At 30.2% G+C, this 112,367-nt stretch overlaps 15 protein-coding genes across 28 annotated transcripts; 9 read left to right on the forward strand and 6 right to left on the reverse strand.

Moving 5' to 3' along the window:
* Positions 1-2,869: 2,869 nt before the first annotated feature.
* On the reverse strand, positions 2,870-12,294 carry LOC117231819 (RNA-binding protein 25). 2 transcript variants are annotated; one of them, XM_033490649.1, is made up of 12 exons: positions 12,096-12,294; positions 11,430-11,572; positions 10,265-10,589; positions 9,989-10,183; positions 9,793-9,908; positions 5,693-5,904; positions 4,983-5,601; positions 4,428-4,845; positions 4,133-4,354; positions 3,485-3,660; positions 3,272-3,418; positions 2,870-3,192 (listed from the first exon to the last, which is right to left on the reverse strand). In XM_033490649.1, exons 2-12 carry the CDS (start codon positions 11,535-11,537, stop codon positions 3,100-3,102), a joined length of 2,631 nt encoding a protein of 876 aa, XP_033346540.1. In that variant the 5' UTR covers positions 11,538-11,572; positions 12,096-12,294; the 3' UTR covers positions 2,870-3,099. The 2 variants fall into 2 exon arrangements, with proteins under 2 accessions (XP_033346540.1, XP_033346538.1); XM_033490647.1 differs by having other exon boundaries at positions 10,265-10,619.
* A 938-nt stretch (positions 12,295-13,232) lies between these two features.
* Positions 13,233-17,066, forward strand: LOC117231826 (serine/threonine-protein kinase VRK1-like). Its single transcript, XM_033490658.1, has 10 exons — positions 13,233-13,452; positions 14,505-14,675; positions 14,835-14,960; positions 15,032-15,228; positions 15,306-15,549; positions 15,630-15,830; positions 15,999-16,222; positions 16,294-16,544; positions 16,604-16,737; positions 16,824-17,066. The coding sequence occupies exons 2-10, from the start codon at positions 14,510-14,512 to the stop codon at positions 16,889-16,891; spliced, it is 1,611 nt and encodes a 536-aa protein (XP_033346549.1). The 5' UTR covers positions 13,233-13,452; positions 14,505-14,509; the 3' UTR covers positions 16,892-17,066.
* A 2,058-nt stretch (positions 17,067-19,124) lies between these two features.
* On the forward strand, positions 19,125-22,221 carry LOC117231821 (ephrin type-A receptor 3-like). The gene is made up of 4 exons (XM_033490652.1): positions 19,125-19,680; positions 19,783-19,937; positions 20,009-21,747; positions 21,836-22,221. The coding sequence occupies exons 1-4, from the start codon at positions 19,514-19,516 to the stop codon at positions 21,902-21,904; spliced, it is 2,130 nt and encodes a 709-aa protein (XP_033346543.1). The 5' UTR covers positions 19,125-19,513; the 3' UTR covers positions 21,905-22,221.
* Positions 22,222-23,028: 807 nt separating this feature from the next.
* On the forward strand, positions 23,029-40,975 carry LOC117231817 (28S ribosomal protein S9, mitochondrial-like). 4 transcript variants are annotated; one of them, XM_033490645.1, is made up of 11 exons: positions 23,039-23,372; positions 23,496-23,622; positions 23,706-23,809; positions 24,039-24,212; positions 24,294-24,379; positions 24,475-24,550; positions 24,623-24,748; positions 24,824-24,866; positions 25,006-25,121; positions 39,482-39,644; positions 40,715-40,975. In XM_033490645.1, the coding sequence occupies exons 1-11, from the start codon at positions 23,271-23,273 to the stop codon at positions 40,804-40,806; spliced, it is 1,209 nt and encodes a 402-aa protein (XP_033346536.1). In that variant the 5' UTR covers positions 23,039-23,270; the 3' UTR covers positions 40,807-40,975. The 4 variants fall into 4 exon arrangements, with proteins under 4 accessions (XP_033346537.1, XP_033346536.1, XP_033346535.1 ...); XM_033490646.1 differs by lacking the exons at positions 39,482-39,644; positions 40,715-40,975 and adding an exon at positions 28,281-28,446 and having other exon boundaries at positions 23,029-23,372; XM_033490644.1 differs by lacking the exons at positions 23,039-23,372; positions 23,496-23,622; positions 23,706-23,809; ... (5 more) ...; positions 39,482-39,644; positions 40,715-40,975 and adding an exon at positions 28,281-32,631.
* On the forward strand, positions 35,160-38,969 carry LOC117231816 (transient receptor potential channel pyrexia-like). Its single transcript, XM_033490642.1, has one exon. It carries the CDS (start codon positions 35,681-35,683, stop codon positions 38,663-38,665), a length of 2,985 nt encoding a protein of 994 aa, XP_033346533.1. The 5' UTR covers positions 35,160-35,680; the 3' UTR covers positions 38,666-38,969.
* A 96-nt stretch (positions 40,976-41,071) lies between the features above and the next one.
* Positions 41,072-43,853, reverse strand: LOC117231824 (probable arginine--tRNA ligase, mitochondrial). 2 transcript variants are annotated; one of them, XM_033490657.1, is made up of 6 exons: positions 43,698-43,853; positions 43,364-43,400; positions 41,886-43,041; positions 41,674-41,801; positions 41,355-41,578; positions 41,072-41,255 (listed from the first exon to the last, which is right to left on the reverse strand). In XM_033490657.1, the coding sequence occupies exons 2-6, from the start codon at positions 43,397-43,399 to the stop codon at positions 41,105-41,107; spliced, it is 1,695 nt and encodes a 564-aa protein (XP_033346548.1). In that variant the 5' UTR covers position 43,400; positions 43,698-43,853; the 3' UTR covers positions 41,072-41,104. The 2 variants fall into 2 exon arrangements, with proteins under 2 accessions (XP_033346548.1, XP_033346547.1); XM_033490656.1 differs by having other exon boundaries at positions 43,364-43,852.
* Positions 43,854-43,965: 112 nt separating this feature from the next.
* On the forward strand, positions 43,966-45,313 carry LOC117231832 (DNA-binding protein RFXANK-like). The gene is made up of 5 exons (XM_033490673.1): positions 43,966-44,336; positions 44,425-44,557; positions 44,629-44,849; positions 44,925-45,072; positions 45,153-45,313. The coding sequence occupies exons 1-5, from the start codon at positions 44,061-44,063 to the stop codon at positions 45,218-45,220; spliced, it is 846 nt and encodes a 281-aa protein (XP_033346564.1). The 5' UTR covers positions 43,966-44,060; the 3' UTR covers positions 45,221-45,313.
* Positions 45,314-45,907: 594 nt separating this feature from the next.
* On the reverse strand, positions 45,908-49,045 carry LOC117231827 (coatomer subunit delta). The gene is made up of 8 exons (XM_033490659.1): positions 48,890-49,045; positions 48,669-48,708; positions 47,971-48,194; positions 47,462-47,850; positions 47,213-47,383; positions 46,821-47,134; positions 46,403-46,719; positions 45,908-46,300 (listed from the first exon to the last, which is right to left on the reverse strand). Exons 1-8 carry the CDS (start codon positions 48,890-48,892, stop codon positions 46,211-46,213), a joined length of 1,548 nt encoding a protein of 515 aa, XP_033346550.1. The 5' UTR covers positions 48,893-49,045; the 3' UTR covers positions 45,908-46,210.
* Positions 49,046-49,507: 462 nt separating this feature from the next.
* LOC117231822 (sprT-like domain-containing protein Spartan) lies at positions 49,508-52,344 on the forward strand. Its single transcript, XM_033490653.1, has 5 exons — positions 49,508-50,101; positions 50,199-50,359; positions 50,442-50,550; positions 50,637-50,756; positions 50,842-52,344. Exons 1-5 carry the CDS (start codon positions 50,000-50,002, stop codon positions 52,312-52,314), a joined length of 1,965 nt encoding a protein of 654 aa, XP_033346544.1. The 5' UTR covers positions 49,508-49,999; the 3' UTR covers positions 52,315-52,344.
* Positions 52,345-52,889: 545 nt separating this feature from the next.
* Positions 52,890-59,397, reverse strand: LOC117231815 (vitellogenin-4-like). 2 transcript variants are annotated; one of them, XM_033490640.1, is made up of 22 exons: positions 59,148-59,391; positions 58,624-58,859; positions 58,233-58,478; positions 58,010-58,168; positions 57,785-57,927; positions 57,551-57,698; positions 57,297-57,481; positions 56,890-57,209; positions 56,630-56,805; positions 56,343-56,560; positions 56,041-56,257; positions 55,759-55,960; positions 55,453-55,669; positions 55,225-55,382; positions 55,013-55,155; positions 54,805-54,938; positions 54,583-54,709; positions 54,326-54,508; positions 53,927-54,256; positions 53,584-53,839; positions 53,191-53,470; positions 52,890-53,081 (listed from the first exon to the last, which is right to left on the reverse strand). In XM_033490640.1, exons 1-22 carry the CDS (start codon positions 59,158-59,160, stop codon positions 52,910-52,912), a joined length of 4,263 nt encoding a protein of 1,420 aa, XP_033346531.1. In that variant the 5' UTR covers positions 59,161-59,391; the 3' UTR covers positions 52,890-52,909. The 2 variants fall into 2 exon arrangements, with proteins under 2 accessions (XP_033346531.1, XP_033346532.1); XM_033490641.1 differs by lacking the exon at positions 52,890-53,081 and having other exon boundaries at positions 53,191-53,503; positions 59,148-59,397.
* A 462-nt stretch (positions 59,398-59,859) lies between these two features.
* LOC117231820 (PAX3- and PAX7-binding protein 1) lies at positions 59,860-65,936 on the reverse strand. 2 transcript variants are annotated; one of them, XM_033490651.1, is made up of 17 exons: positions 65,858-65,936; positions 65,472-65,675; positions 65,008-65,186; positions 64,311-64,470; positions 64,090-64,189; positions 63,817-63,974; positions 63,660-63,742; positions 63,391-63,590; positions 63,085-63,274; positions 62,012-62,135; positions 61,715-61,903; positions 61,372-61,571; positions 61,124-61,274; positions 60,850-61,045; positions 60,567-60,765; positions 60,341-60,459; positions 60,061-60,112 (listed from the first exon to the last, which is right to left on the reverse strand). In XM_033490651.1, the coding sequence occupies exons 2-17, from the start codon at positions 65,656-65,658 to the stop codon at positions 60,061-60,063; spliced, it is 2,487 nt and encodes an 828-aa protein (XP_033346542.1). In that variant the 5' UTR covers positions 65,659-65,675; positions 65,858-65,936. The 2 variants fall into 2 exon arrangements, with proteins under 2 accessions (XP_033346541.1, XP_033346542.1); XM_033490650.1 differs by lacking the exon at positions 65,858-65,936 and having other exon boundaries at positions 59,860-60,112; positions 65,472-65,658.
* Positions 65,937-66,123: 187 nt separating this feature from the next.
* On the forward strand, positions 66,124-68,139 carry LOC117231831 (GPN-loop GTPase 2). 2 transcript variants are annotated; one of them, XM_033490671.1, is made up of 8 exons: positions 66,124-66,278; positions 66,360-66,438; positions 66,564-66,671; positions 66,748-67,046; positions 67,125-67,330; positions 67,404-67,518; positions 67,597-67,792; positions 67,880-68,137. In XM_033490671.1, exons 4-8 carry the CDS (start codon positions 66,920-66,922, stop codon positions 68,115-68,117), a joined length of 882 nt encoding a protein of 293 aa, XP_033346562.1. In that variant the 5' UTR covers positions 66,124-66,278; positions 66,360-66,438; positions 66,564-66,671; positions 66,748-66,919; the 3' UTR covers positions 68,118-68,137. The 2 variants fall into 2 exon arrangements, with proteins under 2 accessions (XP_033346562.1, XP_033346563.1); XM_033490672.1 differs by having other exon boundaries at positions 66,125-66,278; positions 66,748-67,040; positions 67,880-68,139.
* A 9-nt stretch (positions 68,140-68,148) lies between these two features.
* Positions 68,149-71,375, reverse strand: LOC117231829 (trafficking protein particle complex subunit 13). 2 transcript variants are annotated; one of them, XM_033490668.1, is made up of 10 exons: positions 71,067-71,373; positions 70,751-70,919; positions 70,467-70,551; positions 70,237-70,364; positions 70,045-70,168; positions 69,873-69,969; positions 69,574-69,800; positions 69,411-69,511; positions 69,162-69,309; positions 68,149-68,351 (listed from the first exon to the last, which is right to left on the reverse strand). In XM_033490668.1, exons 1-10 carry the CDS (start codon positions 71,107-71,109, stop codon positions 68,259-68,261), a joined length of 1,215 nt encoding a protein of 404 aa, XP_033346559.1. In that variant the 5' UTR covers positions 71,110-71,373; the 3' UTR covers positions 68,149-68,258. The 2 variants fall into 2 exon arrangements, with proteins under 2 accessions (XP_033346559.1, XP_033346558.1); XM_033490667.1 differs by lacking the exon at positions 68,149-68,351 and having other exon boundaries at positions 68,723-69,309; positions 71,067-71,375.
* A 146-nt stretch (positions 71,376-71,521) lies between these two features.
* On the forward strand, positions 71,522-75,330 carry LOC117231849 (tectonic-3-like). Its single transcript, XM_033490695.1, has 8 exons — positions 71,522-72,094; positions 72,171-72,431; positions 72,508-72,683; positions 72,762-73,124; positions 73,215-73,448; positions 73,526-73,685; positions 73,771-73,967; positions 74,049-75,330. Exons 1-8 carry the CDS (start codon positions 72,007-72,009, stop codon positions 75,132-75,134), a joined length of 2,565 nt encoding a protein of 854 aa, XP_033346586.1. The 5' UTR covers positions 71,522-72,006; the 3' UTR covers positions 75,135-75,330.
* Positions 75,331-76,640: 1,310 nt separating this feature from the next.
* Positions 76,641-110,676, forward strand: LOC117231814 (rho guanine nucleotide exchange factor 11). 5 transcript variants are annotated; one of them, XR_004493026.1, is made up of 27 exons: positions 76,641-77,065; positions 81,269-81,504; positions 82,576-82,625; positions 82,848-82,905; positions 87,351-87,589; positions 87,700-87,921; positions 88,549-88,797; positions 89,466-89,747; positions 89,821-89,910; positions 90,007-90,120; positions 90,208-90,306; positions 90,386-90,478; positions 90,551-90,744; positions 90,835-91,124; positions 91,239-91,415; positions 91,582-91,635; positions 98,065-98,200; positions 98,615-98,696; positions 98,922-98,974; positions 106,651-106,922; positions 107,298-108,593; positions 108,717-108,827; positions 108,936-109,112; positions 109,249-109,469; positions 109,756-109,938; positions 110,164-110,210; positions 110,307-110,372. XR_004493026.1 is itself a non-coding variant. In XM_033490636.1 (27 exons), exons 2-27 carry the CDS (start codon positions 81,333-81,335, stop codon positions 110,403-110,405), a joined length of 5,028 nt encoding a protein of 1,675 aa, XP_033346527.1. In that variant the 5' UTR covers positions 76,641-77,065; positions 81,269-81,332; the 3' UTR covers positions 110,406-110,676. The 5 variants fall into 5 exon arrangements, 4 of the variants coding, with proteins under 4 accessions (XP_033346527.1, XP_033346528.1, XP_033346530.1 ...); XM_033490636.1 differs by having other exon boundaries at positions 109,756-109,906; positions 110,307-110,676; XM_033490637.1 differs by having other exon boundaries at positions 76,642-77,065; positions 106,663-106,922; positions 109,756-109,906; positions 110,307-110,676.
* Positions 110,677-112,367: the final 1,691 nt, after the last annotated feature.

Below are 112,367 nucleotides of genomic sequence, written 5' to 3' on the forward strand. Positions count from 1 at the left end.
CGTGTTAACGCGCTGACGATTAATTTCGACAGACATAATTTCCTGTCTTCCTGAATGGAATCTCTTAAGGGAATTTCTCTTCCTCGTTTGTATCTTCCTGAAACGTTAGGTTAACGTGGCGTGTACGAGGCCGCTTGATTCCTGTTTTGATGGTTGAGCCAGACAACTTCTTTCATATCGCGATGAACTGTTTCAAATAATATTTACACCCTTTTCAGCTGGTTAATTCACAAATTATTTTCGTTCATTATTTAAGTCCCATCTTGTTACTCGACGTCGTTATTGCGTTATATATATTAGTGTTAAGAGTAAGAATTAATTTCTTCTGCAGAGTTTCTATACTATATAATGGGAATTTTCATCGTGCCGTAAAATTAAGCGACAGATCTGTAAACATTTAACTAGAAGCTCTTCCAAAATCACCAACAAAATTCATTAAACCGGAGCGTCTTCAAATCTAATGTGGATGTGGTACCAACACAATAGTCTAGCGTATAATGCAATTGTTGCAGGTAATGTGCTTTGTACAGTATACCATAGTCATTGAATTGGCCGTGGTAAACCGAGAGCTTGCTCTGCTCGTTTTCCTATCCCCCTCCTCTCCACGCTGTTTACCCAGATATTACAACACACTAGAAAATATGAAGCGACGAATTATTAATACAAATCCTCCTCAAGATCTAGAACGTATATATAATATATAAAATGCTTAAATTTTATGCTCCAACGTAACTAAAATATTAAATCTAATATTTATTAAAGTGAAATACTTCAATTACAATAGAAATGAAACGGTATTTGTAAAACAGTATTATTTTGAATCCGATGAAATTCAAAATGTTCGAATAAGTTGTGATTGTTCAATAAATAATCAAGAAAATTGGCAAAACTGCTAAAAATTAATGATATTAAACTTGATAGTATAAAAATATCAAATAATAACGAAGAAACGACATTTAAATAAAACTCTTAAAAAATTCAATCATGGTAACGTATTTATATGATTTATCCAGCAGATATAATGTGATTGTCAATTGTCTGCCTTTCAAATCATCAATCCACACTATTCTTATCGTATCCAGAATGCATTTCGTGCACAAAAGCATTGTCCCTCGACGACGGGAAAAAATTGGTCACAGCCAGTCGTGCATCAGTAAGACTGCGTCGAGGCCGCTTTAAAAGGAAACACGCGTGTATTTCACCGAGGCTCGTGTGTATAAATACATAAGAAAAAGGCAGGAAAAAGAGGTGGTGACGAGAAGACTGACTGGTACATAATCGCGTCGCGACAAAGAATCCATAAAAGGTTGGGCTGCTGCGTTTTTCGTATAGTACCGAAGAGAAGAGAAAAGAGGAAAAGAGAAGAGAGGAGAGCGAGAGAGCGACTCTAAGCTGAGCCGTACTCGGGTTCCCGTGAACACAATAATGCTCCGCTATTAACCGAGAGCTTGTATTAAGCCCTCGAAAAAAGCTTTCATGCACTTAACGACAAATAATATGAGAAGTGGTACTACGCAGCCGGGACACCCGTCTCGCCGACTTTCTACTACAGATTTCACGCACTCGCCTTCGGTACCTACAAAATAGAATTCGTAATTGTTTCTACCAGTTTTCTTTTTTGATGAAACCCACCGTTTTCTTTTCTTGCTTTTAATTCGATCTGGCAATCTTCCTTGATTTTTAAAATCACTTGTTATACATTTCTTATTTTTGACAACCGCAAACATGAAATCTTCTAATTGGAATTACAGATTTTATTCAAATTTAATGCATTTAACAGAAAATATCTTAAACAATGTAAATTTTGTAGGCTGATCCATTAAATCTAATACGTGTAACTTGGGAGCTTTGCACAGATAGAGCTGAATAGAAGAGCTATAAAACGTAAAAATAATGCGTTCTAAGTGAAGTTAGAAACTTTATCTATACTTTTAGGCGCCCGAAATCTTCAGCAATTAGTAGTGTTGTTCCAAATTATATAATGTTATTCTATTCTATATAATGTTATTAAAAGCTGTTGTTCTAGCAAATATAAAATTAAAATTTACGCAAATCGATGTCTTAGAATTTATTAACAATTATTCACATTAAGAAACTGAAATATGATGAATTAACATTAACATAATACAATAGGATATAATAAATTGGGATTAAAAAATTATTGGATCTTAGCTTTTTAATTAGATTAAGAAAATTAATAAAACTACAACATAATGTAAAAGAGATAAAAAGCACAGATACGTTTATTATTTAATTAATACAATAATAGTTTAATATATTTGAACCTTATCGTAGTAATTTTCCAGTTTTCTTAAATATTTCTTACTGCTACTTACCTCCTTCAAAAAAATGTGTTTCATACATACCACCTCGTATTAATAATTTCAATACAAATTTATAACTTTCCTTCATTTATATTACAGTAAAAACAATTGTTTTAAATATCATAATCCTTGTTCAGTAGAAGCTATCACTATTCATTTTTTAGTAACTAGTTTAACGTCAAACTATTCTGACACAAACCAAAGAAGTATTAACAGAAAACAGAAAACTTACGTGTGTATAGCGCACGCGCGCGTGTAGTATATAATGATAATGATGATGATGATGATGATAATAATAATAATAGTAATAATAATAATATATAATAATATATATTATATATGTACACATATGATAACATCAGTTGTTTTTACTGTATCTATGTACAAATTTTGAAAAAATTATTTGTAAATGATGAAATTATATAATCATTAAAATTAAATCCATCAAGCTTCTTGAAAAATGTAAAAAATCTATCATTTATAAACATGTTGAAACTCTCTTTAAAACTACGAATAAACAAATTTGGAAAGACACAACCCAAATATTATAAATCGTAATTACAATTTGTATTTAACATTTCAAGTGCTACACATTTAGTTTACCTATCAATCGAGCAACATTGTGTTTTTCGTTTAGCGAAAGATCCTACAAATTATATATAAGTAATCATGTATTAAGGTACATAACCTAAATAGTACATTTTTTAACCAAAGGAATTTGATGTGTAGTATAAATTTTTAAGTCGATTAGTACTTTTTTGAATTGGTATTTCATTTATTTAACTAAGCCCATTTTTTTAGCTTCCACTTCGTAAATTAATAACCTCCACATTTTGACAACAAAAACTTCTGCTTCTTCGTCCAATACCTACAACGTATGATATTATAAAATCAATAACAAAAATATTATATAAATAATAAATAATAATAAAATAAAAATTATTTACCATCTGTACATCATCAAGTATGCCCTGAGGCGAGCTGCCGGCCATTACTTTGCTACAAATAAAATCTACCAATGTAGGTTCAGGCTCTCCAATGTATTCAATAATCTTTTTATTAATCCACGGCCTTATCCTCTTTTCCATTAATGTCTATAAAAATAACAAAAATTGATGAAAAATTAATTCATAAATATTCATTCATAATATATATCTTACATTATCTATTACTGCCCAATCAAGTTGATAGCCAAACAAAGCATTTTTATCTGTAGGTATTTTGTCAATGAGGGATTTTATGTGCTTTCTTTTCTCTTCTTGACTTTTTGTACTTTCTTCTTTTCCAGCTTTAGGAGCTTCTTCGTTAGATTTTTTCTTTTTCTCCTCACCATAATCTAGAATAGAATTCATATAAAAATCGTATATTATTGTAATATCGTGGACGAGAGGCCTAAGAGATATCGGGCGAACCATAAACAATGTCGCGAGAAAGCCTAAGTGTCGACAGGCCAATGTATCGTCGATCCTTCAATCGAATAGTTACGCGGAAAAGGCCTGCGTGACCCTAGCTACGAGCGATCAGTGTTAATTGAGAAGTCATAGAATGTGAATCGAGAAGTCAGAGAGTGCGAATTGCGTTGTCGAGAGAATGTGGTCCACGTGAGAGAGAGTGTTGGAACCGTGGTGACGAGAGTTGCAAATTAACTATTTAGTTGTCTTAATTATAGCACGTTATTGTATTTAGTTCACGTTAAACAACCATCGTTTCCTGTTTAACCAACACCTGTTTAATTCATTTTAAATAAACTAATTGTAGTAAGATCCTACATTATCTAAACGAAAAATATATTTATACTTTTTAATTACCTAAAGGAACTAGTTTACGCTTCTTTGCGTTATTAGCACCATCGTCATCATCGTCATTATTAAATACGTCTTTAACATCGATCCGACCTTTCTTTTTATTCTGATTCGTTTGTTGCGTACTAACATTAATAGCCGTGCTTGGACTAGCAGGAGTTTTATTACCGATACCATGATCACCTCCACGATTGCCTCCGCTTCCCATAGCGAATGGCACAAAGTTACCTGTAATAAAAGTAAAATGTGGCACACAAATAGAGCATTTGTATAAGTTAAATAAATCACATCGTTTACTCACTACTACCAGTTTTTTCTGGTTCGCTAACGAGAGACATACGCGAATCTTCATCTAATGTGGGTGGAATGGACTGAACTGGTGTTGTTACTGTTTGATTAGAAGGTGACGATCTTGTACCCTTTACACTTTCTCTATCTGTTTCTATAACTTCTTCAGTTTCTTCGCCATCACGATGATGATTCTGATGATGACGATGATGTCTTCGATGATGGTGGTGATGCCGCGGTGGTGTTCTAGATGGTGCCTCTGACTGAGAAACATCATCAAATTGCACACATTCGTCACTATCACTTTCAATTGGTTCAGTTTCTATGGGCGGCATAACTTCTTTTTCCTTTTTCACCATTTTTTCATCCTCTTCGTCTATTATCGTGATAACCGGTTTAGGCTTATACTGTTCCTCCCGTTCAGCTTTTAACTGAAATAAGCAATATCTTCATGTAGAAGGAATAGTCTACATACAACGAAAGATAAATGCATATTACATATCTTAATAAAAATCAATATTATAATTAGTCATAAACCAAAATATCACATTATTTAGGAACATTTTACCCTTTCAAACTCAGCCGCTGGATCTGGATGAGAAGCGTCAGCATAAAGTTTATCGCGAAGGCGTTGAAGCTCTTGACGCTCGGCACAACGATCCCGCGAATCAGCTTCTGCTTCCAGTGCTCTCTCTTCTAGACGACGTGAAAGTTCTTTACCTTTATAATATTTAGCGTCGTCTCTTTCATCATCATAGTCTTCGAGAAATTCTTTCAAGCGTTTTGCTTCCCTTTCTCTCGCTTCCCGTTTTGCTCTGCGTTTCTCCGCTTCTTTCTCGTATTCCTTTTGTTTTCGACGTTCCCGTGTCTCCCATGCCCTCAAACGCTCTTGATAAGCTGCTTCTTTTTCTCTCGCTCTTCTTTCGTTTTTTTTCCTCTCCTTCGCCTCTTCCTCTTCCTCCCTTTCACGCATAATTTCTCTTTCAGTTTTCCGTGCTTCTTCTCTTTCACGTTCTCTTTCTCGTTCCCTGTCCCTTTCCCTTTCTCTATCTCTTTCACGTTCTCTTTCCCGCTCTCTTTCGCGGTCACGGTCTCTTTCTCGTTCTCTTTCTCTATCTCTTTCTCGATCTCTATCTCTATCACGATCTCTGTCGCTTCTCTGACGATCCCTCTCTCGTTCCTTAGATCTTAAGAAAAATAGAAAATACTTACAATAAATTTTATATTGTAAATTAATGAATTTTTAAACACTTTCCGGAAATTGTTAAATGTTAATACCTAGATTTAGACCGCCTTTTGTCTCTTCTACTACTTCCGGTACTACTACTGCGACCTTTATGAGACGTGGGACTACCAGGATCGCCGTCTTGATCGTCTTTAGTGTTACTGCCATCACGCCTGTCTCGTCGCTCTTTTTCACGTTTCTCCCGTTCTTCTTTCTCAACAGCTTCTTTCTTCCGTTTAACTTGAGCCTTCTCCTCCTCCTGCTTCTATAAAAAACAAAAATAAAAAAATAGGTGAGACCAAATACTCAAAGCAAACTTATCAGGCTGTGATAATAAAACGCAAAAACTAGCAATCGTATATCCTCCTCAGTTATAAAAATTAAAGGGTAGAGAAAGGTTACTGTAAGTGTAAAGTTAGTTAATGAATATAAAAGTGGTAAAATATCACTACACTATAACAGTGCAGTATTATCATTTCTTTTCTTGAATTCAAAATATAGATGCCCTGATACATACAAAATATTTGCACAAACAATCGATATTATTTAAAAAGTAATATTATACGAATCTTTATATCAACAAAATGATTACTTGAAATAAATACTTCAAAAAGAAGTCTTAATTCGTTATGAAAATTCTTTTAAAAAAATATTTTTAACATTTTGTATATTTTTTAAACATTTACATTTTGTATACAAATTTTACTTTAATTTTAGTATCTCTAACATTACAAAGATTGCAATGTTGAACGATTACTAGTTGTACAAAAATTAATCACATATCAAGTATCATAATTCTGTTCATCTCAATATAGTATACTCACTCCTCTGGAGTATGCTCGCTCAGCAGCATCTTACACGAAATCTTGTTTACATATCAATTACCTAAGTGCAGGTATAAATTTTGGAAACAAGCATAAGAAATTTCTTAAGCTCTACTTAAATTAAGAATACCTTAATGCTAACAGACGCATTGTAGAGGCCACCCAATGTACTTACAACATTGCAAATGTGCCTGTAAATCAATAGTGTCTAAAGCTATATAAGTCTAAGAGTTGAAAGGGGTGATATTTAGATTTCTTGTCAATATTCAATAATTATTAGAAAGTATTATACCAATCAGAAGCGGAGTCATCACGAAGAAGGGATTCCACCAAAACACCTTTCATTTTTGCCAAGAAACTGTCACACGTCTGTCAACTGTGTTTTCTTCTGGCTATGCAGTTGATGCAGCAAACTGTTGGATATCAAATGCACAATAGTTTGCCCACCCTTATCGTCCCGTATTATCAACGTAACGTCTTAGAAATAAATTAATATGGTTCATCCTTACTTGATATAATAATAACAATAATGGGTTACTGCTTGGAGAGTCCTAAATCATAGACTCTAATGAATATTACTTTCTAGTGACAAAAAATTATGAAACCTAACGCTGCTTATTCCTTCCTGCTTATGACATTGTTAATAAACCCTATATAAAGCTATCAGTGGACTATGCTATATAAGAAAAAACATATTCAAAATTATGAACTGCTTTCTCTTAGTTTTCAAAATTAAATATCCATACAATAACCCATAGTATTTTAATCTAATAAGGATAGAGTAACTGAGTGCATAAAAGTAGATGCACATATGAGGAAAAAAACAGACTGTTGAAACATGAAATATCAGTGGTCATAGGTATTCAGATGGGCAGTTCACTAACAAAACTACAAGAACCGAATGGTTGTGTTGGCTCATGGTTGTGGAGTTTACTCACGGTGTGAAGTTGACTTGGTCAGTCAGTGTGGTGGTACCGGAGAATGGAGGACGCACCTAGGTACTACATGTCTGATCGAGACGCTGACAGAAGCTGTTTACACAAAATAAAGACAACAACTGAACAGTCGCCATTGTGAAGACAAAATCATTTCATTGTGTGTAGGATTCAGAAAGTCTCGATCCTATTAATAATCTATCTAAGAATATATTATAAAATATGTCAGCGTCAAATTTCTTTGTTCAATGTATAACATTTTTTACCGATCCTAAACAATGTGTAAAAACAAATGGAATGGCACTTTGCTGATCTTCTATATATCCGTACTAAACTGCTAGACATTAATACAAATATAAAAATAAATTGTAATTATCTTTCATGAAAAACAAATAATACAACAATCTTAATTAATTTTATAGTCTCACTCAATGAAAAATTGAATAATCAAATTTTCTAGGAATATAGTAATCTATAATTATTAATTTAGTATTATTTTTTAAACTTATTCATGTCAATCTCATATAAAGTAATTCTTTTGCTAATTGACTCAAAGAATATATAATCCTCATAGTGATTGACAGCACTGCCATTGAATCAATTAATGAGAGAATCATCTGTGTTATAGAGAACCTTTTTATTACAATTTCAGCTATATAATTATAATGTTGCATTTACTTTAAAATATTACTAAAGCCTTCCAACTCTTTATCCTTTATTATTTTGCATTCTATAATACCATTACACAAGTTCTTCATTTTTTAAAACTATAAGAATTGATTTTGTAATGTAATTTCTTTAAAACTAAACATCATATTATATAAAAATACATTGCATTTTTATAACAATATTGGTGCCAGCAGTTTAGCACAATAACTATAGAAACAGGTAAAGAAATTTGATTATATGGAATAACTTGTATTTAAAATACAATAGCATTAATGCTATTAATATAATGCAGAATTGTATGCGATGAATTAAGAAAATGGAGTTTCAATAGAAACAGATTTATTGGCTACATGATGTCAGCATGTTGTAGAGTTACGAGATTCTCCCGTCTTAATATTGCACATTTCTTGTTTTTTCATGTTTTGTTGGTTGGATATACTCTGACTTACCGACGAGGCTGCAGCTGCCTGCGAAAATACGAGGGATGTGCTGTGATTGACTCCCTTCAGAGCCAATGAGTGAGTGAAAGAGTGGTCCCCACACACAGCATTCCTAGGCGTGTGCGTTTGCTGTGTGCGACGCACGCTGCCTGTTATTATAATTATAGCAACGAGTCACGGCTCCAATTTTTTAGAGCTAACATAGCACACACGCACTTTATCACAATATACTTAAAAGCTAAAGTTTACAACTATACACTTGTAATCCTCTTTTGCCTGCCCAAATGCATTTAATTTTCTATATAAATATGTTGCGAGTTCGATCAATAGTTGTCTAACATGAAACATAGATATAATCAAATGCATAAAACGTGTATAAACGTTTATAATACATATTTACAATGCATTTCATTATAGTATTTAAAGCATAAAAACATCTAAATATTTGTCACATACAAATTGTAACTTAGTAACAATACAATCATTTAAAAATGAATTAAACACAATTCATGAATTCACTAGTCATTGATATAATCAAAAAGTATTATAAACTTGTTAAACTTAGTACAAACTCTTCACAACTATAATTTAAAAACACATTTTTTTTATTAAATATATAGTTTTTAAAAAAAGTTAGTATATTTCATGTTTTCCTATTTGTAAAGTGATTCATTTTATTTCTTTATTTGAAAAACGAAAAAGAATATTCATATCATGTTTTTTAAAGATAATAGAATAAATACTACAAAGTATTACAAACATATTCTTAATCATTTGCACAAAACAGAAACAGATAAATATTATCTTCATAACACTTACATATTAAATGCAGAAAAAAATAAAAGCTCTATAGTAATATAATATATTGCAGTTAAAATTTTACTTTCAAAGATATGATTCTTTCTAGCAAAAAATTTAAGAAATTAAATATGCTGTCTATCATATACACAGAAGAATGTATAACAAACACTATTGTCCATTAAAATAATTTATATTAGTTAATATAGTTTTTCGCATAAAATAATTCTTTTTAGAGAAGATTACAATATATTATAGAATAATGTTTATAATGCTTCGTAAAAAATTCACATAATCGACACTAACAATTTTACAATAATTGTTAGCATTCTTATACCTAAACTTTTGCAAAGTTTTTACCCAATCCTATTAGACCACAATTCATAATACCTTCTAATATCTTGGTATATCATATCCGACCAAAAAGAAGGGCAGAAAAGTAGGAATGACATAACAAGATTTCTAAAATAATTATGAAAATAATTACCTTCATAACCTCCCTGAATTTTCCAATTTCTCGTGTAATCAAGTCTCTTTTACTTTCTTCTATTTCTGCATCATCCAGGTTCAAAGACTTAGCAACCATTTTTATTTGATGTTCTTCTATAACATATAATTAAAGAATATTTGTTAGTTCTCCAATTTAATTCAATACATTACTATGAATAGAATTAGTACACTACCAGGAGCAGCTTGAGCCATTTCTAAATCAGCGGCATGTTCAGCTATAATTTGATTAATACGTGCTAGTGCATCTGCATCCACTACTCTCATACCCTCATCCATGTAATCTTCACCTTCTTCTCCTTCTGCCCCTTCAATTGATGTTTCATCTTGTAGAGGCGATTGGCCTCCTCTTAATTTTTTCCTTCTTTCTGCTATTATACACAAAGAAGTAACAAATCAAAATAAATGATTAATATGTATATATGTAAATACTGCAAGTATTTTAAATTTACCTTTGAACTGATCCAAAACGACTTTAGCTTTTGCATCAACTTTGACAACAAGCTTCTTTGTACCTATTTCCATGTCATGAAGTAATCTAACTGCTCTAAGACCTGCATCAGGACCTGCATATTCGCAAAATCCAAATGCTTGAACTCTCTTCCATGAAAGCACATGACCACATGCACCCAAAATATGTCGAATCATCACATCAGGTGCTCTTTCCATAATGTTACCAATGAATACGGTAACTGGCGGACCAGATTCTCTTTCACGACGACGATTATTGTCATGACGATTTTGGTTACGTGCATACCGAACAGCTGGAGCTGAGGTCTGCATCGCAGATACGGGTGTTGGAATCATCTATGTTTTATAAATGGTAGTATTCTTAATAATGCACATCTCTACTCATGCAGTCCAGAATCTCCCCTCCCCCTAATAGTATGTTAACCTTTTTCCTTGTATTATATTTTATTATAAAGGTAAGACATGCATATATCAAATAAAAAGAACTTAAGATGAAAATTTGTGCCAGAAAACATAACTTTTAGAAGACGTCTCATACAATAATCCTATAGCATAAATAGTTAAGTAATATGCATTCCATTCATAGTGTAATTTAAATACAGGATGTTAATACATTATACAAAACAACTGCATTAACATATAGAAAAATGTTTAATTATGATATAATCAGTGATGTTTAAATTAATAAAATCAAACATTACATGCTTTTGATTTTTCTTTTACAGTAACTAAAGATGCGTATTATTTTTCTTTTAACATTTCTGGCACTTGAATATATTACTTTTTATCTTTTATTTAAAAAACAAATAGATTATATAAAGTAATTACATTATTACGAATTAAATAATACATCAATTTTTAATTAATATTTTAATTATTTAATATATAATCGCTATCATTTGAAATGAATAAGAAAAATGACACATTAAAATATTAGGAGATTAATCTAACAAAGAAATTATATTAAGTTACATTACTTTGTATTAGAGTTTTAGTTAATAAAATAATTAGTTTCTTTATTGAAACCATTGAAAATTTTATTGACAGCAAGTGCAAACGATTGGTAACAGGAGATCATAAATTTACCAACAGCATACAAAACAAACATGCCCAAATTTTAGAATATTTAATTTTATATTTACTTACATGTGCCATAGGCATTACACCACCAATTATTGGTGGAGGTGCACCAACCATGTAAGGCATTGGTGGCATGCCTGGTATTCCCATTGGGGGCTGACCAGGGTAAGACATTTCTTATTTTAAATAATACTATGGCAGTGTTCTCACTAAAATATGTAATACAGTTATTTAGTGGAAGTAATATATAAAAGATATAGTTTTATTTCAACATAGAACTTTTATTAATACTGATATATATATATATATATATTATTATAATCCATACTTACAATTATTAGATTTAAAAAAAAAATTTAATGATTGCAAATAAATGAAATCTAATGTCTGTAAGTTGTATTATGTAGTTACAAAAACATATTTTAATCATATTGTACTTGAAATATTTAAAAAATTGACATTAAATAACCTTTGATACATAACAATCTTCTTAAGCACACTTTCTTGAGATATAATAAAATACAAGTATGAATTTAATACTCTAGTAATCAATATTACAAAACAAATATTCGAACTATGCATAGACATATAAACATTACTCAACATGTAAGTTTGCTGTGTGAAAACATGTTTTTCATAGTAATAGTTATAGATATCAGAGAAGACTCTAATGGATGCTTTGGTATTCTAACCATTAAAATGATCTCAACAAAGAACCAATACTGTACTTACATAATATATTTGAAAATAGAAATAAAGCATCAACCATCATTTAACAAATATTTACGTCATTTTAATAGGACTCTAAAGCTAAAGGAATATTACAATAAACACACGAACTGAAACTTCCACTTTCACAAGCCGTCAGCTAGTAATTACTTCTTTTCGTCCATTACGGCTTCATGCGCTGATTGCTTCTAGAAGGCTATGGTTGATGTTACATTTCTCATGGGTTCGAAGACTCATCGTAAAAGAACCAAGCTACATATGCAGCAACTTACGACTTCCACTCTGTAATTTATTGAATTTTTGATAGAACATATTAAAACAAAACAAATTAATATTAAATATTTTAAATTGTATACAATTATATCATTTCCTCAGTAGAGCAGCATTTAGTTTTAATTTTAATTTCAATTTTCATTTTCATTATCATATTTTGTTGTACGAGAGACACCATTAAAATGGTATGAAACAAATCTATGTTTAAATAAATTAATGCCAGAAAAACCGGTTTACTTACACATTAAATTGTATTATAATTATATAATTTTTACATATAATTCTTTACAATATTGTTTTACAGATCTACAAAATATTTAGAATTGTGTTGTAATCCTTTTTTTTCATCGTACTTTTCATTATTTACTTAATAACCTTTATACTGAAAATGTAAAAAATAATTACGAAAACATTGAACAGCATTACTAGATATTTAAATAAACATTTTTATACAAAATCAATTAAGGAAATTAATTAAAATACATTTGACATTTTTCATTTATATAGATAAAATTTATATAAATTTGTAATATTCAATGGTCATCTAAGCTTGTAGATGTTACCAGATGCTACCAATGATAATATTATTACGTTAGAAAAAAATACATTAAAAAATATATGTATGTAAGAAAATTCATTAATTCTCTTTTCTCTAGGCATTACATTTTTAAAAGTGAACTATCTATAACATAGTAAATCAATTATTAAAACGGATGCTATTAATAAAAATGAAATATTATGTAACAATCATAACTCATCATGTTAGATTAAAATATTGGAAATATAATAGACAATATAGTGGACAGTAAAATAATATAGCGGGTTTTTTATTGTCAATATTAGCGTTATTTAAATGCTTAGTCAAGAAGATATAAATTTAAGGACGCCCTCTTCAGTTGATCGGTTTCCGTTAAACTCCTTAGTTCATGAAATGGCAGTGTGGTGTATTCTTACTCTAGGTGAAATCTTTCTGGAGGATAGTCAGAGTTTCAAAACACAAAAAAGAAATACTTTAAATTATTAAAGATTCCGATGTGCTAAACAATTAAAGAGATTTTGTGCGATGTCCTTTAATCCGTCTTCTAAGGTATACAAGCTAAAATGAAAGAGTATTTCATGCTTTTTATTAGTTAATTATTTTAGTTGACAGTTGAACATGGAATCCTTAAAATTATATTTTTTTGTTTAATTTACACAAATAGGAAGTAATATTTTGAAAACCAAGGTAGCGAGTTATATATGAACTCTTGGGAAAGTACTAGAAAAAGCGAAGACAATTTTTATGATAATATTTACGTAATTTGTATTTATTAGAAACCTTATTAGGTAGTATTTAAATAATGCATTTTCTACTGCATCAGTGACGACTGTTGTACAAAAATATAGAAAACACATTTCTACTTTTTTCATCACTACTATTGTACTGTAGTATTGAATTATAAAATTAATTATTATATAGTAATGCATATCTATCTATCAAATTATTATTTTATTTAATTAAAGGGATAAATAAGATAAATTTAATTACATTTATAATACAAAATGGAATTGTTTACAGTATAGGTTATACATATTCAAATATTAATTTGAATAAAATGTATTTTTATTTTAGCGTAAAAGTTTAAAGATTTTCATGTTGTAATTTCATAACATATATTAAAATCTTCTATTCAGTTTAAATATATATATAAAAATAATAATTTTATATGTTTCAGTGCATAAATATATAACTTTTCTTTTGTATAATTAACAATGTGTATACATAATCAAAAAATAATCAAAAGGATTATGTATTTATATATAAACTCATTGCATTCAACCAGATTATACTTATTTTTTATTCCTTATTTATATTGAACATTTCTACTATTGTATTCATAACAAATATAAAATTTAAATATAGGTTAAAATATAATTTATTTTATATAATGTTTTAATTCATATAAAAAGCAATTATTTGCAGTTATATGATCATTTTATAATTTTATATATAGAAGAATTTTCTTGTGAAATTATATAGAATTTATAATAAACTATAATATTGTCCAATCTTTTATTCTTAATAAATAGTTAATATTTCCATCATAGTATAGTGTACAAGTTAATAGAATGTTGAATTTTATATAAATAACTATATAGCGATAATGGCACCAAGACGAGGTGAAGAGATACCTGTTAAAAGAGTAGCAGCATTAGGTTGCAAATTACCTGATCAATTGCCAGCTGGGGAAATATTAACAGATATTACTCAAAACAAATGGAAACTAGGACATGCAATAGGATACGGTGGATTTGGTGATATATACTTAGGTAGTATTCATTACTTAAATACCGTTTGATTGAAATAAAATTAGTGCCAACCACGATCAAACAAACAGAAACATATTTTTAATAAATTATTTAAATGTTGTATTCACTATTTCATTATCTGTTGCTATTAATATTAAATTTAAAAATTTTACATTACAGCATCAAATGACATTAATGCTCCAATTGGACAAGATGCAAAGTATGTGATAAAAATTGAACCACATAATAACGGTCCACTATTTGTTGAAATGAATTTTTATATAAGAGCAGCTCGTAAACATATGAGTAAGTAACTTAGTTGTATATAACATATATAATCTATGTTTCATATATATCTCCATTATTATGAATTTTAGTTGATACCTGGTGCAAGTCACAAGGAAAAAGACGAATAGGTGTTCCAACATATGAGGGATCTGGTTCTCACATATATCGAGGGCAAAAGTATAGATTTTTAGTAATTCCAAGATATGGCATTGATATTGGAAAATTGTTTATATCAAATGGGAGAAAATTACCAATTAAACTTGTTAACAGGCTAGCTGTTCAAATGGTACTTTACTATAAAAATAGAAAATTTAGAAATTAGTTAATAATTTTGTAATTTCATTATTTTTCACATTTTTATAGTTAGATGCACTTGAGTATATTCACAGTCAAGGATATGCTCATGCAGATGTTAAAGGATCCAATATTTTGTTGTCCTTAAGTGCAGAAGATATAACAACAAAAAAATTTCAAGCTTATTTGGTTGATTATGGATTAGCTTATCGTTTTCGTACAAGCGCAGGTGTACATAAGCCATTTGTTCATGATGAAAGAAGAGCTCATGAAGGAACATTAGAATTCACATCAAGAGATGCACATCATGGAAGTGAGTTTTATAAATTTGTTATATTTCATTTTTTACAACATAATTACACTTCAGTTTATTACAAATTGATATTACTGTAGCACACTCAAGAAGAGGAGATTTAGAAACATTAGGGTACAATATACTACAATGGTTGTGTGGCAAATTACCTTGGGAAAAGGAAGATAATAGTGTAACATCAGCAATGGATCCAGAAGAAGTCCATGCACAAAAAGAAATTTTACTTTCAAATTTATCATTATTTATGCATAAATGTTTTCCTTATAAAAAAGAACCACCTGGTAAGTTATTGTACTTTGTATATCAATATTTCAAATATTTTTAAATATGAAAAATAATGTAAACCCATTCTACTTTAATTAGACAAATTGCTACTTTAAAAATATTCATGACTGATATATTTAATAGATTTTTAAAATTAAATATTAATATTTAATATTTTTTACCAGCTGCCATTATGGAGTATATGAAATATATTACTGAATTGGGATTTGAAACTAAACCTAACTATTCCTATCTACGTAGTTTATTTCAGTCTGGTTCTAGGCAAAAAAATGATGTTCCTACATGTTTGCACCCTTTAAGAGAATCTAATGAAAATATTTCTTATCCCATGTCTTTCAAACGACCGTACTTACGAGAAAGGAAACCTTGTAGACCTGTAAATGGCGAGGTATACTTTTACATTCTTTATTAGTATTAAATCTTATTTCATAATAAAATAATATGCATTATTATTTTTAGATACGCATAACTCGAAATACACAACCTAAATATCCAGTTGAACGAAAAGAATTTTGTTGGGAAGCAGTGCTAGCGCTTCATCCTGATAAGCTCGCAAAAATTAGTCTACAAACTCCACCTTCACCACTTACACCACCTCCTTCTCCGCCTCCTCCATCCTTGCCTACATATGCCATGTTAAGCGTAATTCAGAGAATGAAAGAGAAACAATCAGGCGCATTTCGACATAAATCTTTACCAAAAACATTAGAGTGAGTATATTTAAATTATATACAATAACAGTGTAAAATAATTCTTTTTTTTTAAACAGAGATCCTAAAACAAAGTGGATGACACCAGCTATGGAACAAATAGTTCAATTAAAAAAGAAAAATTCCTTGACAACGCTTTCTTTAGCGAAGGTTTCACCACGTGTGACACGCTCCCGAGGGGCTCAATTAAAACGTAAGATATTTCTCAAATTTTTCTTATTTATGTAACTGTACTTTTATATATCTACGTTTTTTAATTCATTATATATGATCTATTAGGACTTGGAAATAAAAAATCTTACAAACAAATACAAAGCAGCAAAAGAAAAAAAGGTCCCTCAACATGAGTATGACAAACTTTGCTAAATATTATACGTTTTCATTCCTTGAACAATGGAATCACAAACGAGTTATCTAAATAATGAATGAATTAAGTATTATTTCCTATTAATTCATTTAGATTTTGTAAGAATATACTCTTGATTAAACTCCTGTTTAAAGGACAAAATTTCATTTATTAGGAATGTCTCAGGTGTATTTAGAGCACCAACTTTTGTAAGACTGCTTATATATCATGATTTATTGTTTAACAAACTATATATTAATATAAGATTTTTTTTTTAGTAACTATATCTCGAACAAATGATTATAAATAATTCAGTGGACACTTAAAAAAAATTACATTGCTTCCTTTAAGAACATAATTTCAATACAATTCAAAGAAGACTTGCTAACAGGCACAATAATGAGAAATCGTTACGTTTGCATATAAAAAGTATGCAATTTAATGTCATAATAAACAAGTGATCTGAATGTTGCATCGAAAACACATTTCATCAACTTTTAAGAATTATTTGTTTATTTTATAAAATGAGTCAATAGCACGATATGCTGAATAGATAATGTCAATATTTCATTAAGTTGCTTTATTAAAATAAGGTATAGCTTTAGTGTTTAAATTATATTTAATCTTTTTTTTTTTATTGCTATAATTATTTTGTAAGTTATAAATGACTGTGAGTAAACTATTTTATTATATTCGGACATTGCTAAAGTAATCTAATACTTTGATTTTGTGAGCCAGTCCTAAATGAATTAGTCCTAATTCTCATAAAAATATAGAGGTTAATTTATTAGCAAAAATTACGTAAAAGATTTCTTCGAAGTATCACGATATATATTCAAGCATAGAATCCCTAAATATTGTCTATAATATAAACGAAGCTGTAGTATACTTTGAAATAATACAATTAAAAGTAGTGAAATGTAGGTAAAAATAATACAACTGTAAACTGTTATTAATTCTCAGTATTAAGCCATTAAATGCTTACATATGATTAAAATATAACAGTTTATATTTGTTATTATAGTTATACAATATATCAACAGGAATGCGTGTGTAGTATAAATAATATAACTAATATTTTTATTTGGTTCTAGATTTTATATATGTACAACATGTAACTAGAAAATACACAGTTATGCTTCTAATATGTTGCAATATCTCATGTAATATTATTTTGTCATTTTTTAGTAGAACTTAATCAAACTTGTATTGATTCAGATCTAATATTTACATAACATTGTTACATGAAATACAATTGATACTTGTATATATTTATATCATAAGAGCCATGTATAGATGGAACTGTCGATTTATTTACAGTAAATTTGTGATAACTAATTTGTATTTTTTTAAGTTACATGTACCTGTGCCAGAAAAGCAGTGTTGTTAAAGACTTAAAAGTGTATTGTAATTAAATAAATACATGTGCATTTGTAATCTTTTTTATAATGCTAGTATTTCATCATATTCTGATTTATTATATGTCACTAATGTAAGATACCTGACATGAGCTTTTTTTATTTTCATGAATATTATTCTAATTTAGTTATAGAATATGTGATTAAACATTTGTTATATTAAGCAAACATTACATATATATTTATTAACAGCACTGCACAAGATTCTTAAAGTATTGTCAACAAGATTATTATAAAAAGAATATAATAAAATTTACTTGCTAATTTGTATTGCATTCTAATCAGGACGATTACTAATAGTATGAATGAATAATAAATAAATAGCAAAAATAATGCATATATACCAGGTATAGAATTTAATTATATGTGTATGTTATCATACATTTTATATATTATTGTATATTATATTTGAAAAAATATAAAATGTAGTATATAAAATATATTGTTTAAATAAATTTATTTAATTATCTTTTATTTATAGTTACATACTTATTAGTTAATGATTAATATTATTATTGGTAAGATAAGATATTAAAATTATTTTTTGATGTGATATGATTACATTAAATGGAAGGAAATTTATTGTACTTTGTCACTATATAAAATTTATGACTATTTTAATGAAATTATACTCAACTTTTTACTTTAAAAGATCAAAGTATAAAATTATTATAAGTATCAAAATGAAATAAAGAAAAGGTGTCCAAAGATTTTGTAAAGAATAAATATTAAATACAAAAATGACACGATATTTAAAACTAATATCTAATATGTATGCTATTACAATATCATTTTAAATTTTAAATATTACTAGCGCCACAAGCGAATGAACATTAATCATAATCATAGTAATGGGTATAGGTAGTAAATAAGTATACGTACTTAGATGCTACCACACCCGTGAAATATTTTGTGACTTTTAATATCTTACTCAGTATAAAGATTCTTAAAAGTTGTCACTAATAATAAAAATGATAAAAAACCAAAGACTATATTGTTTTATCTTAATAATTACGAAGAATAAGGATCAGTGCACAGTTAACCTTATTTCTTCGTTTTAAATATAATGTCACCATTCGTTTAGTGATTCAGATTTAAACTATTCTGAAAGAACGTCACACTAATATCTGCAATGTACTTACAATTAGTAGTATAAATAAAAATTGAATTATAGGAATTGTATTTATAAAACATTACAATATATAATGATAATATTATTTCTACTTTTCTATTTCTGTGATCATATACTTAGCCAAAAATATGAGGGTTGTTTTCGAAGTTCCGCGTTGGATCCCGATTTACCAACCTTAATATTAAATCATGCTAATACACCTACAGAATGTATCAAAGAATGTCGTTCACGTTATTATATGTAAGTTATTGTTGTAATATTACTATAACGTTTGTTACAAATGTTATAATATTTAATATTTTTAAAGTAAAATTTAATATTAATTCACATTAAAATTAATAGGTTTGCAGGATTAATGAATGGTCAACAATGCTTTTGTGGTAGTAGGTACGGTAGGAGAGGTATATCTACTTCTTGTACTTTTCTTTGTATTGCTGATCAGAACAATTATTGTGGTAGTCAAGATGCAATGAGTATTTATTCGACTGGACAAACAGGTATATTTTTTAAAAATACTATGTACTTTCATTCTATTTTGATATTTATAAACTTAAAAACATATATCCAGGTCCTAGTCCACCAAGGAGTGCACAAATAATTCACAATGGATTTAATAATTTACAAATTACATGGGAACCGCCTAATATCAGAAATGGAAATATTACATCTTATACTTTAAAGGCAGTGGTTGTTGAAACATTTGCTTCAAATTTAGTACCAGCCGTAGAAAGTCAGATTCAAGGAGGAGCTTCAAATAGTACCATTTTACAAGGCTTACAACCAGGCACAAAGTATAATGTATCAATCACTGCTGCAAACACCCAAACAGATAGTGAACCTACATATATTTTAGGATGGACTTTAATAGGACCACCTAATAAGCCAATAATGCCAAAAGTAATAGAACAAACAAGTACCACAATAACTGTTTTATTATCAGAGGGAAGTAGTGAATATGGTCCTGTTAGTACCTACCAAGTATTTGTTTGTCAACCTGGTACAATACCTCCATCAGGTCCTAATGTAACTTATTACAATTATGAAACATCAATACAGCAAAGTCTAGGATATTATATTACTGGAGAATTTGAATCTTCAGAATTTTACAAATATACAAAATTTATAGTAGGAGATGGAAAAATGATTGGCGCATATTATAATGCACCATTAAATACTCAAGTAATGCCACAAATAGGCTTAACAGTAGTTTCTAAATTTCAAAGACAAGTGCAGTATGCTTATTCAGATCTAATTAATAAGCTGACAATTTATAATGAAAGTGGAAATAACAGTCTAAATTTGACAATTTTTATACTATGTATTGCAATTGCTGTTTTGGGAACGTTACTTATAGTTTCAATAATACTTTATTTAACATTGCAAGAACGCCATGAAAAGTTTCGGATAAGGAAACTTCCAGAGCAACAAGAACTTACATTGCAAGGTCCATTGTACGAAGTTGACAATTTAGCATATATTCCAGAGGATGTACCTGAAAGGGTAAATCATTATCAAGAACTGAAAAAGAAGGTATGGATTATACCACAAAACTTACTGACGATTAATGACACTACAATACGTAGAGGGCGATTTGGGACAGTACATACAGGTGTTATTCAAAAAAATGACAAATCTTGTAGTGTAGCTGTTCATAGTATAGCTGACAAATTATTGAAAGTATCTGACAAAAGACATATGTTACGAGAACTAGATGTTTGTATTAAAGCATCTCCTATGAAATATCTTGCAGATCTTATAGGAACATGTGAAACTCATGATACATTACACGTTGTACTTGAATTACCACCTCAGACATTAAAAAATTGTCTATTAGCTGCCAGATCTGGGAACACATTTCCTGTTGAACATATTCTACCTATAGGATCTATGATAGCATCTGCTTTACAACATCTTGAAAATTATAAAATTATACATGAATATCTTTGTGCACGTAGTGTAGGTCTCTCAAATGAATGGATACCTAAACTAATGGGACATGGAATATCCAAGTATGCTTTAGAAGATATAAAATATACTCGATGGATGTCTGTTGAGTGCCTTGGTAATAGAAAAAAACACCAACCAGCAGTAGTCTGGGCTTTTGGTGTACTTTTGTGGGAAATGCTTAGTATGGGTGGTACACCATATTCTAATTTTTCGCTTGATAGTGAAGTGGAAGAAGCAATTGAGCAAGGAGTTAGATTACCACAACTACCAGATACTCCTGATCCACTTCACGAAGTTATGTTATCTTGCTGGAATATGGAAAGTCAGGAAAGACCAACATTTGCAGAATTAATAAGATTGGTAGGAATTATGCTTCATTTTATTTTAAATGCATAGAAATAAAATATTTTCTATTTCTTGGTCTGACTATCCCATTTTGCATTTTCAGGAAACCTTAAGCATTTGTCCAGTCACTGCAATTACTGAACCATATATCCCAGAATTAGAATTAAATTAATATCATTAATAAATAAGTGTTCATATTCATGCATTTACGTGACATTATATATTGTATATAACAATTTTGTTAAATATCTTTAAAACCTATTTTTATGTGTTCTAAAGTTACCGTTGCATGTAATTTGTGTATACTAGATTTTATATTTTTTTTATAACTTTTTTATACTATAGATTTTTATTTTATACTTCCGCATTTTTTTCTTATAAAACAAAGTATTATAGAAGTATTATTAATACCTTTCCGTCCACTGAAGTGAAATCGAAAAAACGTACGATTTTCATAAAATATAAATTTCTACTTAAAATATAATATAACACAAAGTATTCCTACTTTAAACTTTAAACACTCATAGGTAATGATTATCCGTTTTGTGTTAAATTTCATAATAATTGAAAAAAAACTTCTTAGCATAATACTTTAAATTTTATATTATTGTAAAACACTCGTAGTTTTATTGAAGAAAAAATTTTCATATTTTCAATTGTAAAAACCTTTCTTATATATATAATTGATAATTTTAATTATCACATTAATAATTCGATTTACCTATATCTAAAAAATTATAAAATATCTATAAATAATAAAACACTGATCTTAACTTTTATACTTGTAAACAATGTACTTACTATTAATGTTCATTGTAACAATTTATTAGTAGACATTAACTTGAATAGGCATAAACTCTATTGCTTTGTATTTAAATATAAGAACATATGTATATTTTAAATTGTGTAATGTCTCAATTTTTATTTAATGTCACAGAGAAAATGTTACAGTTAATGTTAAAATTAAAACTTTTTAAATTACTTTTTAATCCAAAATATTTTTATAAATGATTTTATAATTATTTATTTCATTATATATTATCTTTCACAATTATATTTGATAAATAATGTTAATATAATTTTTTACAATGCATTATTAATATATTATAATTTCTCTATTCCTCCATTGAATTACAATAATAAAAATAAAAATTTAAAATATTTTACTATTTCTTCTTTAAAATACATCTTTTAATAAAAATATATCCTTAAACTTTTATCCTTAAACTAAAAAGTTATTTGAGAAAAGATATAATTTTAAACATGTATGTGTGTGAAACATACATATACATATGTATGTGTTGCATCAGGTGGTATTGATACATATTTAGTTACTAATATTTACTTTTAATATCGGCCTGATATCACCAAAAATACAGAACGTTTATTCAGCAAGAGTGTATGGCAAAAAGTAATCGTACATAATACATAAAATGTGAAATAAAAAGACATACGATATTATCATTAGATTCATATCTTCCTGGAGCACATGATAATTATTTATTTCCGAAATCCATTTTAGTTATTAATCGATAAAAATGGCTATGTTGATGTTTACACGTTTCATAAATTTGCGAAACGTAATAAATATTAATAATTTTGGTGCTATTGGAAGTATATTAAATATTACACAATGCTCGGTAAATTAAAAATATTAAAGTGTTAATTAATTCTTTCAATAAGTATTCTTTAATTACCAAATAATTTTTATAACCTTAAAAGTAATAGTAAACTAGACAGTAATACAGATTTTATGATTTTAGGACGTTATCTCTAAACCATATTGTATAAACATTAATGATGACATGATTCCTCATAAATCTGCAAAATTAACTGGAAAAAAAATTAGTAGTGCTATGAGAGCATACTTAAAACAATCTAATGACTATAGTAAGTTATAAACATATCATGGTACAAGTAATTTGGAAATTTTAAAACAAATCTATTAAATGATAATTATTTATTGCTTTTAGAGGAATTTATGAAAAAACAAATAGCTGAGTATGATATTGGAAAACGATATTTAGCTAATATAATGGGCGAAGATCCTGAGAACTTTACACAAAAAGATATTAATGTAAATTATATTTCTTATTATTATAGTTAACACTCTCTTGATAAACTATTAATATTATTAAAATTGAGTATTTATATATCTTCAACTAATTAGAATCTAATATATCAGATTCTATTACATTATATATTGCAAATAAGAAAAGAGTAATACAGGAATTGATATCTTTTTAAATTTAATTACTTTTATATGCTAAAATTTGAATTTGTATAAGAATTATTACTTTTAACAGAGTGCAATAAGGTACTTATTTCCATCTGGTTTATATGACCAAGGAGCTCAACCTATGATGCTTCACCCTATAGATGTATATGGGAATAGGAAGGAAGCAGAATTTGATGAATCTGGTAGACCACATCATTTTTTGTTTTACACTACTAAACCTAATTATTATGAAATACTTCATGTAAGCTTTTTTTAAATCTCTTTCTCTGTACATTTTATATGAACACATTATTCTTTATTAAACAAATATCTTTACATGTAGAACATTGCAAAATCAATGATTCATTTAAACAAAATAGAGGACCAGATATTGGAAAGAAATATCCAATCAGCACCAGAGCATAAAATGTAAATGTGCAATTACTTTGACTATATTTATATTTCTAACTCATTCTAAATCGTAGATAAAGTAATATTTTTTCTTTTTATTACTATTGTTTCAGAGATTTAAGTGATTCAGAATGGCTACAGAAGAAGAGCTTAGAAAAGATATTGCTTGAAGAACTTTTAGACAAAGAAGTAATAAATGATATATAGCTCTATAGCTTTATTTTGTAAGCATAATACCTTAAATTCATTAATTTGTTTTAGTATGATTACTTTATAAAAAGTATGCAGAGATTAGTTGATCATCCTGTATCAAAGCATGCAGAATCTTTTATCATGGAATATAGAAGAAAATTACTAAGTATTAATCAGGATATGAAAATTCCACAAGTATGTATATTTTTTGTTGTATCAACTATCTTTCTTTTCTCATTAAAAATGAACATACATTTTATTTTTTTATAGCTTGAATATGATAGTGATAACAGGCCTTTTGTACTTATCGACAGTAAGTATAAAATAAACTATCAATAATATTCCCATAATATTGTAATTGTATGGTTTAAGAACATTAAAATATTATTTTCGAAATTAGAAAAATTATTTGCAAGGAAATTGTTTATTAATATCAAAATCCTCTTTTATAGGATGTGCAAGAAAAAATACAAGAGGTGAGGTTAAAGTGATAGGCAATGGATCTGGAAAAATTACCATTAATGGAAAGGATCTCACGTACTTTGATGATATGCAATGTCGTGAACAGGTACGTATGAAAACAGTTTGAATAATTTCATTTTGCAAAATGTGATAATAGTTCGCTGTTAAAATAATTTAAGTAACTATTTATAATATTCGTATGTGTTCTACATATGAATAATTATGACTTCATTGAAAAATCATTTTACGATACACAAAAGACAAATATTGATAAGAAAATTACAATACACAAAAAACGAATATTGATAAAAAAATTACAATACATATTTTTTATATGAAAATAGGTAAGTATTCTAAATAATTAATATAAGTTGATACTGTTATACAACATGATTGAGGTAAGTACATATTATGTTGCAGAGTATTAGTCAAATTTATTAATTTCAATTTATTACATATCAATTTCTAATGCACATGTAAACAATTTTGTCTAAAATAATTATAATTAGGCATAGTAGTTAATACTATTTTATACTGTACATATAGAGATATATAAAAGTTAGTTATATTAAAATTAGTTTGTTTGATCTCAAAGTTATATTAAAAGTTATACTAAAATTTATAATATATAAATGAAGAATGTGTGTGTGGTTCACACAATGGAATTTGATCAGTTATTTCAAGGACAAATAACTTTCCAATGATGATGTTGAAACAATATATGTTTCTCCGATTTGTTTTTAAGATTTTAACTAAATTTGGGCTAAAAAAAGTTATTAATGATAATTATCGTTTATTTGAGATTTCTTAATTTACTTCTTAATCTTCATATTTGATTCCTTTCATTATAAAGAACAATTTAAAAGACTTATTGAAAAATAAGAAAAGATAAGCAGAATTCTCTTTTTTAATCTCCTTTCTGAGATTAGAAAAGAGAAGTACACTTTACATGTAAAAAGATCTAAGAATATATATAACGTACCTATAGATAAACTTAAAATTAACATTTCAAATTTTCCGTTTCCCGCAATGTTACGTGTCTTTTCCTCTTCTTCAATTGCGACGAAAAAGATATGTGCAAGGTATCGCGAAAACTAGTAAATATAAATACCAGTCGATCAAATTTTATGGTATATTCATTATTAAAATTTATGAATACAGGATAAACATAAGATACAAAGATGAGAAAGTCCCTATAAATGAAAACGAAACCAAGCCTCGCGAATTGCTGATATTTCTGATGTATGCGATTTATCGTGGTCTCCGCGATCTCAGAACAGACAATGCGTCTAAGAAGCTCGATTCGAGTTCAGTATCAATCGAGTCGTCAGATAGAACGACAGGCTTATGATGTTGTAACAATAACACCGTCACATTGAGTAGCACGGTCGTTCGTTCGATGAAATTGATCGTATTCGCACGTGAATACGATCGAGAAGTGAAGAACGGAGAGAAGAACAGTGATCGATTTTCTTTTCGATATTATTAAGCTATCGGTAAAGAGACAAAATTGTTAAAAGTTTGCACCATGCATCGAATATCGAAACGCGTTTGTGATGGAAAGTCAGTGAAAACTCTTTTTTCGAATTTAAAGAGCCATCCTATGAATTTTGAAATAATTGTATCTGATAATACGAAAAAGGACTTTAAATATTATCTGTTAAAAATATATAAATTCAATCTCGAACGATGAAAGTTGATAATGAAAAGTGTAAATGTTTAAAGCTTGTGTATGTATAAGCAGGATTTGATTTTGGACATATAATAAATGTAATGTGACGAAATAAAGTTACATCCGGTTATTGCAATTTTGTTTTTAATAACATTTTTCAAGTGTTTTCTGTTTTTCTGATATCGAATCATCAACGTGTTTCAGAGTAACAAAAAAATTATCGTTGAGTTAAAAGAAATGTTTAACTACGACTCAAAAATTTTAGTTCAACTTAATTTAGAATACTTTACGAAAATTAATATTTTCAGGAAACTTGCAGAATTTTTATTAGAAGAAACTTTTGATAAAATTAACTTATATTTTAATTAGTTACGTATCACTTAATATTTAAAAAATGAGCTTTCTTTGTTCGCTATCGCATTATTAGATGTATTTAATTTACGTAATTCGTACATTCCTTCTTCGTTGCGTAGTTCCGTTAAACCTATATATTTTCTACTTTAGTTAAAAGCTTACATCCTGGATTCTAATCATTTAAGAACGCGAAATACATATGTGTAGACGTCATTCCGTATAGTTTTGTCATGCTTTCAAAATTGAATCGGTATGTCGAGAATGTTTTTGTCTTCGATACTTGAAGGACTCGATCTGTAAATAAATAATATCAGTTTAAAGGTAACGGCACAGCACTTCGCAGTCATCAGTCTATGTGCCCGATTTTCCAATTGTCATTCGCGCCTCGCGTGATACACAGTCAGACGTCATCAAAAAGATCATCTTATACTTTATTGATGGTAAAATTGAAATAAAGCTTTGAAAAATGTTTAAAAACTAAATAAATTTCACCACGATGATTGCGATCAATTGTAAAATTAATGATTTTTCCACTTAGTTTGTTTGCATTTGTAAGATTTTTGAGCGACTTTAAATGCTATAAGTGTCTTAATAACATAATTGAAACAAATTGTATTCGAAATCATGATATTATTACCTTTTAACTTTTGCTGCATAACACCATAGTTACTAAATTGAGTCCACAATGCATATCTAGGAATATTATTAAATACATTTTTATAGGATAATAAGATAGAGATTTATAGGATTTGCAGAATAATAAAATATAGATCGCAAAAATTTATATAATGTTATTCGCGGAGGATATACAGAAATTTATTATAAACAAAATAGAACGATTTCTTTTTACTTTAAATTGAAAAACATTTGAATAAAATGCTGACTATTAGTAAAATCAAAGGATGACTCTTAAACAATAATAAGAAACTGTCAAACTGTCTATGAAAAGTAGAGAGTTTAATAATAATTTTAACGTATCACGAACGCTCCAATCGAAGTTCACATTTATTAAAAAAAATCTAGCTTTTGTTAAAGGATCCTTGGACGATCCGAAGTATAAATGATAATTTTTCAACATACAAATGCGTCTGATGAATAAGATTCAACAGGATCGATCGATTAAGCAAAGCGACGTCACATAATTTTCTACTCAATGCACGTTCACGAATCCCCATCGACTTCATTCATGAATTAATACCTCGCGAGCCCTTTTACTACTCATGACAATGCTCTTTGTAGATCGATGATGTAATCGCGTAAAGCGCTAACCGAGAAGGATGGAGATGAACCATTCGCAGGCCTCGAATTCGCCACCGGCGAAAAAGAAAGTACAAATGGAGAGGATCATCGATATGGAGGACGTAACGGTATCGATTCCGAATAGTTCAAAGCGTACGACCATGACTTCTCTACTCTTAACACGATGGTTGGCGTCGAAGAGCCCGCATCATACAGAAGTAGAGACAAATTGGTCCTCCGATGACCAAAGTTTGGAATACGGAACTCCGCCTCCTATCGAAGAGCCACATTGCTATTCTATGTGTGCCAGTGAGAGCTCTTGTACAGAGGAAATAAATTGCACCTTGCAGGTAAACAAAGATATAATCAAGAATCTATTAGTGGAGCATATGAGACACATCGGTGGTCGATTGCAACTCCTTGACGATCTGGAGGAGAATAAAATGGATCTAAAGAATCCTGAACATTTCGTAAAATACTATAAACAACAAGAAGTAAACGCTTTGCTACTTCACGCCAGTTTCCTTGGTCGGATAGACGCGATTGCTGGATTGCACAAGTGCGGAGCGGATTTAAACCACTCGGAACAAGGACAAGGACTAACTCCGTTACACTTATCTGCGTTCAGTAACTCTTTAGAGAGTGTACAATATTTGCTCGCTAACGGTGCCAACATTCGTCTGGGACGAACTCATACACCCTTTCATTACGCTGCTTTTGGAAATGCTTTTAAAGTAGCTCAATATTTCCTTCAGCTAGGCGTCAGTCAGGAATCTCCTTGCGGAGAGGAGACCGTGTTACACACTGCGGCCAGATCAAACGCTTACAACGTATTAAAGCTACTGGCATCTAATAATCATACCTTGAATAATTTAGACTGTAATGGGTACGCTGCTATACACCACGTAGCGGACAGAGGAGATCCAGCTGGCTTGTTGGTACTACTAGACGCAGGTTGCGAGCTAGATCTGATGACTAAAAAGGGTGACACTGCTCTACATCTCGCAGCGGAGTCTAGTTGTGTGGAAAATGTCGATCTATTAGTAGAAAAAGGTGCAAATGTTCACTTGAAGAATCATAGAGATCAGACAGCTTTACATATAGCTTCTCGATCTCATTCCTTGGAATGCGTGGAAATATTGCTAAAGAAAGGTGGCTGTGATCCTAATATCGAAGATAGCGACGGAAGAACGCCTTTACATCTCGCATTAGGTAGATCGTTGCTGGCTTATGACGTGACGGAATTGTTAATAATGTGGAAGGCAAATATCAATAAAACCGATAAATACGGTTATACACCGCTTCATATCGCTGCTCTGAACGAATTGTCTCAGTGTGTGGATATCCTGATACAGCATGGAGCGGATCTTAGCGCTAGAACGAAAGGCGGGACTAGCGCATTATCCATTATCTTACGTAAAACGCCGACTTCTTTGAACGTCTTTAAACAAAGATTAGATGCCTCGATAACGCTTCACCAGCATGGTTCAGCCACCGGAGAGGCGGAGCTTCGTCTCGACTTTCATCCTCTGCTGATGCACCAACAACAAGGCGAAATAAGATATCTCGGGACATTCGTGAAAGAAGGATACAAAGAGATTCTAGAACATCCGCTCTGTCAGGCGTTTCTCCATTTAAAATGGCAGAAGATCCGAAAGTATTACGTGGGCAGGCTAGTCTTCTATCTATTTTACGTTCTCATACTTACAGGATGGGTAATGACTGCTTTAGCGCATAACTGTTACAATGAGTCGCACGGTCAATTAGACAACACTCAGCCACCATTATGTGCAAATACCACTGGTATCAACGGGTTTCTTTACAGGCACCCAGCTTTGCTCGAAATGGAATGGTATGCATTAATGGTGCTCACGATTCTCGAAGCATTTCGCAAATTGACCAGCATTCCAACGTACCCCTCCGTCCGCCAGTTCTTCACGCAGGCCGAAAACATGGTCGAATGGTGCGTGATCCTGAGCGTATTTGCCACTTCTTTTATCTATACGGGCAGAACGTATGCGTGGCAAAGCCACGTAGGTGCATTCGCCGTGCTTTGCGGCTGGAGCAATCTTATGCTAATGATAGGACAATTGCCAATATTCGGAGCGTACGTCGCGATGTTTACCAGTGTTCAAGCACAAGTATTCAAGCTTCTGTTAGCGTATGCTTGTCTCTTAGTAGGCTTCACCGCAAGCTTCTGCGTGATATTTCCACGCTCGAAATCGTTTAGCAGCCCTCACATTGGTCTGATCAAAGTTTTGGTCATGATGACCGGAGAGTTAAATTTCGAGGACCTGTTTTTTCCTCGGGAAGAAGATGGGAAATCGATCGATTCAGGCGGTACCTCTTGGATTCTACTCCAAGTTTCCGCACAGTTGTCATTCGTGTTGTTTCTTCTGTTCGTTACTATCGTGTTGATGAATCTACTGGTAGGCATCGCAGTTCACGATATAAAAGGACTACAGAAAACGGCGGGACTTGCAAAACTCGTTCGCCAGACAAAGCTTATTTGCGACGTCGAAACGGCGCTTTTTCTCGGACTGATACCAAAACGACTAACGAAATTTTTACGATGGACAGCTCTGCTGCTACCTTCACCCTTGAGAGCAGTTTTAACCGTTCGTCCCCTGAACCCGAGAGAGAGTAGATTGCCTCGTGATTTGTTATCCGCTGCGCACAAGGTCGTGAAGGATAGGAAAAATATGTCTGGAACATTGTGCAGCAGGAAGAGCAACGCTACTGCATATACGTATTTAAAAAGCGAGCCATATTCGACATTTCGTCGACGTTCTCCGGAAGAAGACGTATCCGTCGATGATTATTCGGTCAAAGGAGATTTGGCAGAATTGAAAAAGATTTGCGATAAAAATCACCAACTTCTTCAGGATGTCGTGATGGCATTAATGAATGACAAGCGCATCGTTAACAAAGAAAAGGATGAGAATAATTAAGTTTTTACTCTGAGAATTCTTAGAATCTTAATAGCAAAGATATATCGTGTGAATAATCTGAGGAAGTTTAAATCACCCAATCGACCTTAGAAATGCAGGAATTGCGCATACGTACGTTTAGAATTTTAAGAGTAATCCTCAGGCCATTTTATAATATCATATTTTTCACAATCTTGAAGATTCGCTTATAGAAGATGACAATTACGTGCTTTTAATATCCGGATCAATGTGTATCGACTATCGAGTCCTCTCTAAAATTTTATAAAACGAAACATAATCTTCTGGCAATGACAGAGAATGTAAAGTGGAAAATACAAATGATTAAAACGAACGTGTGTAATCAACATTGAGAATCGTTGATTAAACATATGTTTTGCATATTTTTAAAGCAAAATTCATAAAGAGTCATATATGGAGTGGAAACATTATAATTTAACTACTAAATTTGTTCCCTTCCTTTCTTTCCTGAATTTTTATAATTCTCATGGTTGGTGATTTTAAATCCTTTGCGTGTCAGGAATGTCACGAATTTGTGATAAAAGTTGAAAAGGAAGCTTGAGATGAAATATTTAAATAATAATATAACGATTATATTTTGATGTATGGGTTTGTACCCAATATTTGTAAAATATTGTATTACAACGCATTAAAGTCCGTCCATATTATGAACAAAACTATAAAAATACCTAGAAATCAGATAGAGAACTAACAGAATAAGCTGAACACAACAAAGTATTTTAATACTATTTAATTTTATACTTATAAGAATACCTTAATTGTATAAAAAGTTGTGTAAATAAGACCATGTAATATATATTTTAGCTTTTTTTTTTAATCTTAATTTATTACTTATTATACGAAAACATGCAAATAAAGTGATTCTGAAATATATACCTTTTTTAAACAGAAAAATATTTTTTTAACAACAATATTAAGAAAATAGAGTTTCATCAAAGTAATTAGTGCGATAGGTGTTTGGAAATTACTCGTGTCTAGATATATAAGAAAGAAAATATAAATATTTATATAATGAAATCTTTCAAAAGGTACAATTTATGCAACGACACAAGCATCGATGCTTCAAAAACTTATTATATCGTATCTTTTGTAAAATCTTTTAAAGTTAATTGTACGTCGAGTTTAGAGTAGCTTCATTTAAATATTACCTTCGATATTCGAAAGACTTTGCTAACAATATTAACTTTAATTTTTTTTCATATATAATAATAATCATAGTGTAATGATTGTATAAACATTATGACAACGATAATTATAATTGTAAGTTGAGGTTTAGTTTTTTCGGTATATGAATCATACTATTCTGTATGTATGTATTCGACCTATGTATGTACCTGTTTACAACTTTAACCGTAAATATAATTACATGACAGTGATTGGAATTCGCGATAGCATTCATTCGTGGTAATGATTCATTATCCTAGAAAGTAACAATTAATTATTGAACACTGCAATTTTTAGCTTTATTCAATCGATGTGTATGCATTTAATAAGTGTTTTAAACATATCTCTATTATGCCAAAAAATATTTATACTATATTTCATAAAATATAATTATTATATATCATAAAATATTATATTATATCTTCTCCAAAAAATAAATAAATATTTTCGTCCTTGAAGACAAAATATTATGATCCAGTTTTGTCCACTCTGCAATTTCAAGAAACGCGTTATTGCCCAACATACTTGCGGATACGTTAGAGAAACGATATTCCTATAGGCTAAAATACGTTTCGAAAGGTGTGTAAGCATCAGACATCAAGAAACATTTTCAAACGGAAAATACAAATCGACATATTAATTAACGTGTATTTACAGTTTGCATCATGTGTTCTATAAGACGATTTTTGTGATCCTTTAATCGTGTCATACCTCGCATAATGACTTTTTTAGATGGAATTTTTTATCTAGTGAACATTCGCCATGCTTTCTAATATATTCTTAAAATATCGATGTTTTCAACGTAACAGTGACAGTCAATTCAGGTTCTCATATTAAGTGTTTTAATTTACCTGGCAATATCACTGGAAACAATACCTCTATCCTAACAGTGACTTTCAATTTGTAGTTTCCATGTCGAAACAAAAAAAGAAAAGATTGTATTGTAACAAAAAACTGCGTTCGTTTAACCAATAGTCCGAAAGAAGCGCTTTTCTGAAATGACCATTAACATCTTCACCTATAAAAACACTTAACCGTTTCTGGGAATCTGACTGGTAATTAATCTTTCAGCGATTCAATTGTTACTTCTTACAAAGCTTTTTTAATTGTTTCTCTCGATATCTATCCCTTTGATCTGATATAATCCCTGATAAATTTTAAATGTGATCTAGAATTTTCACACCAATTAAAGAAAGAATCTATTTCTATAGCAAGAAGCACGATTCTGAAGTACCCCCATTTATCGCTAATTGAATCGATATGCTTCAATACGGCAAAATTTACATATAAAAGTATATAGTAACGCAAAAAAGTTACCTAACTGGTGCCGACTGCTCTAACAGCTTTAGTTATTCGAGTTTCATTGGTTTTCCACTTGATCGATCGATACAACGAGAGATCAGCAAGTTCCATTATGCCTTTCGTTCTTCCCACACGATAATTCGCGTATTAAATCATATATACTTTTTTTTTTTAAATCGCTGCAGGCTATAAATTTACTTTAACTTGTCTTTTTTTGGACGCATTCAAATTTAGTCATTGGTATTCACGGGATATTCAAGAACTACTTGGAGGAACCGGTTCCAATTCGTAGAAAATCAGGATCTGAACAACTGGTATACATATATACAGCCTATACAATGATAGAATATAATTACTGACCACGGTGGAATTGAACAAGGACACTAAGTTTCACGTCCACGAGTGTATCTAGATTTTACGGGAATATCTTAAAGAGCGGCGAATCTGTGAAAAGACTCACATGCGCGCGATCTCTTGCAGCGTCTGGTGTTTCGGCTTTAGAGAGCGGTACCCAATGTTGCGTGATACTGGCTTTCTCCGTATTAATTGCCAAAGTATTCAAATAAATTATCGGTGAATTTTAATTTTTTGCTGATCGTAAATGAAATCGTAGAATAAATCGTCTAATAAATTATTGTCACAGAGTGTTACAGTGAATTTTTTTTTTTTGTATATGATCCTGTATAGCAAATGCAAATGGAAAAACTGGAAGTTGTAAAATTGGATGAAAAAGCATCGAAGTTGGAAAATTTTGTAAAATAGACAGTGAGATAACAGAGGATTTATAATAGGAAATATAAGTGATTTTTTGTTTGATTGTTGCGTGTTAATGTTGAATTCTTATGTTAAAATAAAGATAATAATGGAGAGAAGAAAAAAACCATAAAAATTATTCGAACAATACGAGGAATACACTGAAACAGAGTCATGAAAAAAGATACAAAATTAAACCCAATGATTTTCATAATTGAAGTGCAAAAAAGAATTAAAATAAGAATTACTTAATAATATTCTCTTTTTTTTTTTTAATTTCCTACAAATTTGTTGAGATATACATTGCATTAAATTTAAAAAAATAATTGATAAAACCAGGAAATATCAAATTAGCACTAACATATTTCAACGAAACATTGTTTCATAATACTTGAACTTTAAAACACATTTTTTTGTTATCATTGCCACTTGTTCTATTGCGAGATGATAGCCTTAATACAATGTAAATACAGGCTTCGTTATTAAAACGTCGAAAAAAATTAATCAGCATATGACGCAAATAATGGTCATCGTTGTTACATAATCCAAGTTTCATCCTTTGTTTTTATGTAAAAACGATGATTATAAATTCTAAATTTAAAACTACGATAAATAATTATCATAATGAAATAAAATAAAATTCTAATATGCATATGTAAACATTGGGGCTTGGGCTTTAAATGAAGAAGAAGAATTTTCTCGAAGAAATCTTTATTCTATCAAGGATTATAGAGTGATTAACTTACAGTATGAAGAAGGAATCAGAAGAATTCACGTGTACGATAAATAAATAAGAAAAGAATATTTACTAAAAATTGTTTACCGCAACGTTAGTTTAAGTTGATGTGACCTCTATCTCGTTTAGTTTTTAAGTTCAAGGTCCCTATTCGAAGGAGTACTGGCTCCTCCAACGGAAGCGTGTCTTTTCCTTTGAACTTATATATAGAATGAATCCATACGAGTCGACTAATATAAGTCACTCGGGCGAGTGACTCCGGTAGTCGCGTGTGCTGCAATGACGAGAGCATTCTCTTAAAGTGATCTAAATGACTTTGGGACGTGACGTGATAAACGAAGAAAAGAGTGAGGCCGAGGTATGACGATTGGAACGTTCTTTCGAGGTGATCCACGATAGTAGAGTGTGCCTTGTGTTACGTCGCAGTTTCTTCATCATCCTGGTTACAGACGAAAAAAATTCCTTTCCGACGGATAATGGACGATAAACAGATGTACGAGAACTCCAGCGACATACCGAAGATTAACGTGCAGCGTGCAACGATTAAGGTTAGCGAGGAAAGGCTGCGGCGATACTCGTTAACCAGTTTAAGAGATTGTCGTCTCTCGGTTGACGAAAACGACTATTGGAGAACGGTAGAAGGAGACGCTGGAGCACACGAAAATGTTGAAAAAACGAGTCAGTCGAAAATGAAGCCGCTGGCTAATCACAAAAAAAGGACCAGGCATTATTCATTGACCAGATTAAGAAATCGCCGTTCTTTTCTCAATTTCGATGATGACAAAAACATCTTGACAAAGACAGGTGTTAACGAGACTGCTAAAGACAAAACGACACAAACTTTGAGGCTACCATTACCTGGTGAAGGAAAAACGATACATTGTTCTTTGTCGAATTTGAACGATCCATCAAACGATCTCCTATCCACTAGATTGGCTTCCTTTAGATCCGTCAGATATCGACAGTCGAGTAGCTCGGAGAAAATCGTGATCGATGATATCCCTTTGATCGAAACCACGAACGATCACGTGGAAATTGATGCCGGTACACCTCCGCCAGTTGACGAATCTCTCTTCTACGATAATCTCGACGTATTTAAACAAGCGCAGATCAACAGTAACGATCTTAGATCGATCATGTGGTCGATCTTTACGACTGCAGAAATGAAGATACTGCTCGAGCTAGAAAAATGCAATACTTTGCCGGCGATGCCGCCGGGAGAACGAATGAGGAATATAGCGTACATGTGGTCTTGTTACCGTGGTTTAGTGCATCTGCTACCGAAATTGGAACAATCAGGCGCGAGACTCGATTACGTGGAGCCTTGTACAGGCATGAACGCCATCCTAGCTGCTTCGTTAAGCGGTAACGTAGCTTGCATCGAGCATTTGATAAAAAGGGGCGTTGATATCAATTACAGGAATCCAATCAATCATTATACGCCTCTTCACTTCTCTGTCCTCGGAAATTCGCCGGATGTAGCGCGAATACTTCTTGATAACGGCGCAAAACCGAGCACGTATCTTTATCAGGAGACGGTCGAACCGGTTTTACATTGCGCTATCAGAGCAGGAGCTGTAAAAATAGTGAAGTTATTGTTGGAACAAGGAGCAAGCGTTGTCGAAAAGAATCACATGGGCGAGACACCGCTTCATGTAGCTTGTTTCATTCAGTCGATAAAATGCGTTGAATTACTTCTAGATTCGCCTGGTACCAACATCAACGCGGTGGACCGAGCTCATAGAACCCCTCTACATTTCGCTGTGATGACTACTTATTCTTCTGCGAAGCTCGTAGAACTTCTATTAAAACACGGTGCCCTAGTGAATGCCGCAGACAAAACTGGCTTCACTCCTCTTCATGTGGCGGCCCTGAACGAACAATCTCACTGTGTCGATGTACTGATTTGGGCCGGTGCAGACGTTAGTGCGACCACCAGTGCCGGACTTTCCGCCTTGAACATTATACTTAGGAAGATACCAGAATCTCTTCAGGTGTTCCGACAGAGATTAGATGCCTCGATAACGCTCAGAAGACCCGTTCCTCATAACAGAGAGTTCGAAATGAGGCTGCACTTCGATCTACTCTTCCCCAGTGGCAATCAATGCGAGACCAGCTTCATAAACACGTTTGTCCAGGAACGTCGTAAAGATTTACTATCGCACCCATTGGTAATGGCTTTCTTGCATCTAAAATGGGAAAAGATAAGAAAATTTTATTTACTCAGGATCCTAGTTTACGCCATGACCGTGATCTGTATGACGACTTACGTGCTCACGGCGCTAGCTTACAAATGTTACAACTACGACGAGGCAAATAGCTCTAAGATTTGCAGCAGCAAACGTATTTCTGGATTTCTGTTCAGACGACCAGTGATTGAGATTCAATGGTATCTCTTATTAATCTTCACTTGCATCTCCATTCCTAGGAAGATATTCGGTTTCATGGTGTACACATCCGCGAAACAGTACTTTTCCAATATCGACAACGTGCTAGATGGCATCGTTATAATTAGCGTTTTTGTTACGTCATTCGTGTATACAGGACGTACATACGATTGGCAAAATTACGTCGGAGCATTCGCGATACTGTGCGCCTGGACAAACTTAATGTTGATGGTTGGCCAACTTCCAGCCTTTGGCACGTATGTAGCGATGTTTACCCACATACAGTTCGAATTTGCCAAGCTGTTGCTCGCTTACTCTGGATTACTGATAGGGTTCACTATTAGCTTTTGCGTAATTTTCGTCGGTGAACCATCTTTTGGCAACCCTTTCACAGGACTCATTAAAGTGCTGGCGATGATGGCCGGAGAGTTGGACTTCGAGGGACTGATCACGCAAATCGATGAAGGTTTAGAAGGAAGCTCCGAGGGACCTTTCGTTATTTATCATCCATTGTCGGTATGCTCTCAGATCCTCTTCACGCTATTCATCGTGTTCGTCACAGTGATCTTAATGAACTTGTTGGTTGGGATCGCTGTTCACGATATTCAAGGATTAAGGAATCATGCTGGTCTCACGAAGCTTGTACGCCAGACAAAATTGATCCTGTTTACGGAGATGGTGTTACATAATAGTTCGATTCCATACGCTTTTCGAAAGTGGATGTCCGATCACAAGATTAACGTGGAAAACAGAAAAAGGGTTTTGGTAGTGAAACCGTTGAATCCTTTGGAGAAAAGGCTTCCGAAGGACATTCTAAAGGCTGCTTATGAAATCGCACAGAAAAACATACCGTTTATGAACGATGATAACATTAATCTGAGCGACCATGTAATGAGGATGAGACAGCAGAGCGAGGACTGCTTTGACTCAAATTTACAACTTGTTATCGAGAATCTGGCCAACAAACTACAGTCCTACGAGGACACGATCATGTTGCTGAAGGAGCAATTATTAGATACTAATAAAATGCTGGAGAGTGTTGTGAAAAATCTGACAAAGGAAAAGAATAATTGAGATCAGCTATAGGTACTGATTGAATTGAAATTACCAAAATGTAGTTTAATCTTTGGGAACCATGGACACACCTTAACTGTAGTTAGTTAGTAATGTGCATGTGAACGATTGCAAATGATCAAAAACATATTTTGATGTTTAATGCGTCGATCGAAATCCGACAAAATCGATCGACTTAACTTTCTTAGTAAATATCATAAGTTTAAGTATTATAACGAGTGACATATGGGGGCACAGAACCGAAAGTGAAAGTGAAAGTAGAAAGAGAAATATATTTAATAACAATGAGACATTAAGATTAATGGTATTAACTTCTATTCTTCTTTTTGTACCTTTTAGATAAACTCTTTTATATTCCATATTTGTAATACTTATCAAATATAGACATTAAACTTACAGCAATAGTAATTATAAAAATATAGATAAGTATTTGATAATGAGAAAATGTAGCAACGTTATTCAAAGTACGGTGTTTATTAAACGTATAAAGTACATCACGTTCGCAACATTTTAAAGGGAGAGGAAAGTTGCCAAGAATCAATACCTTTTGCTAACGGACACATTTCACTGTAAGAAATTTTGAATTGACTAGGTAATTGAATTGACTAGTGCATTTTTTAATGTTCAAAACTTTTGCAAAACAGAAATTTTTTATATAGGTATAAAAAATCTTCAATTTATGCACGTTATATAGTAAAGTAACCACGATACGCCCTGAGGTACATAAATTTTAATGATTCTCAAACGAACGCTTAAGTTTTGCTAATTTTAGAGGCAATAGAAATTATTCTTAACTGAACCTATTTTGAATTACAGATCATATTTCCATTAATTTTTACGGAAATGATTGACAAAGTTGATATTGAAGCAACTATTTCTGGTGGGGGTCCTACTGGACAAGCTGGCGCTGTTCGACTTGGTATTGCAAAGGGGCTTCAAAGCTTTGTCGATAGTCAAATGAGAGAAAGAATGAGACTTGGTAAGGAGAACCCAATTTTCTAACTACTTATTTATCACGGTAATTGTTCAATTTCTAGATATAAATTATATTATATAGGAATAGTACTAATTGATTTCATGGAAAATGTGAATTTTGTAAGCTTTCTGAATGTATTTTAATAGTGCATATATTCAATAATGCATTGATTTTCTAAAATATGTATGAAAATATTTCAGAAAAATTGGATTATAAAAAATTTGATTAATATTGATTGATTTTCTAATTGCAAATTAAATTACTTATATTCTTTCTGATAGCATACAATTTTATTTGAAAACACCCTGAAATTAAACTATTAAAAAGAAATTAAAACGAGTCACTTAGCAAGAATTAACTTTCATCTTGAACCTAATTATTTTAAGCTATTGAAAAGAAAAAAAGTTGTAATTTATTTTTCAGAAATATAAGTTGTACTTTACAATGAAAAATCTTACTACTGTGCAATTAACTGCACGTCCTCTATTAGAACAATGATTTTTACATACAATTTATAATTACAATGAAGTCAGTCACTGAATTCATTCAGCTATGATTATTTAATCGAATCCAAAAATATATAGTCAAATTATCGTTTTGTAAAATTCCTAAATAGTTATGTGCTATAATGAAATGTAATATTTATTATAATTGAAAAATTTCTTCTGTACTATTGTACATTTCAAGAAACATATCAGACAACCCTTACAATTACAATGTTATAAAGCATACTAACAAAATTTTATATGCCTACTACAATATACCCTTTTTATATTCTCTATAAATGACACGTAATAAAATATTCTTGAATTAAAATTAGATTTTTGCAGATAATACACTCACTACAATTTACTGTGTACTCAAAGGATGTAGCTGAAAATTAATTGAATTTATAATTTGAATTTTTTGTTATTTGATGTTTCGATAATAATGGAATCGATTAATAAGTGAAATGTCATTTGAATTTATCCTCAGGACTTTTAGTTGTTTCAAAGTTTAATAAAATTTTGTTTAGTTTTACAAATTATCAATTTATTTATACAAGAGAATTATTAAAAAATTACTTCTGTTAGCGGGCCTTCTAACATATGACTGGAGGAGGCGTGAAAGGAAGAAGTGGGGTCAGGAAGGAGCTCGCAGAAAATTTACGTGGAAAAAGCGTTAATTTTCCTTTTAATTTTCCGCACATTGAAATTTATGTATTAAATTTAAATGAATTTTTATAAAATACCCATTAAACATTTCGAGATAAAATGCATGTTAATATAAAGTGGATGTTCTGTAGAAAGTGGGACAAAAAATGATTCATCAATAAAATTATTAACTAAAATTTTTTTAAAGATGTTATCCTTAACCTTTGAAAAACATTATATAATACACATTCATGACCATGACGTTTAAATTTATTAAATTAATTGTATTATATAACATTTTCATTTTGTATAAAAGTTTTATTTTTCCATTTACATTTTTTCAAGAGGTGTTAAGCCGAGTAATTTCATACCTTGGGCAAGAGTAATTCTTGCTATATGAAATAATAATAATCTTTGGTTTCCTAAGTCATTTGATTGGTGTTTCACACTCAATTTGCGCCAAGCTATATTGATAGCTTTACTAGAGAAGAAAAATATAAAAAATAAATGTATAGAAAAGACTATATAAAATTAATGTATTAAAATTTTTAATATACCTATTTCATATATTTATACTAACCATAAATGGAAAAGATAAATTGTTAATACACATGGTTCTAATTCTTCATAGGATTTAAGTACAACTTCATCAAATTGACTAATTAGTAAAATTAATTGATTAACTTCTGTTTCTTTTAAAAGACTTGAATCACACTCTTTTACTAATGTAGCACCAGATAACTCTTCCAAACTGCATAAACGGCAATGAGCATATTGCAATTTTATTCCAGAATTACCTTTCATCTGATATTAAAATATATATTTCACTAAACAACAATACATCACTAAATAGCTTTGAAATATTCTTTAAAAGATTTCAACTTATCTAAATAACTTACATCAAGCATTAAATTCCAATCAAACTCGTAACTGTTCATTCTACTTTGTTTTAAATCTTGAATAATTACACCAGAAACACCCAATATATCAGAAGTCTCATCTATTTTATCCAACGGAATTTTAGTTGCTAAAATAATTGTATAATACAGATATATTTCATTACCACTCCTCAATTATATTTTATGTATGACTATAGATAATATAAACTTACTCTTTACAGCCAATTGTTTTTGTTTCATAATTTCCTTTGCTTTGTTTAAAATATCTTCTAAAAATACCACTGTACCTTGTCGTGTGCTCATACCATGTACTCTTCCAAACTTAACATGTTTTAATCTATTTACCCAAGGTAAATTCATTTTATTTAAAATTTGGATTAAATTAGTAAAATGGTCAGTTTGACCATTTTCTACAATGTAATACATAGCATCAAATTTGTTTCTCTCAAATCTATCAATAGCAGCAGCAATATCTCTACTTATATATAAACTTGTACCATCACTTTTTATAATAGGAACACTTTTTTCTTCGCTCAAAGGCATTACTTTCCTATTTTCATTATCTAATTTTAACAGCTGCATTTCTTCCATCTTATCAATTATCTTATTTATTTTTTTAGCTGTATACATAGATTCCCAATCATATCTATCAAATGTTACACCTATTCTTTTGTATGTTCTTTCCAATTCTAAGACAGTAAAGTGTTTGATTGATTCCCAATTTTTATAAACTTCATTATCTTCTAATTCTAATTGTCTAAATATTTCCTTAGCACTCTCATTTATACTTGGATCATCTTTAGCTAATTTATTAGCATTAACATAAGCTGTGTACAATGTTTTAATGGGATCTGTTTGCATTTCTATATTATCAATATTTGCCATTTTCATTCCTATATAAACATAACCAAACTGTGTACCCCAATCACCTAAATAATTTATCTTTGTAACTTGATTTTGGCAGAAACTATTTAAATTAGCAATGCAGTTTCCTATAATTGTAGAACGTAGGTGTCCTATGTGAAAGGGTTTGGCAATGTTCGGTGAACTAAATTCTACTATAATGTTTTTATTAATATCCACAAGTGGTGGTCTAACACCAGAAAGATTGCTTTCTAAAATTTGCTTTATATACTTATCTCTTAGCACATTGAAGTGTATAGTATTATCTTGGGCTGTAATATTATCAAAATCACCCTTTAAATCATTATCTGTAATATCTTTCACTTTATTTGTTAAATTATAATCTTTTGATTTTAAAGGAAGTACAAAGGTATATGTATCAATCTCCTTATTAAATGTGATACGCAAATTAGACATAATCTTATATTGACATGCATTGTCTATATTTTGTAGTTGTTTTATAATCTAAAAGAAAATCAATTTATATAATTACACATAATTTAATAATTTATTGTATTATAGATATGTAGGAAATTTTTAAATATGATCTTTACGATATAAAAGTTTATAATGTGTAAATGTAATGTTAATGCTAGTTACGTTTAATTCAAAATTTAAACAACTCGCATTAAGAATAAAATTATTTCATCCACATATGTAACATATACGTTATTAATTGTTTAAGTAAAAATAAATAGTATATTTAAATATAAAACATAGAGTTATAAAAATTAAACTTCTTAAGATATTAAACACCATAACCAAGGTAATAACATTAAAATGATACCTTTTTAAATATTACAGTCCTTATGAAGTTGCTCATGCTGCAATAATAAAAATTATTCTAAAATAGATCTCTTAATCCGTAAGGCATAAAATCCATTAAGATTAATACAAATATAAGTTTTGGAAACTCCTTTACAGTATCCTATGGAAATCCTTGTCCGTATCGTCATTACGACATATGTACATTTCTACTTATTCTATTTTTTTTCACAAAAATATTTATGTATCGTTTAATTAAATTCAAATTTTTGCAAAATATTCACATCCATGACATACAATATATTATAAGAATTATAAAAATAATGGTATATGTCAAACAACAATGAAATTATAACCTCTCTACGAAGTCTGTTATGAATCCTCTAAAAATTTTTTAAATTCATTTTCATGAATGCTTATAGACATTCAATTACGTTAATCAGCTAAATATATAAATCATTTGTGTATATTTTTTAAATACAAAAGATTCGGGAGATAAACTTTTCATTTTTAGTATGACATATGACGTGTATTTAATTTTTGTTATTTAAATAAATCATTTATATAGATAGTACACTAAATCAAATTTTGTAAACGTAACTTATTTGTATTAAAGTATTTTCTAATTTACAACAGTGTACTGTTTTATTTACATTTATTTATTATTTAATATAACTCTGTGTGGAATATATGTAAATATATGTATGGAATAGAAAAGTATGGAAAATCAAATTCACTCTGAACTAATTGTAAAAGAAGAGGAAGAAGAAGACGATGAAGAAGAGAAAGAACAAAAATGTGATACTCCTACTAATGAAACTAAAAGTATTGTGCGTGATGGAGAATCAACAATTGGTATCAGACCAAGACCATTAATTTGTAAGCCAGAAAATGTAAATATTGGGTGCAAGTCTGAACCTATAGAAACTAAATGGCATTGGGCTCCAGGAGCATGGCAAGATGCTACAAGAACCAGTGCCTTCCAACCATATAAGGTATATATAATATCTATATATATCTTATTTCAAATGTTTAAATAAAAGGCATATTATAAATATTTCCCTAACCTAATATTTTTTCCAGCCTCCTACGTTACTTACTAATTTACAAAGAGGTAATACACAAACAGAAATATCTCAACTTTATGGTGGTAGCGATATTACATTCCATACATTAGCTGGCCAAGGTGAACTTACACCTGAACACATACATCCAAGTATGTTATTTTTTTACAAACAAATGGTAATACATATTGTAGTTAATAATTGTTAATAAATTGTTATAAAGGTACTGTTGATACACCTGATGAAAAGGGTTTAACTGGTCTTATGTGGGCTGCGAGATATGGACAATTAGGCAGTGCAAGGCAATTACTTAAAGCTGGTGCGAACAAAAACTACCGTGGTCTCAATGGAGAGACTCCTTTGCATTTAGCAGCTGCTTATGGACATCATGATCTTGTAAAATTGTTGTTAAACCATGGTGCAGATTCCAATGCAAGCGATGAGGTACATGTTACATATAGTAATTTTTCTTACCAAATAAAAATTTTAAATGTTGATTTTTTGTTTTTAATAATAAAGGAAGGAAATACACCTTTGATATATGGAGCAAATGGAGATCATCCACATGTATGCTACGAATTATTATCTAGAGGCGCGGATATAACGCGTCGTAATATGTATAATATAAGTGCTTATCATGCAGCAGTATTAAATAATTCACTAACTGGTAAGCAAAAATCATACAATTAATATTTGCATACACTATATGAAATATTTAAAAAATTGCTTGATTTAATTGTCTTTTAGCTAAAGCAGTAATTGAAAATTATTTGATACAACAAGTGGTAAACATATCACCAAATATATTGCAATAAAGTAATGCAATATAAATAACGTAAATATAATCTTAAAATTTGTATAGGTTTTAAAAAATTGTACAAATTACATAGTGATATTTACACTCGAATATTTTAATAAATATTTTTTATTTTTAATTCTATATAATTATTTATAGTAAATGTCTCCTGAAAAAAAGCATATGAATGAAATTTATATTCTCCTACAAACAAATATTCTTTTACAGACAATTTGTTGATTATTTATATATATTTAATAAGTAAATTAAATGGTAAATAAGTTTTTTCTTATTTATAAAAGTCTAATTTAAATAAAATTCTTTGAAAACTATTTACATGCAGTTATTGACTACATTAATTGCCTTCTTTTTTTTATCTACAAAAATCTGTCATTTTTTTTAAAAAAAGTTAGCAAGAAAGTATATAAAAGTACTAGACCTGAAAATAAAAAAATATTTTTGCATTTTCAAGAATGAAAGATATCAAAATATTAAATGCTCTTAATAATAATATTAAAAGAAAATAACAAGAATAAGTGAATGCAAATATGAAAGTAAATTAATGTTTTGTTAAAAACCTACCAATTATGTTCGTATTATTTCTTTGTAGTTAATTATAATGTTCATGTATCTGTGCATGTATGTGTATATATGTATACGAAAATTAAATAAAATTATTTAATATAACATAATTCTTGTACATTGATATAAGTGTAATTCATAAAACTTCTCGTATTCTGTATTTACCAATTACAAAACATCTGTATACACTTTTCTGCAATAGTTCAACGTTAAACATGTACTAAATTAAACAAATCGTTTCAGAAATATGTGTAAATTGCTGGAAATACATTCAAGCATCCATTGATAAAAATAAAGTTTATGTGACAATAAAATTGTAACCTGAATATAAATAAGCTGAAAATCTTTATCTTCAAAATTCCAATGGATAGTGTCCTGTATTTTTGTACATAGCACAAGCAATTATCTTACTCTTTAATAGATACTTTTATACCACTTCGTAGTTATCAGTAAAGAAAACTGTTTCCACTGAATATTTAACCGGACTTTCATCTTCTACAAGTAAAACTTCGGTTACCTACGAAAAATATAAAATTATTTAATTTTTTATGAACATATGAATGTTGAAATTTTATTCCTTGTTGTATATACGTAATATGAACATGAGAGAGTTGCATACTTTTATATTGACATATGATGTCTTTGATGAGAATGAAACAAGAAGGGGGAAGAAATCTGCAGGAGTAGACGACGGTGCTGAGAATTCCATTGAACCTGATTTTGACGTTGCATCAACCACTGGTAAAGACCATGCAAGCATATTTCTTCGTGCTTCGTATGTATATTGACCATCACATTCGTGTACTATGGGATTGCATCCCATAGGTAATGGAATGTTTATCTGAACATCATTTAATTCGAGGTTAACTTGTTCTAATTCATATTCTATGTTCACGTCACATCCACCTTCTCCGTTCTCAGATGGCCAACAATTAACTGTTTTAAGTAACAAAGAAGATTATTTCTTTATTACACAATAATGGATAAAGAATATATTCAAAGCTATATATAATTTGTATTTAGTAAATTATTCCTACTTGAAATAGGTAGTGCTGTTTCATCTTGAGCTTGCAATCGCCATTTTAATACTCCAACATCAGTATTCAATGGAAACGGTTTTGTAGGAATTTTTAAACCTATTTGACCACGTGTCCTGAATAATTCTTTATCTACATTTGGATGTGTTTGTAATTGAATTCCTCTTGAATCTCTGTTTTCTAATTGTACGCGAATTCGACCCCATTTTTCATCCGAAATATGTAATGTTACTAAACCATGCAATTCAAAGTGTTGTAAGCCACCGTCTCGACCAATTCTTACATTAAGACGTTCTTCTTGCCGCAGGTGGACTCTTAACGTAAAAAAGCAATTGTTTAAAATTTATTGATAGTACATATACGTATATAAATTAAACTAATTAATATCTTACGGTTCAGTATTTATTATCTGTGGTGTAAGTGATGTTGATTTTGCTCCTGTTGTAGGTAAAGGTGTTGTTACAACATTTTCTCCTTCTTCTTTTAACTGATCTACAAAAGAATCAACATCACGAGATCTCCCTCCTAATTTCATTGCTCCTGGTCCAGTATTAACAGGCTTTCTGTATATACATAAAATAAAGATATGTTGTAGAATATAGTTTTTAATAAAATTACATTTACATTACATTATTTCTTACTGTGTTGGTGTATATGAAGGTCTAACTGGTTCTGGTACAAAATTGGTAGTATCTCTCACACTAAGTGATGATGTAAAGTTACCGCTGCTTCCATAAGAATTACCAAATCCAGGATTTTTAAGACCACTTTTTTTAACTGCTTCCATTCTTTGTCTTTGCAATTCCTTTGCTTTTTCACGCATTTTATTTCTAGCCTCTCTTTCCTGAGTCATTCTTACAGCTTGATAAACTTTTTCTTCGTGTGAATCCATTTCTACAAATGTTCTAATCTGTGCTAAATTAACACTTTCTCTATATCCTAATGCAACTATTTCATCAAATGCAAATATCAAATTGAATGCATTTTCAGCTATTTCAAGCTCATCCATTGAATTGCAATACTCAGGAATCTGTAAATTTATTATGTAGACTTATTAACCAAATTATTAAACATTAGTTAGGAATCAATTAAATATACAAAATTGAAGTAATAGATACTTGTATTAATTTTAAATTTACAATATACTTACAACTCTTGCAAAAAGCCTCAATGTTTCTAAATCTTCTAATATATTACTAGCTTTTGTTGTAATTAATAGCATATATACTTTTTCCAAAGGTTGATAAACATATCTCACAGATTCTGTTTCTACAAATGTATGTTGTTTACCAGAACTCATTAACTTTGGAAATGCAGCAAGCAAACCTTCTATTCTGGCCTTTGTCATTTCAACAAATTGGCGAGAGATAATAGCTAAAATTCAGAAAGATTATTAGTTTATTCATTAATTACAAGTAATATTTAAAAATGCATTTGTATAGAAGAAGCATATCGTATATCACATTCTTTATCCTGAGATCATAAGATATCAATATTTTAAGCATACTTACTATAAATTGTTATTTAATAAGTATTTAAAAATTTATATAAAATAATTAAACATAAATTATTAAATTTACATTATTTAAAAATATCTGTTTATCCATTTATATAATATATAACAATAATATTAAATAACTAATTCAATACTAAATTTATAAATGTTACAATTAAAAAATTAGAAAAGTAACAGTATATATAAAACAAAATAAACAGCTGAATGTATTAAACAAATAAGATCAAGATTGCCCGACAATTAAGACGGTAATAATGTTTGATATCAACACATTTACAGAACACACATATATGCATAAACAGGTGTGGTCAGAGGAAATAAGTATTACTTACTTTTGCCTGCTTTTGTGCAGACTGCTGCAGCAATAAGTACCTAAAATAATACAAAATAATGTAATGTTGAAATACATTTTAATTTTATATGTGTTTAGTTTAGAACCACGAGCAGTGATTGACATCTGTGGCAACTTGTACCGAACGGCCTTGTCATAAATATTTTTTACAATTTACGTACATTGTTAATGATTCCAAATTAATGATAGACGAATGCTTACCATTTTGCTGAATTATTTAGTTATATGCTGTACGATTAACCCACTACAATTTTTACATAGGCCAATCTTCCATATACAATAAATATGAGATTACAAACAGAGGGCGCAGTATTCTGACGCGTGGCATGACGAAAGATATGAAATGAATGTACCATGAATTAGGCGATATTATAGAATTGGTATCGTTTTGAAATTTTCTGGTATGTCACAGTATGTTTATGATATAAGTAAATACATAACATGATGTATATATTGATATTTAAATTTGATATATACAGGGTGGTTGGTAACTGGAGGTACAAGCGGAAAGGGGGTGATTCTACGCGAAAAAAGAAGTCGAAAATATAGAATAAAAATTTTTCGTTTGAGGCTTTGTTTTCGAGAAAATCGACTTTGAATTTTCGCTCGGTACGCGTGCGGTACATTATAACGGATCTCACTGTAGATTGTTATCTTAATGGAAAAATTAAAAAAAAAAATTTTTTTTAATTTTTATTCTATATTTTCGACTTCTTTTTTCGCGTAGAATCACCCCCTTTCCGCTTGTACCACCAGTTACCAACCACCCTGTATATATATATATATATATATATATATATAAAATTTAAATACTTCAGTTACATTATATGCTGTCTTTTAAATCACAAATAAATTATATAGATGTTGATTACAATTTTTGCGCCAATAATTTATCATATCGTAATATTGAGCTAAAATTTAAGCTTGTATTATCCCAAACCTATTCCAAACAATAGAAATACGATATATGGTATTAAAAATACGGTATATATGCATATATGAAATGTGCACAGAACGTTGATTTTGACATGTATCAATGTCATCGTAATCGGCAACCGTTTTGTAAATAAGTATTCAGAGAGAACCAGAATTATTCGCTTATCTCTTGTGTTAATATAGAACGCTGTAATGACATTGTTTATTATATTAATAAAGTAAAATGAGAAACTACTTAATACTGCACGTATACGTAATTAACGAAGGATACTGTTGATATGAATTAAGATTAATAAATGAAATTTTCCAGCTTGGGTATATGTAGCCAAATATTTTAAGTTAATACTGTATTATCTTTATTAACATCTGTAAATTATGATACAATCACAAAAATCTCGCGACCTTAAATTAGCATATAAACTACATCAACAAGATAATTGTTTTGGATTAACAGAAAATGCAATCTTACCAAAAAATGTAAGTGTATTTTACTATTATATTATCATTTAACGTTAATAATTGATATATACTTTGTACATAACACTTTATATTATAATGATTTTGTAAAATTTAGAAAGATAAGGAAGATTATAAACCAAGAACATTAATTGATCAAACCTTGGAATTAATTGATCCAACACCCAATATTCATACATTGTTTGTACAATTTAATGAGCATTTTTTCTGGAATGTTTTGCTTCCTGTGGAAGTTAAATGGAGTCCTAAAATGACAAGGTAATTTATTTCATTCAAGGAATACTAAATAAGATAAAGTGTTTATTATACCATATATTATATTTATTCTTACATATTACAGTTGTGCTGGTATATGTACTTTTCATCCTCGAAATCGACAATGTATAATTTCACTTAGTGCACCATTATTAAAGCTTAGACCAAGGAAAGATCTAGTTGAGACCTTACTAGTAAGATTTTTGTGATATAATTATCTTTGATTAATTATTAAAGAATCTAACCAAACTTATTAGCTTTCCTTGAATATATATTACAGCATGAAATGATTCATGGGTACTTGTTCCTCACAAACAATAATCGTGACAGAGATGGACATGGTCCAGAGTTTTGTAAACATATGAACAGAATAAATAAAGCAGCTGGTACAAGAATAACTGTATGTATCTGTAATAAAATAAATATAATAATTTATTATATAATTTTAGCAATTTTTTCATTTTTTAAAATATTTGTTTATGTAGATACATCACAATTTTCATGATGAAGTTAGATTATATCAACAACATTGGTGGAGATGTAATGGTCCTTGTCAAAAGAAAGCTCCATACTTTGGAACAGTACGCAGAGCTATGAATCGTGCTCCAGGTCCAAGTGATTTTTGGTGGAAAGAACATCAACAAACTTGCGGTGGCCAATTCATTAAAATTAAAGAACCAGAGAATTTTAAAACAAAATCTTCAAAGAGTAAAGAGAAAACAAAGTCTTCTCCTAAAAATTATAATCAACCAAGTACTATGTTCAATTGGCTTATGAAAACTACTTCACCTATCACAGAATCAAAAATTGTATCCATTCCAAAAAGTATCAAATCAGTTGTAAATAATCAAAATTCTTTAAATGGATTTAAAAGACTTGGAACTGGTACAAACAATGTTCATGGTTGGGGTACAGGAGGTCCAAACTGTTCAAGTAATTCACAAAAATATGGTAGTCCTAGTAGTATTACTAAAATTTCTAGTACATCTAAATTTTCATCTTCTGGAGTTGTTGGTGGCTCTAATATAGGCCAAAGTAATTTATTGAACAAATTATATAATGTTAATTATAATCAGACTTTAAATAAAAATACTACACCAAGGAAAACAATAAATTCATTAATTAATGCTGTAGAAATGGAGAAACCAATTGCTAAAAATAGTAAATTATTAAATGAAGTACAAACAAAACTTGTGAAATGTCCAATATGCGATAATTTTGTGCCAAATAATGAGATGAATAAACACATAGATTTTTGTTTAAGTTCAAGAAATGAAAAAGTAGATAAAAGTAAAGAACAAATTACAATAAAAAATTCTAATAATGGTAATTTTGCAAATTTAGAAATAAAAGCAAATAATTCGCCATCTGCTAAAAAAAGAAAAAATGAATCAAGTACTTTTTCAAGCAAACAGCTAAAATTAGATCAGTTACAAAATTCTAGGAAAGTAAATTGTCCTATTTGTAGTAATAGTTTTAATCTTATAGATATAAATGAGCATATTGATAAGTGCCTTCTAGAAACAAATGATAACTTGGTTATTAAATTAGATGATACAGATGATAATAATACAAGCATAAACGAAAGTATAATTTCTATTAGTAGTGCGTCTAGTGACGATTCATTCAGTTTCTCAGTTACCGAAAATTCGAAAAACGCTAGTCAAAATACAAAAGATAAAAAAAATAATGTAATGAATACTGTTTCACATAATTGTTTAGTATGTAATGAATTCATTCCTTTTGGAGTCTCATTAAATGATCATTTAGAAGATTGTATTGGGAATGTTTTTAACGACGACATATCTTCATCAATTCATTGTAATAACAGCGAAATGTTGAATGCAGTTCCTGAAGTATCAATTGAACAGAATAAATATCCTTGTCCTGTTTGTATGAAATTAATAATAGAATCTCAAATGAATCAGCATTTAGATGTATGTCTCACAAATACGTGAATACAATAAATCTATAACATTTCAGTATGATCTGCATTAACTAATAAGTGTATGGAAGTAGAGTGATATGAATGTTATTTTATAATATGTATCTAAATCCTAAAATTTTGTATACTCTATCGTTTTGTATTATTTAATAAACATTTTTTCTATAAATCTTACTGTTTCAAATTTAAAAATAGTAATTAAATTATGTTATTTGATAAATATACAATAGAAGCCGAAAAATATATTCCTTTTAATTTAAGTACATTACAGTAAATAGGACGTAATAATTAATAAGTTGATAGATTACGTTTTGATGTTAAATTTTCTTATATATTAGAAAAATAAATTACAATGAAAGTAATTATAGATTAATATATAAAGGAAGTATATTTGTAAATAACAATATTAAACTTTTGTACAATTTTTACAATACATTTTCTTATCTTATGATCATATATTCATTAGAAACAACAATTTCTAATCATGTTTAAAATGTCTTGTATGTTGATGTACGAACATAAATTACAAAGTAAATATTAAATCACGTTGAATAGTTTTTTATATTAAATCAATTTTTTATAAATAAGATATTAATTTTTCATAAAAATTATAGTTTCTCATATAAATTATTACTGTCAAGAGTGCCTAATGCACATATACCACAGGTGAATTCTAACAGATATGTTGGAAAGAACAGAAGAATTTGTTCTTGTGTCCAATGCATATATAAATAGAGATTAGGAATTATAATATCAATAGTATTGCTGTCCAATCTTACTCTGAAATATAATAAAAACTTATTAAATATAATATAAATATGTGTTTATTGTAGTATTTAATATAGTATAAAATGTTATAACTGTTTTTTAGTATAGTTCTTTTAATTACCTTTTTGAACCTAGTGAATGAAACATGAAACTTTGTGGCAATGGAATATATATTGTATTATTGTATAATGTTCCTCCAGTTTGATTAGGTATAATTCGTACTGTATCTATTTCGTCATATATATTGATATTAATACCATATAAATCATTTCGTGCCGTCAATGCATATTTTGGATTTTCACTATAACACTGGCCAAGCAACAAAACTTCACCTTTATTGTGAAAAGGATAAGTGATGTTGTGAATTGATTTTATATAGTCTGGTGTCACGACACACGTGCCTAAATTTGGAAGTGATTAAGACAGGTAAGGTACTGTAATCAAATAGAATGAATTCTGCAATGAACTATCTCTCTAAACAATTGTGAATCATGAAAGAAGAAGAATAGCTTACCAAAAAAAGTTTTCAATATTGACAGATCCATGTATTTATGAATTCTAGTTCGAGTTAAAAAATAATCTATAAGATTATAATTATATTCAATTGCTACTTTGTCATTATTAAGCGATAATTCACCAATATCTGATCCTTTCGGAAATGTTGCTGTCACAATAAATTTTTTGGAATTAGGATCTGAACTACTGTTCCCACCAATTAGGTCATAAAAAGCTCGAAATTTCCAAGCTAATCTCATTAAATTTTGTGGTATCTGATTATAATTACATAATTAAGATTAATTTAAAACAATATTTTGAATTATAGATTATTAAAATTGCATTTAAATTATTAAAATTACATTTTCATGTTGTGCAACAACTTGATATTTTCTCAAGGTTGATAATTCTCTTGAAACTTCATAGCAAGCATCAGAAAATGGAGTAAAACGTTTCCTTTTAGATTGTTCTCGACATTCTTCATAAGGCCATTGTGATTCTTTAGCAATTTGTAGCTGCTTTTCACTAATTTCGCCAAGTAGATCTAATGTAATTGAAGATCCATCACATTTGCCTTTTGCTGCATCAGAATATCCCCAAACAGCATTTAATGTAATTCTAGCAGGATCACTTGGCTTAGTGCTTAGGAAATCCCATTCCCAAGGTATTGCTTTTTCTGCTTCTAAACAAAACTAAATAGTAAAAAATGTTGTTATCTTGTTTTATATTTCCCTTAAATTATAATGTTGCATATAAATTACCTTCAAAATCTTTTGACCTGGTATAACTTTAGTCGCTTTAATTTTAATCGTATCGGATATCCAGCTGGTAATCTCGTAAAGTGCGGCTACATTCCACTGTTGAAGAATTTGTGATGATTCTATATTGTGATGTGTTAAAGACAACATATGATGATTTGAACCTTTAATATATTCAAATTTTACCTAATAAAACATGTTCAATGTAAAATTTATTATTTTGTTCACAATTAAAATATAAAAAATTTTAATATACTAACTTGAGTACGCTGCGCATCAATTGTACTAATATATGCAGCTAAACCACAGCTACCTTTTGGTGGTACATATGTGTAATAATCTAAGAAATGAAGGGCTGTTAAAGCAAACTCCAAAAATGGCCATATACTAGAACAATCCAGAATAAACATACAATAAATGATATTCATTGCCTAATAATGTTTATAACAAAGAATATACAGATACATTAATATTTAACTCACGGATAATTAGCGCGATGTGAAGAAAACACATCCTGAATTAGTTTCTCTCGTGATATTACATTTTCACAGTCAAAAAGTTTTACATATACTTGACCTCCTAACTCTGATAATTCAAATTGAAATAGATCTATTGTCTGTAAGAGAGGATTAATTAATATTTGAATGAATAATATTTTTATAGAAAATAAAACTTTTAATTAGTATCTACCTTTGGTTTATATGTTGGTGATTTTGTAATTATATATAATTGAGGACAAGTAGGACAAATTTGACGTAATTTTGATTTAATATTTAATCCTTTTATATTAGTGGATGTTCTAACATGAGCTGTAATTCCCATTTTAAGATGTTCTAAAAAGGTATAATATAAATAATAAAATTCTTAATAAATTCTATATCTGAATATTATTAATATCATACCTCCAGGAGTATTATATGAAATGAATGGACGATCTTTAAATCCAAGTGTAATATTGATTGGAAGATATCCATGAATAGAATGTGCTCTTTCTGCACTATGCCATGTATCAATTAAAGGATTATAATTTTCTATTATTTCTGATTTATGAATAGATGTTCTGAAAATATCAATTGCATAATGCAAAACATTGCAACAAACAAGTGAAATTATAAATTATTCTATTATACCGTAGTATAACATGATTATTACGACCAACTGAAACATGTGTAAAATTCCCTCTCATAGAGAATAACGATGTTGCAATAACTGCAAGTCTAGCATTTGCTCCCAGATCTGTAACTTGCACTGATTCCATTGTTAATGGGATATTAATACGTTGTTGATTAACATGAAACTCCATGTTTTGATATATATGATATATATTATCAGGTAAAGAAGACAAATCTAAAAAAATACATAAAAATATAAATATAAAAAGCAATAAATATTTAATTATGTTCGAAATTTTCGGGACAGATAATTTATAAACTTACATTTAAATCCTTTAATAATATTTGTTTCATTGAGATGAAGGCATAAAACTGTTTTTTCCTGAATACGTGCAATTACTTCTAAATGTACAGGTCCATTTTGCTTTTCATCTAACTTAAATTGTTTTAATATATCCTTCACTTGTGTTGGACCATCTAGATGTGCTGATAATGAATGTAGAAGACCTTCAGCTTTAATATATAACTATATATACATAATGTTTAAAATATTAAAACATGTCACCTTACAGTAATTAATTAAATAATTTTAAATCAAATACTTACAGATACATGATTGATACTAACTCCACTACCATAAGTATTTACAGTTACATATAAAACCTCAGGTATGTTTGTTAAAGGATTAGCAATAACAATACCATGTATCATAGCACCAAATTTTCTATATGTATCTTGATAGTCAAATAAATAGTTACCAGTAATTAAATATGAATTTGTAGTTGGACGAAGTACTCGTGTAAATTGTGCAGCGATCACACCTCTACACATTAGAATTATATATGAAAAAGGTATTTCGGAATTTTATTATTCCAAAAAGGAATTGTATGAATTATGGTCTTACATACATATGAATATAACAAGGATGGGTGGTACGTTCCATAGATTTCAAAATAGTATAAAAATAATTATATAAATGTTGATTGGGTTCACTTTGCATATACCAATATAATGATATTAATCTACTTGGTGTAGGACTAGAAACAACAAGTAGTGTCAATGCCGCTACCCTCATTTCTAAATGCTCAGTTCTATTTATTAAAATTGGCCAATAGACAGGGTATATCTGTGATATAAAATAAAATAGAAAAGTAATATTTAATAGTTTTTTACATTATTATCAGAAATTACTTACAACATCGGGTCTTAAAGGAGCAGTTGAAAGTGATGCCCATGCAGCAAGAACACGAAAATGACGTGATTCTGCATTGCTACCACTTGCAATAGGTTCTAAGAATTCAACTACTCTTCCTAACTGTATATTTGCTAATCCTTCTAGCCAAATCATTTTTTTTTCGTATTCCTTTGTCTCTATGAATTATTGTTTTATTATAATACTAGAATAATAATTAAAACAGATATGCGAAATTTATTTAGTATATATTTATCACGTACCTGTAAATTTATCAAGATATAAACGTACGTAATCATCTAACATCTCATATGGGCAGTACAATAAACAGGTCTTGTAAATCAATGTGCCATATGTAAGAATAGCAGTATTTTGGACTTCAACAGAAATTTTTTCTGGCAAATTTAGAAACGTTTGTAAATTTACTAATAATTGAACATCAGGTTTTCGTATATGAAATGGTAACTGAGTGAGAAGTTGAATTGCAGACATATCCGAAACTTTTCTATCTTGGATTAATTCTAATATAAACAATGCAGCTTCTTTAGTGCCAACTTGTGGAAGTGCTTCAAGGAACATATTTCTATAATAACATGAAAAAAATGACAATATATTTTATATGTTATATAAATTACTAAAACTTTAAAGAATTATTAAAAATTTTGAACACCGTATTGTTTCTTCTTTATAACTTGTTCCTGAGATTTTTGTGTATGCATTATGTAAATCAGCAACATCCAGCATTTGAAGATAATAAAGCAATACAGTTATCGTTGTATTATGCAAATTATCAGCCTCTGTATCTAAACCAGGATTTTCAAGTCTCAGACTTAATCGATCTAATAAAGTCCCTATCTATAAAATATGTAATAGCATTATTAGATATCAGTTATAAACGAAGAATTTTTTTAATCAATAACTTACAGATTTAAAAACAGTATTCTTGTCAAGAGTACCTCTACTTTGAGTGAGATCAACTTCTGGAAGTTCATGTTGTAGAACTTTAAAATATAAGTCTTTAATGGGTATCTTATCTACTGTATCTTTCACCGAAATTAATTTAAAGATCTGTCTGTGTATATCAAGAAATTAATATGAAAGTTTTGTTTATCATAACAAGTTTCTTAGAATAAAATAATTTTCATTTCTTAAACATACCTTGTAAAATGAAAATGTGCTTCTCCAAAACTTTGAAAGGATTGAACATATATACCTCCAGAAGCATTAACAAACAAAATCTCATTTAAAGATCCATTCATCTTAATTTTATATAATCTCTCACTGGACTTCAATATTGGATTCTACACATATATGAAATTTATTGTGTTATAGTAGAAAATAATAAGATATTTGGTAAAATAAATAAAGGTACATATAACATACTTGATCTCCATTGGGACACAACATGTTAGGAACATTTGACCACGTATAATGAGGATGTCCAATACAAGCTCGTGGATCAAAAAATTTTCTTATTATCCATTCATTTTCTTCTTCAGGATTGACAACATATTCAATATTGCACTGACCATAATGATTTTTCTATAATATAATATATTAGTATACTATATTACTGTAAAAATCCTTATTAAATGTAATGACTTACTTCAGTTGAATGAAATGCTGTTTCCTTCTCTAAGTTAGACAGATCTAATTGTAAAATTCCTGCTATACTCCTTTTTATATTTACAGACCATGGTGATATTGCTTCTGTACTAAAATTTTCAATAAGACCATTTCTGTATATAATTTGAAATGGTTTTAGAAGATCAGTCACATCTTCTGAAACAGCTTGATCTTCTCCTTGATCTTGAATTTTACCATTCCAAATAGTCATCTTCAATGATTCCAACTGTATATAAATATCACATATAAAAGATTTTAATGAAATTAATTATTAATTTTACTGTTATATTGTTGCAGATAATATTATAAAAGCAAAGAGAAATATGAAATCAATTTTTTAAATTTTGCTATTTATCAGTTATAAAATTTACCTGCATTGTAGCAACATTTTGTTCTGCTTGAATTTTAAGTTTTCCATTAAAACCCCATGAAGATGATGCGCCAGATGGTAACAAAACACCAGAACTTGAAAGTGCATTGTACGAATATATATACTCTTTTCCTGGTTGAAATATACCATTTGTAACATGATTGTTACAGAAAAGAAAAAATAAAAATATAATATTCTTTAATTTGTGCATTAGTATTTGTAACACATAATTAATATCTGTAAGTAAATATTTTAGATTAATAATGGCTGAAACATCTTTGCTCCACGTAATTTAATTTCATTATTTTATATTCAACGATATTAAATTATTTTCAATGTTTAAATAAATTCAACGAATTACATTATTTATAATACGTTATAATTATGAAGATTATATAAATTTGATTATATGTGTACTTAAGTAAAAGGTACTTATTTATAAAATGACAACAATGAATATTTTGTAATATGGCTTATGCACTATTTAATTTGAGTTATATATAACTAAAAATGTTTATTCTGTACCTGTGAATCTCATGGTGTGCAACAGTAGCTTAACAAAAATGAACTGAGTTCATAGAAGTCAAGAGATGACCCTTGTTGTCCCTATCTCTGTGACCCATGAACACTTCTTCACTATCTATGTGAATAAAACTTATCTCCTGTCTAAATTATCTTCAATCGTATAAATCAACCTACTACATTTTCTCTGTATACTTTTATGCGATGTGCAAATCATACATCATAATTTTTCTTAATCATATAAATAATCACTTCAAACAACAACTTAAAACAAAATAATGTTTAACTTTCACATTTCCTCAATAGATTTTAATTATAGTATAATCTTACTCATAATAACAAATGTTACAAAAGCACGATATACCATACATTACTTATATGAATGGGTACACCAGTTTTATATAATAAATGATTTGTTTTTATATAATAAAAGAATCAAAATTTATTTTTTCTACAAAATAAGTTATGTTAAAAGGATTATACATTAGAAACTTTGTTGAAAACAAAAATATTTAGATAACTATGGACTGTCACTATTATACAAAAATATATATTAGCTTATGTACTATACAGTACAATAAATAAAATGAGAAATTTATAAGAATATTTTCTTTAGTTATAATAGGAAAACTATAATAGGCACAATCTAATATTTACATATTTATTTTGATATATTTCTATTTTCATTATTTACAAATTACTATTGGAAAGTATATTATATAATCAGAATCTTATTTAATTTATTTCTATACAAAAAATTACACTTTTATATATTATACATCTAATTGTACTGCAATTTTTCATATACAAGACCTTTTCAATACAAGTATAAAATTATAGATAGGCATTATTAATGAATATCATAAAATAAAAATACCATAAAATATGATTAAGAAATGCATATATAATTAATACATTACAAAGGTTTAATTATTTTTAAGATGGACTTCGAATATTCCCAGGCTTCGCTGTAAAAATGAATAATTAATTTAAAATACGCGAAAATTTAAGTTTGTAGTTTGCTGATAAAATTGATATATTCTATATATAAAAATAATCTATTCTCAATATACAAAATCTAAAATATCAGATATAGTATCTATGATTATTTATTTAATCATTTATAGCAATTATATATTATAAAAAATAAACTATTACGACTCCAACATAAAAAAGCTTATAAAATTTATACTTACTTATGCGCTGGATTTGCTTGATCTAATTGTTCACTGAGTTGCTGGATAAGTGTAGCAAACATTTTGAGATGCTCTATCGTTTCACCCTGCAACCACGCACGAGGAAGTGTGCTCATTACCTATTATATAAAAACATAGTATTATAAAAAGATATTTTCTGAGTAACGTTTACTTAAAAGTTTAAAGAGTTATATGAAATATGTTGAAATGAGCAGTATGAACATACCATATTTGCTTTAAATAATGCATCAGTTGGAACAGATACTCTTAAACCCGCTAAAAGATATCTATTTAATAATGAACCAAGAGCTAAATTTTTTAATTGTGTGTCTCCAAGAAGACCTTGCCAGCTCAATAAATTTCTTAAAAGTTTCACAGCCATTGCAAACTGCCTTTGAAAAAATTGATGTTTAGTATCTAAGACTCTAAAATATAAAATTAAAAATTATCAGCATTATTACAAAAATATTATTAATAGCTTTAAATAAAGACGAATATTATATACTAACTGTTTTGGAAAAATTGGTATAAAAACATCGTTTTCAACTGCTGATTTAATTTTCTCCAATATGGCATTAAATAATGTTTCTAATGGCTTGCTTGTATCATTTAAATTTGGATATTCCCTAATAAGACGATTTACTGTGCCTACAAGTCGTAATGTCTGTGATGTAGACATTGGATCCCATATTCTTTCAACTATAGCTATAAATAAAAAGTTTTTGTAAATTATTGCAAACTTCTTAACTGGCATTTTAATTATACTAAATAAAATAATCTTACATGTCAACTTAGGTATAACAATTTTTTCTATTGTAAATGGTACTAATCTGACATCTGGATCTCTTTTAAGTGACTCTTCTGTTTCTTTATTATTTAATGCATATAAAAGTAAAGTGTTATACCATTTTGTTCTCTCTATATCTGCACTTTCCTAAAAGAAGAAAAATTTTTATTTAGAGTTAGTATTTTATTCCGTTATTATTACATTTGTAACTAAAATATATGAAAGTTTGATATAATGCACGTACCATAATAGGATTCCATGTCAATAATAGTAATCTAATAATCGGAGAAATAATTTTAGGTATACATAAAGATACATAAGCTTCCATATAAGCATCTCTATCAGTTTCTCTCCAAGACTCCAATTTTGAAAGTATTCCTCTTATTGTGCAATATTCGTCCATGACGTCAGAAAATATTTCTTTACTGTCATTATCAATTTCATCTGAAAATAAATATAGAAAGAAGACATTTTATAAAAGATAAGAATTAATATATAGTGTTAATCCATACTTGATAGACAATAGTAAACATTATAAATTCTACTTCTTCGTAAACTAAATTTAATTAAACTTGTTAAAGTACAACCTTTTGTTTGTTTAAACGCGAGATTTTGCTGCTCAGTAACTTCATCATCGCTAGACATTCCATCAATATGTTTTGGTAATGTAGGAGCTAATTCTCTAGCTCTTCTTCGACGAGCTCTTCTTCCTTCTCTCTCTGTAGCTCGACGGATACGAGCTTCAACTTCTGGCCCTCTTCGTATAGGTTGTCCTCCTGTAATTTAAAAAATAATTCATATCTAAATTATATTGATCAAAATACACTTTTCATTATATTTTTTATCAGACACAGGTAATTATATATAATACTGAAATAACTGACTTGCAGCTGTTGTAATCTCTTCTGCTTGATCCCTTGTATCTTGTCGTCTTCTTTCCATTAGTTCTATTGCACGTTCATTATAAAGGTTTAACCAGCGCTGCTCCAATCCAATGACCAGCGGCAACTAACAAAAAAGTTACATGTTAACATTGACACAGTAAATTAACTCAATGACATTGAGAATTGTGTTTGTTCCAGAAAATATTGATATCAAAGTAGTAATATTTTAATAAATATGTTTTAATATTTATTTTAAATAATTTATAAAAGGTGAAACAATATATGTTTTTAACATTTGCTGGAACTTAATCTGTAATTCCACAATCATTGGATATCTTTTGCTTAAAAAATTGGAAATTAATATCACAATTTACTTACCACACATATTAATATATCTTTTCAATTCTTATAAATACTTAAAAATATTTTTACTACACAGTAAATAATTTCTTTATACAGAGAAGATACAGACCCCCGGCAATGCAAATATACATTACATAAATGCTATACTTTTTTCTTGCAAATTCCATTCTTTAGTTTAATATGCATTTTTCTTCTTTTCTGAATCTTATGATATATATAAAAATATCAAAATAAAACAAAATAATACATTTAATAATAATTAAATATCAAAATAATACAAAAAATATGTAATAATAGAGAGAGAAATTCTAATTCATTAATAGATACATAAAATATCCTTTAACTTTTATTTTGTAATACATATTTTTAATATTTTATGATTTATTTAAATATATATATAAACTAAAAGAATATTTTACATCTTTTAGTATTTGAATATAGTACTTTTTAATTAATTATATACTCAGCAACAATTATCATAATTTTAACCAATGAATACATAACAAAAGTGTTAGCAATATAAAATATTTAAGAACAAAAATTCTAATACTCTAAAGGAAAGCTATATTGCACATTTTTCATCAAGAAATTTACTTAATAAGAAAAATGCATTGTATATATATTTCTAATATGGCTGAGTAATTATACAGCCAAAAATTGCATGGAAAACCCCAGTGCACATAAAAAAACGTGACAGCGTATAAACCCACCTTCTCATCAAGACACTCTACCAAGTCAGTGACATACCCACGCAACTCTTGGTAATATCTGAAGCGCTGCGCAAGCTGCGGTGCACGAATTTCAGCATCATCCAGTTCTTTCACAGTTTGTCCTAACTCTTGCTCTAAACGATCCTGATCTAATTGATGACGTCGATGCACTTCTTTTAAACTGTCCAATCTACGAATTATATTTTTCATTCTGATTTTATAGGAATAAAAACTATATCCATATTTTATAAATTTTAAAAGTTTCAAAACTGTATTAGATCAAAATTTTAATTTAGTTATTGTTACCTTGCACGCATTTTATTCACAACCTCTTGAGGAGTGATTGGTACTATTTTTGTAGGATCTGGGGGTTGAATCACTGGAGGGGGTGGTGGAGCTGGCATCATTACCATTTCCAGAGATATTCCACTTCCCATCATTGAATTTACGTTCATACCCATTGAATATTGTTGTTGCATCATGGAATCTTGTTGCGCTGCTGCAATCTAAACATTTTTATTTATATTATAATTGTAATAGTGCATGCTGCACAATTTTTTCAATACAAATGTTACCTGTGCACCAGTCACTCCTTTCCTAATTTGTTGAGCTTCCCACTCTTCTTCTTCGTTTTCGTGTTCACTTTCATCATCAGAAACTAAAAAATACATACAATGCATTCACTTATCTATTTAAGAAAAAATCGTAAATAATAAATAACCAAAACCTAACGTTTTAATGGTACTTGTGAAGCAAGGAAGGCTTCTCTCCTTTTCTCTTTATCACGCGCTTCAGTGTTAACAGTCATATCAATTCGGTCTTGTGAATCATCATCATCACTTCTATCATGATCTTCTTCCCTAATAAGTCTTGATTTACCTTTATCATCGCTGAAAAAATTAACATAGTTATCAAATGTTTTGCAAAATAAATTCAACATTTAATAGCAGTTAATCAAATTGTATAGGGGCTATACCATGTTAATTATGCTACAAAACATATTACCTTTGTTCTTCTATAGGAATATAATCAGTTCCTAACTCTCTTGCCTTTTGTCTGCATTTCCTAGCTGCATGGATCATTGCAGCATCTGGTATGCAACCACCTTATAAATACAAAATAATATTTGTAAACAATGTTATTAGAATATTTAAAAAAATAAATATAAAAGATACAAAATAATGAAAGTTTTGAACATTATAGATACAAATAAAAACATTACATACTTTCAAGAAGAATTTTCATTGTGTCAGCTTTATCTGTATTTCTTCTAAATTTATGACTACGTGGTTCATCTTCCTCTTCATCAGATGTATAATCATCCTTTCCAGCTGCCAATGCAGCTCGTCCATTCAGAATTAAAGGTCCTGCATTTTTTATTTTTACCTAGTAATAAAAAATTTTAACTTAATAGAAGAAATAATAATTTAATCAATTAATTGATTAATAGTTATTATTGAACAGACATAGCTAATAACATATTATATTGAAAGATTAGAAAGTATTTTTGTATTTTAGAAAAGTAAAAAATTATTAAACATTGTTAAAATGTAATATTAATATCTTCCTTATAAAAAGATTTAACTAATTGTACACATTTATATTTTAATAATTATATGTACATACATACTTAATATATTTAGAACTTATTTGTATTGCATTATATGAATGTATATTTATTATGTTAATAGAATCACAATTCACATAAAATATGTTAAAACATTTTCACATTTCAAAAGTAACACAGCTTACAAAAAGTAAATTCTAACAAAGTTATATTTGCACATATTGACAATCTTTGTTATACTTTCAGTGAATACTAAATATGAAGTATTATAAAGAAATAAATTTTGATTTAAGAATAACAAAATGTTTTACGTCTGGGAAATTCTAATAATAATAAACATCATAGAAATAGCTTACTACTAGATCATCTGTCTTTATTTCTAATTCTTTTTCCACTTTAACGGACATGTGCGGTTGCTCAGAGTCCATTTGCATTTTCTCTTCACCTTTCTTTTTTCTCCTTTCGTGATCTAGTTGTTTCATCAATTTTTTGCTCCTAGATGATTTCTTCACTTTAAAGACTTCTCCATCATCCGCTGTAAGATAACAGATTATTAGATTTTTATTATATGTAATATTTGGAACCTCTCCAAAGAATTTTATAATTACTGAATAAAATATGATTAATTGAAATGTTTTTAAAATTGCATTAATTTTTTATGATCTCAACATTAAATATAACGAAATTCGTAATTTTAATATCGTATGCAACTTGTTTTAGCTGAAATTATTATAAACATAAGATCCCGAAACACATTTTCATTTTATGATAAATGCATTTGTACATATGTACGTGCATGTACAATCTTAAAAAAAATTACCTTCTTCCAGCTCCTCTCCAAAACTGAGGAGCGTCTGCTTTGGTTTATCCTTCTTCTTTGTTTTCGATTTTACAGGCTGGGTGTCCTCCACTTCCATCCTATTTTCATTATCTTCATCATCGTCGTTGAAAGGTCGACGGCGGATGTTTCTCTTCGGTTTATTAAATAATGACATTGTCCTTAACATCAACCAGTCTGTTTAAACTATTCACACATATATAATATCCTTAGGTTAACTTCTTAAATTACTAATGTTAAAAAAATAATTTAGAATTTCATATCATGTAAGCTAATATAACAAAAAATTTTGTAAAATGTGCATTTACGACTTCATATAACGTATTTTAAATTCATAAATACGCAACATTAATAAAAAAACGGGACACCTTTGTGAAATCGTAATATGGATTATCCGTTGAATAAGAATCGTTGTAGAATCGGCTCGAAGTAAAGCTTCTAAACTTTGTACACATGAATTTAATGCATTTCTCTGTTTGAGTTACTGATTGGCTTACCTTTGCTTATTTTCATGTGCATTTAATTTTTAGATTAAATTTTCATTTCTCTCGCTAATTGCTTCTGCAATTTTATGATTTCTAATTCTTTTTATATCAAGCTTATTATTTCATATTAGGCTTTTGTTATCATAACATTATAATGTAACTTGAAGAAAATTACTATAATATTACCAGTGTAGACAACACTTACTATAATTTTAAAATGTACTAGAGACATATAGTGCTAATTGAGCGATTATTTTGTATGAAATTAATGGAAATTATTTAACATGTTTTTAATATAATATAGGTATGTTTTATTCGTTAAATTATGTTTATATTAGTACTATAAATTTTATACATTTTTTAATACTTGTAATTTAAATTGCAGATAACCTAGCAAATATGAAAAATCATTCTTGTGTAGTTACTCACGGTCATCATACTGATATTGCTTTGAAGATTTATAGGTAATAGAATAAAGAATATATTCATTTTTGTTTTCATAATTTGTATTTGTTTTAGATAAAAATTATAGATTTAAACTGCTTAAGAATACTTTTTTAAATCAATAACTATTTATATTTGTTTTTAGTAACCGCATATTATTAATCATAACACATTTTAAAAAATTTGGATCACTGATAGCGATAAGCCGTGGATCTTCATTCAATCAGTATAATAATAGTATATATTCTACCAAGTAAATAATATTATTATTATGTAACGTATCTATAGTTACAAATTATTTTAACATTAAATGATAACATTGATTTTAGAGTATTGTTTGGGAAAGATGATGTTGAACTTGTAGCAGCTGCCCGATATATAGCAGAGCAAATTAATGTAGATAAACCATTATTAATTTCAATATCTTTAAAGGATTATGAACCAGATACTTTAAAACCTATAGTTGCAGCTATAAATGATATGAAAGTGTGAGAACCAAATATGAGTTTAATATTTGGTCAATTAGTTATTGGCCCACCTGGGAGTGGAAAAACTACATATTGTTATGCTATGGCCAAATTTTTGGAGAAGCTTGGAAGAAAAGTAGCTGTTATTAATATTGGTAAAAGCTAATAGTATTTTAATGATTAATAGTAATTGAAACCTTATATTTGTGTATTTAAACAAACATACTATTATGTTACAGATCCTGCAAATGAAAACATGCAATATACACCAACAGTAGATATATCTGAATTAATTAAACATGAGGAAGTAATGTCACACTATGGACTTGGTCCAAACGGAGCACTGGTGTACTGTATGGAATTTTTAGAAGCTAATATAAAATGGTTAATTACAAAAGTTTTAAATTTGAAAGATCATTATCTTATATTTGATTGCCCAGGGCAGGTTTGTATTTATATACATACATAAATATTGTACTACTAAGATAATTACATATTGTATTCATGTTTATTAATAGGTTGAGTTATATACACATCACAATTCAGTTAGTGTAATTGCCGAAAAATTAGGACAAAATTTAGTAAGATTATGTAGTGTGCACCTTGTTGATTCTCATCATTGCAGCGATGCTGGTAATTTCTATATATAGTACACCATAATTTGACAGACTTGTAATTAAAAAAGATATTATATAACTTTTTTTATTATAGGTAAATACTTATCTTCTTTAATTCTTTGCACAACAACTATGTTAAAATTAGGTTTACCTCATGTTAATGTGATGACCAAATTTGATGAAATGAAAAAATTTAGTCACTGCCTAGATTTTAATATAGATTTCTATACAGAAGTGTTGGATTTGAACTATTTGCTAGATAAATTGGATGAAGGCCCTTTTACATCAAAGTAAGATTTTCTATTAAATTTTATTATTTTTAATAAATTTCTATGAATCAATCCAAGTATAAAATTTGAAATATTTTACATTTATAGATACAAAAAATTAAATGCAGCATTTGTATCACTCATAGAAGATTATAGTCTTGTTAGCTTTATACCATTAGATATTTCTAATCAAACATTGTTATTACAAGTAAAAAATGCAGTGGATAAGGCTAACGGTTATATTTTTGGCGGTAACGAACCTCAAGATGTTCAAACTTTACTTGCTTGTGCTGTAGGAGCAATGAGTGAAACTGAGAAAATGTCTACAATAGATGCTTATTTTTAAGGAATTTATTTTATAAAAATCATTGTCCTTATTTTTTTCCTTTCCATATTTGTATTCCTTAATATATTAATAAACGTCTATTTATTTAGTAAAATATATTAGGTTAATGAACGTAATTTTACTAACTACTTAACCTTTTGACTAGTCTATTTGGCTAACAAATATTTGTGCCAAGTCATCATAATCATATACCCTCTTCAAAAATGTATCCGTTAATTTTAATCCCGAAATTGTCTAAAGTATATATAATAGTATTAAATAATATGCTGAAATATTTATAGACATGCGTTACGAAAAGTAGTACGTTCCATTTGTCTTACGAAGACAATTTTCTTTGGATTCTGTGACCACGAAAAGCAGCGCGTTTCAATTGTAAATCGAAAGGTAACATGTTCTTATTTATAGCGACAAAGAATAACTTGTATTGTTTTTCCGCTATAAAAACTACCACGTTTCAGTAGTTGTCGTGAAAAACAACATGTTCCACTTGTAGCTGTTAAAAATATTATGTTAAATAGGTTGTCTAACATTCTACTATAAGAATAAAAAGGTAAATGGTTCTTTTAAGTGAAATAAATGTCTTTAGTAAAATAAGTAGAACTTAATCAAATATAAACAAACTAATTTATTTAATTAATAATATTACTATAACATTGAATACATTCCCTTAGAATAAGACCTTTTAAGCACTAATGCTGATAAATTTTTAATAATTGAATTTTAGTATCTTATACATTTTATAATCTATATTCTATAATATCCTACTTTGAGACGTACCGTTTCAAAATTTTCATTTACGTACCTTTTTTTTTTGAATCTTCGTAGGACAAATAAAACCTGCCACTCTTCGCCGCAATGTTCGAAATATGATATTGCTCGTGGTGTACTGTGAATCGTGCTCCTTATCGTGATTAATGTTAAACATGCTAGTTATTGATGGAAATGATGAAACGTGCTAGTCTTCATAAGACAAACGAAATGTACTACTTTCCGTAACGCACATCGTAACGTAACATCATTATAATGTTTATACAAAATACTTACTATTATACCACTACGTAAGGGAATTAAACATAAAGGAATATCTATCGAAACACCAGGTTTCAATGTTCCTATGATTGTATTAGATATTCCACACCATGCTATAGAGTTACTTGATTCCAAACTTAACATTAAATCCATGCTTCTTTCACTAATGGTAATAATATAAATATTTTAATCAGTACAACTATTAGAATTTAGAACTATTTTTCTTCTCTGTATCATATATATGTACATGATATAAATACTTACGACGTATTTATTATATGACAATTGAAATTCACTGATTGTTCAAGGTAAACTGTGACAGGAATATTTTTCATTGTAACTCGTATATCACCAAATTCAGGTGCCTAAAATTAGGTAAAGGATTACAAATATGATATATTTATGAATGAAATGATAAACTACAAACCATTCTTTGTAATTGACTTGTTTGTAATCTTCCTCTTTCCCCCAAGTTACTTCTCCAAACAATATCTAACTTTCCAATGTTTGTTGCATTATGCATCATTTTTGGATCTTTTAATAAACTCAATTGTGGTTTTAAACAATATAAATATTGTCTACTACAATCGGTATCTAATATATTAACTAATCCATAAATAGATTCTCCCTTTTCATTTGTATTTAACGTTGATACTAGAAATATAATAATTATCATACAAATTCAGGTTCATAATCATCTAAACCAATCATTTTAAGTGAACCCACCAGTAAATAAATGAGATGATTCAAGCGAAACCTTTTCTAAACAAATTGGGCCAGCTGTGAGATTCTGTATTTGAGCTTCCAGATATACTTCATCTGACTTCAAAAAGATTATACATATCATTTTAATCAATTAAATATTACTATTATAAAAAAATTATTACCATAATATTACCTCTGCATTGTAAAATTTTGTTTTAACATCTAATGGTTTTACCACTTGAAATTTAAAATACTTTCTAAATGATTGTGCAGTGCTACTTAAATTTCCTGGGGTGTAAGTTACTTCACACACTAATCTGGAAAAGTATACATTGATTAATTATTTACTCAACACATATTACAATTTTAATGGCTGGCCTCTTACATATGTGTGCCTATTTCTTTTACTTCGTGGTGTATGACTTCATCAACTGTATTGTCAGGTGCTAAATCTTTCATTTCTCCACTATTACCACAAAGAGATATATTCTGTGTGCTTGTTTGTAAATCTGCCTACAATATGAAATATATTATCATTTATAAGTTTTATATGACACATAGCATACATACAGTTATTATATCTTATTGACTAATTTATTTGTACAATTAACTTACTTTAACAGTAACATTCTTTGCGATCTGATTGCTGCCATTATGTACACAAAGATAACTTGAAAATATTTCACCTAAATAAATGTTACTGAAAGAATATACATACATAAAATTTCAACATAAATTATTTTTTGTGAAATTATATTTAAGTAAAATAATCATATACATATATTATTACATTGTATAATTATCATTGTTCATATATGAAATATGGATAATTAATTACAAATTACGTAGCTCAAAAGCTCAAAATAAATTTTAATTATGATATATAATCATGTACATACCCAAAACTTTGCGGTAATACCATAAACTGTCCTACTGCAAGGGTTTCCATTCCTTGTAATGCAGTACAATCATTCTTAAGCTCATTATTTAAAGTATTACCAGGAAGATCTGTTGAATCACAAGTAATAACTACTGGACTTGCAAGCGTAGGTCGTGTTAACCTCATTACTAAAAATGGTAAAAAATAAAGATACAATTATTAGTGCTATATGTAGTATACATATTGCTATACGATAGTCTTAGTCAATATATCAAAATAAACAATATGTTTTGTTTTCTTTTAATTTAAAACGACATCAAAATCGTTTTTATTACCTTTCAATTCTAGTAGATGTTCACTTTTTGGTTTAGTTTCCATTTAGATTGTGAAAGATAAATAGCAGAGATGTTTACAAAAATAAATCTTTATTAATGTCAAATGAGAATAGAGCTATCACTAAATGTCACTTAGAAAATACATATAACCTACGCCTGTGATACATAATACACATAACATTCAATTCGATTCGATTTATCAAATCGATAGTTTAACAAAAAGCATTAGATTATCTTTAAAAATAGTATTGTAGAAGCATTCTGCTAATTTTCTTGATTTTTGTTTTTTAAATTAAAAAATAGTTATAAGTATTATAATTGTAGAAATCTGGGAGAAACATGAAAGAAAACGATACAATACTTTCGATTTTACAAAATGTTTATAAAAGATATCTGTAATAAAAATTAATACAATCTATAATATATGATAAAATGTTTAAATATTAAATATACTACATTTAACATTATAGGACTTTACAGCATGTATAACATTGAAAAAAATAAAATTGAAAATTTTATGATGCACTATATAATTAAAACTTGACAAGAGGGCGCACTTATATGATGCACCGCACACCGCAACCTGAATGTGTCAACAAATGTATCATAATACATTTGTAATTCAAAGATTGAATGATCATTTATTTATTTTCAATTGTTTGAATAAGATATGTGTATGTATAATAGTATCACATATATTTCTTTAATTTGTTATTTGAACTAGTATTTTCAACTTCTCATTCGTAATCCTTATGTTCTGGAGATAAAGAAAAGAATGTATTGATCAGAAATACGATAACGAACAATGATTACATACTAACAAAACTTTTGTTACAAAATATGTGTACTACATCATACAAGCGTGGTATGTTTAAAGCCACATATGACACCAATTTATTAATTCATTACAATATGTAATAAAATGAAATGATCTTATGGAATGGCTGAATTGCATATAATTGGTCAAATATCGTCCGCAAAAGATTTTACACAAACACGACTTTTATGCAAGTGGAGTTTTCACGCCGGTAATGGAATCATTATCTTATAAAACGTTTATTATTATTTATTATCATATACTTGATAATTTTATTTTTTTCATAGGTAGTGGATGGAAAATTTTAGATGGTTGTGAAGAGGGACAAACTCAAGAAAGTTGTGATCTATATACAAATAAGCCAGTTTGGGACCATCCCATAGATGTACACTATACAACACAAACTCTTCAAAATTCACCAAAACTTTTGTTACAGATATTTCATAGAGATACACATGGAAGAGTATTATTTGGGTCGTATGGTGTTTGTAATATCCCTTTATCTCCTGGATTGCATTCAATAAAGTGTCATACGTGGAAACCAATTGGTAGGTTGAATATTTTTTAATGAAATTTTATTAATACCTTGTTATATTTCATGTTTATTTTGTTCCTGATATATAGGTAATTGGAAAGATAGACTAAGAGATAAGTTTTTGGGGATAACTTTACAATTGAAATCACCAAGTGTTTTAGTTAATTCCTTGGATAGATTTGAGTTACTTACAGAAAGTATGGGTACAGTCAAAATTGAATTGCATATAATTGCACGACATTTTGAAAAATATGGATGTCATGTATGAATGTACATTATTTCAATATATCGTATAGTTAAAGAACATGGAATAGGAATTTATTCGTCAATAAATATATCCTAAATTATAAAGCATATAGAAACAAAAGTCAACATGTTTACAACAAAATTTATGTTAATGGTTTTATACCTTATATTAAATGAATCAATATATGCAAAGAAACTTGAAGAAATATTTACATGTATGAATGAAACAGAATGTGATGAACTAATAGAAAAGGACATTTTAGAAGAAACTTCAACTACTGCTGAAAATATTTATAACACAACTAATAACATTATCAGTAGTTCTATGTATCCAACGCAAAGTCCAAAAATTCAAATAATACCAACAACAGAGATGCCTCATAAAATACAGTTCAATAATGAATTCAAAAACCAAAGTGTATATAAAATGCATTCTGATATATGTGAATGTGATTTAACAGTAAATTTTTGTTTTTTAATACCTTATACAATTTTGGATTAAACACGTAATTTTTTTAAGTTAATTTAAAATTTTTTGTTTATATAATAGATATCATCTTGTGACATTAATTGCTGTTGTGACAAAGATTGTAACAGCTTCCATTTTACTGTGTTTTCGTACTGTGAAAGTCATCAACCAGAATTATTTGATAAACGTTATTGTTATAATAGAAATTTTATACAACGAAATAATACTCCATTTATACTTGAAAAATTGGCAAATAATCTCTTTTGTATTTTATATGATAATCTTCCACCTACTTATGATATTAACAATAAATTGGTAAGATTAGTATGTATACATGTCAAATTACATTTAACTATAAAATTATAATTTTTATTTTACCTTATTTTATATAGGATATAAAAACCGAAAAAGATTTAAGGAAAGCAATAAATTCAAATAGACCGACGTGGAAATGGGAAGACCAATTACATGTACCTGGATATAATACTTTTAGTCATTATCAAGATGATGGTGTTATATGGATAGTATATAATAATTATATTCAACCTTTTGGTATATATAACGTTATTTTTATTAGTATATTAAAATCTTATTAAATTAATATTTCTTTATCAATATCCCTTTTTTATAAATTTAGAAATACTACAATCTGGATTTACTCCATTGTGTTCTTTTAAGAAAACTTTAAAATATCTTCATGGTTGGAAAGATCAGTGTTTGCAAACTGAATTAATTAACACAAATAAGTTTTTATTTCCTATGGCATTTAATAATTTTACAGTTATAGTATCTCCTCATTTATTAAATGAAACATATATTCAAGTATTGGATCAGGTATATAAAAGATAGTAACTATTTCTAAAAAGTTATATATCCAATAAAAAAGTTAATAACATTGAAATTTATAATTTCCAGGTTTGCCCCCAAAATGTATGTTTATCTTTAACTAGTTATTATTGTAAACATTATTGGAAATCTTGTAGCAATAATACTGTATTAGGATCATGTTCCAATGGAAAGTGTTATAACATTGTAACAGGTGTAAAGTACTTGATTGTTCACAATGGCTCTATGGGAATTAATAATGTTGACGTATATTTTAACATAGGTAATGTTTCTCGACATTTTTATCAACAATTTGAAGTAACTTATGAATGGGCAGAATTGGATAAAGAGAAAAGCTTCTTTCTGAGTGGTAATCCTGGTTATATTATTGGAAGGCCGTTAATTATTGGCACCTTAAAAATAAATAAGACTAATAAGGTGGAAACTAGATACATCAATTTTAATAAAACTAGTAGTTTTTTGACATTACCTATAGCTACAAAAGCTGGCGAATGTAATAAAATCGATAGGTATACTCTTACCTTTGGAGAAGATATTAAGCTAAAGTGCTCTGTATTTATACACACTAATAATTTTAATACAATGTCTTGTATAAAGTTACAAAATCTTACTATGCATTTTTTAATGAAAGATTCTCTATTTAATGTTACACAAACAGACCAGTACAATATTTATGTTGCAAAGACAGGCAATTTTTCCAGCAATGATATCACTGATTGGACACAAATTTTACTGGATAGGATACCACAAAATGTTACAGTAGCACAGGTTGTTAATGGTCGTTTATATTGTTCAGGACTAATAACATCTGTACATTTAAACATTTTATATTCTGCTTTAAAAAAATCCGAGACATTAAACAATTACATTATAGTAGGGATTGGTATTAAATTTTCTGCAGAATTCAATATGTCTTGGTCTAAGTGTTTATACGAAAACTGTTCAGATATACTTAAAACAGACATTATTAGTTATGTTACATTTCATGATATATCGAAGCCATCAAAGTATTACTTTGCAGGAGGACCTAACTTAGATATTACTTTGCCATATGATTTTTTTTACCCTTTTTTGAGTAGTTCAACCTGTATTAAGTCAAGTATCTTTTTAATCAGTATAATATCAACTGTAGCTTTGCACAATTTATCTTACTGATCTTAATCATTAAAGTATATATTACATTTTTGTACTTAGGATACATATTTATTTACTATAATATTAAAAGTGTGATTTTGTACAATTTATCTTATTGATTTCAAAATCTCAATGATTACACCAATTTGTTATCAAAATGTATGTTTTATCAAAGTACATAAACACATATTACAATTTAAATTATGCACATGGGATAGAATAAAAGTAATTTTACATTTGTAAATAAAAGAAGGAGAAATCGTATAAAATACTAAAACTGCTATTTTATGATACATTTAATTTGTTTTACTCATGAAACAATGTGTGTTTAAAATAAATAAATGGAAAATGCTTTGTAATAGCTTGTTTCATTCCCCTAGTAATAGAAAATATACATATATTTATATTTTTTAATTTTTAATATTTTGTTATCGCCGATGTAATTAAAAAATTTTTTTCTGGATCTATTGTTCCTGAATCAAAATCTTTTCTGTTTTGTATTCAAATGTATGACGTTGTTAACTAAGTCCTGCGAATCACTCGTAGATGCTGATAGGCTATAGTAGTTTATATTTCGCGCCGATTTTGTCCCGTTTCTCGAAAATTAGCCATTTCCGTTTTTCAAAAAGAAAAGTTTTTGAGTTGCATTATCACATGAGACGAAAAGTGGATACATTATTACAAACGAAGTTATTTGGATGCAAATATACTTCATATATTCCAAGATACAACATCCACGATCATAAAGTAGTTTCCTGTCTACCGTAGAATGGAAAAAGTGTAATTTATTATGAATATTTGATGCTTGGTAAAACATTCAAAGCTGCACTTTGCAGTCACCAATTGATGAAAAGAAAATGAAAGAAGAAACGTTTTTCTATTGTTACTGGTGTCAAAGCGGTCAGAAGTAATGTTGCAGCCTGATAATGCTGGATTGCACGTTATTAAAACCACCTCTGAAACTATATCAAAGTCGGGATGAGTTCTTTCTCACCTTGCTTACTCCTCAGTTAGTGTACCTTTGGACAACTACCTGTTTCAATTAATGCAATTTGAAAGTGTAGCTCATCAAAAATGACCATGAAGTGAAGAATTGAACTGATAATTTTTTCACATCCAAGGAATAAGCATTTTTCTATTGTGGAAATAAGAAAAGGTAATAAAAGCTAGAGATCATTATTTCAATTGAGAAAAAATATTTTAATAAATATTTTCCGGTAAGAAATCTGCAAAGTTTAGTCAACGATTTAATAACATTTATCTTTATCTATGTGCATATTATTACAGATACATTATCCAATGATTCAGTAATATTTTAGAATAATATTAAATGATTGGTTAAAAACTGCATCAAACGCATTTCAAAAGAATCATCATAATATGAAAGAAAATTCACTAATGTAACGTTAACCAATGCGAGTCGTCCGTTTAAATCGTTCGCCAATCAAACTTGGTTTGTCTCTTCTCTAAAATCTTGCCACTATAAACTTGGTACGAGCTATATGTCTATGGTACGAGCTCCTGCAGCTGTCGTGTTGCACTATGGGACGTTGGGTTGTGCTTCGCTCCAATACAAGATGGCTGACACTTGTTAGTAGTGTATTTTCGTTTTATCGAATGTGTATTTTATAAAAAAATCAGTGCCTTCGTATTCACGTATGGTGCGTGCATGTTTGTACAACTAGTACAGAAGTGCTCTTTCTTTTTTTACCAAATAGTTCCCTTATCATGTATTATCAAGAGATATCAAAATGTGCCGTGAAAGTGCTAGAGGCAGAATAATTACCCGTCACCAGCCATATTCATATGTGTTCTTTTGTTATGACAATTGTGATATAATTCTTGTGGAATATAGTGCCAAGGTGAAGTGATATCTCGCTTTGTTGCGCTTCTATTCCGTCACTAGTGTTTTGTACAAGATTCGTTCCACTACAAAATAGATTAAATGAAAGGTATGTATGTATTTGCTCTATCTTCGGTACGCCTATTCACGAGATATTCTTGAAACCGTATATTCGTGTATTTTCTCTTTTTTCGATTGTCTTTTTCTATAGCTCCTTGTGCTTACAAAGTATAAGAACCGACTGACCTATTAACCTGTTATATCGATTAACATGATGTCATATATGGTTTCTTAGCTTTTCTTTGACATATTCTTTCAATTTTAGTTGCTGTCATTGTTTTATAATTTCTTAGAATCGTATAATTTCCAATTGGCGGCCCTTTAACGATCGTCAATGACTGTTGCAATGTATTATTGAAATAAACCCTCGATTTTTAACATTGCTTTAATATAATTCTTATCCGCGTAATTCTATTGTTTACGATACCTCGACATAAAAAGTCTTACAGTTCAGGGACGAGAATAAGCAAACTAAATATGGCAGTAACATTAGTAATGAAATTTAATCATAGTGCGTTGTTAGAAGAAAAATATTTCGGTTTAATTTGATGTCTTATGGAACTTTGTTTATTTTATCCTCAACATGATTTTTGACAGGAATAAATATATAGAAAATTTTGGAATCAGCATTTTCTGTTTATTCTACTTAAATTAAATATAATGATATATATACTAACTTTAATATTGCATTTTATGCAAATGTTTTCACTTCTTTGAGGAGTAATATTTCGTTTATAATATATAGACGACATTTAAGAAAGAAATATTTTATATTAAATTTTTATAAGTACCAAAAAAAAAACAACAAAATTTATCACAAATTAAATATTTACTATAATCGTTCGTAACGAAAAAGTGATTTAATAAGTTGGTGATCTTGATAGTAACAATGGTTAACAAGAAAAAAAGTTGTTCAGAACGTCATTACTGCGTACGATTCGTTCAAAATTCGTCGTAAGAGGATTCGGCTCATGTTTTGCACAAAACATGTGTGTAAATTACCAATATGATATCGAAGTTACTACTAAACCGACCTTACGATAAATTGATGTGATGTATCACCAAGTTTAAATAAAAAATTGAAAATTTTCGATGACTATATTTGCTATTTATGACGAATACTTTTAATATATACTACGATATAATATAATTTAATAAGTAATTTATAAGATTTTTATTCCTCGGTTTTTATCTGTCATGGTAATTTTAATTATATGGTGATTTTATGGTAATTTCCTATGCGACTATTACAAAAAAAAGTAATTTTCGTTTCTCGCACTCATAACTCATAACTCATTGTAATTATTTTGAAATATTATTTTTAAACTCTATATAATATTCTATATTATATTCTAAGTTCTTGTTTTATTATCATAGCTTATTATTTATTAACGTAATATTTGATTTTTTAAAATTTAAATTATGGTGTATAATATCACATAATTTACGACCAACTCAATTAAATTACGAGTTGTAATAATTGCAGTTACTTTCTTTAATGAGGTATAAAATTATTTACAGATTACCATAAGTTCCATTAGATATTTAGAAGAATTTGTGGGCAAAAGAATAAAATCGCGTTGAAATGTTCTCGTCCTTAATTTAAACTAGGCATCGAGTGCATTAACTACTTTGAACACTATGTTATATTACGGTATATCACTTATAAAGAATTAATTATCATTTAATTTTCAGTAATGTTATACCGTTTCATACTTAGGCATTTATAGAAAACCTTTTTTCTTTTTAGTCGGATGTGCTTTAAACATTTTTTTATTATTTTACATAATGATCGATATCGTGGAACAAAAACAAAAAATAAAAAGCTTTTTTCTGAAAATGTAACGAGAAAATTCACGAAATCAAATATAAAATAATTTTCATGCTAATGAAATCAATTTGCTTACTTTTAGCATGATAATAATATTTGCCGGAGCAATAAAGAAATTATTTGCACAAAAAATCTACTTCGTCAGTAAAGAAGCAATTATTATTCTATTGTTTACGTTCTATTAAACTAGCTTCAGTAGCTATAATAATCGAACTATAAAGGAGCATAATATGAAAATTTATGCTCAACTATCTTATTAATGAGAACTGACAAATCATTAAATTTTCAAAACTGTATTTATGGTATCATTGAGTTATTTGTTTATTAGAAGTTAATTAATTACACGCATTTTCTGTCAAAGGAAACGATACGATTCTCGCGTATATAAACTGAAATGTCGTATACAGTTTTATTTTATTTGTCTTCACTGGACAAATTTCAGTGGGACGTGTTCTTAAAATATTTCAGTCGGATAAGGGTTAAATATGCATCTAGTAGGCCAGTCTTGTGCTATTTTAAGAATAACAAGTATATAATAACATCGAATATGTCCTGATGTGATTATCGATCTTCTATAGGAAAACAATTTTTTATCGAAAAAGAAAAAATGGATAAAGTATTGGATTCTAGAGATTTATCTGTAAGAATACAAGTGTAATAAACATCTCGATATAAAAGTTCTCTTTTAAAGAATTACGATGTGCACAAAGCGAATCGTTAACTCTTTCTAATCGTGCTTCACCAATGATTCGATAAGTTTTTATAGTCATAACTATATAATTATCATAGTTATTAGAATCTTCTAGAATTATTATTTATATGGGACAGTTAATAATAAATCTGAATAGATTGTCTTTACTGCTGAAAGTATGAATAAATCTTGTAAAAGTTGAGTACTTCTTAGAAGACACGTCTTCTACATACGACACTTTTATATGTAATAAATATTATGTAGAAATTTAATTCTTTGATTGTTTTTTTTTTTTTTAAATAAGATAAACAGAGAAGATATTTTTTTAATAAGATTTTATTGAGCGCGTTAGTTATTTCTAAAAAGCATCTTATATTACTAAAGAATTAAATAACGATTCATTTTTTCAATTTTACATTGTTCCATTAACAAGAGTTCTTAAGAGGTTTCATTACTTTAGGTTTTATTATATGACAATTAATTGAAAATCGTAAAACACATAAATTCGGGATATTTATGGATGACGCAGTAATAATAATAATTAAACAGGGACGTAAAATATATATGATTATAAGCTCGTGAAAGTACACAGCAACGATAGACATAATCCCGTTGATAAGGGGACATGATTATTTATTAGCTTCGTACGCCGTAAATGATCAAATATCCTGCATTCGTTAAGGAGCAATTACTCTTCAAAATATAACAGTTGTTTTAATTCAGATACATACCCTCATTTTAAATCATGATCTGTTAATTAAATCAAAATATTTTGTATTCGACAAATTTAATTGTATTTTAGATAATTTTACAGATTTTATTCAATTTGTTTGTAAATCAGTAGAATAAATTTATAGAATTTTATATATTAGATAATTTCCATATTTTATCGATTTTGCATTGAGGTAATGTTGCAAGTGAAAAAGATTACGATCCAATGATTACGTAACTTCCGTAGAAAGAATTAAGTTCAAAGAGCAGATTTTCGGACTTGAAAAAATTCTGGTGGAAAGAAAATTTTGTTACATGTTAAATTATTAAACACTGAAAGTTTCCTTTTATTGTTTTCTCCAAAAAATCTTAATTTTCAAATAGTCGACTATCTACAATATTTATTAATCTTATGTGATAGTAAATCTTATTTGTTATTTTAATTTCGTCCATCCAATATTTAAGGATAGAATATTAATTATCACTATAACATATACAAAATTCTTTTTATCATTCTTCTAAAGCCAATATCAACATTAATAGTTCTATTCACTTAAAATCCATCTCTGTAATATTACATTTGTCGTGACTTAACATTCTATTTCTGTAATATTACGTATGTAACTGGATTGCATATATATACAATCTCTTATTATTAATACAAAACTATCATTTTTCCAGAAAATCTTCTTTATTACATTTCTATAAACATTTATATAACGAACTAAAAAAAATATTGTCGCATCTTGCTAGAATGAAGTGAACTCTTAAGGGGTTAAAAACACGATAAAACTCGTATTCCTACCTCTGCTGTTTAAAAGGGTCTACGAAATCGATGTTTCCCATCAACTGTATTTTCTCCCTACTTTTCTGCTCTTCGCGCAGAAGCTTTATTTTTCTCGTAGCAATTGTTCGAGTCGCAGAAAGAAAGAGAATAATTGAAAAAAAAGCAATAGTTTATCGAATGACGATTATTCGACTTTCGGAAAGTTGTTAATATTATTTCATTTTGGTTGCAGGTCATACAGTCGTGCTGCAGCTGGGGCAGAGGTGAGGGGAGGCCAGGCGGAGATCGAAGAAGGGATGAATGGAACGGCGGCGTTGCGACGCAGCGTCGGGGGTGGCGGAGGCGCCGCCGGGGGTGGAACCGTCGAACCAGCACCCGTTGCCACCCTCGTCGTCTACAAGGACGAGGCCGGATACGGGATGAAAGTCTCCGGTGATAACCCTGTCTATGTTCAATCTGTGAAGGAAGGTGTGTTGTTGGAGTTTTAACATTCGCATATAGTCAGTTTTTCGTTTTTAAAAAAGAACAGTTTAGAAATATGTTAATACATTGGATTATAATAATCATGATAGAATCGATTTCACTGGTGGCTTTAACAAAAGGGTTTAGGGATATGATATTACATATGTTGATCGAAATAGATGGTGGAAATTATACTGGCAGAATATATTGAGTATTTTTAGTGAATATTTTAAATAATGATGTGCAAGATATGAACCAGTGGAGCTATTATTATAATATACTGGATTTATATTATTTATTATATTTTGTTGCGAAAATTTTAATAAATTATGCAAATTTAATTTGGTTTGAATATTAGAGCGAATTTAGTGTCCTTAATTTTGTTATTATGTTTCAGGTATTTTGTTGAAACTTATAATTTACTGTTTAAAAAAGTAGTCGTTCTTATTGTTCAGAACAACGTATTATCATCTTCTTTTAATTACATTTAATTTATTAATTGTATTTATTTAATTGTAACAGTAAGTTCACACAATACTGATGTTACAAGTTAGAGTGTATTAATAATACAAGCGCTACTACTACTTAGTATGATACTAATTGTCCTGAGTAATATAAAGTGATGACATTTCATCGAGTTATATTCAGATACTTAACACATTTACCACTAAAATTAATTTATTTAATTAATGGGATGTAAAACAATTTAGGCTACGTTTAAACCAACATTGTAATGTATGTTTTCACGATAAAAATTTTATCTTTTAAGAAATACTATCAATTTATTTACAAATAACATAATATAAAATCTGTGCCAATTTTTATATAAAGAATTTTTTTTCAATGCACGAAATTTATAATGGTTCACATACAAAATTATTTTTGCATCATGTCTGTATTTGTATCAGAAAATGATTCAATCTTTATTCCAAATATTGTCTGCAAATTGTAAAAAGTGATAGAAGTTAAGGTATAATTTTGGTTAAGGAAATGGTTATTAAATTGTTCGCAAATTTTTCTAATACTTAAATGTCTCGATAAGGAAAAGAGTTAAAAGCAAACAATGATATATTGTAGGCGGTGCAGCCGCGAGAGCTGGCCTTCACGCGGGCGACAAAATCATCAAGGTGAGCCTATTTCGAATTTACGTTATCACAAAGTAACACTAACTAAGATATTTCCAGTGAAATTATCGAGCGAATGTAAATTATGAATCAAAATATTTATTTTTGAAAATTTAAACGATCAATAAACGCGTACCATGTGTGAATTTAAATTACTTGCGTCTATAAAATGTGTATTTGCTGCGATATATTTTCACTATTTATAACCATGATTGGTATTTCCAGGTTAACGGCGTGAATGTAATGCAGTCCACGCATACGGATGTTGTACAGCTCATAAAGTGTAAGTTTACATACTTTCTTTCTTTTCTACGACCTCTTTTTTGTTCTTTCTCTTTTATTTCCAAGACATGGGTACGTTATTTGGCAGCGAAACGGAATAAATGTTTCTCTGTGAAGAGACCGACATATTATAGAATCGGACACTATCTAAATGTTAAAACGTTTCAAAGTACTTTTCATTATCAATAGCGGAAAGTATCAATTCCGTTATAGAGAGATTATAGAAAGATCTCGGTTTTGTACCAAATGATATTCATTATCTTTTATTGTTTAATATAATCAAAATTTGATCGCTTAATATTTTATTAATAACAATATTATTCCCTATTCTAGTTTTCCTTTATATACTCACGAATACAAAGGGGAAGAACATTTTTTCTCCATGATAGGATTTTCCCGTCGATTGAGCATTTTTACGTAGTCAGTCTAGTAAACTTGTAATATAAACACACATGGGGTAGTTCATACTTTCTAAGGTATTCTTATGTGTCGTTGATCATCACAAGGGGTGCGTATAATTCAATCTAGCTTAGTATAGGCCAGGCCATTGACCTGTATTTTATAAAAGTAGATAAAGTACTTAGGTATTATGTTTTAAAAGAATTATCTTCAAAGTAACAAATTGAGATAGAAGAGTAAAATGGTTAATTATTTTTAGATAATAAAAGCATCTTGTATTTAGAATATTAGTTAGATATTAAAAGAAAGAAATGAAGAAATTGAATAAATCGTTGTATATCTAATAGAACTATAATTGATATCTTATTGATATAAATGATTCTCTGAACAAGATTAAACTGCAATTTAATTTTATTCAATTACATTACGATTCATTTATTCTAGATCTCACAAAACTCTGTTCAATTAAGCGAAATCGAGGAAAAGTAGAGTCAAACCTCATATTGCTTTTCAATGTTTTTTGTTTTTCCATACTCAAACTGGTGCTTGATCAAAACCTGTCGGGGTATATATGCCTGGAAAGCTTTTATCGAAATTGATCCGTAAAGCTCATCGATTTGAGCGGGCAATGCAATTTAATTTGAAGCTGTATCACAGACATTGCGTAAAAAAAGAAGGAAGCGCGGAGGCTTGCGAAAGGAAGTTCATTCTACGTGTAGTTAGGATAATCAACGTTTGAGTATGCGAAACTCCATCGAGCAATCTGTCTCTGTCTTTCCTATAAATTAAAGCAAGTATCTAGAGAGATATGTCAAGTGCAGTGACGCATGACCAACGTTTATATATTACAAAAAATCGAAAAAGAAGAGTCAAGTTTGTTTGTTGTATTTGAAAAAAGAGACATTTATAAAGATCACGAATGATTGTCGGTGATTTTATCTTGGATATACCGACGTCAACGAAGCTTCTGTGGCGACGTTTCCAGTGATGTAAGCATGCGAGTTTATAGCGGTGACGGTTGGTTCATAGAGTCTATCTTCCTCCTCCTAACAATTCAGGTACAACACAATGACTATAAACGTGTCTTTTCCATCGTAGTTTTAACTGTGCTGTAATTCCACAAAATTCTATTACGTTTCAGGCATAACGCGTGAACAAAATGAAACGAGAGTTGTTTCAGGTTGCGTTATTCCCTCTTATTTTATCACGTTGCGATTAGTTCCTTGAGATACTGAAGTAAAATAAATTTCTTTGTGTAGAAAGCAAATAGTTTTCCTTTTATGTCGTGTTCATTTGTATATTTGTATTCACTCTGTAGTCATTATTGCTAGCTAATAATTCAAAAGTAAAATAAATAATTAGAGAGTTGTAAAAGAGTTTGTAACATGTAAAAGATTTCGAAACCGGATGCAATATGTCGCGTAATCTAACACTTTTTGAATGTGAGATGGTGTTGTGTATCCAAATCTAATAACTTTCCAAAGTACGCTAACTGTCCTACTTAATCATTTCATAAGGCAGCAACTCTTACACGTATTCAGATTTCGCTAGACTCATGAATATTTAAAATCGATCCAATACAAACATTTTTTAACAAATACAATAAAAATCTCATTTGCATACCAAATCATAACAGTATACCAAAGTTTGTGAAGTTTTTCCTTGTAATAAACGCACTTCTAAAGATGTATCGGTAAAATAATTTGGATTTGGAAATTAGAAAACTTGCAGATGTTCAGCGTGAGAATTACCGAGAACAAACAGGGTATAGACTAGTATGAGTATTTTAACGGGAATTAACCGTGTTAGAACGTTTTACTGGTTGAAGTAACTTTTGTCTTGTGAAAATAAATAAAGATAGTTTTATGAGGAATGGCGTTCATGTGCAGAATACGAGAAGATCCTTAACTGACCGTTAAATCACTGCCATTTACAGCTGAGTCAATCTTTCCTTCGGGATTTTCCAAATCATTATGCTAATTTGTATGACGTTTCAAGTACTCAATCATACAAAAAAATGGAAAGAAAGGTCATCTTAATTTTACCAGATATAAAGTTTATATAAAGTTTCAGGAAAATTCTAATCTTTTAAGAAGAAAATCCAATCCTGTATCATAAGCTTTTTTTTTTATTTTATAAATTAAAGTTCTTTGGTTAAGAAATTTGATTATTAGGTGTAAAAGGAAATTATGTGCTTCCTTATCGTAAACAAAACGTATCTTCATTCATAAAAATTGAAATGTTTTCTATAAAAAATTGTCTAAAAAAATAATTGAAACTAAAAATAACTACAGCAATACCTTGTAATAAAAGACAAAAAGTAAACTTTGCTGAAAAACAAAACACACACGTAGGAGATTTCCATTGTTACGATAGGAAAACATCCGTAGATCTATTTCCTAGTAATTCCCAGTTATCGAGATTTTTACGTTGCAGAAACGAATTATAGTATTAAAGTGGGTTTACCGAGGTGTTATAGCATATAGTCAAATGACGAGATCTGGTCATATATCGAGGATTAGTCGTGTACGCGCGTGTAAACATAAGAATCTCGTCATTCATATTAATACACGTACCTGGGGCCAAGTTTCTCGGTACGAATGTCTTTACTGCTCCACGTATCGCCTCGGTCATCGCCAATCGTTTTACGCAGTTTTGCAGACGACACGGCTCTCGATGCGCGTGATATCTCTCCGTGAAACTGTACATCCTCGAATCGCTGATACCAAAATTTCATTGAAAGATCGATTTACCGGTTCGAACGTGTTTGTTCTCGTCGACGTTGTGTATCTATATGAAGACGCGAACCACGTATGACCTCAGGCAAGCTTGGAAGAAAGCTCGTGCGAAAGCGTACTCTGGTATTTTCAGCTTCTTCTGAAACGTTTACGTTCATGTTCGCAATTATGTAATTTTACCGTTAGGACACGGATTATTGTTCTTTGGAATTTTACTTATTTCTCGTACGATCATTTGTGATTCCTTCGTATCAGAGAAACACGAAATTGCATCCGTTACAAGCTGTGTAAAGTTGCAGGTTCCTCGAGTAATATATATATTCTCTGAATCCATAAAAATGCAAATATTTGGCAAGTTGTGCATATTTTCGGAGTGCTTGTTTAGGCAACAACTTTGAGGAAGAGATACCACGATACACTCGCGTTTTCGAAATCCAAGCTGTTGTTGCGGATTTGTATATCGGATTTGAGATTTTGATTATCGGTTTTGTTAATTAATTTTCTGATACGGATATGCATTTCCAGAATTAGAAAAATATAATGACGTCATACGTCTCAGCTGAGCGTAGGAATGAGTCATTGACGGCGTAAGCAGAGACTAGATTTGTAGTTAGTTCTATATAAACATTCTATTCATGATAAATGTATTCTGTTTACATTTTTATTCGCTATTACAATTTTTTTTGTCTGATAAGAGATCTAGGAATTCTTTTATACTCTGCTTGGATAAGTAGTTTTAGGTCTATCGAAAATTTGTCATCGATAAATTTTAACAGTTTAATCCTTTACAAAGTATATATATACTCATTGAAGAATATTTTAATTATAGCCACGACCAAGATTACTTTCAATTCTTTGCTTACAAGTTTGCTATATGACTTTACGATTTCTTAATGAACATTTGGTTGTCGCAATATCGTATACACAACCTGTACTTTCCAGATTACTTATCAGATATTGCGTATCAACGATCGCATGATCGTTTATTAAATACATACAAATAATTAAAAAACAAAACACGCAATTTACATTAAACATAAAGGCATGTCAAAACCTTAAAATCAGTACAGTACAATATTACTGATGATTTCAATTGACAAATTTTCGTAATTACGTAGTATTTAGTGTACACAGATTATCCATAGAAAACATTTAATAGTCGAGAGGAATCTAAATTCTTGTGAAAGAAAATACAAGTACTGACTGTTCGAGCAAGTCTCAAAAGAAAGGTGGAGGGTCAAACGCGGGGGAAGGACCGGCGGAGGTATGCGAAAGGTGACTAATCATCGTCCTTGAACCCTTGTTGCAGCTTCGACGCAGGTGGTACTGACGGTACAGCAGAAGCCAGTTGCAACGAATAGCGCGACAACGACGGCCACAGGGCTGCAAGTTGGTTTGGCGGGTGGACACCAGCGACCAGTTAGTTTATCAGCCGGTACCACGATGGTATCACCCTCGCAACCGGCAACTTCCTTACTCAGGGCGTCGACTGCTCCAGCGACCGGTGCACCGTGTAACGCACGTATTACAGGACCTCAACCCGTTGATGTAAGTCGATATTTTTTGCTTTATTTACGAAGGGATTTATGAATTGGATTCAATAACTTTTTAATATAATAAAAGTATAATATAATACAAATCCTTTTCTTATATTTTAGCATGAGAAAAAACGGCAATTGGAAACTCAGCGCGTTCATACATTCCAGCTTATGTTGGAGAAAGAACAAAGTTACGTTGATAAGCTTCGCAGCGAACTCGCGAAAGCTAGTACTGGTAGTAGTAATGTTAATGTTGTAGCACGACAAACAGAACTAGCGGGCGCCGAAAGGAGGGTACGCACTCTGCAGGACCAACTAGCTGCTATTACAACCAATGAACAGGTATGGTTTTTTAATCTTATGGTATGCTTTAATAATATGTTCAAGTTACTTTGAAAATTTCTAATTATTGCATTAATATCCTGCATTAATTTTATACCAGTAAACTATAATTGTTCATTGTTCATACATATATTACATCATAAATATTATGTTATTATTCATAATCTTATTCATAAAGACGTGAATTCGTTTTAACGCTTACATTCATTAACATTTCTTATGTCCCTATATATTTTATTGTGTCTTGCTTTTATGTCAGTGTTTGACAGTCCCAGTTTATGTTATTCAGTGTATTAAATAGTTGCTCGGCATGATATTATTGAGATGTTTATTTTTATGAATGGAAAGCATAATGACGAGAGTATGAATATAAGTTTAATCATTGATTATTATAGTAGTTCGGTAATCTTTGATATATTTATTAATAGCTTACAGTATATTATGATAAACAACAAGAAATAACAAAGCCTATGTTCTGCTTTTATACATATATTTTTTGAGCTGTATAGATACAACTTTTATACAATGTGTGCTTGTATTACAATTGAAATTTTCAAATGCAGCCATATAGGGATGTATTTAAGCTTTTGCTAACTTTATCTAACCAGCTTTTGTTGTGTCTTACAGCTTTGCTCGTTGGTAACAAACACCTCGTGTTCCCCGGGTTATTATTCACCCTTAAGTAGTAGCAGTGGTGATGTACCACCGCCTCTACCATCTCGTAAATCCTTGTCCATGCAAAGCCTGTCTCCGCCACCATTGCCTCCCAGACCTCCGCCTACTACAAATACGCACCACGTAGCCCAGTTGGAGCTGGAGCGTCATCTGTTGACTCATTTAACGCCCTCAACCACCAGTCATGGCATACCTAACTCTGTAAGTAGTTTAATCGCTAAGTCATTAAATAAATAATTTATATCAATGTATGCATGGTAAAAGAGAAGTACCACAGAATCACAATGTGAATACCTTTAACAGATATTTATATATTGGATAATTTATACTTTTATATTTTAAAATATATTTTATAAATATCATTCCTATTAAATTTCATATCATTTAATACATCTATCACAATTATGTTAAATAATAATCAAGTACCTATGTTATAATAATACTTTGTTTTGCTTCTTTTGCAAATACCTTATGTGTAGTTCCATCAAAAACTTATGACAAATATTACATTTCAGAAACTGTGCTTGTTTATTGAAGTGTTGCTTGAGTAATATATTTTACTAAGTAATGTATTTTAAGTATGTTTGTGATATGTACTGAAATATACTTTATGTGATCTAAGAAAAATTTATGGTTATGCAGTATGTACCTTTAAACATTGTCTGTTAAGTATATGTTTTATTTCGTTTACTGTGATTGCAGTGTTTAGCAATTCTTATGGTGTGTGGTATGAAACGCATATAGTACAATTTTATAGTATTTCTGCATAATGAATCACTCAATATTCTAGTTTATTCTTGTATTTAATTTACTGATATAATGTTCTGATTATCTATTATTTAATAAATAAGTATTTAATTTCCTTATAGCTTTCACAGGGTGCAAATTTGGGTTCCTCAAATTCACTTAATAAACATCAACGAACGAAATCCAGTCCAGAACAATTGGGAACAACAACTATTTCTCCATCAGAAGCTAGTAGACGTTTAATAGCATCAGAGTCAATGAATGATCTTTCTCCTCCAAGGCATGTAAGGCATAGTGACATTGATATAGATGAATTACCTCATATCACTCCTCCAGGAACTCCACCTCCACCATATCCAGTTGCTAGTCCAGGAAACGATACCTCCAGTTCTACTATTAACGATGTAAGTTTTTAATCAAAAAGCTGAGTTCCTTAAATAATCTGTGATACTTACCAATGTATTTTTCCTTCTTTAGACAATATTAAATGAAGGCATTCCTGGACTGCCAATATTACAGCAGCCAATTATGTCAATGGAAGACGATGATATGAGTGATCAAGAAGTTGTGAGTTTTATAAATTTTATATATAGTTCTTTGTTTTTAATTTTAAATGAAATCATTTATATGGATTCATAATTGCTATGTTAATTGTCGTTGTAGGGACAGTTAGAAGACCATGGACCATTCAAATCTTTGTCTCGATTATGGGGACATCATGCACACCTTGCTGTATTTATTAATTATGTTTTGTCAAACAGCGATCCCTCCAGTCTGGTAAGTATTATATCATATATAGTGGTGATGTCTTCGAATATTGAATTTTATTATCCAAAGTCAGTTTAAATTATTATATTATTTTAGTTGTTCTACTTAGTAACGGATCTGTACAAAGAAGGCAATGCAAAAGAAATGAGGAAGTGGGCATATGAAATTCATTCTAGTTTTTTAGTACCTGGTGCAGTAAGTAATTTGAAAAAGATATCTTTTTTCTCTTGAATATATGGGGATCATATTTAACTCAAAACCGTTTTATATATAGCCTCTCCGTCTGCATAATGTAGACGAAAATGTAGCACATGAAATAGACGACGTTCTTTTAAAGGAATCTGATAAGGAAGAGATTCTACGAAAAGTATGTGTTATGCAAAAGTATATACGCATCGTTTGCCGAATATGATTATATAAAATATTGTATTCTTGGCAGATATTTTGGAAAGCTCGTACACGTGCAAAAGAAGAGCTAAACGAGCAACTTGCAGACTTTCAACAAAAGAGAACTGCTGGATTAGGTACGTTATTTGGTCCAAGCGACGCTCAGTTGGATGAAAGTGCATCTGATAAGGCGCGAGAAACAAAAATCATAGAAACATACCTCTTACCCAAAATGGAGCCTTATTTGTAAGTTCATTAACAAAAAAATATACATAGTTTTAATTCTTAACATATCATGGCATATAGCGTTACATTATTATTTATATAATGTTTCAGAGAAGATATTGAAAAAGAACACGTAGATTTGCGACAATTCACAACAGCAGCTGGTTTGGCAACAATATTAACAAAAATTTTTCAAGTTCGACCAGTATCGCTTGATCGAGTACCTACTTTTGTCGCAAAAGATAAGTCAAATCTCAAAGCCCGCCTGCTTACAGGAAAAACAAGAAAAATGACAATCAGAGGTCATCATTTTGTAGCTCATCAATACTTTACTATTACTTATTGTAATCATTGTCAACTTATCATTGGTGGAATTGGACCTCAAGGATATTTATGTAGTGGTGTGTAAATTTATATAGATATTACTAAATTAAAAATTAGAAAATATAAATTTGAGATCACGTGTGAATATCGACACAATTAAAAATTGAAGCAACTTTTCCATTTTGTTACAGATTGTTCTCTAAGTGTTCATCGTCAATGTGTTCGAGTAGTAGAAGAAAATTGTCCTGGACCATTGGTTAGAAAGGAAAGAGGCAATGATCGTATAAGCAAATTGATGGAGCGTATCAGGCCTGAAAGGAAACCACCATCATCACACCATCATCATCCTCAAAATCACATGTTTCATGGTAAATAATTCGAATTTTACATTACACTCTATGACAGAAATATTTGTTGTACTGCTTCCCTTCTATGTACACGTATATCGTAAATAAATGTACAAATGTGAATTTTGTAGGCTTCTTTGTCTTTTAATAGTTTGTTTTTATAATATAGGATATTTTATTGTTACAGACAAGATTAAAAGGAACGAGGAAGATACTGGTACATTGACTGATGGTGAAAATGGTAAGTTTGCTACTTGCATTAAACTATTAAATGAAATAATATTAGAAAAATATACTTTTAACTGCAGCAATCGTATAAAACAATGGAGTTTGTAACTACATACGCCGTTGCGTTAACGTTATGATTTATTGTTTAATCATTTATTGTTTGTTGTTTACAAAGTTTTATAGCTATATTTTGTTCCAATCAAAGGAAATAAATTTTGATATTTTATATCTCGTAGTATACAATAACATATTTATTGCTTTATTTTTAAATATATGATAATATACTAAAATTTTTTAAATCTCATGATAGTCAAATATATTAATTCATGGAAAATCGACAATAAATCTTTTTTTTTTCATATTATATATAAAATAAGAATACGTCTATATTAATTAGTTCATTCGTTACATAGCGTGATAACTTACCAAATGCTATTAATTTTAGTGTATTTCTCAGAACAAATCTATATTTTGCACCGCACACGATGCACCATAAATAATTTTGTGCTGACAAATACAAATATACGTACTTTGTTCAGAGTGACAAAGTACAAGTAAATTCAACTTTTCGTTAAACATACATTTTCCACGACGATAATATCTATATCAATTCGCAATGTTTTGTTGTACATCATACTGTCGTTGCAACTTACGATTACGTATGCTTGTTTAACTATGTAAGTGTGATGCCTATATATTTTTCTTCCTTTTTGTTAATGTTATCCGTTATCTCGTAGTTTACTGTCTTCATTTCGAATGAGGCGTTCCTTGACGAACGCGTCAGCCATTGTTAGGATTGTTTGTCTCGTCGGAAGCACTTAACATTTATTGTAAATTAATGATAACTCTCATTCTCTTTCATTAAAAAATAATTTAAAGCATATCGCCAATGGTGAAAGAAGTGTAATGAAGTTAGTTGTGCAAAAATTCCCACTTGAAAAATTCGTTGAAAATTGTTTGTTACGACCCTCGATGGTTCTTTATCGACATCCTCTCCTCAGCCTTTTAAATTGATAGTGTGTTGGCTTGATAAAACGTTTTCGTGAATATATGCAAGTTTTGTAAAAATACATCGATTCGCTACAAAAATATTAAGGATTATTCCACGTTTCTAGTGACGATTCTATCGAAAGTAGTAATTATTTTATGTAATGTTATGCGTATTAATAACAATATTTTCGTGTTCTTTAATATTTGTACAATCGTTTAAAAGAAAAAATTAAAGAGAAAAGTGTCAATGTTGAAGTACATAATCGATATTTCATACGTTTGAGACGGAGTGTAGGTTTTTATCGAGTTTCGTTGTTACAATAATCGCGTTGTCCGATAAGGAAGTTTCGCAAAACGAATTGTGTTGGTTGTGCACTGCGCTCTTTTCTACTGAATTTATAAAAGAGAAGAGGAAGGAAGGAAGAACAGAGAAGAGAGGAAACCGCGGGAAGAGGCCTAGAATCACAACCACATAGATTTGTATTTATATACAGGGTGTATAAGCAATTTGCTGTTTGCTTAAAGATAATACGTATAACTATCTTACAAAAACTTTCTGTTGTAACTTTTCTAAATTGCACATATAAATTAAACGAGTTACACTTGTAACAGTTCAATTATCATTTTGTTAACTTGTTCACTTATTATTTTTTTACTGCTTATATTAATTTTCAAGAATTTTATAATATTTAGAGAACCTTGTACATGTTATCACAATCTATTCTCTGTTAAATACGAATCCGCAAATTTCTCAAAAGTATCCATTCATAAAACCAACGACTACGTATACAAAATTAACGAAAAAGGGTCTCAACAAGCCACAAAGAATTCCACAGCGATCACTTTTCTCATTAACGTTTCTACGCTCGTAACAAACAACGTAAACAAGTAAAATAAAGCTGGGGTCTGGCAAGTAGTATCTCTCGACGCTGTAAGAGGTAACAGAAGAAAAGTTGAGCAAGAGAGAGCTACCCTTTAAGAGAGACTTTAAGTACATCAATATCTTGAACGCGAAGATCGTCCTTGATGTTCCCCGAGGGTTAGGTCGGAGGGATTTGAAAATCAGAATCACACGCACACCCTGTACATTCGTGAATACACTTACGCGTGAACGTAGTTGTAAAACGAGCGGGGGGCGGTCTGGTGGGGTCTAACCGGAAACCAACGGCAGTCTCCGAGGAAAAGAAGCGAGAGCGGCTTCAAGGGAAATTAGTGTCAGCTCGGTTGTTGCCGCGAGAAGTAGAGAAACCACCCCGATTATTATTTTCTCGGTGGTGAAACATCGAGGTGTGCACATGGTCGAGGTGCAACAGTTGCGTGATCCCTTGCAGGGGGAACCGGACTGCAACCCTTACCCAACGACCACCAACCCCTCGCCCCTGATCGCTGGCTTTGCTAGCTTCAGGCTTTCCTCGGGAAGATGCAGGAACAGATTCAATCGGAAGCTGAAGGGTGACGGTAAAGATGGCGTGAATATCTAATAATTCATTTGGATCGAAGAGCCTCCTCTAGGCGGCGCGTTTTATTGTATTTTTTCTTCTTTTTGATAATTACGCGATGCTAGTGACTAAACATTCTGGTTTTCATTATCGTCGTTTCGATATCATTATCGGAACGTTCATGAGGAAATACGAAGATTACCGAAACAGTAAAGTTTGTGCTGATATGTATTTTTAAGTGAATACTATTGTTAAAGATCGTAGCGATAAATTAATTTAGGAAAAGAAACTAATTATACCAATGTGAATAGAATTTATCAATATAGAAGTTCACTATTTAATATTTGATTATGAGAAGTTGTAGCTTGTAGCTTTTTAGCGTATGTCATATTTCACATTATGATTCATAAACTATTGCAAGAAATCACAGTTCTCAGAATCAGTTTTTGAAATAATTAATTAAATAATAACGTATCTACTAAACACGAATGGAGATTCTTCGAATTTCAAATGGATTCTACAATGAATGTTTGGATTCGCGAGAAACGTTAGAAAAATATATCAATCGGAATAGGTTCGATAGTGGTGCGCGAGAAAGTAAGCAAAGACAAAGTTGCAAAGAAAACGAAGCTGAAAACGATCAAGCAGAGAACCGTGGTGCCACACATGAGCAAAGGCTCATTTGCCGGTAAAGTTTGGGAGACTTTTGCCGCTGTGAGAAAGACACGCGAACCGAGCAAAATTATAGAAACAGCTTTGATCGTTGGTTTGGATCGTCTAAATGTATCAACGTGTTGTGAAAACGTGAACGATAGTGTATTCTACGATGGGACTGATTCTTCGAGCAAGCCTGACGACACCGGTTTGAAGGAAATTACTGGTGTAGAGAAAGAGACAGGTTTGTTTCAACAGTTCTCGTTTTGTCTTTCGCGTCTGCCAAATAAATGTATCGGATGAACGTGAAAAACGAAAAATCAGAAATCAAACAAGAAGATCAATATAAAATCGAAAATCAAATTTGAAGTATTTCTTCGAGTCTTGTAACTACTTCTATATGATTCGCGATATTTTTGAAGGGATTCAATTTGTTTGGTTACTTATCGATCTTTGCAAATTTTCATAAAATTGGATACGTTCTAAAAGTTTTGATCTGTACGGCAATGGTAAACTCTGATTGATCAAATTTTTATTAGTAACATTGAAAGTTGTGAACTTTCGGAAGGAAATGTTTCTGTGGCGCGTAGGAACGTTTCGCTGGAGTCGTAGAAGTTAAAAACAGGAATTGCCAAGCTTTAACAAGCCACTCGGTAGAAATTCTTGCCGCGTGTTGCTCGTCAGATACGTTCATAAATTTTCACTGCGTCTATAAAGCCAATATTGAAGATGATATGGGTGGCTATTTTGTCGTCATCTTTGGCTTTTCTCCGGCAGATATCTCATGAACGGGGAACCTTGCGGCTATACAAATACTACGTGTCTAGACAAAATTAGACCAGAATGTACTGGAAATCGCACGCAGTCATGTAGACGGATTGTTTATTTTTTGCATCTATACATGCTTCTTCGTGATTTCATCGAAGAAAAACATGGATTTCTTTCTCGTAAAGAAACATTTCAACCTTTGAATTCACTCTTTCATTAATATAAATTTCATCGTTCTGTATTGAGTATATACAGGCATAATTATAATGATCATGCTGTGATGCAAATTATAAGTATTCACGTAGTTAAGGATGAAATTTGGAATATTACAGAAAAGTATTTTAAGCTTATATGAAGGTACGAGTATTTTGATCCCGTGTTAAATATAATACATTGATAATTTTTATGATGAAATATCTAAAATAGTTCGAAGCAACTATCAAGGTGTAACTTGTATATAAAATGCAGAGTACAAAACAGAGGTGATATATTTAAGTATTGTTTTTACAAAACTGGTTAATTCTGTATGGTAAAGACATTTTCTTTCTTTTCTTTATCTCAAGTTCAAATGGCAACGTATGATATATTATTAATATAATAATTAAATAATTTGTATGCAAGAACAGATTTTAAAGATTTCTAAGCTATGAAAAATTGTTTCGTATGAAAAAGATTTTCCGATAGTTGGATCGCCAGTTTTCATTTCTGACCGAGTGACTTTATTTGAATGATGATTGTCATTTGCTGTAACTATGTGGCAAGTATGCGTTGAAACGAGAGGAAAGAAAATAAGATAGATCTCGTGCGGCACGAACGCAGACGGCAACGACAACAACGAAGAAGAAAACGGGAAGGAGGGGCCCACAAAACGATTTCCGGCCTCTGCGACACGCGCCTACATCGCCCTATCTAAAAATACTCGAGACTTAAGCTTTTCCTTCGTTGCATCCCCTCAGCATACCTACCCCTGCTGATCTATAACTATCTGTCTGCTTACGAGGTTCAAGAACACCAACTTTTTTACGATGCTATTTTTAGGCGGTACCGAGCCTTCATTGGATATTTATTTAGCCATTTAACTTTTTTCCAGTCAGCGAAATGTTGACATCGGTGGTCTTTGATGATATTACGATTTCACTCGGATTATTTGACCTCCTTCCTCGATCTTCAAACTTCACGGGGTTAGCGATGCTTAATCATCGTCCATTTGGTCTTTCAGATAATTTAGGAAAGGAATTGTGACAAACGTTAGTTAAATTCATATTGTTGGATGTTAATCTGGTGGGTGACAGCCTTCCAGACCTCACGGCTGTAACAAAACAATTTACTTATTATCGAATAATTGTTTAGTTTTCTTTGAACGGAACGAATGCGAAATTTTCTACGAAGAATCTTAAATCGGCGATCATAGACGGATATAATACTATACACTCGTGTATTCAGTCAGCTCAAAAATACCTATTTAATGTAGCTGATTGCATGTTGTCTACAGTTAGAGAATTACGTTAGAATTATGTTCCTTTGATCGATTTACGGTATTTTATTGACGTGATAAATCGATTTTGATCTGTGTATTTGCTTAGCTAGAGATTAAATGTAACCACCCTCTCCGCACACGTTCTCATGATCTGCTTTTACCCTGAACCGCATTCCTTACCTGATAAGCCTCCACATACGACTGGATAGTTGGAGAAATGCCAGACATCATGGACCGTGTTAATTTGATGCTTGCTGGCATCAAATAGACGAGTTAAATCGAAATATTCGTTTCATTTCCATTAACCCTGCGATAGGAAGATTCTTTCGTATTATTATGTGGAATTTCTGGACAAAATTAGTCATATCTTTATATTCGACATACTCTAATTTGTGGAAAAAAAAAATCGAAGAACAGCGATCTTGTCTAATTATCATGATTGCCTCTAATCGATTCTTCAAGTAATATGCACGTTAAATTCAATTACGTTTCTTTTTTTTTTTTTTTTTCAATTTATACTTAGTACATTTATCACATTAAGTTTGTGTGAATTTTACAAGTTGGAGAAATTTCTATAATAACAATGAGTATTTAGAGATCCATTTGTATTTTTAAAACACTGTTTATAAATTTAATGCATTTTAAAAGAACAGTATATCCGAGAAGGAAAAGTAAGCGTACAGAAGTATAGTATCGAAAATCGATAGGTTCGCTTGTAACACACCTGCGATGGCCTTTTTTATGGTGCATTCATGCGAATCAAAATAATTTAACTATACTGTGTTACCGATTCTGTTACACTACGATTTCTTTATCCTATTAAATGCTTTCATTTCTTAACAAAAACGGAAGATAAAATAAACGCGTATTGAAAACTACAATCGATTCTTCTAACGCTCTATTCAAATTATACTGAAAAGTCTAGAAGAGTCTTTGATATCCTATAAACATTATGTATAGGAAAAGTAATCTATATAATATAAAACAAAGTTGATTGAATATAAGTGAATTAAAATTGAGAATATATTTATCGGCGATTAGCCAAATTAGTGTATTAGACTAGTACAGATATCGAAATAATTAATGAATACGTTCGTTTATTTCATGTTTTTAGGAGAGCATCGCGGGGGCGTTATAGCCGGAAACACGCGTAGTAGTAGCGAAAGAGGACGCATTTCCGCTTACAGCGGAGCCTCCGATCACGCCGATAGTATGGACAATCCTTCTTCGCGGGAAGATATTTCTGAAATGTATGCACTTCATACTTGCATGAGATTGCTAAAAAGAACATTTTCTTTGAATTGCTTCAACCCTGTTCTATTGATCCCTATAATAAAAAAACATGTGCAACTTATAGGAATTCTTGTAACAAATCCTTGCGTTTCTTTTATTCGTATTTCGTCACGACAATTTTTTAAATCGTTCAACGATACGAGCATCATATAGAAATTTGTTTTCAGATTGTTTTCATCCCGTAGTTATCGCATCAATTTCATAACTTTGTATTTATAAGACCCGCATTATTTTTTCTAACATGTGATTTTCAAAGTGCTTTGATTTAGTATCATAGTTTCATCAATATGTTTTCATTTTATTCATCGCAGTCCTTCAGCTGATTTTTGTTATAGACATTAATTTATGCTTTATTAATTACGATTACTTAGGGTGCAGCAAAATATTTCCAGTAAGCCAAAGACGTCAAACATAAACAGGTCTGAAAGTTACAAGGAGCGGATACATCACAAGGTAAGAATTTCGACAACTTTTATTTCGAAATTTTTCTAGCGTGTAACGTATAAACAGATGATTCGTGGAACGAATTAAAATTTCAAGACCGGAAACATCGTTTGAGTTTCGCAAAATTGATTTTTACATAAGCTTCGATGAAACGAGATTTCATTTCGGACGAATTAATTTAGTATTTATCGTTGGTATATATGTCTGAGTATCATGTGACTGTTTTCGTTATAGCGACAGTTACGAGAGAAGAGGAAGACCAGCGATCCAAATCTCTCCAAAACAAAGTGAGTAGACAATGTATTTGATATACGCATGATAATTGATAATACGAGTGAAAACTCTAATTTCCTAGCTATAAAAATTTGAGTTCACTCGTAGAATTTCGATAGTTTATTAGATTTAATATTTCACAGATTTTCTATAAATTTTATTTTAACGAAATACGCACGCTCTTGTCGATGCGAAACGATAAACTATTTCTCAAATTGTTTCTACTGCTCCGTCAAACTGTCACTGCTATTTTATTACGCAATTGTATAATTGCCAAAATAGAAACGTTACGAAGTTCGGCACTATTTCTAAACGAATTTGGATTTCACATTGATAGCTTGCGTTCCCTTTACTGAAAAATATGGGTCTACTCTATACGATTTCATTTTATTGAGACTGTTTATAAATTTATGAAGCAACAATATTAATTGATGGAATAACATTTAACGAACTTTCATCATTTTACTTTGATTATTCTAATTTGTATATCCTTCCTACCTTCTCGTGCAATTTATCTGTGAACCCTGAAATATACAAGTTTGCTCAATTTCTTAGTGAAAATATTTAATAGCGATAAAATTGCATATATAAAGATTGTATTGCTTGATGATATTCCTTCAGGCATCGTCATTTGCCGTCTTGTATTTCACGTGCTTACCTGGAACCTAATAAATATAGGGTATAACTGTAAAATCTTAAAGTTAAGTAAGTAAGGAAACTACCTAAGAGGCAACGTATTTACGTTTCCCATATTTTATTCGAATATTTCATCGATGACATGTTGACCACAGACGGACAGAATAATCTATGCCAAAATAATAAATTTTAAATGTACGAAGTAATGGGAAAAAACATCATAAAGATTTGTTTACCTCTATATTTTACTATCTTTGAGTATTTCATTTTTATGTAATATTATAACTGACTGACTTACCAAAACTAAAACCTACATTTCATTTGTCAGATATATTCCTTTACATCATCTCCTTCATCATATCTTCATAAAATTACATAAAAAGCCATTCGATTATCTTATTTTAACAGTATAGTTTCGAAGACTATACATATATCCACAATTTCAACATATCCTAATCCATTAAATATCTAATAAAGTCCTTAATACCTCCCTTTATTTCCTGACAAATTCATCTCCTCCTTTTGTTCGCCCATAATATCAGACGCGTGTTTGATCCGTAGTTCAAAGATCAGCTGGAAAGTCTATTCCCGGCTTTTCACTCGGGCCTGGAATTTTGCAGACACACCGTGTATAGATTTTTGGCAGAGTCCTCCGGTTCTTAACCGGCGACTTCTCGTTTCTTGACGCTCTAGATCCACGTCCACGTGCAAACAGCGCAGACTCGACTCGTTGCTCTTCCTCTGGCAAAGGTGTATATGCATGCCAGTCAGAAGACCTTCAGTCTGACGTTAAACGTTCAATTCCGCGGGTAGCTATTGCGTCGCTTCGATAGTACGAAACACCCACGCGTTCACCCGTTCCGTTTTCCCGAAACGCATCGAACATCGATTGTTGTTCCACGGTCTCGTTTCGCGATTTCCTTCTCTATGTCGACTTGACTTTTACTTGATCGTTTCTAACGATCGCTCGTGTTGTCCGCGAATCGAGATTAAACTCATTGGGGTGTCAAATCGATCGATTTGTTCTTCGTGTAAATTGATCGAACGATCGCATTTTTTGTGCCAGACAAATTTTTAACTTCGTACATTAGATTATATAATTGTTCGAGGCTGTGATGCATATTATGATCGATCCAGTTGGAATTTTAGCCAATAGTACCGACGGCTGAAATTGGACTTTTGCAGGGAACGAGAGTAGGTTTTCATTAATTTGAAAATAAACAGACGATGATTGTGAAACGTTGGCATTATTTAAATATACAGTAATCAGAGTTGAAACGTTGTAGTGGACGAAGTTAGTTTTTAATTTACGTTTTTTAATGTTCGAATAAGATCAGGGGATCGATCGATTTCATTTGACGATTAACTTTTGTTATAAATTACAGATACTGCAAAATATTTTAGTAAAGAACCTTTCTTAATTTTTTGGACAGATGATTTTAACGATATCATAAAAATTTCGAGTCTCTATTTGGTGACTTCAATGCCTTTTCTTCAGACAATGTATATTGAAATTTTTCACACAGAATTGTTATATAAAGATATCCTGTAATATAGTAATATCGTACAAGTTTATACTTTTATTAGAATTTACGTCCTAATAAAGTAAAAATTGAATTGAAAAATACAATTTGCTTCGAAGTTCAAATCCAAATTTTCTGTGAAATTTAAAGAATGGAGTAGAATAACTATAATTGTACAAAGCATTAGCGCCACGAGATAAAAGTATTTAAATTAGTAAAATTAAAGGAAGTGGAAATTATTCCTAAACTACGCATATGGATGTCACTCGTTTTAATCACACACAACATTGTCACTTACACGCTATACACGGTGTTATAAATTGTTTAATCGTAAATTTCAGGAATTCTTTATTGAAACGTTTAAATTAAAAAGAAAATAGATATCTTGTTATAATAAGTACAATATTATAATAGAATGAAAAAAAAAAACAAACGAATCAATTGACCATACCGACATTTCACAATCATTTATGGTTCCAGTTACAATTTCTTTCGTTGTCAAAAATTTCCAAGTTATTAGTACTTTATCGAACTCACCTATTTCATCCTATTAAAATCAACTAACTAACTCGTTTATTCAGAATCCAAACCTTTTCATTCCATTTTTTAGAAACATATCTGAACAGTTAAATTGTATTTCGCGAGTTGTTCATCCATTATCAGTCTATGAAGAACAATAGGTGCATACGAACGATGCGATGTCATTACGATCTCGCATTAGCGACGCTGCGTCAATGAACATGATAACGCACTTTGGAGTACATACAATTAATTGTATTTTAGTTACTTCATAGCATGAATAAAATTGAACATTTACATTAAACAACAAGAATTCGTTGTTTACTATTTACCTAATTTTTTTTAAATTGGATTGAAAAATTTATCGAAGCTTACATTTCCTTTATTACGAAACTAGATCCATCCTTTCATCGGTATTCATCTTTAGGAGCAAATTTCTTCGATAAAAAATTCAAAGAATGTTCAATACTTAAATTCTGCATACCGATAATGTCTGCAATTTTTTATTATTTTACAATTCTACAATTGTGACGTGCGTTACAGTAGTTTTAAATCTACAGCATCCGCAGCATCGTTGCAATTTTTTATTAGTCATTTACAGCGGTATACATTCGTATCGCATTATTGGAAATGTAGGTCGAATCACATCAGCTTGACATGGTAGTGACATCGTATCCCTCGTGTGCAGGTAATGCTCCAGAGCTTAAGTCGATGTCAATTCTCAACGAGGAAACGGAAGAATAATTATTGCTTCGCGTTTAAAATCCAATGAATCGACGATTAATCTCGCAATGAATTCTACTCGCGGATTGTTAATGTTCTTGAGGATTCTACAATCCTTGGTGCATTTTTATTTCCTTCTTTCCCGTCTTTCTTTCTTTCTTCTTCCTTTTTTTTTTTTTTTTTTTTTTTTGAAAAACTACACAAGATTATTGACCTCACGGAACAAACTGTGAAGTTCACTTTTACTTGATGAAGCATGAAGCTACATCGCGGCTCTTTGAGTCCGTGGTTCGATAAATAAATAACTCGTATCGGTATCTTCGTCATTGTCGTGCGTTTATTTTTGGAAAAACGTGAACGATAATAATTTCGTGATATCATTAATAAAAATCAAGCCACGGCGCGCGCATTCGTTGTCTCTAGTAAAAATACACGTGTAGCAAGGTTTGCGGCTAATGCGTTGGTGATTTAATGATTCGAGCATGAGAGACGTAAAACGCCTTGCAAACACGCGTTGGGAGTAGGAATGTTATAAATCCTCCGTCATGAGAGAGATGAAAGTCTCTTTATTTCTTTTCCCATAATTTTTAAAAGAGAGAGAGTGCTTGCAAAGAATTTCACTGTATCTCGACTTTATTTTCGTTTGGACCGCCGTCAGTGTCGTCTGTGTTTAAACGTCATTCAATGAATATTGAAACCTGGTTGGATTGTTGTGAGTATAGAAATTACTGCTAATATCTCGTGGATGAATAGGCATTAGTAAAAACTTTTCTATTATTCTTATTATAGTTTTAAATGAAGGAAAAAATGTTCGATCTGTTGGTAAAATAATATTTAAAGATAATTAGTAAAAGTAAATATCGTTTAAATCCTGAATTAGAAATAGGCGTCCCTTTTATGACTGTTCGATAGAACATGCAGACGAGCACGTTAGATCCTAATTTCAGCGAGGTACATTATGGTTAATTACTCTTTTATAGCTTTCTCTTCCGCCAACAACGGTACGATACCTTTTGTTTTTTTTTTTTTTATCGCACCCTAGTCTTTCTCTTTGTTCGTCGACTTATTGAAACATTTGATTACGTCCATCAAACATGGAGAAAAAAAATTCTCAACGATTCAGTGCTTAGCTTAGTGATGCAAAGAATCGATTTGGGGGCAATTAGTTCATTGAAAATTATTAACTTTGTATGAACGCGTTTCGCATAATGGAGGGATAGGTTTCTGGGAATAACTGTCCGACATATGGGTCACGTTCATCACAATTAAAATCAATAGACAACAATTAGAAAATGTTCATGACATTGGCAAATTTCCTTATCTCTCAGAATCATTCTTCTTCTTCTCTCTTTTAAAACAATTATGGGCTTGAATTAAATACATGATTATTCAATCATTACAATGATATTTCCTGAAACTTCTAATATAATTTTATATCTCTTTTATCATTTTTAATTTAAGTAAATAAATAGAAGAAGAAACGAAAAGCTTAATGCTTCCAAAGGGTTATAGATAAATGCAGTGCAATAGAGAATTCACTTCCTCTATCTCACGTATACATTTTTAGTCATTAATATCTCATGGCTGTTAGTACGATTTGCATGAATTAGCCGGCTAATGCATCTGGTTTTAAAAAGATCGATGCGCATAAATGGGCAGGAAAAAGAAAGTGATCCGTTTTGTATCGATCCGGCCGTAATACGTGTACACGGCTGTAAACGAGAACCAAAATGATATCAGGCTACGGATAGATGTCTTGTCCTTTATTTTTGAGACAATCGATACTTTCGAATCAATACATCGGCCGTACGCTTAGCTTCTTTTGCAGCCTCTTTATCGTTGGCCCATTCTGCACACGCGTCAATTTTTTCGTAATCGAAATCGTCACCGATAATTCATCATTGTTGGATGTCTCAATTAAATTTTGAGACTATGCCAGCTACAATTAACTGGTATCTTCAAATTGAAAGAAACTATTCGAATTATTGATAAACATGATATTGATGATTTCGCCCAGTAAAAAATTATATATTTTAATTCCTAGCTAAGAAATCATTAATTTGACAAAATTTGTCGAGTCGATAAAAAAGCTCGATTTTTTGCGCGTGATTGCAAAAGATTTCATAACAAATTCCAAACGTTTGTTAAAGGAGGCATCAACGCTAAACAAAGAACTATATATGTCAATTTTGTACACTTCGGAAGAATAGTCGTACCATTGATGAGTACGTACAACTGTATGCATAAGGTAGTGTATCAACCACAAGTCGATGTCGTTTCTATATCTACGGGGTTGATTAAAGTGATGAAGGAGCGGCTTCGATAAGCCTTAGTTTGATCGATGTCGATTAAGCTCTCGTTTTTACTTGATACATCTTATCGACCACACTATTCGATTATTTCAAATAAATAAAAAGCCTCTCAAAATCTGGTGAAAATCGTTCAGTCAATTCATCATCAATCAATTATTTAGCAACTAATATCTGAATTGTTTTATTTTTAAAATATGAAAATAATTATTTTTCCTGATGAAATTTATATTTTCGTATATCGATCGTAACTAAATATGTCATAATTTTAAATTACCGAAGCATTAAAGGGGTAGTATTTTCTTCAAGATCTCCTCGCTTTTTGGTAGTTGTCTTGGAACTCGGTGGAAAGGGTATGCAAGCAAAGGTATAATAAATGCGGCAATCTAGCCAAAATGCCAATGTACTGTCAACCGACTTTTGTCGTAGAAAGAACGCGTAACCTTTAAGCTGGTGAAATCTTCTAACATAACAATTTGCTTCTACCAATCCACTTACAAAATTTATTTGTCAGTAAAGTTATGGGTTATTTCAAACGTTTGGTATTTATTGCTATAATACGGAAAGTATCTACAAATTAAAAAGGTATCTTAACGAACTGAACAGTCTCATCTTCATGCACCACCAAATTTTATCCAATCTAATTGCCACTTACAATTAACTCTAAATTACCGACCTCTCGTACGCTACAATAAATATCCTACATATACCATAGGTGAATAGAATTAAATTAGTAGAATGAAAATAAAAAAATATATAGATGTATACAAAAAGTCTCATTTAGATAATTCTAGTCTTAAATAATACAAATTCTAATCTCTCGTTTAAAATCTTAAATCGTACACGTTGTTGAATAAAGAAAAAAATAAAGGAAAACGGAAGAAAAGAATCAGTGGAATTATTCGTGGATGTAACGTAATATTCCTCCATTGGGGAAGTCCCGCACAAAAATGTCCATACGTAACATCATCGCGTTTACAGCAGAGGCAGCACATGCCTGCCAGCTTTACCCCATCAAGGAAGCCCTTTAGGGCTAAGGAGATATAAAAGATGAGACAACGTGGTTCTCGACGTGTCCGTCCTCGACCTAATTCTCGCGGCAACGAAAATTTAACTAGTCCGATATCCTCTACGGAACCGTCATCTCCCTTTGATCAGTCAAACGACATTTCACCGGGCTGCTCGAACATCGAAGAACGGCTACAAGAACTTCCTAACGACGCCCCTAATCACGAGACACGCGGTGTTAATGAACGTCGTACAAGGTCCGAGAGGTATAATTCTTTATCTAACGCTTTGTTACTTCTTTGACACCCTAATGTTTGATTTGTATCTACAAGTTTGCAACTTTTATATTATTGCTCGAAAAATGAATATATTCTTATAAACAATTAGCGGAGATTAGACAATGTAGGTAATTGGGGACTGAAATTTGAAAGAAATCAAAGAAATCAAATTTGAAGTCAAAGATTAATAAAAAGGGAAATTAATACGTACAATTTTGATGTTGTATAAATTTGCTTTTGATAAGCAGTGAAGTTTGACGCTTGGGCAATTTATCAGAATTAATGAAAATTTAGTGAAACTGTGAGAAAAGTTCATTGATCAACATTTGTGATTTATAGAAAATTTAATCGCAAAGTACCTTATCATACCTATAAGTATACAAAATCGATAAAAGCGTATTTCTTGCTTTCATTATATTGGCTCAGTAATCGTGTCAGATACAATTAACAAATATTCAATTTAAGAAAAAGAAAGATTACAAAGAAAAGAAAATATTATAGTAGAAATAGATATAGCACTCTTTGTTATAAAATATATTTAACGATAGTCTAATTTCCGAGGAAATCCGAGGAAGCATAATTGGCAGTGACATCAGCGAATTTGCGTATAGGTATTGAAAAGGTTTCAAATGGCTGTGGTAGCAGTACAGTTTAAACGTAGTAGAATGCTTCATTCGCTAACGATTGACTATAGGGCTGGTTTCAGTGACTGCGAACAAGCTGGGACATTTCCTGGGAATTCAGCAGGCAGTTCGTCGAACAGTAGCCTGTCGACGAGAAGTTTGGACAGTCCCAGTACCAGCCTGGAACAAGTACACCCAGCAACCTCTGCAACCAACACATCGACCTCGTGGGACAGCGATGTTGATGTTGAACCGGATCCACCAGATTGGAGTCAAGGCGTTGCCGAGGATGTACTTGCGCGACTCAGTAACGCGGAGAAAAAACGACAAGAAGTTATCAATGGTTTGTTTCTCCTTCTATTTCATTGTGACATACATAGACGACCCTTTGTCCATTTTTTTTTTTATTTAACCCTTGTGATGACACTATTTTTCCCTACAACTCTTAAATTATTCCTGATGTGATTTAATTCATAATTATTAATAATTAATAATTAATGAAGTTGTTAGCATACGTAAAAGTAGGAAAAACAAGCGTGAAACAGTAGGATTAGTAAGACGAATTAGTTTTATTAAAAAATTATTTTATACTTCGCTATAAAGGCTTTATCTTATGAATTAGACATTATTCTATATTTCTTGTGAAACAAGGAATAATTAAAAAAGTTAAGTAAAAAAAGTTCTCTGTAAAACGTAATTTCTGTGTATTGTTTTTCAGAACTCTTTCACACGGAGCGATCACACGTGCGGGCGCTTAGAGTGTTGTCACACGTCTTCCACAAGCCGCTCCTTGAATCTCAAGTACTTCCCTTAGACCAAATACAGTTACTATTTTCCAATTTAGACGAAATGTTAACGATTCATTCGCGCTTCAACCAAACGATGAAACGCAAGAAGAAGGAAAACCCGTGTGTTGGTGATGTCGGAGATCTTCTCCTAGAGATGTTCGACGGCGAGAACGGAGAGGCGTTTGAGAGAGCCGCATCCACCTACTGTGCGAAACAACAAGTAGCCTTGGATGCCTTGCGAGACCGTCGTCGCAAGGATCCGAAATTGAATTCCTTTCTGAACGAGATCGAGGCTAATCCTCTTTGTCGAAGGCTACAGCTCAAAGATCATATCCTGACGGGAATGCTTCGATTGACCAAATACCCTTTGCTCTTTGAGAATTTGGCGAAATTCACGCCGGAGAGTAACGAAAAGGAACGAGCCGCGGTTTTGCGAAGTCTCGATCGAAGTAAGGAAATTCTCAGTTGCGTTAACCAAGCCGTACGCGAGGCTGAAGATTATCAAAGGTTGGCAGAAATCCAACGTACAATTGATAGATCTGCATTCGATAAATTCGATCATCCGACTGTTCAGGAATTCAAGAATCTAGACATTACGAAACGTAAATTGATATACGAAGGTCCGTTGCAGTGGCGCAGAACTGAACAAAATCGAGCGAAACCGGTCGATCTGCACGTGGTGCTACTCGACGATACGATACTCCTGTTGCATCGACAGGACGAAAAGTACCTGCTAAAATTCATCAACCCAAACCAAGCGAACTCTGTATTGAGTCCTATCGTAAAGGTATCCACTGTTCTCGTCAGGAATAACGCCGTGGACAAAAATTCTCTCTATCTGGTCAACACATCGCAAAACGGTGCGCAAATCCATGATTTAGTCGCAGCTTCGCCTGCGGAACAAAAGCAATGGTTTAAGCACATCTCCGAGGCAGCTGAAGCGTACAAGGCTCGTGATAAGCAAGGCAGAAGACCTACTCCGCCTACTACACTGCCAGAAGAACCTGGACCTACAATTGAAGATCCTTCTTCAATGGAACATGACAATATTCCCAATAAAACGGATCAGGAACGGGAGCATGAACCAGAAACAAAGGAATCTACGCAAGATACTAACGTGGAGCAAGAAGGAGAGCTGCCTAATACTTCTGGGCCTGAGATTTCAAGGACTGATCAAACGAAACAGCAACAGCCACACCAACACTCGTCTGAACCTTCGACAACAGGTTTTGTGTCTTTTATTATGATCTAGTATATTGTTCTGTTGTTTTCTGAAGTAGAATTTCAAAGATTATCTTGTGTAGAATATTTGTTACATAATGTGTGATATTTTTTTTAATTTGGTACAGGAGAACCATTACGATTAGTTACTTGTACACAAGCATCGTTAATTGACCCGCTTGAAGTTCACGTAGAAGTACCGCCTGTACATGTTGCGGAACCGGTGCTTACACCAATAGGTATGTTATTTATTTGTTTATTATATGATATGTATCTCTTTTGTTAGTTTAACGGTTGATATAACAGATATTTCATAAACGACGTGATTGTTTTCTCTAAATTTTCAGAATGTCTTAGAAGAAAAGACGAGATTATTAAACAAGCTTTAATCGAAAAACAATTATTGGTAGCAGATATATTAAATATTCCGAAAGAAGATTTCGAACATGTAGCAGACATGGCGTCCGAGCCATCGAGCATGGAAAAAGAGCCTTCTGAGCTTATACTCGCTGCTATTAGTCAAGGTATTTTTATTAATAAATAATGTTTGTTTTATCATCATATATAAATTATCTCTCAAAAATTTCTCGAATAAATTGTTAGTCTATTAATCCTATCAATATTTCTAGAGATATGTAATATTTTATTTTATTTTCGCAGCAAATCAATTAGTAGGAATGTTAAATTCAGCGTTAAATGTAAGTGAAACGGAAACTGTTCTTGCATCGCGTGGGGTATCGGCATTAACAACACCACCAAGTTGCGAAGCGACTGGTTGTCCATCACCACGATTGCACCTTCATCCTCAGCAACCAGCGATATCAATTGCGAGTTTACAACCAGTGTGTCACTCTTTGACCTCTCAATTGTCACAATTACTGGTAATACTCCACTTTTGACAATGTACCTGTGTATTAGATTGTCCCAAAAATTTCTTTCGTTTTATAAAGTAATAAATTATAATTAGAAGTAATAAAAGAACAACATTTTATGTTTTGTTCTATAACCAAATGGACCATATATAATTGAGTAAAATAAAAAAAAACAAAAAATTTTGTGCATCTATTATTTCCTTATAAAACGAAAAAAGCTTTTGGGACAACCTAATACTTAAAGTTGAAAAAAACAATGCTTTTTCAGTAAAATGTATTTTCTTATATATTCTAGGAAATTATAAAAGAAAGGGAAGAGGAACGTGAAACGTTGAGAAAAGAGTTACGCAGAAGTAGAGAACGTCTTCATGCCCTTGATGCAGATATACAACGTCGTGAATTTTCAGAAACATGCACTGTGTCAAGTCAAACACAAACGAAATCCAGTTAGTTCATTACTTTTTCAATTTTTCAGAATGTGGGTTGATAATATTCTTTGATCTACAATGACGACCATATACTTACGTACGGTTGACAAAATTAAATTTTACTTGTTTTAATTACAAAAACTGCAACGTACATAAGTAGGTTGTCCGCTATAAAGTCAATAGCTTGGATCATAATACTTACAAAGCACCTCATTTCTTGGAATAAAGATATTCTCGGAATATTAATTTCTTTCCTTTTTTGGGGGGGTTTTTAGGTGAAGTTTTAAATGCAGATAGCAGTATTGACGATCCCACTCGTGATGTAAGGATCTTAATTTAACGTGCTAGTAAATTAATCCCGTTTCTAACTTCTCCTTAGACTATTTATGTCATAAATTTAATATTACTCTGTTCACAGGAATTTGTGGATGCACGTGGTGAATCTGAGACAAATGAAGAATCAGAACACATAGAACATGAAACAGAAACAATAGTAATGGGGGATAGTGTTGGTTGAAACGTGCATGATTATTGTATCAAAATAATGTCGACCAGGTGCATTTTACGAGCAAAATCGTTTCCGAATGCTCATACTGGAAGAAATCAAAATTATGTAAAAAATGACAAATGGCGAGTAGCTGTTTATGGAATACAATAATATTAGATACATATTTACAGAGTCATGGGTCAATGATTAATCATACCTTTGCCAAAGATTTTATGTAACTGGATCTACATGACGTAGTAGCATGGCGCGCATACGTCATATTATATCAATGACTGGAAATTACATAAATTTTTTATTACCAATAGTATAACGACGGAATTTCTGAAATAATATGGTGAAGGAAATCTGTTCAAAAAGAGAATCCCATATAGATTGCTATAACTCAAGTTTAATCTCTCTCTCTCTCTGTCTCTCTCTCTCTCTCTCTCTCTCTCTCTGTCTCTCTCTCTCTCTCTCATATACTATACACACACAAATACATAGATTAATAATTTAAGTAGGAGCTTTATATGATTATTGAAGAATTCTTTTACTGTGAATTATTTTAAAATCTACACTGTTATAGTACTCTAATAATACTTATTGTATAAAAGTTGTTACATCATGTCTTGAATGATATCGATTTCTATAACATATTATTTTATATACATCGATTTGTATACTGAAAATCTTTCCTTAAGATGCTTTTTAGGAAACAAGTCAACTCTTTCGAAGTTACTTTGAAATACTTATTACTAGTGCATTTTATACAGAAACATTTACGTAAATGTGTTGTATACGTTTAGCGCAACTTAGTCGTTCGTTTCAAGAAACTACCTTTTGTGATCTGCTACGGCATATTTGGAACCAACTGTGTTACTATAATAATTCAATAGTCATGAAATATAATTTGCATTTATATAAAGATATATGATCAGAAGATGCGTCGATATTTCAAAGTATAAAAAAAATGCAAAGCATATATTAATGGAAAATAACGATTTTCAACTAGTTATCATTGAATAACACGCTTTTACATACTTTCCTTATATTTCGTGACCAAATGTTCAGGATATTCGATCCAGAGGCGGAAATGCTGATTGATTTCTAAATTGTATCAATTAAACGAAAAGCACCTAATGGTAATTATTAACATAATATATCATATTATTTCTGTTATGATACAAAACATAAGGCAAATGTGTTTGCATCCTAATGTTTATTATTATTATTATCATGACTATGATTATTATTATTAAAATTATTGCAGCCTTGAATTATTATTATTTTTATAATTTATAGTAATTTTACAACAATTACAGTAACTTAAACCAATGTAAAGTCAATTCAAAAAGTTACTAAAGTTAGTAAAACGAAAAGGAAATAGCTGAATTTCATATAATGCTAAGAATAATTCTATTCTATATTCTTACTAATAGTTTACAATAACAATATGTTGAAAATAATTAAATTTTGATCAACAAATTTATTAAAAACTTTGTTCTTAATATGTAGTTAAATGTATTTAATTTTTAAAAGATAGAAAAACAATTAAGTTATTAAATTTATAAATCACATTAATACAGTGTATTAGTTCATAGTTTCATTTCAATTCTTTTGTCAATACTTTATTTACTTATTTAACCCTTGTCTTTTCCTTCTTCTTAATAACTTGAAAAGCACAAGCATTTAATTCGACATAAAATCTAACATAAAGAATCATAAAAGTGTGTTTACAAAAATTATTTAAGAATTTTTAAATACATGTTACTAATAACGAACTTGTAATAAAATTCAAAGAATTGTTTACAACCAAACCATTCTAAGTAATAATTCATAAAGTATAATTAAAATGTACCTACTTGTAATGCATTAGGCATCATAAATCACACGTTCTGGATCTTTTGTAAGAGAGATCTTTTACTTTCTTTACAATAAGATTTCCTTTTAGTAAAGATTAATTTATAACATAGTATTTACTTATTATAGAAA

The sequence above is a fragment of the Bombus vosnesenskii genome, unplaced genomic scaffold (assembly GCF_011952255.1).
Source record: "Bombus vosnesenskii isolate JDL3184/JDL3185 unplaced genomic scaffold, Bvos_JDL3184-5_v1.1 scf7180000013274, whole genome shotgun sequence".
Classification (NCBI taxonomy): domain Eukaryota; kingdom Metazoa; phylum Arthropoda; class Insecta; order Hymenoptera; family Apidae; genus Bombus; species Bombus vosnesenskii.

Excerpts from the sequence above, each read along its gene's own strand:
- LOC117231831 (XM_033490671.1), top strand. The coding sequence starts at position 66,920 with ATGAGTTTAATATTTGGTCAATTAGTTATTGGCCCACCTGGGAGTGGA. Across the intron at positions 67,047-67,124 it reads TGTTATTAATATTGGTAAAA|ATCCTGCAAATGAAAACATG; the intron begins GCTAATAGTATT and ends ATTATGTTACAG. Across the intron at positions 67,331-67,403 it reads TATTTGATTGCCCAGGGCAG|GTTGAGTTATATACACATCA; the intron begins GTTTGTATTTAT and ends GTTTATTAATAG.
- LOC117231821 (XM_033490652.1), top strand. The coding sequence starts at position 19,514 with ATGATAATATTATTTCTACTTTTCTATTTCTGTGATCATATACTTAGC. Across the intron at positions 19,681-19,782 it reads TGTCGTTCACGTTATTATAT|GTTTGCAGGATTAATGAATG; the intron begins GTAAGTTATTGT and ends TAAAATTAATAG. Across the intron at positions 21,748-21,835 it reads TTGCAGAATTAATAAGATTG|GAAACCTTAAGCATTTGTCC; the intron begins GTAGGAATTATG and ends TTGCATTTTCAG.
- LOC117231826 (XM_033490658.1), top strand. The coding sequence starts at position 14,510 with ATGGCACCAAGACGAGGTGAAGAGATACCTGTTAAAAGAGTAGCAGCA. Across the intron at positions 14,961-15,031 it reads AGCAGCTCGTAAACATATGA|TTGATACCTGGTGCAAGTCA; the intron begins GTAAGTAACTTA and ends TATGAATTTTAG. Across the intron at positions 16,223-16,293 it reads GTAGACCTGTAAATGGCGAG|ATACGCATAACTCGAAATAC; the intron begins GTATACTTTTAC and ends TATTATTTTTAG.
- LOC117231827 (XM_033490659.1), bottom strand. Across the intron at positions 47,384-47,461 it reads CCTTCATATACACCAACACA|AAAGCCTGTTAATACTGGAC; the intron begins GTAAGAAATAAT and ends ATGTATATACAG. Across the intron at positions 46,720-46,820 it reads AACAGCACTACCTATTTCAA|TTAATTGTTGGCCATCTGAG; the intron begins GTAGGAATAATT and ends TACTTAAAACAG.
- LOC117231820 (XM_033490650.1), bottom strand. The coding sequence starts at position 65,658 with ATGTTAAGGACAATGTCATTATTTAATAAACCGAAGAGAAACATCCGC. Across the intron at positions 64,190-64,310 it reads AATGAAAATTCTTCTTGAAA|GTGGTTGCATACCAGATGCT; the intron begins GTATGTAATGTT and ends TGTATTTATAAG. Across the intron at positions 60,113-60,340 it reads CAAGCAAATCCAGCGCATAA|CGAAGCCTGGGAATATTCGA; the intron begins GTAAGTATAAAT and ends TCATTTTTACAG.
- LOC117231829 (XM_033490667.1), bottom strand. The coding sequence starts at position 71,109 with ATGGAAACTAAACCAAAAAGTGAACATCTACTAGAATTGAAAG. Across the intron at positions 70,552-70,750 it reads GTATTACCGCAAAGTTTTGG|TAACATTTATTTAGGTGAAA; the intron begins GTATGTACATGA and ends ATATTCTTTCAG. Across the intron at positions 70,365-70,466 it reads CAAAGAATGTTACTGTTAAA|GCAGATTTACAAACAAGCAC; the intron begins GTAAGTTAATTG and ends TTCATATTGTAG.
- LOC117231815 (XM_033490640.1), bottom strand. Across the intron at positions 55,383-55,452 it reads AATAATCATGTTATACTACG|AACATCTATTCATAAATCAG; the intron begins GTATAATAGAAT and ends TGATATTTTCAG. Across the intron at positions 53,471-53,583 it reads AATATTGAAAACTTTTTTTG|GCACGTGTGTCGTGACACCA; the intron begins GTAAGCTATTCT and ends TTCCAAATTTAG.
- LOC117231819 (XM_033490647.1), bottom strand. The coding sequence starts at position 11,537 with ATGTCTTACCCTGGTCAGCCCCCAATGGGAATACCAGGCATGCCACCA. Across the intron at positions 10,184-10,264 it reads CGTTTTGGATCAGTTCAAAG|CAGAAAGAAGGAAAAAATTA; the intron begins GTAAATTTAAAA and ends TGTGTATAATAG. Across the intron at positions 3,661-4,132 it reads GCGTAAACTAGTTCCTTTAG|ATTATGGTGAGGAGAAAAAG; the intron begins GTAATTAAAAAG and ends ATTCTATTCTAG.
- LOC117231832 (XM_033490673.1), top strand. The coding sequence starts at position 44,061 with ATGGAAAATCAAATTCACTCTGAACTAATTGTAAAAGAAGAGGAAGAA. Across the intron at positions 44,558-44,628 it reads ACCTGAACACATACATCCAA|GTACTGTTGATACACCTGAT; the intron begins GTATGTTATTTT and ends ATTGTTATAAAG. Across the intron at positions 45,073-45,152 it reads ATTAAATAATTCACTAACTG|CTAAAGCAGTAATTGAAAAT; the intron begins GTAAGCAAAAAT and ends ATTGTCTTTTAG.
- LOC117231822 (XM_033490653.1), top strand. The coding sequence starts at position 50,000 with ATGATACAATCACAAAAATCTCGCGACCTTAAATTAGCATATAAACTA. Across the intron at positions 50,102-50,198 it reads ATGCAATCTTACCAAAAAAT|AAAGATAAGGAAGATTATAA; the intron begins GTAAGTGTATTT and ends TGTAAAATTTAG. Across the intron at positions 50,757-50,841 it reads CAGCTGGTACAAGAATAACT|ATACATCACAATTTTCATGA; the intron begins GTATGTATCTGT and ends TTGTTTATGTAG.
- LOC117231816 (XM_033490642.1), top strand. The coding sequence starts at position 35,681 with ATGGACGATAAACAGATGTACGAGAACTCCAGCGACATACCGAAGATT.
- LOC117231824 (XM_033490657.1), bottom strand. The coding sequence starts at position 43,399 with ATGAGCAACTTCATAAGGACTGTAATATTTAAAAAG. Across the intron at positions 43,042-43,363 it reads GGACTGTAATATTTAAAAAG|ATTATAAAACAACTACAAAA; the intron begins GTATCATTTTAA and ends ATTTTCTTTTAG. Across the intron at positions 41,802-41,885 it reads AAAACAATTGGCTGTAAAGA|CAACTAAAATTCCGTTGGAT; the intron begins GTAAGTTTATAT and ends CAATTATTTTAG.
- LOC117231814 (XM_033490636.1), top strand. The coding sequence starts at position 81,333 with ATGAATGGAACGGCGGCGTTGCGACGCAGCGTCGGGGGTGGCGGAGGC. Across the intron at positions 91,125-91,238 it reads TCAAGGATATTTATGTAGTG|ATTGTTCTCTAAGTGTTCAT; the intron begins GTGTGTAAATTT and ends ATTTTGTTACAG. Across the intron at positions 98,697-98,921 it reads AGGAGCGGATACATCACAAG|CGACAGTTACGAGAGAAGAG; the intron begins GTAAGAATTTCG and ends TTTTCGTTATAG.
- LOC117231849 (XM_033490695.1), top strand. The coding sequence starts at position 72,007 with ATGGCTGAATTGCATATAATTGGTCAAATATCGTCCGCAAAAGATTTT. Across the intron at positions 72,095-72,170 it reads CAAGTGGAGTTTTCACGCCG|GTAGTGGATGGAAAATTTTA; the intron begins GTAATGGAATCA and ends TTTTTTTCATAG. Across the intron at positions 72,432-72,507 it reads TCATACGTGGAAACCAATTG|GTAATTGGAAAGATAGACTA; the intron begins GTAGGTTGAATA and ends CCTGATATATAG.
- LOC117231817 (XM_033490644.1), top strand. The coding sequence starts at position 28,319 with ATGGAGATGAACCATTCGCAGGCCTCGAATTCGCCACCGGCGAAAAAG.